The sequence below is a fragment of the Tamandua tetradactyla genome, chromosome 10, assembly GCF_023851605.1.
Source record: "Tamandua tetradactyla isolate mTamTet1 chromosome 10, mTamTet1.pri, whole genome shotgun sequence".
Classification (NCBI taxonomy): Eukaryota; Metazoa; Chordata; class Mammalia; order Pilosa; family Myrmecophagidae; genus Tamandua; species Tamandua tetradactyla.
Genome location: NC_135336.1, coordinates 84,600,862 through 84,706,815, shown reverse-complemented (window position 1 = coordinate 84,706,815; position 105,954 = coordinate 84,600,862). Strand labels below are relative to the sequence as shown.

Genomic DNA, 105,954 nt, shown 5'->3' with positions numbered 1-105,954 from the left:
AGTATATGATCACAGGTCCTATTGCAGTTATGTACAGACAGAGGGAAAGCGGGGGTCGGGGTGCAGGTGAGGGACTTCTGAAAAAGAACTTGCTTTGAAAGATTAAGCTGCATACTGGTGTTTTGTCCCAGGTAATGGACAGTATGCTGATAAATGACATAGCAGGCATCATCAAAATTTCAGAATCTATAGATAACTTTCAACGAAATTAGAGAAAAAAAAGGAAACACAGGCATGCACAGTTACAGAACATTCATGCATAAAATTGTGGATTCCCATATACCACCCCACTACTAACTCCTTGCATTGGTGTGGAACATTGATGATAGCATATTTTTAAAATTCTACTATTTAAATTAAAATCCATGGTTTAACTTAGGGTTCACTGATTATGTAGTATAGTTTCTGGGATTTAAAAAATTTTTTTTCTGTTACCATAGAGACAATCTAACATTTCCCCTTTTCATCACACTCATATATATATTTCAGTGCTGTTAATTAAATCACAATAGTGTACTTCCATCACCACCATCCAACATCCATTACCAAAACAATTCCATCATTCCAACTAGGAACACTTTACATTTTTTTTTTTTTTATTAATTAACGGAAAAAAGAAATTAACCCAACATTTAGAAATCATACCATTCTACATATGCAATCAGTTATTCTTAACATCATCACATAGATGCATGATCATCGTTTCTTAGTACATTTGCATCGGTTTAGAAGAACTAGCAACACAACCGAAAAAGATATAGAATGTTAATATAGAGAAAAAAATAAAAGTAATAATAGTAAAAACAAAACAAAACAAAAACCTATAGTTCGGATACAGCTTCATTCAGTGTTTTAACATGATTACTTTACAATTAGGTATTATTGTGCTGTCCATTTTTGAGTTTTTGTATCTAGTCCTGTTGCACAGTCTGTATCCCTTCAGCTCCAATTACCCATTATCTTACCCTGTTTCTAACTCCTGCTGGACTCTGTTACCAATGACATATTCCAAGTTTATTCTCGAATGTCGATTCACATCATTGGGACCATACAGTATTTGTCTTTTAGTTTTTGGCTAGACTCACTCAGCATAATGTTCTCTAGGTCCATCCACGTTATTACATGCTTCATAAGTTTATCCTGTCTTAAAGCTGCATAATATTCCATCGTATGTATATACCACAGTTTGTTTAGCCACTCGTCTGTTGATGGACATTTTGGCTGTTTCCATCTCTTTGCAATTGTAAATAACGCTGCTATAAACATTGGTGTGCAAATGTCCGTTTGAGTTTTTGCCCTTAATTCCTTTGAGTAGATTCCCAGCAATGGTATTGCTGGGTCATATGGCAATTCTATATTCAGCTTTTTGAGGAACCGCCAAACTGCCTTCCGCAGTGGTTGCACCATTTGACATTCCCACCAACAGTGGATAAGTGTGCCTCTTTCACCGCATCCTCTCCAGCACTTGTCATTTTCTGTTTTGTTGATAATGGCCATTCTGGTGGGTGTGAGATGATATCTCATTGTGGTTTTGATTTGCATTTCTCTAATGGCCAGGGACATTGAGCATCTCTTCATGTGCCTTTTGGCCATTTGTATTTCCTCCTCTGAGAGGTGTCTATTCAAGTCTTTTTCCCATTTTGTAATTGGATTGGCTGTCTTTTTGTTGTTGAGTTGAACAATCTCTTTATAAATTCTGGATACTAGACCTTTATCTGATATGTCATTTCCAAATATTGTTTCCCATTGTGTAGGCTGTCTTTCTACTTTCTTGATGAAGTTCTTTGATGCACAAAAGTGTTTAATTTTGAGGAGTTCCCATTTATTTATTTCCTTCTTCAGTGCTCTTGCTTTAGGTTTAAGGTCCATAAAACTGCCTCCAATTGTAAGATTCATAAGATATCTCCCTACATTTTCCTCTAACTGTTTTATGGTCTTAGACCTAATATTTAGATCTTTGATCCATTTTGAGTTAACTTTTGTGTAGGGTGTGAGATATGGGTCTTCTTTCATTCTTTTGCATACGGATATCCAGTTCTCTAGGCACCATTTATTGAAGAGACTGTTCTGTCCCAGGTGAGTTGGCTTGACTGCCTTATCAAAGATCAAATGTCCATAGATGAGAGGGTCTATATCTGAGCACTCTATTCGATTCCATTGGTCGATATATCTATCTTTATGCCAATACCATGCTGTTTTGACCACTGTGGCTTCATAATATGCCTTAAAGTCAGGCAGTGCAAGACCTCCAGCTTCTTTTTTTTTCCTCAAGATGCTTTTAGCAATTCGGGGCACCCTGCCCTTCCAGATAAATTTGCTTATTGGTTTTTCTATTTCTGAAAAATAAGTTGTTGGGATTTTGATTGGTATTGCATTGAATCTGTAAATCAATTTAGGTAGAATTGACATCTTAACTATATTTAGTCTTCCAATCCATGAACACGGTATGCCCTTCCATCTATTTAGGTCTTCTGTGATTTCTTTTAGCAGTTTTTTGTAGTTTTCTTTATATAGGTTTTTTGTCTCTTTAGTTAAATTTATTCCTAGGTATTTTATTCTTTTAGTTGCAATTGTAAATGGGATTCGTTCCTTGATTTCCCCCTCCGCTTGTTCATTGCTAGTGTATAGAAATGCTACAGATTTTTGAATGTTGATCTTGTAACCTGCTACTTTGCTGTACTCATTTATTAGCTCTAGTAGTTTTGTTGTGGATTTTTCCGGGTTTTCGACGTATAGTATCATATCGTCTGCAAACAGTGATAGTTTTACTTCTTCCTTTCCAATTTTGATGCCTTGTATTTCTTTTTCTTGTCTAATTGCTCTGGCTAGGACCTCCAACACAATGTTGAATAAAGTGGTGATAGTGGACATCCTTGTCTTGTTCCTGATCTTAGGGGGAAAGTTTTCAATTTTTCCCCATTGAGGATGATATTAGCTGTGGGTTTTTCATATTTTCCCTTTATCGTTTTAAGGAAGTTCCCTTGTATTCCTGTCTTTTGAAGTGTTTTCAACAAGAAAGGATGTTGAATCTTGTCAAATGCCTTCTCTGCATCAATTGTGATGATCATGTGATTTTTCTGCTTTGATTTGTTGGTATGGTGTATTATATTAATTGATTTTCTTTTGTTGAACCATCCTTGCATACCTGGGATGACCCTTTACATTTTAAGCCTTAACTTCCCATCCTCAATCCTCACCCTGTCCCTGGTAAACTATATTCTAGATTTTGACTCTGAGTTTGCTTATTCTAATTGTTTCAGATTATTACAGTATGTGTCCTTTTGTATCTGGCTAATTTCACTCAACATATGACTTCAGTGTTCATGTGGCATGTATCACGACTTCATTCCTTTTTAATGGCTAAATAATAATCCGTTGGATATACCACATTTTATTTATCTGTTCATTGGTGGGTGGATACTTGGGTTGCTTCCATCTTTTAGCAGTTGTGAATAATGCTGCTATGAACATTGATGAACATATATCTGTTTGAGACCCTGCTTTCAATTTTGGGTGTATACCTCATAATGGGATGGCCAGGTGGTGTGGTAGTTTTATATTTAGCCTTGCCTTTTTATATTGATATATCCAACATAGGTCAATAGGGGTCTTTTTTTTTTTTTAATGAGTGTGCAGCTTAATGTCTTGTAGCTTCACTTTGTATATCCTTGATAAATAGTGAGATTTTGCAAACATTTCGTGTTTTTCAACAATTTGCATTTCATCATTTCAGTATTTGCTTTATTTTGCTGTTATTTTAAATATGAACATAGTAAGTTTTTTCCATTATTTTTAGGAGATCTTTGTACAATCTGCATACAAATCATTTTACAATCGCATATGTGACAAAAGTATGAAATGGATTGGCTTACAGGGGTCCCAGGCCCCAAACAATTTAGAAATCCTGCAGGGTGTACTCTGTTAGATTTCAAGGTCTGAGAATCATCTGTGGAATGATCTTTTGTCCTCTGGGTCTGATGGAGTGACAACCTCACTCTTTCCAAGTGGTCGTCTAACAGCCATGATCTCCGCAAATACTGGGGGGAAGGTTTACTATTATTAGGCATCTGGATGGCAGCCTGGCTTTAGGCTCCACCCTCATTAAACATTGGGGTAGCATCCAGATTCTTGACTATCCCCAGGCATCTGAGAAAACGGGTGACCTTCTGAACAATGGGGCAGAAGGCCTGCCCTCTCCAAGCTCTGGGGCATACTCACCCTTTTCATACATGGCTGGGCTCTCTAGACTGAAGAAGATGTTTTCAGTCCAGTCCTCAGCTTCCAGGGTTTTGCCTTAGAAGTATTTTTTTCCTTTAATCTGACCCTTTTCTGTCTCTTAGTCCAGGCTGGCAGTGGTTCTGTTTATACTGATCTTGCAAAAAACTGGGTTTCACATATAGTACATGGGTTGAAACCATCAGACAAAAGAACTTTCCACAAATCCTTTCTGGTTAACTGCATTTCCAATTTTGATGTGCACTGAAATGGCTGACTTGGCTCTATGTTCAGTTAAACCCTCACATGGAGCACTATTATCTGGGAACTCATTTTCCAGAAGCACAGAATTTTCCAAACCATTAATTTCTGGTTTCTTTGTGCCCCAAGAGTTCATTTCTCAGCTTATCCTTTCTTACACTTTAATATAAGCTGGAAGGAGAAGCTAGCTGTACTTTCCACATTTAGCTTCTAAATCTCAACTATCCAAGCTTGTCACTTTCAAATTCTGCCTTCTATCTGACATCAGGACTCAATTTTGCCAAGTCCTCTGCCACTTTAATGCAAGGACCATCTTTCTCCCAGTTTGCAATGACACATTAATCATTTCCTTCTAGGGCCTCATTGGAAGTACCTTTAATGTCCATATTTCTACCAACAGTCTCTTCAAAGTAATCTAGGGTTTTTCTATCAAGCACCTCATAATTCTTCTAGCCGTTACCTACTACCTATTTTCAAAGTTATTTCCACATTTTTGGTATTTGGAATAGCAGCAGCCCACTCCTAGTACCAAAATCTGTTTTACTTTGCTAGGCTCTTTAAAGCAGATACCATGAAATGGGTTAGCTTAACAATGGGAATTTATTAGCTTACAGTTTGGGGGCTGAGAAAAATGCTCAAATCGCATCACCAAGGCAATGCTTTGTGCCTGAAGACCAGCTCCTGGCGATCCTTGACTCCTCTGCCGCATGGCAAGGCACAAAGTGGCATCTGCTGATCTCTCCCTTCTCTTCTGTATTTCATTGCTTTCAGTTTCTTGCTTTCCATGGCTTGCTCTCCCTGTCAGAATTTCATTCTCTTATCAAAGCCTCCAGGAGGATTAAGACCCATACTAATTGAGTTGGGTCATGCCTTAACTTTAGTAACCTCATCAACAGGTCCTACTTACAATAGGCTTACACTCAGGGATGTATTAGCTTTAAGTACATGATTTTCTGGGATACATACAGTTCCAAACTTCTTTATTAAATTTATTCCACTTCAAAAAAGGAATAGTTTTACACTGTGAAATACCATACTAGCCGAAGTCTAACCTGCTAAAAAATACCTTTTTTAAAAAACATAAAAATATTACCTAAGAAGTATAGAGGTGATTAAATAAATAAAAGAGGTAAAAATGGAGTTTGGGGAGGTGAAATAGTAAGAAGAGACAGCCCAGTTTTCTTCAAAGTTAAATGGTGACAGGTAAGTTGAACTATTCTAATGTAAATAATTGTATGCATTGAAACAAGGAATTTGCCATTTTAATTATAGTCCTTTTTTTCTTTATTAGAGAAGTTGTGGGTTTATAGGATAATCATGGTTTCCCATATAACACTTTATTTATTATGAACACCTTGCATTTGTGTGGAACATTTGTTACAATTGATGATAAAACATTTTAGTAATTGTACTAACAATAGCCATTGGTTTAACTTAGGGTTCACTGTTTATTTAGTGTAGTTACATAGATTTTTAAAAAAAATCTTTATTGATAAATCTTCACACACATATACAAGGTGTACAATCTATGGCTCACAATATCATCACATAGTTGTATATTCATCACTATAATCATTTTTTAGAACATTTGCATCACTCCAGAAAAAGAAATAAAAAAGGAAAAAGAAAAAACTCATACATATCATAGCCTTTACCCCTCCTTCTCATTGACCACTATATTTTTGTCTACCCATTTTATATGGTCCTTTTTGAAGGTAATTGAGGATGTCAGAAAATCTAGTTGCAGAGGGCTTTCTTCTAACATCCCCTGAATCAGCTGTACTTCTCCCAGCTGTGGCAGCCAAACTGCCCTGAAACAGTGGTGCAACTGTTAGTCTAAGTAGAGAACCAACTGACCCTTTTAGCATATGTGTCATCTTTCTCCCACCCAGAATTTAGTTGAATATTATCATTTATACTCTTTCATACCTATTTACCTCATAGATATATATTTAATCTCTCTCTTGCAAATATTTGGAGTTATCCCAATCTCTTTGTCACATAAGCAGAAAGATTCCATTTGTGACTCACTGCAAGAATACTGCATTAAGCACCACCTCTGTGCCCTGTGTTACATGGCTGTACATTTATAGCTAAATTTGAGGCAGGAAAGTGTTCCCTCTGTTTTCCAGCTGAACTCACTGGTGGTCATATGAGTCATGGGCCCTATCCTCTTCCTCAGAGCCCCTTCTCTCTGTTGAGGCAGCACAAACTCTACAAACTGCTGCCTTTGGTGCGTCAGCCTAATATGTACTCTTCATCCTGCATTTAACCAGTTGAGTTAACCTTTATACATTTACAAAGGGAAATTGTGCCCTCTTGTTTGGGTAAATTTCATAGAGTAAATGGCAGTTTATGAGTGGAAATAGGAAAATTTATTTACTTTTGAATTAATATTCATTGTTAGCAATTAATCAGAATTTAAATGAGACTTCATCATTCTGATTTTCAGTCATTTTTACCATTTACCTCTGGAAATATCTTGACACCTGTAAAAAGGAATGTCGGAAATGAATGGATTCTTCCTATAACCTCTGGTGATGTCTTTTTACTAACATAGTTCTGTCTTATCTGTCAGTGTTCTTCCCTCCTTGTAACCATTTATCTTCAGATTCTCTAGAAATGCACACAGAGAATTCAAGCCCAGTGTAGATATCATTACTGAAAAGAACTGCTGCCTTTAATCGTCAGCATATCTTACTCCCCTGCTAAACCAAATTCATTCTCATTTCACCTCTGTGCTTTGTTCTTAGTACTCCCTTTACTGAAAACATGCATCTGCTCCCTTTGGATGACAGCTGAAGCCACTTCTCCTGGGAGTTTTCTCCCAGCCCTACCTTTCTCCACCCCAGGTAGACTCGTGCAATTTTTCAACTCCCAACCCATATAAACACTATAACACTTTATCTTTGCTTCAGTTTCCTCATATGTAATAATAGTATTGTGAGGGTAAAATGAGTTCATGGAAAGTTGCTTAGAATAGTGCCTGGCTAATAGTAAACATGTGATAATTGTTACCTGTTATCATCATCATTATTAGCCTGTTGTTGTCTTCACTATATCATAAACTCCATGAAAGCAGAAATTATTTCTGTCTTATTCATGTTGTATTTCCAGCATGTGAATAAATACTGTTGAATCAAAGAATTTTTAGAAAGTCTTTACTAAGGGGTTCTAGTTTGCTAGCTGCTGCAATGCAATATACCAGGAATGGAATGGCTGTTAAAAAAGGGGAACTTAATAAGTTGCTAGTTTACAGTTCTAAGGCCAGAAAATGTTCCAATTAAAGCCAGTCTACAGAAATATCCAATCTAAGGCATTCAGGGAAAGATACCTTGGTTCAAGAAGGCCGATGAAGGAAGGGGAGAAGATGGCGGCTTAGTAAGACGCGCGGGTCTTAGTTCCTCCTCCAGAAAAGCAACTAAAGAAACAGAAACAATACGAAACAGCTCCCGGAGTCACGACAGAGACCAAAAAAGACAGCGTACCCCATTCTGGAACGGCTGAACGGGTAGGGAGAATCCACTGCTGTGAGATACCCGAGGGGTGCACGTTTTCCCGGCTGGGGTGGCTGGCGTCTGGGGTCCCCTCCACGCACGTGGCTCCCCGGTCTGACTGGGAACATTGGATAGCGGGGCCCTCCCGTCACGCTTGGCGTCTCGGGCCAGCTGGGCAATTTGGACCGGCACTCCCCCAAGCCACGGCCAGCGACCCCCGCCTCCACGCGCGGTTTCCCGGGCTGACTGCCCCGCAGACAAACGACCGCCACGAGCGCCACCTACTGGGCAGGAAAAGAAAAACAGAGCCCAGAGATTCCACAGAAAAACCTTTCAACCAGCTGGGTCCCACACCCAGGGAGATCTGATCAAATGCCCAGACACCAGCAGAAAATAATGGATGACGCTCGGAAAATTGAAGATATGGCCCAATCAAAGGAACAAACCAATAGTTCAAATGAGATACAGGAGCTGAGACAACTAATGCTGAATATACGAACAGAAATGGAAAAACTCTTCAAAAACCAAATCAATAAATTGAGGGAGGACATGAAGAAGATATGGGCTGAACAAAAAGAAGAAATAGAAAATCTGAAAAAACAAATCACAGAACTTATGGGAGTGAAGGACAAAGAAGAAAAAATGGAAAAAACAATGGATACCTACAATGGTAGATCTAAAGAGACAGAAGCTACAATTAGTGAACTGGAGGATGGAACAACTGAATTCCAAAAAGAAACAGAAACTATAGGGAAAAGAATGGAAAAACTTGAGCAGGGAATCAGGGAACTGAATGACAATATGAAGCGCACAAATATACGTGTTGTGGGTGTCCCAGAAGGAGAAGAGAAGGGAAAAGGAGGAGAAAAACTAATGGAAGAAATTATCACTGAAAATTTCCCAACTCTTATGAAAGACCTAAATATACAGATCCAAGAAGTGCAGCGCACCCCAAAGAGAATAGACCCAAATAGGCGTTCTCCAAGACATTTACTAGTTAGAATGTCAGAGGTCAAAGAGAAAGAGAGGATCTTGAAAGCAGCAAGAGAAAAACAATCTGTCACATACAAGGGAAACCCAATAAGACTATGTGTAGATTTCTCAGCAGAAACCATGGAAGCTAGAAGACAGTGGGATGATATATTTAAATCACTAAAAGAGAAAAACTGCCAACCAAGACTCCTATATCCAGCAAAATTGTCCTTCAAAAATGAAGGAGAAATTAAAACATTTATAGACAAAAAGTCACTGAGAGAATTTGTGACCAAGAGACCAGCTCTGCAAGAAATACTAAAGGGAGCACTAGAGTCAGATACGAAAAGACAGAAGAGAGAGGTATGGAGTAAAGTGTAGAAAGAAGGAAAATCAGATATGATATATATAATACAAAAGCCAAAATGGTAGAGGAAAATATTATCCAAACAGTAATAACACTAAAAGTTAATGGACTGAATTTCCCAATCAAAAGACATAGAATGGCAGAATGGATTACGACCCAGCAATACCACTGCTAGGTATCTACTCAAAGGACTTAAGGGCAAAGACACAGACGGACATTTGCACACCAGTGTTTATAGCAGCATTATCTACAACTTCAAAGAGATGGAAACAGCCAAAATGCCCATCAACAGACGAGTGGCTAAACAAACTGTGGCGTATACCTACGATGGAATATTATGCAGCTTTAAGACAGACTAAACTTATGAAGCATGTAATAACATAGATGGACCTAGAGAACATTATGCTGAGTGAGTCTAGCCAAAAACTAAAGGACAAATACTGTATGGTCCCACTGATGTGAACCGACATTCGAGAATCAGCTTGGACTATATCATTGGTAACAGAGACCAGCAGGAGTTAGAAACAGGGTAAGATAATGGGTAATTGGAGCTGAAGGGATACAGACTGTGCAACAGGACTAGATACAAAAACTCAAAAATGGACAGCACAATAATACCTAAGTGTAACGTAACTAGGTTGGAACACTGAATGAAGCTGCACCTGAAATATGGTTTTTTGTTTGTTTGTGTGTTTGTATCTTTTGTTTTTGTTTTTTTCTTTTTCCTTTTTATATATATATATATTAGTAGTATTATTATTTTAATTCTCTTCTCTATATTAACATTCTATATCTTTTTCTGCTGTTTTGCTAGTTCTTTTCCTAAATCGATGCAAATGTACTAAGAAATGATGATCATACATCTATGTGATGATACTAAGAATTACTGAGTGCATGTTGTAGAATGGAATGATTTCTAAATGTTGTGTTAATTTCTTTTCTTTTTTTTGATTAATAAAAAAATTTAAAAAATAAATAAATAAATAAATAAATAAAAAAGAAGGCCGATGAAGTTCAGGGCTTCTCACTCAAGTGAGAGGCATATGTCAGACACGGTCAGGGTTTCTCTCTTGGCTGTAAGGGCACATGGCGAACATGGCATCATCTGCTAGCTTCCTCTCCAGCTCCCCAAGAGTCATTTCCCTTCTTTATCACCAAAAGTCACTGGCTGGTGGACTCTGTGCTTTGTGGTGCTGTGGCATTCTCTGCTCTCTCAGAATCTCATGGCTTTCTCTCGTTATTCTCTAGCTTTTTCTAAAGTGCTTTTAAAAGAGTTCAATAAAACCAATCAAAACCCACCTGGAATGGGTGGAGACATGTCTCCACCTAATCAGGTTTAATACCCACACTAATTGAGTCACATCTCCAAGGAGATAAGCTAATTAAAGTTTTCAACAAACAGTACTTCTAATAGGGATTAGAAGAAACGGCTGCCTTTATAAAAAATGGATCTGGATTTAAACATGACTTTTCTAGGGTACATAAATCCTTTCAAACTGGCACATAAGGGAAAAGGGGGAAATAAAAGTATAAAGTGTGACTTTGCCAGATCATACATTCTGTCTTTTTTTCATACTCTTCAGTTATCCATATAGAGTCCAAGGGACTAGAACTTTTCTTAGGTTCTTTATTCCAAAAAAAATCAGGATACCTCCAGCATACATGCATGGTTGTTTTAGGTTGCAAGCTGCTGGAAAGCAGTATACTAGAAACAGAATGGCTTTTAAAAAGGGGAATTTACTAAATTGCAAGTTGAGTTGACTGTTGGAGATTGAATCATATAAATAGGATCTTTGAAGATGCTATTAGTTAAGGTGTGCCCAAACTGAATTAAGGTGGGCCTTTATACTATAAGGTTGAACTCTTTATAGCAAAGGAAATTGAACAGTGCAGGAGAAGTCATATGGAGCAGCCAGAAGTGAAGTCAGTGGAACCCAGAAGAGAAAGAAGGTGCTGACATGTACATTATCATGTGATTGAAAAGTCAAGGAACCCCAAAGATTGTTAGCCATCCAGAAGATACCTAGGAGTATCTTCTGGATGGCTTTTTATGGTTTTTTCCATAAAAACCACACCCTAGGAGGAAGCAGTCTTTCTACATTCTGAGACTGTTAGCCAATAAATTCCTGTTTTTAAGCTAGCCCATTTTATGATGTTTGTTTTAGCAGCAAGAAAACTAAGACATGATAAAATAATGCCTGCCAGCTTCCCAACTTCATAGTAGTATGGTACTGTATTAGTTATCTCTTACTGCATAACAAATTATCCCAAAACTTAGTTGCTTAAAACAAAAATTATATGTCATAGTTTCATATATGTCATGGTAGGAATCTGGGAGCAAGTTAGCTGGGTAGTTCTGATAGTTTTTCATGAGTTTGCAGTTAAATATTTAGTCAGGGTTGCAATCATCTGAAGTCTTGACTAGCTGGAGGATCCACTTCCAATGCTCACTCACATGCCTGCCAACTTAGTATTGGTTCTACCTCACCAAGTAGGCTTCTCCATAGGACTGCTTGGATGTTCTCAAGGTATCACAGCTGGATAACCCAGAGAGAGTGGCCCAAGACAGAAGACAAAGAGGAAGCCTATTGCGTCTTATGATCTAATGTTAAAAGTCACATACCATCACTTCTCCTTTCTTTTTTTTTCCATAAAAACCAGTCACAAAGTCTAGCCTACTCTCTAGGGTGGGAAATTAGACTCCACCTACTCAATGGATGAATATCAAATCTCCACAGGTATTATTCTACGTCTTCTCAAACTTTCTCCGGTATCATAGATACTTAGCTTCTTACGCCTCTTCTAATTCTTCCTCCATTGTATGATCATGGTGACCACCAGAACCCCTTTTTAGGAGAGTGGTGAGACAATAACATTGTGTGACCAACAATCTCAAGACCAGAATCTTGAAGCATGATGCCTTCATGGAGTAGTGGTATTAACGGAAACAGCCACCTCTTCCTCTTTGGATTGGTGGTGGTGAGAAATGAGGGTGGTGGAGAGGAACTTGTCTTGTATATCAGTCTTACTTCCACTACACCCTTTACAATGGGAGCTGCAGAAATCTCAGCCCAAGGACCTCACACCATCTCCCCAAGTTGTTTTCACTGCTTATTTGCCTTCCTTTGCTCTACAGTTCCCCATACCAATTTCCCTCCACATAACACAAAGCAAACTATATAAGTAAATCATGCTTTGTTGATATCAGGGAAGGCAGACATTAAATTAAATCAACAGGTTCACAGCACCTCTCCCCCCCCCCCCCACTTCTATTTTGGTTTTTAGTCTCTTATGTAGAACCTGAGAAGAAAAACCCTCAGTTCCAAACCTCTTCACCCAGTATTTATCATTCTGAGAAGCTTATCTTTGTAACTTCTGACTAGTAGAGGAAGCCAAGGGGATTTCAAGCCTTTATCAGAAGCAGGCCAGTTTGCATTTTGGATCAACTTGCAAGGTGATTGTGGTGGTTTGAAACCCTATGTACCCAGAAAATCATGTTGTTAAAGCTAATCCTTTACTGTGGATGTAAACCTGTGGTAAGTAGGGTCTTTTTTTTTTTGGTATGCTATATGACAGGGTCACATTTCATTATTTTTTCCATATGAGTATGCTGTTGTTGAATTTTTGTTTGTTTGTTTTGCTTGTTTGTGTTTTTGGGATAAGTGCATGGACCAGGAATTGAACACAGGCCACTCACATGGCAGGCAAGAATTCTACCATTGAACTACACTTGTACCCCAGTAGGGCCTTCTGATTAGATTACTTCATTTATGGGTGGGCTTTAATTCTCTTACCAAAGTCCTTTATAAATGGGATAAGTACAGAGAAAGAGAAAAAGCCACTGAAGCAAAAAGCTGAAAACAAGGAAACTCAGAAGAGAAGGGACTTGTTGCCATGGACCTTGCCAGGTGATGGGAGTCACGGATCACCTGCAGCCAGTTTTCAGAAGAGAAACATCAGTCTCAATGATGCCTAGATTTGAACATTTTCACAGCCTCAGAACCTAAGTTTGTAAGCTAATAGATTCCCATTGTTAAAAGCCAGCCCATTTTATGGTATCTGCTACAGCAGCTCAACAAACTAAAATAATGATCAATTTGCTGAATTTTCCAAGTTTAATGATTTACCAGAAACATATTTTAAAGAACATTCTACAATATATTCTTCATTGTAATCATAAGTAAACTCTAATTTACTACCCAAATGAATATATATATATATAACTATATTAGTTGCTTTTTTGTTATTATTTTAAAGACTGTGGAAAACAGTGTTTTAATCTTAGGAAAACATTTTTATCACTAAAATTTTCAGTACATCAGTAGGATGTTTTCAGTTTCATTTGATTTCTATACTTTTAACTAACTTTTTGACCAATATCTTAGAATTGTTACAGTTCTTTTGACAATTTCATTAAATGTTCATACAGTTTGCCAACTGTATGCTAGGTAGGGTTCACCTGAGAAACAGAATCAGCAGGAGATATTCATAAATATAAAATTTATAAAGGTGTCTCACATAACCATGGGAATATAGAGTCCAAGGTCTGTAGGGTAGACAACAAGCTGGCAGCTCCAGTGAAGGTCCTCAACAAACTCTCAGTGAGAGGCTGGCTGGGCAATCATGGGAGTGTAAAGGTCCAAGATCTGTAGGGCAGGTTGCAAGCTGGCAGCTCTGAAGAAGGTTCTCAATGAACTCTCAAGAGAAGCTGGCTGGCTGAAGCAGGAAGAGTGACTGTCTCTTCTGAATCCTCTTCTGGTGATTAGATTAAGCATCACTCATTGCAGAAGACATTCGCCTTAGCTGATTACAAATGCAATCAGCTAAGGCGAACTGTGGATGAAGCCAACATGATCATGATTCAAGTTCATTGATTGTCCTCATAACAACAGACAGGCCAGCCCTTGCCCAACCAGACAACCAGGTTGGATCACCTGGCCAAGTTGACACATGAACCTGACCATGACACCAGCATTACCAAAAGTATTGGTTTTCTTGAAACTTGTTTCATTTATGGCATTTATATTGGGTAGTGTTCTAGTTTGCTAGCTGCCACAATGCAATATACCAGAAATGGAATGGCTTTTAAAAAGGGGAATTTAATAAGTTACAAGTTTACAGTTCTAAGGCCATGAAAATGTACCAATTAAAGCAAGTCTCTAGAAATGTCCAATCTAAGGCATGATGAAGTTCAGAGTTTCTCTCTCAAGTAGAAAAGCACATGGTGAACATGGCAGCATCTGCTGGCTTTCTCTCCAGGCCTCTTATTTCATGAAGCTTCCCAGGAGGCATTTTCCTTCTTCATCTCCAGAAGTCCCCTGGGAGGTATTTTCCTTCTTCATCTCCAAAAGTCACTGGCCAGTGACTCTCTGCTTCATGGTTCTGCAGCATTCTGAAGCTTTCTCCAAAATACTTCTTCTTTTACAGGATTCCAGTAATCTAATCAAGACTCCGTTAGAGTAGGTGGAGACACATCTCCATCTCATCAAGCTTAATACCCACAGTTGATTGAGTCACATCCCCATGGAGATAACCTGAGCAAGCTTCCAACCTATAGTACTGAATAGGGATTAGAAGAAACCATTTCTCTGCAAGATTGGTTAGGAGTAAAACCAATCCTAGGTAGGTAGGTTTTCTAGGGTTCATAAATCTTTCAAACTGGCACAGGTAGGATGGTTTTAATCCACTTTTGAAGATTTCTACTGTACCTCATAAACTTTATAACAAGATTTTAGGGAAGGCTCAGGTTGTCTCTGTCCGAGCTTGGGCTACATCTGGAGAATATGGGGGCAGATAGAAGGATCTTTATGTGGATAATGATAAAGAGAATTTGTACAAAGCATTCTGAGCTGCTGATGCCCCCTGGCTTGCCCTATGATTTTGCAGGGCCCTGGGCAAGAATATACTAAATGTCTAAATATTTAAAAGTTATAAATCATACTAACAATCTGTTAAATAAAATTAAGATTTTTCTTCCTGCCTTGATAAATACACCTTCATGAATTTCCAGAGAGCCAGCTTCAAATTTTGAATTTTTTGGATTTCTTGAAATAATGCTCCCAAATGTGACAGCATGCCAGAATCAGACCCTGATGATTGGCCTGCTGCATGCAGTTAAACTTAAGAATTCCTGCCCTATATATTTTCTTCTACCTTTTCTCCGTCTAGTTCACGATTGTTGAAGTGTTAACACTTTGTAACTAGGGTGAAAATAGGACATTTCAATTTTTTCTTTTTCACTGACTTTAATCATGCTCTGTCAAATTATGCGTTCCCTAATTTAATGACATATGAGACAGACATCAGAGCCTTCTAGTCACTTGTAGTTATTAAAAGACAGGGGTCTTAGTCTGCTCTTTTACTCTTTTTTCTTTTTTAGAGAAGTTGTACATTTCCAGAACAATCATACATAACATACAGGGTTCCAATATAGCACCCTTTCATTAACACCTTGCATTGGTGTAGAAAATTTGTTAAACTGATGTTAGCACATAATTGTACTATTAATATAGTCCATGGTTTAACTTACTGCTCACTATTTGTGCTGTATACTTCCATGGATTTAAAAAAATTTTTTTTCTGTTACTATGTATGCAATCTAATATTTCCCTTTTAAATTACATTCATATACATTCTTATACTCTTTCTCTTTGGTTCTATTTATTTGGGGATGAGGCAGGGGAAGAGAAATTGAAGGGGACATGTATCTGTTATTTATCATATTGCTGCCTTTAATAACAATACTAATAACCAGAGAGGGTACAATGTGCCAAGTTCTTCCATTCTAGGCAATTTTTACTTATTTAACTGTTTAGTGTAGGGTTGGGTTTTATATTTGTTTCTGTCATCATTGCTACCCTTAGTATAGCAGGCCTCCAAATGGCTAACTCTGGCCAGGTGCTTCTATCAGTTCTTCCAGGCGAGGGGTGGTCTGTGAGCTAGAAGATCTCCCCATTGCACAGACTACCTGGAATGGGAAGCCCACTCCAATTCCACCTCTTCCAGACTCCCCTCAGCTCCCACCCCAGTGGTACAGTCCACAGCCTCATTTAAGATGTCTGCTCTGGGTGGGACACTGTGAAGAAGGCTTAAGTAAGGCCAGAGCTGTCAATGATGCCCACTTGACCTGCAGAAAACTCACACATCCTTACCCTAAAAAATCATAGGAGAGCAAATGGTTCAGCATCTCCCCCATTGTCTTCCTTGATATCGTTTTCCAAATTTACCTGCTCCCTGACCAGCCCACCCTGCTCAAATAGGGACTTTTCTTCTTGGCAGGTGCTTGCAATATTTGCAAGAGATTCTCTTTAAAATTGCAACCAAGCTTTTTTTGTCTCAGCAGGGAGATGGGGAGCAGCATTCCCGACAACTGTAACAAACTCATTCTCTCTCACACTATTTAAATGATTCTCTCTTTTCTCTCTCTGTCTCTGCCTGTGGTGAGGTAAAGGAGAAAGGAGAGTGGACTGAGGTAATGGTTTCAGGGTAGCTGCCTCTTCATAAACATTGGAAGGTATATCTGAACTCAAATATATAGTTGTGTATAAAACTTTTTTCTTTCTCTTTTAGTATAATATCCTAAAATTTAGAAAAATAACTTTTGTGGCCTATAGCAAGTTCACTATAATTAAATGGTAGTGAAATATTTGGAAGGAAAGTGAGGCTGAAAATTAAAGGTTAAATGGCATTGGCAATTTTAGGAATCAAGCTAGAACTCAGAAACTTCACTAAGAAGTATGAAATAGCACATTCAGTGTTGAAAACATAATAAAATGAAGTTTTAAAGCAAACTGTCATTGATCATAGAGAAGTTAAATGGATTCCTTGTTGACACACATCAATCACTTGTTTTGGAAATATTTCCTCAATAGAAAGTATAAAGACATTTCTCATTCTAGCATGTCTTAATAAATTTTTAAAAACTTGGTCAAATAATAACATAACACATCCTTCAAAGTAATAAACAAGGTTAAGTAAAAAGTACAAATCAGTAAAAGTTTATAGTTTACCTAGAATTTTCTGAACTACTAAAAATGTCTCCAAAACTTATAAAACAAGAAGCAAGAGATGGAAAATTAAATTTGAAAATTGGAAAAATATCTTAAGCAGTGTCTAAGAACTATGTGAAAATGGACACCTTGATAACAAAAAGGGGCAGGGTAAGAGAAAAATAATTTCTGTGCTGCCTTAATTTATGGAGCAATACTTTGTGTAACTTTGATAATATAAATGAACTGGATCCAATAAAGACTATAAAAATGTTTTACAGGATACATTTTATTACTATTCTAGCTAAACCGATGGAGAAATTTTATCAGTAAATATTCTTGAAATTACTCTTTCAGTAGTGTTCTTTTGATTTTTTAAAATTCATTAGCCTTTAATGGGAACCTATTACATGCAAGATACTGCTAAATACTTTGGGGCTTATAATGATCTAGAAAGCATGACTCTTTTCACAAAATACTTACAAATTAGGAAGGATACATGAGAGAGAAACCTACAGTGCCACATGAAGATCAATAAAGCAATACAGAAATTCAGAGAAGAAAAACTTCTTCCAATAGGGGCAGTGAGGGAAGATTTCCTAAGAGGTAGAATTTAAACAGTCCCTTAAAGAATAGATAGAATTTGCATATCTTGTAGCCAGGAGAATTAGCATTCCAAGAGGAGTAAGTATTATAAGTATATTTAAAGGGGAGAAGAAAAACGGATGTTAAGATAAAATGACCATAGTTCAGTTGTTGGGTGCATGAGACAACCAAACAGGAATTATAGATAAGGAATTTAGACCTTGGTAATATATAGGTAAAGAGTGAAAAGAAAAGGGAGAAGAGTGCATTGTTCAAAAAAAATCATCTGGCAGTATCTGATGGACAGGATGAAGGGTGGAAAAGACTAGAGAAGAAGGATACCTTTAGCACAGGAAAGACTGAAATTGTAACTAAGTGTCACTGGGAGGGAGCAAGGTTCCTGAGGACAAAAGGTGAGATAGTAACAAAAGCCAGAGATAAAAAAGTTACAGAAGAATCAAATGTTCCTATGAAAATGAATGGAGCCAGTGAATAAATGGGAGGCTAAATTAGGAAGATTTAGAGATCAGAAGGGTGGTAATGATGGTGGAATATAAATGTATTCATCAGGGTTAGCATCATTTAAAAATACTAGTATTAGAGATTTGGTCTGTGGAGAGCTGATGAGAATGAAATGGCTCACCATGGCATTTAGACTGGAAAAAGAGAAAGGTGTTATAGATTGTGAGATTGGGAGGCAGACAGACTGCAGATAAGTCAGAATGAAGGGCAGATGTAGAAAGAATGAAGGGCACAGTGGTGAATGGAATCACCACTGATTGTGAGACTGGCTAGAGCGGGGACTGGGGAGGGGAGAGAAGATCCCGTGGAGTCCTTGAGCAAGGACAGTTAATCAAGGTCAGGAGATCCTGTTCTGCACAGACATCCTGCCTGGAGCTACCCACCTAAGCAAAACACCTGACTGCAGGTGACCCACCCAAATGCACTATCTACCACCAGGCATCATGCTGGAGAAGGGAGGGTAGGAGAAAGAACCCTGAACAAGGAGTGGGGAGGGGGAGTAAATAGAGCTTAACAATAAAAGCAGATTGCCCAACATTGCCTCTTGCCTCTCACCTCTTTCCTCTTTGAGAGTACCTTCATGTCCTTCTTGCATGTGTACTTAAACTTTCGGCCTGCTTGCTCGATCCGTACTGTGCTCTTGAATTCTTTCCCACAGCGTGGTCAAGAACCTAGGAACTTAAATTCCGCTACAATTGCATACATAAATTTGATTGAAGTGAGAAATTTTGTTTCATGTATGTTGCCATAATAAAATTAAAAAATAAAACACTACAAAAATATAACCATATAATACAAGGAGTGAATCCAAATGTAAACTATGAATAGAGTTAACAATACAATTATAATCTTGGTTCATTAATTTTAACAAAGGCACATTCATGCAAAATGTTAGTAATAAGGGAAAACTGTGTGCAAGAGTGAGGTATAAGAGAACTCCTTTTTTCTGCATGATTTTTCTCTAAACCTACAACTGCGCTAATGATTTTTTTTTTAAGAGCTAAGGCCGCAAGAATTTAAAAGGGAGGAATGTTGACAGCAGAGAAAAAGCACTGTGTTCCTGGACCAGGTGGACCTTTCATAAAGGTCTTGACTCTTAACAACTCTGTGAATTTAGCAAGGTACTAACCCTGCTTTCTCATCTGTAAAATAGTGACACTGCCTACTTTATAGCACTGTTGAGATGAATAAATGGGATTTTATCCACCCACACCGCTATTCACTCCCATATTCTCTGACAAATATAAAGTGTTCAATAAACAATTTATGCTTTTTATTTTCAGAGCAGTTTTTCAAAGTTTAGCAGGCATCCTAACAGAGATTATGAGATTCTAATCTTTAGGGGCTAAAGAGCTAGGTTTGTAGCTACAGACGATAAGAGGGTGTGGTTTCCTGGGTTTTATTTAACAACAATAGATGGGTGACTTCCCTGCACTGCTGAATGGAGCTAAAAAGTTTAACAAGATAAGCTATTTTTATTAATGTAGATTTTAATCAAACAAAACCACCTGTGGATGAAGTTCTTTACAGAGTTGTATTGAAAAACAATTGTTCCAGGTTTAGTTAGGTTAAAACCCCCAACTAAAAATAAATTAAATCTAGTTACAACAGCAACAATAATTAGAAAAAAATCTAAACAAAACCTTGCTATTAAAGATTCCAGAGTCCTAATGCTTATTATACAACAAAATTTCATCATAAAAAAATTGAATAATCAAATCATATAAAAATGCCTCTAAGAAATACGTGATTTTTTACCAATTGTTAGTGTTCAAGTCCTTCAAACAAAAACAAATAGAAATATAAGTCTGGACACCCATTCCATGGGTGGATATATTTTTAATAATTAGAAAATTACTGCTCAATGCTTTTTCCTTTGTGTGGGAGAAAGAATTCTTTATATATTGATTTTTATTTAGCTGTATACAATATTTTAAGATAATGTGTAATATATATTTGACACAAATAGTGTTAGACATTAACAATGCATAAAATGAGTCCTCTGGCCTAAGATGTCTTATGAAGAAGTTTTCCATCTACTAGTAAAGCTAAGGCACAAGATAATTCTTTTCCCACAATTTTGCTTCGTGTAATTTAAATTGAATATGTTAAACTTGTGTGATGGTAGGTATGCCCAAAGAGGCATCTTTGAGATTCACCTATCACCTTGGCATTTGGCAATACAAGAGGAAAGCATTCCTCAAATCATAAAAAAAATCTTTCAATCAAAGCATGGGCAATGTTTAGCTTGATTTCCTATCAAAACTTACAGATAGGTATATTTTCATGGTTTACTCCCAAGGGTTGGAAAACCATGCAGGCCAAATGCCATTCTCTGCCTCTTTTTGGAAATAAAGTTCTAATGTTATATCAATCCGCTAAATCCAATCCATGGATGTGGTCTGTTACAATGGCAGAGTTGACTACTTAAGAGAGAGATAGTATGGGCTGCAAAACTTAAAATATTTACTATCTGGTCCTTTAGAAAAAAAGTTTGCAGACTACTGCATTAACCTTTGGGGCAGAGCCATGTTAAGAAGCCAGACTTCCAGGGAGGGGGTCCACAGACAAGTTGAGGGCAGGAGTCTGACCACAGGCATCTACTCAGTTATCTGGTGTAGATGCACAGATGCACAATCCTAGGCACTCATGGCTGCTAAATCCATTCGTTCAGTGAAGCCTGGGGATTTGCTTTGCCTACTGAGCAGAAAAAAGAGACTCCTTTAAAAGCAACTTATCCATGTTCAATGTTCGTCAAAAGTAGTGAGTGACCTTTTCATCCAGATTTGCCCCAGGAAATGCTCTAGCCACATTTTGTTTTAATATGAATTGAATAATCAAAGTAAGTTATAAGTAATAATGTTTTCACCACAGTCTAATTGTTCTATTACATGGCTCATTGGAATTTTCAGCTTTTAATAATAATTGGGGGCCTTTGTGGTTCATTAGTTGAGAAAGCTGATGATGCCACCCATTTTTTCAATTGAACCACTGTTTCTGGCATGCAAACTACATGTCGGGTGGGGCATTCAGTGCTGGGAGCCATGGCGAGCCTGTAAGACATGGCTCGTTTTGCCTGTAAGACAACTTCTCCCCTACATGCCCCCACTTTGCTATCAGCAGAATTGCCAGACCACTTGCCCTAAAGGCAAGAGACTCAGCCCTTTCCAAAATTTCCTGATTTTTGGAGGGGGAGATGTGAAGTCACCACTCAGGCAGAGAAGATCTGCAGGATTTCATGTAGGCTGCACTTGCATGAGTTCCGAAGTCGTGCTCCAGGAGATGGTGCATATGCCAGAGGTTACTTATTCTCTTCAAAGGAGAAGAAAACAGCATCAGGCAGCTCCAAAGGGTAAAATAAGCCACTTGGATTTTTGTTTGACTCTCAAAATTATGTTTAATGAAGAAATGAATGACTCACTAGGAGAGTCCTACAGAGCATGATTTGTGAGCTCTGAACATTAGGTATATTTCTGGATGTTGCTTTTGGTTCTCAACAATGGTAGAAAATATAAAGCATAGAACCTTGAATAAATGACTCACCCCCACCAACTCTCTTCTGTGAATACATTTGTGATAAATGAACAACAATAATAATTATATTAGGTAAGAAATGAGGATTCTGGTAGAAATTAGGCCAGAGGTTCCTTCTGCAACTGACAGAGTATTATTTAAATCTCCTAAATGAGACCCATGCACTAAGGGTGTCTGCAGCTAATATCTTCATGCTCTGTGGATTAATTTCACAATCAGTATGAAATATTTCAGTAACTTTTTCTAGAAATTAGATTTATTAACATTTCACAAACTCCAGACTATTACAAAGTATTTTGATTCTTTTATCTTAGCCCAGACACAAAAAACCAGATGGTATTTTAGATGTTGAGAGAACTGTGTTTAGAATGTTAACCAATTTCAGGTGATTTAGAGGTCATAAAAGTTATAATGAAATACCAATTTAATTTCCTCCTATACCTCTTTGCAAATGTGAGACAAAGCAGAGTTTCTTAATCATTTAATAACTCATGATTTTGGTAAATCTCAAAGGTTGACTTCTTTTAAATTATAAAGGATTTTGTGTGCTTGAAATCCTAGAGAAAAGAAAAAGAAAAACTAAGTTTAAATATAATGTATTAATTCTTATTTAAAGAAATAAATATAAATCTTATGGGTATAAAGACATATTGACTATGAGAACTTTACATGTAGCATATATTCAATTAAATCTATTTTATCAGGAATTAACCACTAAGAGATAATGCTCTTTGAAACTGCCCAGAGAGTACAGATATAAGGCTGGAAATTAGAGCAGGATAAATCTTTTTAAATCAAGTATCAGCTCTAGTTTTTCTCGTTTGTAGATTTCCTTGCCTAGAACTTTTATAATTGAGCACTCAAAAATGTACACAAAAGAGATAATCTATGAAACTCAGAAGACATCTGTGATGGTATCATAGGATGGCTCAATACCCACTGCGATCCCCTTTTCTTTTTACTTTCTCTACTATAGGGACTATAAAAAGTAAAAACACAATATCCTAGCACCCTTCTCAGCTAGGGGTCACCATGAGTCATGGTTCTGGCTAACAAGGTGTAGATAGAAGTCTGCTAGTATAATCACTCCCCCTTCTCACTCCTTGGAACAGAAATACAATTAATGGAGATAGAGCAGCTAATCTTATGACCTTTAAGAATAAAAGCCACAACTCAAAGAAGACAGAAGGACTGCAGGACATTTATGCCATCATGGCTCTGCTGTATCAAACTAGGACTGCCTACCTCAGACTTCATGTTACATTAGAAAAACCAATACCCTTCTGCTTAAGTCATCATTGTGGGGTTTTCTGTGACCCCACCAAATGCAACCCTGAGTAATGTGGCACCATAGAGAAGATCTACTTTTATCTTTCTAGTTTTCCCCAAGTCTTTAATGAAATATGGTTTACACCAAACAGAACACATTTTAATCACCTTCAATTAAATATAAGTATAATGAGAACCAGAAAAGCTAAGTGATTGACTGAGGTCACATAACAAATTAATATTTAAATTGGGTCCACAACCCAGGTCACTTGCCTTTCAGTGCAATGTTCTACCTATGACCGTGCTCAATTTTTCCTTCTTTTCCATGAATAGTAGGTAAAAATTCAGTTTTTAATACTTTTCTATCTTACTATCTCTCTTAGACATTCTATCCTCCTTCTTTTCAAGTTGCACATACTGCCATTTTGTTTTGCAAGGACTGTTGGTCATAATAGGTGTTTACCCCCCAACCTAGAGTATAAAACCCTTGTGGCAGGAACCAGAGAATAGTAAACAATACAGTTTTTCAGAAATACTTCTAGAAAAGGAATGAGTAACCTCAGTTGTGTACTGAGTTGGTGGTGTGACCACACAGAAGATATTCTAGGTGTCATTAAAATATAGTAATTTGACTTACTGTCCTAGTGAAACATAACTTAAGAAAAAAATAGACCCTACATTGAATTCTTGTATTGTGTTCTCTAGTTATATTGGTTGTGGTAATGTTGGTATTGTAATTATGAGGCTTTGTACAAATATTGTGGGATACAACAAATATAATTATGTTCGGGTAGTTGAAAATTGGAATTCTCATTGATCACTTTTGGAGAATATTAAGCATTCATTTCCTTATTTTGAAAACTGGGAAGTAAAGACAAAAATATGAAACATTTGTTAAATAAAAACCTATGCAAAATTTGGTTAGATCTTAGGGCATTTAATTGAATCAATTCTTGAACTGGGGAGACTCCAATTGCCACAGAGTCGAGAGAAGTTCCTCTGAACAAAGAGAGCAACACCTTTTTTTTTTGCATGGGCAGGCACCAGGAATCAAAACAAATTTTTATGGTTAGAAAAAGCAAGGATATTGAGAGAGAATTTCTATTGGCTAGTGCCTTACAGGTGGTTGCTTAGGAATGAAAAGGTTAACCGGGGATAATTGATAAAGAGCAGCTGCATTTAAATTTGGTCTTCTGGGCAACCAGGGCATTTACAGGAAATAGAAACGTGCTTATTTTGGGTTTTGCTTAGATGGGACCTAGCACAGGTGCCTCCATTTTGGGCCTATGAAATTTTATTTATCATATTTACTCTATCTTCATATACCAATTATACCTTAGGTTAAGGAACTATGGATAAGGAAATGTTTCTCTTTAGAGAAATATTCCAACTGGTAGATGAAGAAGGAATGATCAAAGTAGAGGATCACCATTTGGCAATGGAAGCATAACTGCTAACATCACAACAGACACCCACACCCTAAGCACCTCCCATGGACGTACGCAACGCCAACTATGAAGTCTTCTTGCCAAAAAAACAAAGCAAAACAAAAAACCATCAAGCCTAAATCTGATGAAGCCTCTAGTTCTGTCAACCTACAGGGAAAGACAAAGGTATTAAATGGCATGAGGGGATGCATTCAGCAATATTCAAACTATGGAAAACTCTATAGGAAAAACAACTCATTTTCTTCAAAAAAATTATACTGTAAAATTAAAAAGAGAGAAGTAGAGAATCTATAGATCAAAAGATATTTAAGAGACTATTGGCCATCCGCAATGTAAGGATCTTATCTGGACCTGGATTTGGACTAAACTTTAAAAACTAAAACAAAAAGGTTTTGACAACTAAGGAATTGGAAGATTGGCTAAGTAAATGAATACTAATTTTTATGTGTGATAATGATACTGTGTTACAATTTAAATGCCTTTAATTTTTAAGGGAATACCAAATATGTATGAATGAAATGATGTGAAGTGTCAGATTTGCTTTAAAATAATTCTGGAGCTAAGGCAAAGAGAGATAGATGAAACAATTTTGGTCCTAAACCATCACTTTGAGTGACCACATAATTTATTGGTACAATCTAATTCCTCCTGTATTTCACTTCCGACTTTGGATAGCAAGTGTAAACACAAAGCCTATTAATTGAACTTATGACCCACTAAAATACTGATAAGAATTTATTTCCCTCTCAAGACTCATCATGAACATAGCCAGGGGCTGTCTGACATACCTTGTCAAACCCAACATGTGGATCCCAATCGAGGACAGCTTGAGGCTTGAATCCCAGAGTAGTTCAGAGCACTTTGACCACAGCCTGGTCTCAGTTCAGAAAATCTCTGGGTGACTGGATTAATTCTGGGATTCTGTGAAAACTTCTAAGCTGTTTAGAGTATATCTTGTGGATTCAATTTAGTGTCTTAAGAAACTGCACTTCATTCAGATCAGTGGGGACCCAGTGTGACCCCTTCTTTCTCAATAGCCTGAGATCCTCTCAATCAGGGGCAGTTTTGCCCCCTCCCCACCTCCCAGTGGCCATTTGGTAACGACTGGACACATTTTTGAATGTCATGACTGAGAGGAGTGGGGGTACTACTGGATCTAGTGGGGAGAGGCCAGGGATGCTGCTAAATATCCAACCCCAAAATGCCATTAGTGCTGAGTTGAGAAACCCTGCTCAAAGTGACTTTAGCTCTCAGCTGATGAGGGTAACTGAGAAGAAGACAAAGATAAAGACCTTTCTTTGTTTTGCCACCTTAGCCACCAAGTGTCTCCTTAATGTTTGGTGGGATGAGAATATTTTATTCCACATTCAAGAAGTACTTTCCATATAAAAGTAGGAGAAAATATGCAGTTACATGTAGTTGGTTCCCTAATTAAAGAATAATATGCTTTTAGGGACAGTAAAGTTCAGAATAAGGTGATTCCTATAATGATCTGGAGCACACAGTGATTTTTAAAGCTAACTTTTGACAAAAATTTTAAATATCAGTGACACTGATAAGAATCACATAAGAAGCTTATTTAAAATAATGATACCCTTGCTCCAAACCCACAATCTACTGAAATCTAAGAGAACCCCTGCTATATAGGACTAAGGAATTCTGAGAACCAGCGCTCCATTTTGCAAAGAAGGGCTTAAACCCCTAATAACTCAGCATACCCACCTCCACTGTATTTCTGAACAAATAATCCAAGATTGGATATCTTATCTGTGGTGGGTTGAAATGTGGCCCCTAAAAGATAATTTCCATCTGGAAACTCAGAAAGTGACCTTATTTGGAACAAATATAATCAAGGTAAGGATTTTGAGATAAAATCATTCAGGATTAGGGTGGCCCCTAAATCCAATGAACTAGTGTCCTTATAAGAGACAGAAAAGGAGAAGATACAGAAATACAGAGACACAGAGAGAACAAGGCCATGTGAAGATAGAGGCAGAGATTGGAGTTATGCAGCTTTAACTAAAGAAACCCAAGAGTTGATGGTAGCCACAAGAAGGTAGGAGAGAGGCATGGAATGAAATCTCCCCAGAGCCTCCTAAGGGGATGAACTGTAAGGACACCTTGATTTGGGGCTTCTAAGTCTCTAGAACTGTGAGAGAATAAATTTCTGTTCTTTTTTTGAGCTGCCAAGACTATAGTAACTTATGGCTCCTTTCAGCAATAGCAGAGTGTCTTAGTTTCCTAGGGCTGCTGTAACAAACTGGGTGGCTTTGAAACACAAAAATTTATTGCCTCTCAGTTCTGGAGGCTAGAAGTTTGAAGTCAAAGTGTCCATAGGGCATGCTCCCTCTGAAACTAGTAAGGAGGAAGCTGTTCCCTGCCTCTCTTGGCTTCTGGGGTGACTTGCCAGGAATTCATCATGTTCTCTGCCTTAGTCTTCATATGGCATTCCTGCATCTGTCTCTGTCTATGTCCAATTTCCTCTTCTTACAAGGACTCCACTCATATTGGATTAGGACCCATCCTAATCCCAGGTTGGCCTCATCTTATCTAACAACAGCCTCAAAAAACCTATTTTCAAATAGGATCACATTCATGGGGCTAGGGGTTAGGACTTGGACATATCTTTTATGGGGGAACACATTTCAATCCATAACACAAAGGATACCCCATATCCCTAAAATTTCCAAATGCTCTGATTAGCCACACATCTACTGGAAGTGATCTTAACCAATTGCTTGGTCAAGTTGCCAGGAAGCAAGGGACCTGGGTCCCAGCTCCACCATTGTTTTCCTGTGAAAACTTGCATCTCAATTTCATCATTTACAAAATGGAGCTGATAATGCCAGACCTAGCAATACTAAGGAGGCAGAATAATAATAGAAAACCTCATAAGAAAAATAATGATACAGTAAAGATCACTTTCTATAAATACACGACAAATGCCAGGTGTTTTTATCATGCCATCCCAGACAGACAAAGGAAGCTAAAATTTATTTAGCTCCTTCTAAAATACCAGTGGTAGATATTAATACAAAGGAAAAATCCACCACTTCCAAAGAATTATTTTGCTTCCTAGCCTTCTTCCCTGAACACATATTTTCCATAAATATATGTAAAAGTTACTCACATTTTCACTCATTGTGGTAGCTTTGGATGTATAACTATTCTTCCTGTTGTGAAACACAAAAGACAGCATTTTCTAGATTATGACTTTCAATTCTGAAAAACACAGATCCTCTTTTAGTTAATACTACTCCATGCATTTGTGCAGTAGGAATATCAATATTTATCTTAGCCAGGTAGAACAAAATGGCAGCAACCATAATTGAGCCTCTTCTATTTATAGGCAATATTCGCAGGGAAAGCTATGCATAAAACCCTTGCATCTAAATGTAACCTAGGGTTAGTGTACTAAAGATTTCTGGTAGACTAAACCAGAGACAGTTCTCAATTTATTAGTATTTAACATATTATAATATCAAAATTAAATTTTTTCCATGGAGAAAAAGTTTTGCATGGTTGCTGGGGTTCCAGGTATTCAATTTATCATTCAACAAATATTATGGACTGTGGATTTGAGGACTAGGAGGAGATGTACCTAAGAATAAAGATATTGCCACCAGATTCCCACATGAGTTGATAGAAGCATTGTGATTAAGGGAAGAAAAACCCCCCTCATCCCAGCAATCACAACCTTTCCCCTTGTGTAAGATGATGTCCCTTCTATGCTCAAAATCCTCCCCTAACTTTCCATTTCAGTCAATTAAAGCAGTTCTCACAATTGCCTGGGGCAGGAGGAAGGAGTACACAATCAGGCCCAAACTGCTTTTCTGAACTCACCTCCTTTGCTGCTGCTTATTCTTATAACTTGGATCTTATCTTGGACTAGTACTGGGACCTAGAGACCAGAGTTGAACAGGAAGTCGGGAACAGGGAATTAATGGCAGCTAAGTCTTCAAAAGACTTAGGGGATGACAAGGTATCTGAAGCCATAGCAGCCCAAAGTTAGGTCTGCCATTTCCATACATATAAAAAGGACAGCCACAAATCAAGGGCATGTAAATCGAGGACTTTGGGGAACTTACACAGATCTCATACACTAATGACTTACAAATTTCTATCTCCAGTTAAGATACTTTCCCAAACTCCAGATTTATATATTCAGTTACTTACTAAGTATTTCTACATGGAACTCTAACAAATATCTCAAATATTAAAATTACAAAATACTCCAGACCTCTCCAACCACCTCGCTCCCAACCCCGATCCTTTTAAAATTTCTCACATTTAATAAATGGTAATCCATCCTGCTCATAACCTTGGAGCCAGCTTTGATCTCTCTTTTTCTCGACACCCACATCCAACCAATCAGAACATTGTGAAAAATATATCCTGAACCCTAGAATTTCTCATTATCTCTAGCACTACTACATTGGTCCCAGCCACCATTTTCTCTTGCCTCAATTATTGCAATAGCTTCCTAATTTATCTCCACACTTCCACCTTTTGCCACCTCATAGTTGGTTCTCAAATGAGCAGCCTGTGTGAGCCTTTTAAAGTTAAGTAATATGATGCTACCCTGCTGGTCAGAACCCTCCACTGACTTCCTTTCTCAGAACAAGAACTTAAGTCCCTAAAATTGCCTAAAAGGGTCTCCACACAATCTGCCCCTGACTAGTTTTGTTACTCATCTCTTCCTCTCTGTACTTCTCTCTTTCTGTTCTAGCCACGCTGGACCCCTTGCTGTTCCTCATATACTTCGTGCATGCAGGGCCTCTGGATCTTTCATTTGTTCTCATACCTCTGCTCTAATACTCTTCCCATAGATATTTATATGCCTTGCTCCTCCACTTCCGTCAAGTCTTCCTCAAACATCACCTTTTCAGTGACGGCTTCCTTGATCATCTATTTAAAACGTTACTATTTACTCCTATCCTGTATATTTGCTACCCTCTTACATGCTTTATTTTTCTCCATATTATTTATCACCATCTGATACACTTTTTAGTTTACTTATCTGTTTTCTCTTTGCCGTTCTCTACTAGAATGTAAGCTCCCTAAGGCAGATGGTTTTGTTTGTTTAATTCACTGTTGTATCCACATTCTATAGCACGGTATTGGGCATAAAATAGGTATTCAATAAATATTTGCTGAATGAAAAATGTGACTGAAAATAAAATTTTATTTGACAATTTTTAGTTTAATGAAATACAACAAATACGTTTGTTAAAGGAGCATTTTGGAAATGTGTCTGAAATCAAATTTACTGGTCTTATTTCTTCTTTAGGTAATCAATCATTCACAAATTGACAGAAAACTAGAATTAGAATGTATTTCTCAAACTTCACTAATTTTCCACAGAATAAAACCTACACAAATAACTCAAATTCATACTTCTGTTTTTTAAACAGATGATTAACATTAAATGAATTGCTATAGGACAAAAGACATGCATTTTTAAAAGCATACTTACTGGAAGGAGGTTTCTTCTACAAAAGAAAATAAGAACAGATCATTAATGCAGGAGTTGATGAGGTATGACCCAGACTCATATAAAAATGAGTTTTAGCTTACTTTCCTTTTCTTAAAGCTGGCATTTTGTATCTTCTAAATCAGGAATGGGTGAATTTTTTCTTTTAAAGGCCAAATGGCAAATATTTTAGTCTTTATAAGGCAGCAAGCAAAGTCAAGGATATCAGATAGGTACTTTTACAAGAGATAATACAAATTTCCAAAAATGTTATTGATGAGGCTCAAAATATAATGATAGTAACCAAGTACAAATTCTTATAATACAGGTCTATCATGAAAAGATTGGAACCGTTCTGGGAAAAGCCATTTCTTTTTTGGGGATTCTCAGTTAATACTCCCTATCATCAAGTTGATTGCAAATAGTCATCAAGACCAATCTTAACTTGGGAGCTGTGGTGGTTTGGAGCTAAATATCCCAGAAAAACATTCTTAAACTTAACCCATTCCTGTGGGTGTAAACCCCCCTGTAAGTAGGATGTTTTGATGAAGTTACTTCAGTTAAGAGGTAGCCTAAATCAATCAGGAGAAGCCAATCTATTTCTGGAGTCCTTTATAAGCAGACTGAAATTCAGACATATAGAAAAAGTCACAGATGGAGCTGCCAGAAACTGAAAGTCAACAGAATCTATAAGAGAAGGGAGAGGCCAGGGGAGGCCAGGAGAGGCCACCATGTACTTTGCCATGTGACAGAGAAGCCCAGGACTAAGGATCACCAGCAGCCAGCCCGAGAATGTAAGTCTTCAAGAAGAAAGTACCCCCTTGATGAGGCCTTGATTTGACTTGATTTGGACTTCTCCTGACCTCAAAGCTGTGAACGAATGAATGCCCATTGTTTAAGCCAATCCATTACATGTTACTTGCTCAAGAAGCCAAGGAAACTGTAACAGGAGCCATAGGAAAATAGATGGCTGGCCAGATTTGGGCCATGGCTGTAGTTTGCAACACCTGTTCTAAATGCAAAATCAAGAAAATAATGATCTTGAATAGGTTTTCTGCCAGGTGAAATTAATTAACATTGTTAGCCAATCAATTCCTATTATCCAAGTCAACTATTTAATTAATTTAGTATTTTAAGAAAAATTTGTTTACTAAGTCCGCATTGAAAATACTCAAATAGGTATTCTTTGAAGTATAGATAACAATGACAAGAATTTTGAATCAGTTATCTTATCTGTGTGTACTTTCAGTGGTGACCAGTAGGTGGACTCAGCTGGATTCCATTAATTAAAATTACATTACATTACACTGGACTAGATTGGAACACTATATACAAAATAATTAATTCACAGAGCAGTTATTCTTAGTTATAGTGAATCTCCTTGAAACTACTTACAAGGAGACATTTTATGATATATAATATGTAGTTTATAGGTATTACTAGAAAGCCCTTAAAGTTTTATTTTAGTAGAAATTACTTTTAAAGCTCAATTCCAGAATCAATGTTCACTGTACAGCAGTTGGTCCATGCTATAAACTTATTATTCCATCAAAAAAAGCTGCTTTATATACCAGGGTCAATGGACTTTTTGGAGTTCTGCAGTTCTTGAACTCTTGAATAATTTTAAAGACTGGGGTGAAGAAATGTATTTTGAGAATAAAAGATTATTTAAAAATCCTATCCATTTACATCAAACCCTAATGGAGGGGTTAGAGTTACAAAAGTTCTGTAGTGGGTTGAATTGGTATCTTCAAGCCCTATCCCCTAGTACCTGTGAATGTAACCTTTATTTGGAAATAAGATCTTTGCAGACAGTTAAGTGTCTAAGGTGAAATCACCCTTAAATGTCTGTATAAGAAAAGGACATCTTCTTATAGATGACTGATGTCCTTATAAGTAGAGAAAGAAACACACAAAAGACACAGAGAAGAAGACCATGTGAAGATGGAATTGGAATGATGCAGCTACAAGCTAAGGAACCCATGAATTGCCAGGAACCACCAGAAGATAGGAAGAGGCAAGGGAAGATCCTTCCTTAGAGCCCTCAGAGGAAGCATGGCCCTGTTGACACCTTCATTTTGGACTAATAGCATCTACAACTGTGACAGAGTACATTTTTTTGAAATTTGGGGCAATCTGTATGGCAGCCGTAGAAAACTAAAGGAAACCTGAAACTCAAAAAACTAAAAACCTCATTTAGCAGCAAAGCTAACGCAGTAGGTTTCTAGTTTTTACTGAACAATTCTACTCAATTATAGTTGTGCTAAATTTGATAATCAACATTTCACCATTCTACACTGATAAAACATTTCACTGATTTGTTTTGAGAAAATGTCTTATCATAAAACAAGACAATAGTTTTCATCTTCAGATCTATGATTCCTTCCTTAAAAATAAAAAAGATCTTAAATATGTGTAAATGCACATATAAATATCTGTCCACATTGACCAACTCTCAGCATTACCTCACTGCAACACTCTAGGAATGTGTTCTGCTGTGTTCCCTGGAAATTTGCAATGAGGCAGATCTCCCTTTTCTCCCTAGGTGCTTCATAATCCACCTGCATGTCATCTTGGGCATTTTCTACTACAGAAAATCAATGGAAAATATTCCCCAGAGTCGGCTAGAACTTCTTGGAGAAACTGTGTCTCATATGTAAACTAAAGATCAAGAAAGGTGAAATTCACTTACTTGAAAAGTAGCCTTTCCTCTGAGCATAGCACACGCCAAGGCCACAGATGGAAATCACTAAAACCACAACTACCACAGCTGCTATGATAGCACCTATGTTGAGATCATCTGGGAGGCAAAGCACACTGCATGTAAGTTCACATCAAATTTCTAAAACCAAAGAAATTTAAAAAGTATCCCTTCATAGCTATACCATATACATGGATAGTTTCAGGCTTTTGAAAACCATTCATCTATTAATAGAACTAAGTTTGCAAGAATCTGACATTTTAAAAAGTTTTATGATCCAAAAGTAAAATTTATGGGTATTTGTTTGCATTCATTTGGAGATGTAATAATTCATAGGCCTAAATATGAGAATGGAAACAATCTTGGAAGTTCAGAGTTCAAGTCTTCCACTAAGACTCTCACCTCCCTCAAATTTTTTTTTTTTGCTTAAAATCTCCTTTGTATAATCCTTTGTGTCAATTTCAAAAATAATGGAAAACCTCACTCAACCCAAATAAATATCATGTCACTATTATTCTGTAAAACAAAATGTCAGAAATATCTTCCTTCTTGAAATATTTGAGTGTGTATATACACACACACACACATACACATGCTATTTAAACTGCCATCTCATTGAGTTAAATATAAATGATATCCTTTAAGGCTTTTTCATGTTGCTATTAAATCATATCTCCTTTATCTTAATAAATTCAGACTTTTTTTTTTACCCAATTTTGAAATCACTATCCTGTTACCTGTTTGAGGTTTTTCAGATATTGATTCAGATATTGATTCTGTGGCCTAAGAATTAGATTATGAACCATCTTAGCTTAATATTCCTGCAAATGGGAAACTGTACCCAAAATGCCTTCATTCAATGAATTAATAAAATGATGAATGTTCAGGAAAGATCCATGAAATAGGCTATTAGAAACCTTCCTTCATATAATACAATGTATTGGCATGCTCCAACGTGGGATTCAATTCTGTGTGAATCCATCTCAACATAGTTTTATTTGGTTCCCATTTCTCCACCTTACCCACAAGGGTTTCATCACTCACACTCTCCTGTTATTTAGAAACTTCCATTTATTAACATCATGTAAATTACCTGCACTTTTTAAGGGTGCAATTTCTCAAAGGATCTTTTTGTTTAAAGCAAGTATATATTAGCATATGATTAAACAACTTGGAGAAAATATTTTATAGCATTTTTCTCAATAGTAATTAAATGTTTTAAAGCAGTGCACATTTCGGGAATTTTTTTTGGAAATATTATTTGAGCCTGCTTATCATAAAACTTTTCTGGTCTTGGAATTCTTTCCCAATGCCAAATGTTACTAATTTTCTCAGATACATTAACTGTTTTATTTTCAAAGGAAACATGTTAAGTAATATGTTTTGAAAGGCACTGAAACTGAACAAAGTAGAAAACATTAACAATTGTTTTGTATAAACTCAGCTCATATTTGCTTTGGCATCAGGGGTGTTAACAAAAGGTCAGCTATTTACTTAGACACAAGAAGAGCAGAGAGGGGAAAACCCTAGAGTAATCAAAATCTATGATGAAATTAAAGCAATAACTAAATTAAATTCCTGACACCCCCACTTTACCTCCTATTTCCTTTTTAGTTGTCAATGAATTTGACACCTCTGAAGGGTTCAACCTAAGGGCTATTATCTGACAAAATAACCTGTCCAATGAATTTGACATCGATGAAGAGTCAAACTAAAGGCAAAATCTGTCCTGTAACTGCTAAACTAACTTAAAATTTCTTTTCTCTTCTTCCATAAAATGAAAGATTAAAGAAGAGTAATTTAGAGATAGTTGTTTTCATCCTGTTTGCCATTTACTGTGAGATATTGAGCAAATCATAGAACCACATTATGCCTCAGCAACGTGTGAAAATATTGTATTTTTTTCTTTGGAAAAAAAAATGTCCACTATAAAAGAAAGGTACCATTATTAACAGATAACTGAATGGTTAACCTGCGAAGTATGAATGGGTTCTCTTGGAGTTGTATAATGAGGCAGCCTAGAAACAATCAGCAAATCCATCATTTGTTTTACTCCTATACTACAAAAATAAGCTAAACTTTAGGACACTTAACAGATTCTGCTTTGGTAACAAGTTATGACTAATCATTCACAAAGAAAACTGTACTTGGGAATCCATGAATTCTTAAATATCTCAAAAGTAAATTCCAAACCACGGACATGAATCCAGGTTCATATGAAATACCTAGATCAATGGATGAGCCTTGAACAAACTAATTTTAACTTCTAAGCCAAATCATAACCAGAAAGACTAAAAATGTAGGAATCATTTTCAAATTAAAGTGGTTGTACTGGTAAAACTTTCATATTTCAGTTGCTTTGCATTTATTAACGAAGTGCTAGGAAAAATGTTACTAGTCTATCACAATCATGACTTCACAGATTTAATTTACAATGAGGCTAAAGTAGGCATTTAAATTAAACTGGTCAATTCAAAGAAAAAATAAATAAAAATAGTTCAGGTGGTACAAAGTTATGGTAAAAACCATGAGGAGAGCATGTGAATGAATGAAGTTAGGAAAAATGAATTAATGTACCAAAGTTTAAAGATGTTCTGACAAATTTTTCTAATACATCAGTTTTTTAAGATGGTCTGATGAATTTTTTCTAATTATATCCCCAAAGCAGCTTTGAGAAGAATAATTCCTGATACTTTAAATAAATGCTTGAGTTTTATTATAAATGTCAGCACTTGAGCCTGGTGGATAAAATCCATAATATACATCCCTGAGTTTAAGAAAATGACTTGAAATTCAAATCTGTTTGTGGAAATTCGAACATACCATAGAATCTTATACTTTAGAATATCATGAACTCTAATACAATTTTTTAAATGCTGTTTAGTTGTACATAAACAATGTGAATGAGTGTGCATATCTGCACACCTCTAATTGCACTGAATTTCTGACCCCACAGAGCTGAGGACCAGTCCCTAAACTAAGAGGAACCCTCAGTTTTCTGTTTCAAGGAGTAGCCCTTCCCAGTGCCATCTGGCGTGCATCCCTCTCTATTACACAACAGTTTGCAAAACACTCAGCTTTCACACAAGGAAGAATTAAAACAAGTCACTAAAAATAAAATGGAAAAAATGAACCACTCTGCTCTGCAATGCATATAGGCTAGAAAAGATTCTCGAGCTCTATTTGTATTGAACTCTGAGAAGCTCATTTTGTGAAATACAATTTTTGGCAGCTTTTGTAGCCACCTAGCACATAACTATATTTAACACATCTTTTTTGTGGGAACCTGCTGTAGGATGAGTATAAGCTCAGTATTTCGGGGATTAAAAAAATGAACAATAACAACAACTCAACCACAACAACTAAAATGGCTAAGGCTTCTGTAGTGCTCAACAGTGTACTAGTACTATTCTAACACTTTTCAAATGTTGACTATTTTAATCTTTACAACAGCTTCATGAAGTTGCATTACAGTGACAGTGAGGCTCAGAGAGGTTAAGTAACTTGCCCAAGAATATGTAGCTAACAAGTGGAGGATTTAGATTTGAACTCCCTGACAGCCTTTTTGACCCTGAGGAATTTATAGACTGTACAACTTTAGCTTTCATTTGAAAGAAAGATTCCTATACTTGAGCTGCCAACAGAAGAACATATTTTAAAAACAGCTGTTTGAAAAGCTCAAAAATGTGTTAAATGTAATGTTAAATATTCTTGGCTTCTTTGGGAGATGGTTTAAAAACAGCACATTTGCTCCAAAGCAGTATACAGTGTCAGCCTAATTGTAAACACTCTCTCCTCTTTTTCCTTCAAATCACTCAAATCTTTCTGACCCCTTGCTCCCTCCATCCACTCCACCCCCACCCCACCCCCACAGATGCTAGCACACCTTAAGTGCAAACCATTTGTTCTTTCCGGTATTTCATGCTTACCTACTTGCATCTGTTTCCCAGGACACCTGCGATGTCCAACAGGATTACGGGCCTCACAGGAATATTCTCCACTGTCCAGTTTTGAAACAGGGTTAAATTGCTATTTGTGGAGGGGGAAAAAAATGTACTTTTTAAGCATTAAACTATACCTAGACTCTCAAACTAGCCATTTATTTTGAATTATAGCATAAAGTTGGTCATTCGAGTTTAATGGCATACAACCTTATATCTTTTCTGTGAATTTCAAAAATCCACTACAAACTCTAGACCTCCTGTTTAATTCAACACAGATTTAAGTATACGCTGGGAAGTTTGTTTTTAGTGTATCACTGCGAGCAGGGAGTACTGTTAGGTAGACAGGGAACTTTTTTTTTAGAGTTTATAACATTCTATAGTATTAAATGACAGCTATTTCTAATTCCTAGCAAACCCCATCTTTATATAAATGAAGGCCCCCTTGACCTAAAAGGGTGACTGTATTTCCCAAAGTTACAAATTTGTCACTGCAGCAGTGCACAATTAACACTTCTTCTAAAGAGCTAGAGTTACTACCAGGATGTAGCCTAGGGCCTATGAGTATATTAATCAGTGTAGTTTATAGAACTATAAACTTTATTGGCTCCAGAATTTCTGGAAAGATAAAGCCTAGCCTTTGCTCCTTCTACTCCCTGGCAAAGAAACTGAAAGGTCGGACTTTGATTTCAAAGGTTTATTTACTTTTATCAGTAGTTTTATCCCCTTTCTGAGACAAGGGGAGGGGGAGAGGAGGGGAGAGAATGGAAGGGGTTGGGGGAAGGGGAAGGAAATGAGAGTGTCTTGGACACCTTAAAAGATCCTGCCAGGGGCCACGGTGGCTCAGCAGGCAATAATGCTTGCCTGTCATGCCAGAGGACCCCAGTTCGATTCCCGGTGCCTGCCCATGTATGAAAAAAAAAAAAAAGAAGAAGATCCTGCCAGGACAATAAGGCCTGAGAGGCAGGTGCTCAGTGTTTCTCAGTGTCCTTGTCACAGCCTCAATACTGTAATGTTTAGTCCCACTCATCCATGGAACCCTTGAACTTCTGAGGAGCACCATGGATTTGATCTATTTCTTCCCCTTCCTCTTTCAATTTTCTTCACCCACCACCCATACCCCCTTTCTTCTATATATTTCAACATGATGGGATCAACAGCTTTTCCTTACTTATTTCACTCTATGGAATCATCTGTCACTTCCCCCAAAGCCAGAACACTTTGAAAATACTCAGCATGAAATCAGGGCCAAGATTAAAAATAAACAATGAATTAGACCCAAATAAAAAATAACCTTCTAGCACATTACAACTAGTAATTAAAAGGAAGCCCTTGTCACCCATAAACTGGGAACTTTGTTGTTCATTTCTCACAAAATGACCCATACTAGCTCAATCCTGCTGCCTTCACAAAATACCTCAAGGTTGGAGGTTAGCTGAGAAAAGTACATCTATATCATTGTGTTGGTTTGAAACTGTCATGTACCCCAGAAAAGCCATGTTCTTTAATCCTGATTCAATAGTTGGGTGAGATCATTTTGATTAAGTTGTGTTCATAGAGATGTGACCCACCCAACTGTGGGTGGGACCTTTTGATTAGCTGGTTTCCATGAAGATGTGTCTCCATCCATTCAAGCTGGGGTTGCTTATTGGAGCCCTTTAAGAGGGAACCATTCTGGAAAAGCTGATGCCAACAAAGCTGACAGAGCCCTTATGGGACCCAGAAGTTTGGAGATGTAGAAAGCAAATGCTCCTGGGGAAGTTGTTTGAAACCAGAAGCCAGAGACCCCAGCAGATGCCAGTCATGTATGTACCGTCCCAGCTGACAGAGGTGTTCTTGACCCATCAGCCTTTCTTGAATCAAGGTATCTTTCCCTGGATGCCTTAGTGTGGATATTTTTATAGCCTTAGAACTATAAACTTGTAACTTATTAAATTCCCTTTTAAAAAGCCATTCCATTTCTGGTATATTGCACCCCAGCAGCTTTAGCGAACCGAAAGAATCATTTCAGCCTTGCCTTCAGTTTTTAACACCTACTCTGAGAAAAAATAAATTTGAAAAGTAAATATAGCAAAGTGTGATTGCAAGTTTTCTGCCCAATTTCTCAGTATAAAATCAGCTGGACCTGCTGACTGCTCCAGCTGACTGCGGAAAGGGCCAAGGCCATGGGGCCTTCCTCAAGAAATAGTCACATCTACTGGTATGATTTATGAAAGCAAACATCATTCCTCCTTTTAAAAATCATTCAAATTATTATAATATTACCCTGCCTTTAGGATTTTTGTGATAATGGCACTAAAGTTTATATTGCTAAAAAGTTAGACCTTTTTAAACTGGTATGCAATATTAGCTTAACTGATTAAAAAGAAAAAGCTTTAAGCATAATGATTTTTTTTTTACTTCCACCCCATCCCCAAAAGTCACAGACGATAAAATAAAAAATAAATTATCATTAACTTTAAAGTACTTATATATAATTCCCCTCAATATTCCTAAGAAAGGCCTTTCAATAAGGATATTTTAAAGGAGGAAACAATTAGAAAGTCTGGGCTAAGTCTAAAGCAATGGATACTCAAGTCAGAGTCAATTGTTGATCTAGAATCACGCATGTTAAACGACACAAGCATCCCACCATGGGTTGACTATAGCTATTCTCTCATAGCTAGCAATGGGGTCAGAGCCTCCTCAAGAGCTTTCTTGCATATCCTTGGTCCTATGAATGGGAGACTACCCTACCTAACTCTCCAAGCCAGGAAGGTAGTGCAGCAAAATGCCTGATCCATCATCATGAATCTGGCTTGGCCTGCTTCAGGTCACTGGTGTGGGCTTTTGTGTACTCCACTCCCCAGCTCTCTGCATTGTGCGCTCACCTCCTGTGGCACCTCTTTTCCATAACTTCTCTGTGCAGGTACCACTGTCTTCCTGGCTACCCACTTCTCTTCCCAATTAGCCAAGCAATGGTACTCATCTTCTAGTCTCCATCATTTTTGTTCTAATAATTTTTTAGTTCAAGCAATAAGACAGTTATTAGGCCAATGTTATAAATGACCTTACCAGAGTTCCAGATTTTGTATTTATTGTGTAGGAGCTGTTAGTGTTTTGGGAGCCAAGTTTTGGGTTCTCTAGCAAACGGATGCCATTCTTAAACCACGTGTATTCAGGAGCTGGATTTCCTTCTTTTTCTTGACATCGTAGCTCGACCACCCTCCCACTCAGAGCAGAATTGGGTACTTCACACGTTGGAACTGCTGGAGCCACTGAATGATTGAAAGTCAAGTGATATCAGTTATTTACAAATTAAACAAGGACTTCAACAGCGGGTAAAAATATACTCATTGTACACTTGCAACAGGGATTGGCTACTTGTTCAATAAATCAATTTCCTTTCTTCCAGGACTTACAATGAGACTATAGTTTGTTAGCTCCCTTGCAGCTCAACAGGATCAGATTAAAGAGTTCTAGCTAGTGGAATATGAGTAAAAATGATATATGCCATTTCCAGGCCTGAAACAAAGACCTTTTATACGTTCCTTCATTAATTCATCCCCTCTTTTCCTCCATTTCCAAGAAGGTGTATCCTCCCATGGTGACCTTGGAGAGCCATGTATTGAAGATGTCAGAACCTCATCACCTTTGGTCTTTATGATGGACCAAAGTAGAGCAGTAGAGTTCCATCACCTCCCTCTGCCCCACCATCCCTTCTTTAACTATTAGGTTTCACTTAAGTGAGAAACTTTTATTATGTTAAGTTACTGAGGGTTCAGGGCTTATCTGTTATAACAACAAGCTTTACCTTAATTAATACAATGTCTATTTTTTTTGGATAAACGAGTTCTACTTTTTTCTTCATCTAGGGTTTTAATGCTTTACTATGAACTGTATTTAACAGAAATCAAATCTAAGTATATTTTTCAGGCCTAGTACTAAGCTGAAATCCCATTCTGTCTACAACTGGCCAAGAGAATATCTGCACCAAAAGTTAGGGTTATTCTGGTCTCAGAAAATGCTTAAGTCAATTAGAGTTTACTAGGTGTGCTGGTTTGAAACTGTTATGTACCCCAGGAAAGCCAGTTCATTTAATCCTAATCTAATCTTGTAGATACTGCCCTGTGGTTTAGGGTGGGACCTTTTGACTAGATTGTTTCCATGAAGATGTGACCCACCCAATTGTGGGTGTGACCTTTTGATGAGATTATTTTCAGAGTTGTGACCCTGCCCAGTTAAGGTAGGTCTTAATTAGTTTACTGGAGTCCTTAAAGGAGCTCACGGAAAGAGAAAGAGACAAGATCCAATGAAGACAGCAGATACGGACTTTCGGAGATGCTTAGGGATCTGACACAGAGTACAGAAAGATGAATCCAGGACACGGATGTCAGGAGATACAGAAGTAAGTAACATATGAACCCAGAAGGTGGGAGAGAAAGACAGCAGACATCGCCATGTGACAGAGAAACCCAGAATTAGCCTTTCTTGAGTGAAGGTATCCTTTCATCAGTGCCTTAATTTGCATTTTCATGGCCTTAGTATTGTAACTTGTAACTTAATAAATCCCCTTTATAAAAGCCAATCCATTTCTGGTATATTGCATTTCAGCAGCTTTAGCAAATGGAAACACTAGGTAACCTAATATCCAGGAAAACACAGAACTGGCTGTGGTAAGTAGAATTCTAAGATGGTGGTCCAAGATTCCTGGCCCTGGTGTACACTCAGTTGAGTGAATAACACTCAGTTATTCAATCAACACTAATCTAGGTACTACCATGAAAGAAGTTTGAAGATTTTATTAAGGTCCCAAATCCATTGCTCTTAAGATAGTAAGATTACATGGATGGGTCTGACCTAATCATATGAACCCTTAAAAATGAAAATTTCCTCTGGCTGATCACAAAAAGGAAAATCAGAGATTCAAATCACAAGAGGGATTCAATGTGACTTTGATGGTTTGAAGATGAGGAAGTCTAAGTGTTAAGGATTGTGGGGGCCCCTAAGTTGCTGAGAGTAACCCTCAGGCTGACAGCCAACACAGAAATGGGACCTTGGTCCTACAGTTGCAAGGAACTGAATTCTAACAACAAAAGTGAGCTTGGATGGCATTTTCCCTAAAGCCTCCGGAAAAGAACTCATCCTGACTGACTCCTTGATTTTAGCCTTGTGGTAGCCTGAAGAAAGAACCCAGTCACATCCTGATCTGCAGAACTGAAAACTAATAAATGAGTATTGCTGTAAGTTGCTAAGTTTGTGATAATTTGTTACACAGCAATAGCAAACTAATACAGAGGCTGAATTTTCTGCAAGTTTCTCTGAATGACATTTTTCTACATTAGTGCATTGCTTATATTCCTGAAAGAGCCTGGACCACACAGAAAAAGAAGTATTATTTTATTCCCTTTGCTTGGTAGCTTATACTAACATCAGTGAAGGAGAAAAGGTTCTCAGCCTCTATCTGGTTGTGTCAGAAGCTATTAATAGCTGATTGTTATAGTAACTAAACATAGATTAGCAGTGGTGTAATAATAGTAAATATTGACTTTTTTTGTCACATTTCATTCTTTTTTCATGTGAGTATCCCTTATTGCAGCACCATTTGTTGAATTTTTTAATTTTGCTTTTTGTTTGTTTGTTTGTTTCTTTAGGAAGTGCATGGGTTGGGAAACAAACTCAGGTCTCCCACATGGCAGGTGAGAATTCTATGACTGAATTTTACCTTGTACTTCCAAGTCCTGACTTTTGATTTAACCACATTTGGATCTAAATCCTGGTCCAGACACTTATTAGCAGTGTAGCCTTGGGGAAATAATTTACCTTCTATTTCCTCATCTGTAAAAATCAGACTGGCCGTGAGGGTTAAGTAAAATTACATATTAAAGAGTTTAACACATATTAGCTGCTTGATAAATACTAATTTCCTTTTTTTTTTAACCAATAACTTCCAGTCCTCACCTGGGCCTAAATGCCATTATTTTAATTTTATTTTATTGCTTTTCTACTATCGCATATGATACCATTTTATATGGTAGAGAAATGCTACATATGATGAAAGCCATTGAAAAATGAACTCCTAGGGAAAATGCTGCTCTGTGCAGTATAGGACCATTAGGAATTAGCTCAGTTTTAAAGACAAAAGACTTCATGACAATGAACTGACAGTGGTAACATTTCAGTACCCAATGAGGAGATGGGGATAAACATCCTGGGCATTGCAGGAAAGGTGGTGCTTGTGATCTCTATAAATGTAGTAAGTGGGGCTCTGAGTTAGGACACTGTGTTTATGGAACAGTTCTCATTGTGCCCACAGCTGGGGGTGTGGAGGGCTGGGTGGGGGGGTGCAGAAGCCATAATATACATACACATTACCTAATACTTCTAGAGTGACCACATCCTCTTTCAGGTTCTGGCCTTGCTCAGATGGAATGCTAACTTCACAACGATATTGTCCAGCATCATTTCTTGTAACATTTTTAATCCGTATACTGAAATCGATCATCTCAGCTCGATCTTTAAAATCACCTTTTAGAAAAAGAAGACAATTGTGTTAATAACGCAAGTAAATTTCTAAGTGATACCTTCTTAATGTCAATTTATCCAGCAAGCAAAATCATTTATTTTCCTATTAATAAACTCAATAAAAAATAATGAGCTTTATGTGTATGATTTTAACTTTTTTTGAATGACATACTATTCATAAAGGAATGCTCATTTCCATATTTCCATAATTTATTTTCATGAATTCAACCCTCATTCCTGCTCCCATGCCTTTTCTAAAACTCTTGTAAAAATATTCCTCCCTTCAAAAGACCCTGGAGAGCCTGGTTTAATTGGCTGGAATAGTGATTTTATGTGTGGTGGATCACAAGATAGCACCACAGAAGAAAATGTGAGGGGATCTTAAAAATATTATTTTGGTTATTTTTCAATAGTAATGTATGCTGAATTAAAATAGTGGTTTGTGTAATGTGCAGGTGTCAGAATTGGCAACCACAGAAAACTGAAGTGAAGGAGCCATGCTATTAGCTCCCTGGAGCCTGGAGCCTTATCTTGACAGATAAGAACATGAGGGTTCTTTAAAATTTTCTTTAAATTAAAAATTTCTTTCACTTGTTTACTTAAAATTAAATAAATGCATAGTATTTTAAAATAATAATAATGTTCACCTTTAAATCTTTTATTTTCAACTGTAAAAGTATTTATAATGGGAAATTTCAAGCACACAAAATCAGAGAGTATAGAAAAATGAAGCCCAATGGACCCTATCACACCCTATAACAATAATCAACCCATGGCCTACTGTAACCACTGGATTATTTTAAAGCCAATCCCACACATCATGGCATTTCATCTATCATTATAAATATTTTAAATGAAAAGTTCATTAAGTCTTCAACAGGAAGCACAGTGAGTGGAAAGAAATAGATAAACACATTTTTATAAAAGCAATAAGTAATGGTAGCTGTAATTACCTTCCCATAGGTCTTAATATCCTAAGCTTCTTGGTGATGGCCTATCTTTCTAGAGGGAGGTGTGGAGATAGGATGAAGTTATTACTTCTGAGCAGCTCCTCTCCACCCCTACCCTGCTGACATCTTTTCTTCCTTTCTCTGTAGAGTTCAATCTACTGGGCCAGTTAGAATAATTGCATTTTATGTCATCTAAAAGACTGAGCTGAGAAAAGAAGTGTCCAGGGCCTCAGTGAGGGTCACCTGCTTCAGTCCGCTGTCCTCTTTTTCACGGCTGTTCTGCTTTAGGTCTCAGACACTGTTGGTTACATCTCACACTTACAAGAACACATTTTCAGTAATCAGTCATATCGTGCTCTCATTTCTCAGTTAAAGGATCCAAACTGTACTCAGTGTTCTCATGCTTTCTCCTCATCAAGCCTCCAGCGTCTTACCTTGAAAAGCCTGTTGATAGTAGACAAATGAAACAGTACGCCCAAGTTTCTTCCACTCTAATCTGGAGGGAAGTGTCTTCTTTGGGTATTTACAAGATAAAATAGCTTCTAGGAATGAGAACAAAAATACTTTTCAACATGAATCTACATTTTACTTACATAGATAACACATTTTTAAAGATAATCTTGTTACGCCCTCATATCTCCATTCATTCATTCATTCATTCACTCATTCACAGATGATCTTGACAGGTACTATGACGGCGTAAACCAAAGATGAACTGGAGCATTAGAGCTCTTCCACATAATAACTAAGTGACATGTAGCCACTTTCCCTAATTCTCTGAGCCTCAGTAGCCATCTGTAAAATGGGTATTTCAAAGAGTTGTTGTGAGTTTTAAATTGCAATAGTATATGAAAAGCACACATGCCTGGACATAGTAAGTACTTAACAAATGGCAGCTATGTTTAATTATCTTGTTACTTCTGGTCTCAGTCTTCAAGGAGTTTACAGTCCAGTAAAAGAAGCAGAATGATACAAGGAAATTTCAGTCCTCTGTGATGAGTACTTGAATGGAGGTACATAGAGGGTGCTTCACATTTAGTGTGTGAGAAAGGCACTTAGTCCAGCTCAGGTCATGTTTGGAAACCCAAAGAAGTTCCCTCAATATGCTGCATTCTCAGTTAGATCCCTTCTTTGCTCAATCTCTCTGTGAAAGCATTAATACAAACTTGATATGTTCTTTTAGTAAATCATTATTTCCTACCCCCAAACAACTGCCTACAACCTTACCTCAATCCAGATAAACAGTAAAACAATCTATTGATCTTGATCTTGACATCAAGTTTAACTGCTTCAGTGGATTTCACCAAAGTCACTTTATTACAGGAAATGTATTGTACTGCAGTTATGCCACTAGAGAATTCCTGGAACCTCCAAAAGAACCCCCTCCTTTGACTGTCCAAACAAGATGACTGAAGGGGGTTAGAAATCCAATGCACATCTTCTGACTGCTGCAATCTGCCAAACGGAAGCCTCTTATTATAATATTTTTTAAAGAATGTTACAGCCACATTGTCTAGAATGCCAGCTTCCTATTTCTAAGACTTTTCCTTCCCCACAAGGGGAAGGAAATGGGATTTTTAAGGAAATGGGATTTTATTTCCATAAGACTAATATAAGGGGATTGTTAAAAGGTCTGCAGTGATTCATAACTCAGATTGAACACAGCATCTTCAAATTGAAGAGAAATTGCATTAAAATCTTTTCCACACGTCTGATTTTTCAAAAAGTGTTACTTTATGTTTGTCTAGAATGACAACCTTAGAACCAAAGATGGCAATGACATTAAAGGAATCCTCTGTGCTTTTAGAGTTGTTCCAGTGTGATTCAAGAGTCCATGTTAACTCCTTTATTGGAAATTTCCTACTCTTGATTGTTGTATTCCTGGAGTCTGGACCACGAAGAATTTGCCTAGGTTTTGGGCAGTGAACTCCTTAATGTTCTGTCAGTAAGTATTCATTTGGCCTGTAATGAGCAATGAATCCATCCTGGCAGGGAGCTGGGGTGGTCTGAAGAGTTTGGACTGTCCTTCTCAGGGAGCAGGGGCTCTCCTCGACTGTGCCACTGCAGATTCTCCTGCTGGCGAAGCTGCTGATACAGCTAGCAAGACTGAGCAATTCATGTTTATCTGCTACGGCGGACTTCCACATGAGGACATTGATCAGATGTGAATTTTAAAAAAATACATTTTTACTGAGAAATAACCACACACATACAGTTCAGTCATATTATACAATCAGTGACTCACAATATCAACACATAGTTGTGTGTTCTTCACTATGATCATTTTTAGAACATCTGCATCACTCCAGAAAAAGAAATAAAAAGGAAAAAAAGAACTCATACATCCCATACCACTGACTCCTCCCTCTCATTGGCCCACAATATTTCAATCTACCTATTTTTTACCCATTAACCCTATTATTTATTTATATTTTATCCTTTTTTTAAATTCATCTGCCCATCATGGATAAAAGGAACATCAGACACAAAGTTTCTACAATCACACAGTCACATTGAAAAAGCTATATAGTTATATAGTCTTCTTCAAGAATTAAGGCTACTGGAATACAGTTCAACAGTTTCAGATACTTCCCTCTAGCCACTCAAATACACCATAAACTAAAAAGGGATCTCTATGTACTGCGTTAAGAATAACCTCCAGGTTAGCCTCTCGACTCTGAAATCTCTCAGCCACTGGAACTTTATTTTGTCACATTTCTCTCTTCCCCCTTTTGGTCAAGAAGGCTTTCTCATTCCAATGATGTTGGGTCCTGCCTTATCCCCGGAAGTCCTGTCCCATGTTGCCAGGGAGATTTATATTCCTGGGAGTCATCTCTCACACAGGAGGGAGTGCGTTGAGTTCACCTGCCAAGTTGGCTTAGAGAGAGAGGCCACACCTGAGCAACCAAAGATGTTCTCTGAGGATGACTCTTAGGCATAATTATCATTAAGCTTAGCCTCTCCTTTGCAGGAATAAGCTTCATAGGGCCAAGCTCCAAGATTGAGGGCTCAACCTATTGAACTGGTTGTCCTCAGTGCTTATGAGAATATCAGGAATTCCCTAGAAAGGGAAGTTTAATATTTCCTCCTTTCTCCCCAGTCCCTAAAGGGGACTATGCAAATACATTTTTATTCTCTGCCCAAATTACTCTGGGATATATTGGGGCATCACACTAACCTAGACAAACCAACAAGTTCTCAAGCCCTAGTCAAGATTTCATGTAATTATGATGTTCAAGTAAACTGACCATACAAGGTAAATTAGATAATGTGCTATCCAAAATACAAATTTTGCACCAAATATACATCTCTCCCTTTGCTCTTGCACAGAGGGTGAAGTTTGAAAATATAGGCCATATCATCCTTTACCCGGTATTTTGACTTACCTTAGTCCTATCCAGATCAGTTTCTTTCATATCTCTAGACAAAGCCTGATCACTTTTTCAGCTTTTTTAACAGTTGCTGAATGGGATAATGTTGACTTTCATAGCTTCAGTGCTCTAACTCTGAGTCTCACGTATCACATAAATACAGAAAGGTCCAGGGAATGACCAGGTTATATACAAATAGCTTAGTATCTCAGAATTTAGAAATATCAGTTACAATTACTGAATATATGTGACTACTGTAAGAGCTTACAATCTAGGACCCTTTATAATAGGCCCCAACTTAATAACCTATGCTCTTGACTTCAATTCTCTGAGTTGGTATTTTACAGTTAGTCCATACGAATGAGGTATAATATTTGTCTTTTTGTTTCTGCGATTTCATTCAACGTACTGTCCTTAAGGTTCATTCACTTAGTTGCAAGTCTCACAACTTCATTCCTTCTTGAAGCTGCTCAGTAGTCCATTTAATGTAAACACCACAGTTCCGCCTTCCATTCCTCAGTCCTTGTACCATTAGGCCACTTCCATCCATTGTGAATCATAAACACTATATACCAGTTCCTCCAGGTATATACCTAACAACGGGTGGCAGGATCATATGGCAACCCCACCCCTAGCCTCCTGTGGAACCAACACACTGACCTCCAAGGAGCTGCACCTCTCAGCTTCCCTACTAACAGTGAATAGGTACATTTCTTTCTTCACATCTTCTCTAGCACTTGTTTCTTTCTGTTCATTTTTAACCAATTTTATTTGTACATATATGAGTTTTTAATTACAATGAGTACTTCTTCAAACTTGTGCTCCAAGGCAATATCTGCCTTTTTCAATGCTTCAGGAGAAAAATCCTTCTCTTTATAGACTTCCATCAGTTGAGGAGTCAATCTGTTTGCGTTCAGTGAGAGAGACCCTGGGGCAGTTTTTTATGGGATCGTAAATGAGAATGACAGATTCTTCAATGGCGAGCTGGCAATTGAACTGAGAATCCAGGAGTGTGGGGTGATGAAGGAGCCATGGTATAGGGACTAGTACCAGTCCACGTGATGATCAGCGTTAACCTGGTGAAGGCTCCACAGCATTTCCATCTGCTATCGAACTTCATCAAAGTCAGCAGCATCATCTGTATGCTGGGGGAACAGAAAGCAGTTGGTAATTTCAAGTCGATCTTCTACAACCAGGCCCAAAAGCACTCCTTGGACAACTTCAGTTCCTTGTCCTTCTTCTTGATAATGTTTGATTATTTTTAGTATCTTCAGGCCACTGATCTGTACTTGCTTCACAGCCCAGTCTCTGGAGCTGCTTCTGCCTTTCCCTGCTGCGCTGGTGGTGGTGGTGGAAGAGGAGGCAGCAGAACCAGAACTTCCTCGTGGGACACCATCTTCCCAGCCAGATAGGCATACCTCTGATTTTGAGTTAAGTAAATGCAATTGCATTTTAAAAAAGAATGCAGGATATTACACGGTATAGCAGATGAGAGAGCAATATTAATAATATCCTAGGTTTTATTAAACATTAAGAATAGGGTGGTATATGGGGACTCTGTGTCTTATGCAGCTTTTCTGTAAACCTACAGGTCCTCTAATAAAAAAAAATTTAAACAAAAAATAAAATCCACAGACATGAACCAAAAGCCTTGAAGAATATGTATGAAAACATTAAGCCACTGGTGATTTTTGTGTCATAGAATTATAATTTTTTCTTTATTATAGGTAGTTACTATCCTTTTTAGTTCCACATACTGCTAGAAATACAGAAATGGAACAAAAGCTAGTTTAGAATAGAAAGTAGGGGAGAGAAAAGAAAAGCAAGCAAAAAAAGAACAAGAGGTTTTTTTTTTTTCAAGGATACTTAAAATTTTTAAGCAGGTTGTTTACATTACAAAAAGACATCATTTAATAGACATGTTTACAATTATGCTACAAAGACAAATGTCTGCTGAGGGACTTGTCTGAGGAAACACAGTTCTGTTCTGTTGATTAAGGAGAGTGGGTGTCGGCCTTCCGGAATCTTGAGCTTTAGATAGGTTTCCTTCCCGTATTTTGTTAAGTTTCCAACAATTAAATGCACACCCATACTCCAATTCATTTTTAGCCCATTCTCTGTGTTTTACTCCTAGGTCTTAGGAATAATTTTATGCTCAGTAATCACATTGCTGCATATATTTAATAGACACACACACACATATACACACATACCCTGCAATGATATCTTCCCGATTTCTATCCTTGCTGCTCTGCCAAAATATACCTGTGTAGAAATTATACGAGAAAATGTACCCAATGATTTTCCTAAGCCCAGTGACTCCACTCCACCTTCACCTTCATCCCCTTTGACTGTGAACCGTGGAGAAGGGGTCTATCACTTCTTCCAAAAAGAACTGAGCACTGACTGTGCCCAGCACACTGGAGAGAAATCAATGAGTAAAACAATGATCCCTGCCGTCTGGGTCCTACAATCTAGTAGGGGAAAACCAGCAGATAAGAAATTTAATAAAGTAATTGACAGTATGTTGGAAGGTGATAGGTGCTCTGGAAATAAAGAAGAGTAGGACAGAGTGACAGGGAAATTCACGAGCGCTGGGAGCAAGGGTGCAATTTATTTAAAAAGGGAAGTCAGAGTAGCCCTTGTTTAGAAGGTGACCTAGAGCAAAGATTTAAAAGAGGGAGGGGATTCACTATGTAGTTCCCTGGGAAGGAGGGCTTCCAGCCAAGGGAAGAACCAATGCCAAGGCCCTGGCGGGGAGCAGCCTGGCACAGTGAGGAAACCTGTGCCCATAAAGTCCAATGCAGAAAGGGTAAGTGGCAGAATTTTCAGAGATAATAGGGGCCAGGACAATAAAGTCTTATGGGACATCTTAAGGACTTTGAGGGTTTTGAGCTAACGAGCGATATGATTTGATTTATGTTTCAAAAGGCTCACTCTTGTACTGGTGATAAATTGTGAGGGACATGGAGACCTTCTGGAAGCTTACTCAGTAACACAGGCAGAAGATAACAGCAGCATAGACAGGATAATGGCAAGGGGAAAAAAATGGTCAAATTCTGAATATAGTCGCAAAATTTTAAAGGTACAGCCCATGGATTTGCTGAAGAATTTGATGTGAGGTGGCCATAGAATCAGATCACACATATATATATACACACATCTTTTATTCTAGTTCTGTGTTTCTAGCAATAAGTGTGGAATTTAGAAAAATTAGACTACGTAAAACAAAAAGGAAAAATCATAATTCTATCATACAGAAATCACCACAGGGTTAACTTTCATATATATTCATCCTGGCTTTTTATCCATGTCTATCTATAAATTTTTAATAAGACGTGGATATTATTTTAAATTTTGTGCTCTCTCACCCTTCTCTTTCTTTTTCTCTCTATACACATATATATGTATACTCACATTTTATATTTTTATTTTTGGGGTAGGAGAAATAATAACATTTCTATCTGCTAAAGATAACACTCTAATAGAACATAAACAATTAATGATCTAGAACAGAGCAGAGAATTGTTAAAACAATGCTTTTATACAGACAAGAATGGAAGAAACCTAATGTATACGGGAAAGGACTAACCTCAGATGGGAATTTCCTCTATGGTAACAGGCAGGAACGTTGAGTATTTTTGGTTAGATTTTGGTAAGTGGGTGGAGGTGGTGGGAAGTCACTGGAAGTTCACTTCTGATTTGCTTCCATATTCTCAGAAAAGCAAAATCATCAACTGAGAGAGAATGGGGGAGGGGGCCTGTGACTTTGATGAGAGAAAAAAAAGGATGAAATATTGTCTCAGAGGGTGGGAGAGTGAATGGAAAAGAGCTGCATGCTAGAACCACTGGGCAGCAGTAATGGTCTTGTTGAGATCTGCGGTTAAGTAAACGAAAAGCCAGTGGATTTTTCTCTAACCACATGCAGTTAGTTGCATGAGTGCAGGGGCAAAATAGAACAGTGGTTTGCCAAGTAAGAGAAGGATCAGGGAATTGAGATGTATGCAAAAGGAAGATTAAAATGACTGACCGTGGAATTTCTGATATTTAGAAAGGGAGAGAAGACATTGACAGGAGAAAAGATGGCCAAAAGCTGCAAAGAACAATGGATCCAAAGTGGAGGAGTTGGGCGCTACTGGAAATGAGCCAGAATGATAGAAAGTAGCAGGGAGAGAGTGAAAAATATGAAATTGAGATTGTGGAGCAATTGAAGTTATTGTCAAGGGCAAGGTCTAAGTTATGGCAATAAGATAGAATGTCTAAGGTGGAGAAGAGGACTGGCTGATTGGAGGAGATGGCTATTACCCTTGGAAATGATGGGTCTTCACCTTGGATAAACTTTCCAATCTTCATTCTTCTTACTTTCTAGAATATTATCCATCCGCCCAGGGCATTGGTCCTCAAGCGTTAGCAGCATTAGCATCACCTAGAGGGTTCTACCCTCGGATATTCAGATTCACTGAATATTCAGATATTCAGATTTGCTGAAGTCTGGGGTAGAACCCAAGAACTTTCATTTCTAACAGTTTTCCAGATAATGCTCTGCTGTTCTGGGGAGCACACTTTGAGAATCACTTTACAGTGTACTTCATCTTTTTATGAATTGATTGTCAGAATATCCAACCTGTGTGAGATGACAGGCAGGTATAACTGCCCAACTTTTACACATGAAGGCCTTTGAGGTTAAGTGGCTTGGTTGGAGATAGATAACAAGTGAGAGTTTGAATTCAGTCTAATCACTCCTCAGTCTCTCTCCATCTCTAATATTTCATATATGTGATGGTTAGGTTCTGGTGTTAACTTGGCCAAGTGATGATGCCGATTTGTCTGGTCAAGCAAGCACTGGCCTGACCACTGCTGCAAGATGTTTTGTGGCTGGTTGATAAACTGGAAGTCTGGTGTATTAAATCATGAGTGAGTAGATTGCATCTGTGGCTGATTACATCTTTGATCAACTAAGGTATGTCTCCCACAATGAGATATTCAATCAGTTGAAGACTTATAAGGAAGGAGAGAGACTTTTCACTGCTTCTTCAGCCAGCAAGCCTTGCCTGTGGAATTCATTCAGGCCCTTCATCAGAGCTGCCAGCTTCACAGCCTGACCTATGGATTTTGGACTCTTCCATTCTCATGGCTGCATGAGATACCTTCATAAAACTCATATTTACAGATATCTCCTGTTGATTCTGTTTCTCTAGAGAACCCAGACTAATACAATATGCCTGGATTATCTCCAAGGACTTGGCTTAGTTGTTTTGAATTTATGCCATTGTACTGTTGTTATTTTCTCTTTTACAATTGTGCCAGTGTCTCCAAAATTTATATTTTAGATATCCAACTCTCATATCCCATCTCTAAAATTTGGGCCTAGATTTTATCATAAGTGTATTTTCCCCTTCTGAAAGTGAATGTCTGAAGCTACATAAAAATACTAAAACATTTCAAAAGATTTTTGTATTTTCCCCTTTTATCTGAATATCTATAAACTAGTAAATCCTCCCAAACTGAGCAATATAACCATCAGAATTGTCATTCCTCCCACCATGACATAGAACTTGGATATAATTTTAGACACAATATTATCATACATACCCACCTCCCCTCCCCCCAGTTTAATAATTTGAAAAATCTGTATACTTCCTTCCCTGTGACTTCACTTATAATATAACTGATCCTTTTTGCCCTATTACCAAATTTCTTTTCTAGGTCTTCATCATAAATGATATAAATATCCACTCTCATAATGTGTTCAAATATTTTTATTCTTGTTTGGCTTCGTATAAAAATTATATTTCTGAAAATGTGTGAAAATCCAAGTTTTTATAAATAGAATAATTCTTATTGACATGTCACAACTATTTTAAGTCAAGCAAAGATTCAAACATCTGATTTTATTTCAGTGGCCCCTATACTTTGGTTTTAATTTCCTTTACTCTTCCCTTCCTTCCTCCCCTTTCTTTGTCCTGTTTCACATCAACTCCTTCAACTACAAGCCTGGCAAACACACACACACACACATACACACCAAATATACCCCCAAAGTCCCATCTGTCTAGTTTAACATTGGCTAACGAGGTGCTGTTTGGTTACCTTTGTTAGATTAAAAGTTAAGCACATCAAGATAGAAGCTTTGGAAAACACTTGGGCCAACCAACTTTGTAGTTTTATGGCCATGGAAAGATCTTTTAACCAGCCTTAGCCAGGCAGCTTAGAGATGCAGGCTACTGATCATGAAGGGGAATTGAGAGCAGGGATGGATCAGTATAAATCCCCTACAACCAATGGTGAAATCAAAGTGGTGTTTTAACAGGTTCCCTTTATATAGGGAGGCCAGTGTTAGAAAAAAGCAGCGCTTAAATACACTTTGGGAGCCATTTAAAATATTAGCAACGTGCAAATCAATTCATAACTTTTAGGGATTCAAATATGTAGTCAATTAATTTCCTTCAAGTGAGAGTGTCGTATCATTTTATCCATCCATTTCATTACTGAGTAAATTTTTATTCATTATTTGGCTTTCTAGAGGCTATGCCTCTGTGACACCAGGATATATTTATATAGTGTATGTGATCATTCCCTCAAGCCCCTAAAATCAAAGGGTTGACACATACATGTGCTTTCTGTCTTACACATATCTGCAAGGCATATGCATGACCCTTAGTAAAGAGCTTGCCAATGAAAACAAGCTGATTAGGTACTGGCAACAGCTTTTTTTGTGGTTTTGTTACCCATTCTGTGCAGATGCTGCTTTTATAGTGGCTACTATTTTAACCTTAACACCATATCAATCATTTGGTAGCTTGACATGATAGAAAGGTATATTTTTCACTATGACAGATTTACTTGTAAATCACTCAAATTTTAAATAAAATGTTAATCTGTTTGGGGATCAAGAAAAGTAATAAAGATGCAAGTCATATTTTCTCAAAACAAAGCACATTAAAACATAAAAATACACCAAGGCTTTCTTTTATGGTGATTATTTAATTACCAAAAAGACTTGTTTGGTTTGAATTAAGAAAAGGTAATTCTTTGTTTAAAAAAAGCATTAACAGTATCATGTAACAATATAATCACTTTTAGGTATCATACTGATAGAATCACTGTGAATTTCACTTTTTCTAGTGTTCTATCTAAATCTTTTGACTATCTTTTGATTTTATTCTCTGTGCTCAAGTTAAAAAAAACATCAAACTCTCATATAATACAAAATTACAGCTACCAAGTAATTTGGAAGAACTATCAGAAATTATTTCTGTGGAGTAATGCATGCTTTTAAACTCTGATTTATGGCTTTCAGGATCAGACACTGTCTACATAAGGCTGCTTCTGCTATTTACCAGCCTGGCAGAGCTGTTTTCAGTCTCATTCTGCTTTTAGCACCACTATGGGAAGTGATGCAGAACAGTAGCCCTGAACAGAATTAATTAGTTCACTATTTCTTGACCTCAGAGAGAAAAGACAAAAAACTGAAAGAGTTGCAGGGGATGTACATACACAAATCATAAAACATTTTAGACTTTAAGTAAAATAAAGTTACTGCATAAATGATGCTAGAAGATAGAAATTTATTTTTGCTTTATGGAGAGCCAAGTGCTAACAAAAACAGCACCTAAAATAGGCTATATTCATGTCATCTTAAATCTATATTTTGTGGACTGCAGCATTAATTTACATTTATTGTATCTAGCTGAACAGAAACTTTTTCAAGATTTCTATCCCTCAGTTTCATAAATTATATTTGCTTTGTGAATAATTTACATAATAAGAGACCTTCTTGGGACATCTTTGTCTTTCATCTAAATGTCCACAATTTCCTGAGGAGATGACTTTTGAGCTGTGCTAATAAACATATGTAAAAGTTTTCATGCTGGAAGCAGTACAAAGTAGTGCTACAAGTAGATAAATCAGTGTGAACTGACGCAGAGGATCCCGACAAACAGAAGTTCAGGAAAGATAAAAGCACATTTTATCTACATGATTTATTTAAATAATTCAGCCAGTGAAAATAAATAAGATACTGTACCTTCAAACTCTATTGCTGTGATTGGTTGATGGTCTTTTGGGGCAGACAATCCATAGGCTTTATGGTCTGAAAGAATAAATCAGACAGGGGTAATTAAAATAGCATAAAAGTCCATTTCCAAGTATTTGAACAGTATTCAGTATTAGAATACCTGACCTAAAGTTGGGTAACAGCTTTATACAATCCATTATACCTAAGTTTTAGAGTACCAAAATTAGAAAAAACAAACCAAACCTCCTACATGCTTCTTCTGTTTTCTGAATTGTGGTTTTGGTCTTTAAGCATTTCCCAAAGTAGAACCAATGAACCTATTTGGGCCCCACACTGGACAACACACTTTCACTAGCCTAACTGTTAAGCAAGAGCTTATGTCCTTAATTCAGCTTAACATGCAATCTAATGTCACAGGACATTAAATAAAAGGTAATTATTTTTAGTTCTTTATTCAAGGGCATAAATTGCTTTACCAACCCATATCATATTTAAAAATGCCTATACCATATAGAAATGTGTCATTTCCACACTTTCAATATTAAACATTCTATATGATGTATAAAAACTCTACATATAATTATAAGGATGCAAAAATACAAGTAAGATATTTTTTTCTCCCAAACCATTTCAGTGATTTTCAGGATTAGATTATAGGACTGAATCAACTGACCGACTATGGTGGCTGATGTGATCTGGTAATTATACGATGGTAATCACCATGACAGCAACGATGATGACGATATCATTACTTTCTTAAAATTATATGGAAATTTCCATTTTAAAAGGAACTTACAGATACTCATTTTTGTCCACTAAATTTCAATGTTCAAAAAGACCTGGTGATGTGAGCATTACTATGTCTAAACAAGAAAGTAGAATCAGGATCAAACTTTTCTATTTCAGTCTTTGACATGTATCGCTTTGTGCTATTTCACTTTGTGGATGCCATTCAATAGTCCTGTTGAAAGACCATATTTAAGAAATTTTAAATAATAATTTCCTCTGAATATGTATTTCTAAAACATAAATGCCATGAGGGCAAGTGTATCTGTCTGTTTTATTCTTTGATATAGTTCAAATGCCTAAAACAGTGCCTGACATAAAGCCAGGGCTAAATAAATACTTGTAGACTGAATGAACTACTCCTTTTTGTACACTAATGAGAAAAGTCCAGTAAATGGGATCAGATCAAACTGATAACTGACAAAGGATTTCTGAAGACAAACATTTCTTTGGGGAAGATGATGTACACATACAATATTAGATTGGTGTTAATTATTTCAAAATCAGAATAATGAGAAGCATTCTTATTGGTCATTTTGAGTCAATATTTTAGGTAAAACAACCCAATCACTATGAATAATTATTCACACAAAATCATATGTGAAATACTCAAACACCAATTAAACAGATCATGAAAAATCTAATAAAGGCTATTTATTGAACATATTTACTAGCAATGCTATTTCTCTGGTAATGTTACCATCTATCTTCTGCCTTGTATGATCTCCTGACCCTGCTTTCACCAAACACAAATTATGTATTTCTTGCCAAATCCAATGGGCAGTTTCCTGACTTTAGATTACTTGGTCTCTTCGGGTAACAATTGACTCTATTGACTCCACTGGACACTGACATGATTTTCTCCTTGTCCTTCCCAAACCTACAGTTCATTCCATCTTGTTTGTGGGTTCTTCCTCTCCCTCAATCTGAACATGGATTCAACATCAACCCACTGCTTTTTTAACTCAACTCATCATCTTCTAGGAAAGCTTTTATACTCGTTGACTCAACTACCATTTACTTAGCAAAAACTCTTAAACCATATTTCTAGCTCTAATCTCTCTCCTGAGATTAAATCCATAAATTCTTCTTTTTTAATCTGCTCTGCTGGATATCCATATCTCCATTTCTCCAAGGTATTACAACATATGGGCAAAACCAAATGCACCAGTTTGTCCCAAACTTTGTTTTCTTCTTCAAACCCCATCACTGTGAAAGGCACCAGAATCCCCATGGTCACTCATGCCAGAAACTCACATATTTTTCTTGATGTGTCCGGTCTATAGAATAAGAATGGTTGTGGCATCCAGGACCATATTTCAGAATCATTGCCTCTTTCCTTCTTTGCTCTGTCCAGCCCAGAGTTCTTTGCTTCAGTGAGGGGATGTGACCAGCCCAAACCAGAGAGAGAGAGAACAAGAGTACTTCTTGATCTTCCAAGTTTAAAAATTCCACATTTTTGGGGAAATGGAAAAAACTCACAGTTTAGGTAAACACTTAGGACAAACTATCATGAATGAAATATAACTTCTCCCCAGACTTATATCATGGAGTAGAAAGAAGGTGGTGAGTTAGAAGGCATGGACATTGGCGGGAGTAGTAGTTTGCCAGAGCTGCTGTAACAAAATACCACACACTAGCTGTCTTAAACAACAGAAACCTACTGTCTCACAGTGCTTGAAGCTGTAAGTCCAAAAATCAAGTGTCAGTAGGGTCATGTGTTCTCTTAAATGGGAGACTTGGTTCCATGCCTCTCTCTCGGCTTCTGGTGTTTTTTCTTGTTTGCTTAAGCAAAAACCATGCAATGAGTCAGCTTAAACAATGGGAATTCATTAGCTCACGGTTTTGAGCCTAAAAGAAAGTCCAAATAGAGGTGTCATCAAGGCAGCACTTTCTTTGTGAAGATTGGCTTTCTGGGGCTGGATGCCACTGATCTTGGTCCTTGGTTCCTCTGTCACCTGGCAATACACACGGCAGCTTCTTCTGGCCTTTCCATTTTCTTCCAGATTTCATTGAATTTCAGCTTTTTGCTTCCTGTGGCTTTCTCTCTTTGTCTAAATTTTATTCTGCTTATAAATGACTTCAGTAATAGGATTAAGACCCATCTTGATTGAGGTGGGCCACACCTTAACTTAATTAACTTCATCAAAACGACCTACTTACAATGGGTTCATACCCACAAGAATGGATTAAGATTAAGAACGTGTTTTTCTGGAGTACATACAGCTCCAAACCACCACAAGTGGGTAGCCAGTAATCCATGGGGCTGCTTGGCCTATGGCAACATAACTCAATCTTTGCCTTTATCATATAGCCCTCTCTCTCTCTGTATCTCTGTTACTGACTGTCCAAATTTAGCAGTATACCTGGCCTCTACCCACTGGATGCCAGTAACATTCCCACCTGATCATGATCATGAAAATTATCTCCAGACATTGCCAAGTGTCATCTGGGGGGAGCAGAATCGTTTTTGATTGAGAACCACTGCTCTAGATTTACAATTAGGCTGGTTTGAAGAACCAGGAATGGAAATAAATTAGGAGAACAAAGAACCATGAGTTCAAGGGTTTTGAAAGCTCCTATGGGATCAGAATTGCTTAACCATGAAAGATGATTTATTATACACCTGGGAAGGAGAGGGAAAACCTTACATACAATACGGCATTTTTTTGCACAACTATATGTATAAATTAACCTTCCATTGTGCTTGACATTATCACTCTTAAGGAACACATGCTATTTTTAACAAGTTTTTCTTCCTTTCTTCCCCACTTAAAAAACTGGACTGCAACTCTGATTGCAAAATTATAAACCTCAAAAATTCAGTGGCTTCAAATGTGTAACTTCCCTATCCAATAATGTTTAACTATCAAGGTTCTATATTTCTAAATTACAAACCATCTTCATTAGGGAAATTAGCAAACCTGGTGTTTAAGTGCAAAGTGTAGGACTGAATGGTTTCTTTTTCTAACAACGGTAAATACATCTGTATAAAAATAGTATCCCAAGTGATTCAATCTAAGACAATGTCAGGGCTACCAAAAATAACTTCAAAGTAACTCTCCTCCTTGTATATTACAAAAATCACAAAGCGGTCCAAGCAATCTTTTTTAATGTCCCTTTTCCCCCTTTCCATATGCTTCTGTCCATATAACAGCTGTTCTTTTTTTCTTTCTCTTCTTTCCCATATTACTCTGAAAATCCTCCCCCATCCCCTAGTATTCTTTTATTTTCCAGCTTCTCTTCTCCTCTCCCAACTTTATTTCCCAGAATCCAAAGGTAGAGTCCAGAACTTCAGAGAGTAGAGGAGGGGAAGAGGCTGAACTGGCCAAGCCTGAACCTTCTTAAGGCAGCTGAGTAGAAAGACAGAACCACATATATTCTTGTTACATTACATCTGCATATAATGTCATGATTGCTGAATGTTTCTGCCAATGACTCTGATTCCAAACCACTGTCCTGTGTAACTTCTTGTAGAAAACTTTGAACTATTCTCATTTCTCCTCTAGTAATCGGTGAGTCAGTGTCCTCAGTGAGGCTCCAATTATGATTGGCAATCCTTATGATTTTGAACTATTTTGCAACACTTTTTAGACAAAATAGTGAAGACCCATGTTCATTAGAAACCAGCAGAGGGAAAAATCTGGACAAAATAGGAAATGATGTTTGTTTCCCCATCTTCATCATAGCTTTGAACTTTTTAAACACCACATTGCCTACTGAGAATGTTTATTTTCTTCGGTAGGCTTGGGCTTTCTTTCATTTAAGACATACTTTAATCTGTGGTTGGAATATACAGGAGCTGAGTCAAATCATTTTCCCTCTTTCTCTATTCCAGCTTTCTTTTTTCAAAAATTCTTTTGAGAAAAATTTTTAAAAATTAAAAAAATCACTTTTAGAGTTCTATGGAAAATAAACATCTATTACTTTAGGAATTTTATTAATTCCATCATAAATTATAAATGCATAATATGGAAAAAATGTGTCCTAGACACTAAAAAAAGAGGGGATTAGTTGAATTGGAGAAACTATGAAGACAAAAAAAATTAAAAAGGGGACTATTTTAAATAAATTAATAAATAAGAAGTATTTCTTGGCAGGTAAATATTTTCCCCCATGATAAATATCTTTTCTTCTAGGTATCTTGCCTTCTTTTATTCTATTTATCTCATGGTTTACTTGAAAATAGTTAAAATATGTGGTCACATGTTGAACTTATTTAAACAAAAATATAACTCTAAGATTCTAGATCTTTTAAAAAATGATTTATTATAAGATTTCTACCTTGTGTTAGCCTTTCTAGTCTTAGAATTCACTTTTATTTTTTAACTTGCCCCTAATAACTATCTCTTTTTATTAAAACAAAATGTTAGATTTTTATATTAACATTTTGTTGAATACATTCAGAATAGTCTGGTTACTGATCTTTTGAATTGATTTTTATTTTTTTTCACATTTCTAGAATAAATTAAATAGGAAAATAAACAAAAAAAAAAGTGTCACGTAGGCCTGCTGATTGAGGCCAACAATTTTATTTTAAGTTAGCTACAAAACATCTTTAGTAGGTATGGATGTGTTCCAGAATCACTGGCAGAATTTCATAAAATGAGGTTAAGAGTTGATTGTTTTCATAACTACTAACAACTCAAAGTCAAATAATTATTAGTCAAATGAAAACTTTTGTGCTTTTTCTCCAATTAAGAATAAACATTCTGGTATTCTTCATTATTCATCTAAAATAATCTGGTTTAATAAAAGTTGACACTACTTTATTCCACCACAATGTTTAATTTACTACAAACACATTGTTTAAATTAATATTTTTAATTGAAAAATGATTAGGAAACTTTGGAGTGTTTTAAAAGTATAGTACATTTGGCAATTGCCCTGTAAGGCTGTAATCATTTCAAAATAACAAGTTAAAAGAAAAAAACTGTACAGTGCAGATAGTACCACAAATAAAAGCAAGTTATAAAAACTGTGGATACAAATTATTTTTGGAAATTATCAAAAATAAAACTTAATAGACATATGGTTTGATAATCACTGATATATAATGTTACTGACAAATATAAAAAATTTGCACAGGGTTAGCAGTAACAAACATAACAATACCACAAAAATTTATTATGGATAGATATTTATATGGAGAGAAAATACCCCAATGACATAGGCGTTAAGAGTTATATAACATACCCATCTATCTTGCTATAATTCAACCACTAGTTCTTGGTGTGAGATGAAAAGCTAGACAGATATATGTCCTTCTAGTCCCTCAAATCAGACATTCCAGCCCTTTTTCTTTTTTAAATTACTTTTTAAATTTTTTTTTAAATACCAAAAAAACCCACCAAACTCAAATATTCGTAACTTTTGATCATTCCATTCTGCATATATAATCAGTAATTCACAATATCACATAGTTGCATATTCATCATCATGATCATTTCTTGGAACATTTGCATCTATTCAGAAAAAGAAATAAAAAGAAAACAGAAAAAAATTCATACATACCATACCCCCCACCCCTTCCCCTTACCGATCACCAGCATTTCACTCTAAATTTATTTTAACATTTGTTCCCCCTATTATTCATCTTTATTCCATATGTTTTACTCATCTGTTGATAAGGTAGATAAAAGGAGCATCAGACACAAGGTTTTCACAATCACACAGTCACACTGTGAAACTATATCATTGTACAATCATCTTCAAGAAACATGGCTACTGGAACACAGCTCTACATTTTCAGGTACTTCCCTCCAGCCTCTCCACTACATCTTGACTAACAAGGTGATATCTATTTAATGCGTAAGAATAATCTCCAGGATAACCTCTCGACTCTGTTTGGAATCTCTCACCAGCCCTTCTTCTTTTTCTTTTTCTTTTTTTTTTTAACATGGGCAGGCACCGGGAATCGAACCCAGGTCCTCTGGCATGGCAGGCAAGCATTCTTGCCTGCTGAGCCACCGTGGCCCCAGCTCTTCTTCTTAATGAGACTTTGATACCCTCTTTTCAGGGAAAGGGGAGTCAAAACCAAAGTGTAAGGAGAAACTAAAAAAAGCATTTTTGACTTTAGATTTATCAATGGTTGATGTCATGGTACGTTAATGATGACCTAAAGAATTTAAAGGTGATATTAACTATGGATAAGTTTTCTCCTAAAGGACCTGACATCTAAGTAAGATGTGACTCCATGTGTTAATGTCCTCATTTGACAGATGTGACAACTGAGAGAGGTTGAGTGAGTAGCTCAGCATTACAATGCTAGAAAGCATAGAAGCCAAGATGAACATTCAGTTTATTTGGTTCCATAGTCCTCTCTCTCTTCACTCAGGGCAAAACATTGGGAGAAAACAGTAGCAAACTCAACACTACCAGACACTGTAAAGGGCTTCACATCCATTTTCAAGCTTTAGAGTCATAAAAATATTATTCAAAGAGTATATTACAAATTGCCATTTCAACAGAGACAGTTAATAGATAATTGTTTATGGTGAATGAACTAATTTAAATAAACCATGTATATTTATCATATATGGTTCTAAAGCTTAATGTACCCCTTTCCTCTTTTCTAGTTCTTTAATAATTTGAGTACAAGATGGACTGTGGTTTATTAAAGTGATGAGTATAAAGTTATTTTCATATAAGTTATAAGCATTATTAAATTCAGGAAAACTTTCAGGTCATTCTGTTACCCAAACAACTAGATGGCTAAATTTTTAGTGATATTAGATCTAGATGAAGTAAATAAAGTTCTCAAAGTAAAATAAGTTCTCAAAATTTCCAAAGAAGTGTCCTCTAGCACATTGTCAAATGGTTAGTTGTGGCCAATGGTATAGGAAAGCCTCAACGGATGAATTTCTCACCAGAGCCTCCCCTAAATGAACAAAGTCATTTTAAGACTCTGCAATCTTTCTTCGTACCCAAGTGACGATCTCAGCCAAACACAATCATTCACCAGTGACACTGATTATAGATTTTAGATAGACAGCACCAGTCATTCAAATCCAATAGACTCCTAAGACAAGATTAAGAAATGTCACTTTCCAAAATTGATGCTAATTCAATGGGAGTCAAAGTTGTTGACCACTCTATGTTCTAATTGTTTCCCACTAAGATTAAGAAAATAATAAGATTGAGGAAGAAATGGCCCTAAAACTTTACTAACGTAAAAAAGGAAACTGTTATGAAAGATAGTGTTCTAGTTTGCTAGCTGCCAGAATGCAACACACCAGAAATGGATTGGTTTTTAATAAAAGGGGATTTAGTTCATTAAAAACGTATAGTTCTTCAGAGGAAAGGCAGCCAACTTTCAACTGAGGTTCCTTCTTATGTGCAAAGGCACAAGGTGATCACTGCCAGCCTTCTCTCCAGGCCTCTGGGTTCCAACAACTTTCCCCAGGGTGATACCTTTCTGTATCTCCAAAGGCCTGGGCTGAGATGCGAGTGCTGAAATGAGGTATGCTGAGCTTCTTGGGCTGTGCTACATTGAGCTTTCTCATTCAAGCACCAGCCAATTAAATTAAACATCATTCATTGCAGTAGGCACGCCTCCTAGCCGACTGCAGATGTAATCAGCAACAGATGAAGTTCACGTGCCATTGGCTCATGTTCACAGCAATAGAACTGGGCACTTTCACCTGGCCAAGTTGACACCTGAACCTAACTACCACAGACAGCAAACAGAAAAACAGATACGTTGCATGATGGCAAAGAATAATAAAATGGGAGAGGCGAGAATAACAAAACTGTCTCTTCTCACAGATGAGCCCATATAGTCTGAGTTGTGTGACAGGTGCATCCCAACAGTAGAGATGGCACATCAGGTTTTTAGAGCTTGATGACATTTAAAAAAATATTTTTTGCTGAGAAATTTTCATACACATACAGTTCATCCATAGTATGCAATCAGTGACTCATGATATTATCACATAGTTGCATATTCATCATCATGATAATTTTTAAAACAGTTGCATCACTCCAGAAAAAGAGATAAAAAAGAAAAAGAAAAAACTCATACATCCCATACCCTTTACCCTGCCCTCTCATAGACCCATGGTATTTAAATCTACCCAATTTTTTTTTTTTTACCTCTTATTGCCTCCCATTTATTTATTATTTTTCCTTATTTTTTTTCATCTGTCCACACTCTAGATAAAAGTAGCATCAGACACAAGATTTTCACAATCACACAGTCACACTGTAAAGGCTATGTAGTAACACAATTGTCCTCAAGAATCAAGGCTACTAGAACACAGTTCAACAGCTTCCGGTACTTCCCTATAGCCATTCCAATATACCATAAACTAAAAAGGGATATCTATATAATGTGTAAGAATAACCTCCAGGATAGCCTCTTGACTCGGTTGAAATCTCTCAGCCACTGAAACTTTATTCTATCTCATTTCTCTCTTCCTTCTTTTGGTCAAGAAGGCTTTCTCAATCCCATGACGCTAGGTCCTGGCTCATCCTGGGAGTCCTGTCCCACATTGCCAGGGAGATTTAGACCCCTGGGAGTTCTGTCCCATGTAGGAGGTAGGGCAGTGAGTTCACCTGCCAAGTTGTCTTAGAGAGACAGACCACATCTGAGCAACAAAAGAGGTTCTCTGGGGATGACTCATAGGCATAATTACAAGTAGGCTTAGCTTATCCTTTGTAGGAACAAGTTTCATAAGATTGAGGGCTCAGCCTATTGAATTGGTTGTCCCCACTGCCTGCGAGGATATGAGGAATTCCCCAGATGAGGAAATTCAATATTTCCTCCTTTCTCCCCAGTCCCCAAAGGGGACTTTGCAAATACTTTTTTATTCTCTGCCCAAATTATTCTGTGATATATTGATGCATCACACTAACCTATGCAAACCCACAAGATCTCACTCCTTAGTCAGGAGTCCATGCAATTATGGTGTTCAAGTAAACTGACCATACAAGTTAAATTAGGAAATGCACTACCCAAAGTATAAATTTTGCACCAAATAAACATCTCTCCCTTTGGTCTCACATAGAAGTTGAATTTTAAAATAGACTATATCATCCTTTACCCTGTATACTGATTTACCTTAGTCCTATCCAGATCAGTTTCATTCAGATCTCTAGTTGAATTCTTATCACTTTTTCAACTTTTTAAACAGTTGATGTATAGGGCAACATTGACTTTCACAGCTTCAGTGTTCTAACTCCAGTTTCAGGTGTCACATAAATACTGAAAGTTTCAGGAAACAACAAGGTTATACACACTTGATGACATTTTAATTTAAGATTATTCATTAGGCTTTAATCTGAAATTGCAATTACCCCCTAATTCCCAGATTTCAATATGATCTATCAATATGGATTAAAAGCCCAGCTCTGCCACCATCATTTGGTACTTCTAGTTCTCAGTATGAATGAACATACTAGTATAATTGCCCAATAAATAATTTTGAGATTAGGCATTGTTCTAGTTTGCTAGGTGCCAGAATGCAATATATCAGAAATGGAATGGCTTTTTTTAAAGGGGAATTTAAAAAGTTACAAGTTTACAGTTCTATAGCCATGAAAATGTTCCAATTAAAGAAAGTCCATAGAAATGTCTAATCTAAGGCATCCAGGGAAAGATACCTTGATTAAAGAAGGCTGATGAGGTTCAGGGTCTGTCTCTCAAGTGGAAAGGCACATGGTGAATGCGGTCAGGGTTTTTCTCTCATCTAGAAAGGCACATGGCGAATGCGGCATCATCTGCTAGCTTCCCAGGAGGCATTTTCCTTCTTCACCTCCAAAACTCTCTGGCTGGTGGACTCTCTGCTTCGTGGTTCTGCGGCATTCTCTGCTCTCTCAGAATCTCGTGGCTTTCTCTCCTGTTGTTCTCTAGCTTTTTTCCAAAGTGTTGCTTCTTTTAAAGGATTCCAGTAAATCCAATCAAGACCCACATGGACTGGGTGGACACACCTGTCCACCTAATCTAGTTTAATACCCACACTTGATTGAGTCACATCTCCATGGAGATAAGCTAATTAAAGTTTCCAATATACAGTACTTGCTCCCATAAAACTGATTAGGATTAAAACATGGCTTCTCTAGGGTGCATAAACCTTTTCAAACTGGCACAGGCATTATGAATCATTTCTCCAGAGACTGACAGCCTCTGGGCAAATGGTTAAAACTGAGTTTCTGAACTTGAATTCTGAATGCTTGTCCTGAATCACTGTGAGAATCTTGGAACCCTGCACTAAACATCCTAATACATGATATTTAAACAGCTTTATTCAGGGGATAAGGAAATGCTTACTTCAAAGTCATTTTATATTTATAAAACCAGTTAAATGACATTTGTATGAATATATTTCTACCATCTACTAAGTTCCCTCTCACCCCCACCTTGCATAGATACTTAGTATTGTTTTAATTAGTCTCTATACCTTCTGAGTTTATTTCTCTGCCTTAATGAGTGAATTTTGAGAAACAGTAACAACAGTTTAATGTGTTAAATGTTTCCATTTTTGAAGCCACAAACATGGAGTTATGATATGAACTGTGTCTTGAAGTTTCAGTTTACTAATGCTGTTGGAAGCAATATACCAGAAATGGATTGGCTTTTACAAAGTGGATTTATTAGGTTACAAATTTATAGTTCTAAGGTATGAAAACGTCCAAATTAAGGCATCCAGAAAAAGATACCTTGACTATAAAGAAAGGGGATGGCATCCAGGGTTTCTCTGTCACATGGGAGGGCATATGGGGATGTCTGCTGTGCTCTCCCAGCTTCTGGTTTCAGACGGCTCTAATTCCAGTGACTTTCTCTCTAAACATCTTATGGGTCCTCAATTAGCTTCTCTGGGGAAACTCTGGAGTTCATCTCTTAGCTTAGTATTACCAAATGCCTGTAACTTGGTTCCATCTGTCAGCTTTCCATGTTAGCTCTGAATTCTTTCTCATAAATGGCTCCAGGAAAGGATTAAGACCCACCTTGAGTGGGTGGGGTCACATCTCCATGGAAACAATCTAATCAACAGGTCCCACCCAACAATAAGGTCTGCCCCCATAAGATTGAGTCAGAAGAACATGGCTTTTCTGAGGAACGTAACAGTTTCAAATCAGCATAGCAGGCATAGGCACAAAAAGTGTCTAAAAGATTCTCTAAAATCACCAGTCTGTCAAATTTATAATTTGCAAACATGGCTGTCTACATCTCTTAAGAGAAGATCCCACTGTCAGTATTTTCAATTTTTTTCTGAATTAGAAGATTTATAAAATACAATGAACAGGCACAACAAATGAGGTAGATTCACCATGAAGTTAATGAGGCTTAACTTTGGAGCCCCACTTAGTACCTCAAAAGGTTCTGGGGTGGGGGTGGGGGCAGAGGATAAGGAGTCCCCAGCAATGTGTGTACATTTTTTAAATTTGCAAGAGTAAGCTATTTCTCCTAAAGAAGGACCCAAACTACTCAACCCTACACACAGTTATGGGCTTCTCCTTATTAATGAGTTTATTTAGCTTTCAAGATTTGACAACCTACAAAGCTGGATAAAGAACACTGTTTTGAGGCACCACTGTCTGACAGTTTAACCTCTAAAATACTTAAGATTTTAGATGAACAACCACTTATACTAGAAACTTAACTCTATCAAATTTCAATTCTTAAAAAAAAACATGAGTTATAAGGATTTTAATTTTCAACACTCCTGCCAGATACTGACTCATCAAAACTTTAGCCCTTACATTTTACACACGTATTACTAATTAAATTCTGTGACCACAAATGTTTACAGAAGAGATTTGAAAACTAAGAGAAACCCTCCCAGTTTACTGTTCCTTCTTGTTTCCTTTGATTAGTCTTCAGGAAGCCAAAGGAAAGAGAACCGTTTATTTTGAAGTATAAAACATGGAAACAATGGCAGGGCTTTGCTTAATTGTCATATTCTACAACTGTCAGGTAAGACTTCTCAGAATTAGTTACCCTAGTTTCTAGGGTGCTCCAAATAGAGGGACTATAATTTCCCTTCTTCTTTGGTAGAGATAGTTCTCTGACTCATCTATTTCAAAACTGGTCCTACACATTCAACTGCAATCAAACAGGGAATATACTTATTGGGCCTGTCAACTAGACCAATAAAAACAAAAATGGCTTAATGAACATCTGGATAAAAATCCTGTATTCTGGTTAAAAATCCTGTATTCTGGATTAAAACCCTGTATTCTGAAATGGCTAGGTAAAGAGCATGTGTTATTAGAGTCCACTGTTAATTTTCGAAACTCATTCAGATCAAGTATTAGAAAGAGGAACAAAGGTATTTGTATCCAAAATGTGGTTTGCCAGAATGTAATTCAGGTGAAATGGCTGTTTAATGTAGTGTAGCATTAGTATTACCGGATTAATGACAGAATGATCCAGATAGTTGAGAGTTATGTAGAGTCAGTCTTAAGACTTCATTATTTGATGAAGTGGTATCAGAATTGATTTCATGCTAATTGGGATAAAGAGATAAATATTATCCCACACCCACCATTTTCAACAGCCTGACCTTTTCACTAAATATCATCAGGTATCATGTAAAAAGTAGATTAAAACCTAGATGGATGAGGAAAGCGGCATCTATTATAAACATGAGCTAATTCTTTATTATGGATAGAAACAGAGTATGTGGCCTTTAGGGAAGCACAGCTGATACACAGGAAATCATTCTGAGCTGGGTTTGAAATCCAGAGCTATGAATTATTAGTCGTATCACCTTGGACAATTTACAGCCTTAACTTTCTGAGCTGCAGTTCTCTTTTTGGTAAAATGAAGCTAATAATGCCTTCCTTTATTGTTGTAAATATTTAATTAAATAAAGTACATAATTGCTTAGCTAAATAATGGTTTATAATTATTGGCAATATATTATCAATACCTTTTTATTATAAGAATATTTATTTTACAAATATATCAATTATACAAATTAGGGCTACTTTCTCACAGTTTTCAACAACTTGCTTTTTTCATTTAACACATTATACACATTTGAATAAATCACTAAATATTCCTTGAAATTATAATTTATAATGGTTCTGTATAAATCCACAGAACGAATGAATACACTACAGTTTGACTGTTTCTCTATTGTCAGAAAAGAAGGTAGTTTCTAATGTTTTGCTATTCACTGTGGGAACACACTTATACAAAAATATTTATACACATCTTAAATTATTTCCTTTAGATAAGTGGAATTGCTGGGTCTACTTCCATATTTTTGTTAAAAATATTTTTTTATTATTTCCAAACTGCATTCTAAGGAGAGTAAATGAATTTTCTATATTCCCACCAGCATTACATGAAAATGTGTTTTCCTATATTCTCTCCAACGCTGGATAATTTTAAAAATAAATCCTTACCAACCGATGGACAAAATTTTGCCTACTTTGAAAGGTTTTCTTACCTCTTTCTGTGCTATCAGACTACTTACCAACTGTAATTTTTTTCTAGCTGGTCAGTAAGCCTCTTTCTAGCAGCAATCCCCTCAACAATTTCTAATGTTGGGCTGGAATCCAGATAAGATTTATGGAGCACTGGCCTAGTGTACTGAAATACAAAGATAAGACTGCCCCAAAGAACTAAAAGTCTAAAAGTCTAGTAAAGAGTAGGATGATTAGGCAAGGAGAGTAACCATAACAAATGACTGAATATAAGAAAGGTACAAAGAACAGGGGCTGTAAGAGAGCAGCTGAAGAGCCTGATACAATCTCCCCTCCCTCTCAAACCTTTCCACTGTGCCCTCTGTAAACATAGTTCTACATAATAATCTCCATCCCCTCTGCCCCTCACAGTTCCTAAACTTTATGCACACAGAGCGTACTCTGGCCTGCCTCCTCTAAAACAAAACCCACTTCCCAAGAGAGACCTCATTCACCTGGAGCACCCTCCAGAGGAAACTGCTTCTTTTGAATCCTTTATAATTTAGTCTAGGCAATGGAGCCTGTGTTTTCCTTTATCTCTATCACTGCTTTACCCATCATTATTTTTCTACTTTCAGTAAAAATATTACCTCCTTTGGAGAGGATGCCAATCTGATATACTCTTTACCTTCTCTCATCTATGTCATTCATTAAATATTTTGCAAATCCTCAATATTTACTGAAGGCTCCGGCATCCTAAATCCTGCTACCATCCTGTATCTTCAAATAATAGTGAGCTAGGTCATTCAGTAGCAAGCATCACAGTTCTTCATTGTGTTGGACATTATGTTTTTTCCCCATGTCCTTTCCATCCCTCTCCAATGGGACTGACCCTAACCCAGGAATAGGCCCTGACTGGCCTAAGTGAATCAGAGTGACACCATCTTCCTTGTCACAGGGGTGACCCATGCTTAAGCCAATCAGGGCATGACATTTTCCTGGCTAGAGTGATTATACAGGGTGAATATAAGTTAGTCCAGTCAGAGTCAAGTCCAGGAATTGATTCCAGTGTCAAGAGAAGCTCACTCTCTTCCTCTTTAACATTATTATGGTAACATATCTAAAAAATTAAATTTCCCATTTGAACCATCCATTTCAATGGCATTAATTACATCACAATGCTGTGCTACCATCACTACCGTCCATCGCCAAAAACTTTCCATCACCCCAACAGAAGCTCTATCCATTGAACATCAAACTCCTCATTCTCCCTGTCTCTCTAGCCTCTGGAAATCTGCAATCTAGTCTCTGTCTCTCCATTGGCATGGTTATTTCATATGAGTGAAATAATACAATTGTGTCCCTTTGTGTCTGGCTTATTCCACTCAACCTGTCTTCAACATTCATCTATGTGGTCACAAGTATTAATGTTATTCTTCTTTATGGCTGAATAATATTCCACTGTAAGCCTATACTTCACTTCGTTTATCCACTCATTTGTTCATGGGCACTTGTATTGTTTCTGTCTCTTGGCAGTTGTGAATAATGCTTCAATGACATTGGATACAAATATCTTTTGAGTCCCTATTTAAATTCTTTCTGGTATAAACTTAGAAGTGGGCTTGCCAGGATATACGGTAATTCTATGTTTAGCTTTCTGAGCAATCACTATCTTCCACAGTGGCTGTACCATTCTATATTCCCACCAACAAGGTATGAGGGTTCCAATTTCTCAGCATCCTCGTCAACAATTATTTTTTATTTATTTTTTATTTTTATATAACAGCCACCCTAGTGGGTGTGAGGTGGCATCTCATTGTGGTTTTGATTTGCATTTCTGTAATGGCTAATGATATTGAGCATCTTTTCATGTGCTTATTGGCCATCTGTATATCTTCTCTGGAGAAATGTCTATTCAAATCCTTGACCCATTTCTTAATTGGGTTATTTGTTTTTCTTATGTTTATTTTCCTCTTGTGGTATAAGGATGTGATATCTGTAGCTGTTAAGCCAAGCCATATCTGACTCCAGGAGGGGAGCCAAGAAAGAAGAAGCTTACCTGCAGGAGACATTAACAAGAATATTACAAAGAATAGATCCTGTTGTTATGTCATGACCTGTACATCAAACTGAACCTAAAGCCCACCTATCTCTTGACTTTTCAATATTTATTTATTTATATTGAATATAATTATTCAATGTTTATTTTTCAATAAATCCCCTTTATCATTTAGTTAAGTTTGGTAATCTCTTGCTATTTGCAATTAGAAGAATCCTAACAGATTTTTTCCATAAATCCGATTCTTATGTTTATATTTTTGTATAGCATAAACTATATCTTAAATAGAAATAAACCATATTTTTAATCTACTGCAATGTCTGGCATACTAAGCTCACAAATAATATTAGTTGAACTAAAGCTAAAGTATTGTTTTATTCATATTCTAACATTTCTTTTAAAATATTACAATTTTAGAGCCTCTTTACCCAGAAACCTAAGAGTAATTTTGCCATTTCATAATTCTAAACTGTTCTCACCTTAATGACATATAAAGGGAAAAAAGTATATAAACATATTTGTATAAACAAAATATACACTGTGCCCAAACACAGTTATTTGGGAATGAGTTCTGTAGTCTTTTTAAAAATAGCTTAATTGTTTTACACTTAATTGTTTTCCTCTCATATGAGTTAAAAGTGAACATTGAAAAGGGAAAATCTGGTTTCCCCAAAAAAGAGGGAGCATAATTTTTTCTTATCAACTGTCACTGAAACTTATCAACTTTTCTTATCAAACTTCAAAACTCAGTGCCATGATGAAATATATGTAATTTGAATTCATTTTAATTTGTTGGTTTGCAACACTATCAACCTACTTTTATAGTAATTTTTTATGCCCCTTTTACTATCCTAAAACAAAATGTATGGATAATATAAACTATAGTTATTATAATATATTTAGAAAATGAAATATAATTCTCCTTTAATATTAAACAGAAATAAAAGGAAAATAATCCATAATAAAATTATATATATTTCAATGTGTAAATACTTATACGTGAGTAAAAGAAGATACAATGAAGAAGTCAGATATTTGCCCACACTTATTATGATAAGTTAGATAAAAGAGAAGTAAGATCAGAGGCCATTCCAAATAATACAGGAAAATAAAGAAGCAGGGTTACTGCAGACATTAGAACATAAACTTGTATATCCAGTTACATATTAAGACTGTGAAAAAGAAGCGATTTGTGTTTATTTGTAAAATAGAGTAGGTTCTAAGTTCAGATAATTATAGATAAAATTTTCATTTCTATGAGCATACAATGGGAATTTGGCAAGTCATGAAGGATGAAAGGTGAAGGATACAGGAAAATTATTTAGTTTGCAAGACTGTCTGGCACACTGCATGATATTTAACAGCCCTAGTCCTTACCCAGTAGTTGCATAGCAACCACCCATCATTGTGACAATCAAATATGCCCCACAGAATTCCTCAGTAGCCCCTAGGGCAAAATCACACCGTCTCCTGTTGATGGTCCCCCATTAAATTCCTTGGACACAATCTAAGCTATAAGACACTTGAAAATAGTTTATAAACTGAGAATGTTATCCAGTTATGCAGTTAATGGAACATGACCATAAAGTTACTATTTAAAAAATAAAACTTATGGTCTATCTTTTGTTCCATTGGTGTTTTTCACAGAACAAACTACAAAAGAGGTATTGGAGAAGACATAGGATTTATTCAAACCTTTAGTGTACAGTTTGGAAGCTTTTCAACTCTGTTAATTTCTGTCTTACTTCTCTAGACTTTTAATTACTCACTGCTCCAAATATAAGCCCAAAATAATTCTTCCTACTCACAATATGCTGTGTATCAAAGGAAAATCTTTCCACGTAAGAGGAATTTAACTAATTTGATGAGTTTAGATGGAATGACTGGGGTCTCTTAAGTGTGCTTATCTGTCAAGAAGAATAGGCCCAAAGACAGATATATATTTTTTTCCTTTTCAGGCATGTCTAACACCGTTTTAAGATAGTCTTAAAGCTCTCTGATCTAATTCTTTAATAAAAATCTTTGACAAGACAAACGTATAATGAAATCATAAACCAGTTTTCTCCACCTTCAAAGATGTAACACGAGGCTCACATCATTTAAGCTCTAAGTGCATGGAACCTAATTAGGAATCTTGGACTCAAGCTTTTGAAAGAGCCCCAAATACTTTCTGGCTGATCCTGTTCCCATAGAAACAAAAATCTGGAAGTAGTAAAAGACAAAAGAAATCACAAAATGGTACAAAAGAAGTTAGCTAAAAGAGTTATTTTTTATTTCAAAAGAAAACAATAATGTGTCCTCTCAGGTGCACACAGCAATTAAAAAATAACACATATACAAAATTTAATCAAAGGAATGGATGCTTTATAAAAACATTTATCTTTGTTTAAGACTAAGACACTATCAATGTTTTTCTTTTAATGTTAGCTTTAAGAAGAAAGGCCAGGAAATTATGAATATATTCTGTTCCCCTTTTAAATACTCTGAAATGTGGGAAGGTAACTTAATTGGATAATAAATCTCTCTCAATACTGGATGTGCAGATATTTGAATATTTTCCCATTTAGTTTAACAGTATTTTTAGATCATAGAATATTCATTTCAAGGTTATGGCTTACCCTTCATGTGAACATTGCTTTGAATTCAATTTAAGTTGTGCTTACTGGAGTGCATTTATAAACATTAAGTGACAGCCATGCTGTAAATACTCTAAATGTCAGAAAGTATTTTAATTAGGGTGGTATAGGGGAATCCTGCATTTTATGCGTGATTGTTCTATAAACCCACTTCTCTAATAAAAAAGTATTTTATTTTAATTACATATGAAAATACCCAGAACATTAACCACATTCTAAACAGAATATTCAAATTATTTTCTTATTATGATAGAAAAAATGAATCATAATATTTACCTTGTGTGATCTCTACACTGATTCTAGATCTATATAGCACAAGACAGAGTCTATGTGCCCTTATATTACCAAAGTGAAAATCAAAAGAGCCACTACATTTCCCCTAAAACCTCATCAGCCTTCCACCTTTCCTTCCACTTTCCAAACAGTGCATCCTCTGAATCCTCATTTCCCATATAGGGAAAAATGTGAGCTTTTGAGTCAGCAGCTCTCACTTCAAGTTCTGCTTCTGTTATTCCTAAAAATATTTTAAGCCGCTGTTTTTCATCTGTAAGACTGTAATAGAAATGGTTCCTATGTACCTCACAGGGATGTTAACATGAAAATGAAATAAGTCCTGCAAAAGCATTTTGCCCATTGAAAAGTTCCATTTAAGTGCTAATTTTTAAAAAACTCTTTAATCTCTCAGGGTACCCGTTACTTCTTTTCCCATCATTCTTCATGACCTCCAGATAACAACCGACTTCACAGAATTCCTCCTTGGCTTCCATGACTCCGGTTCTTTTGGTTTTCTGTTGTTTCTCTAGGCGCTTGTTCTTCATTGTTCTAATCTTTTCTATTTTTCAACTAAGCACATTCTCCAGAGTTCAGTCCTTTGCCCCTGACTAATCTTCCTCCACTTTTCTCCCAGAGCATATCTATAGTTGTTTTCATTTATGACTTAAATACAGGTAGTAGATACAATTTCTACTGCACACTTCTCACTCTCTTTTCAATGATCTATGAAGACATTTCTAGGTGGATATATTTTTGCCCCTCCGAAATTTAATGTATAATCATTCCTTTTAAATGTAAACACCATGATTTTTCTGATTCTTCAGCATCTACCGCTTTATTTCTTCAATAGCCCCTTACTATTTTTTATTTTGGTAACATATATAAATTTATAACATAAAATTTGGCATTATAATTATTTTTAAGTATACAATTCAATGGCATTCATTACTTTTACAATGTTGTACTGTCATCACCACCTTCACTACTAAAACTTTTTCATTCCCAAACAGAAACCCTATCCTTTAAACAATAATTCTCCCTCCTACCTGCCTGTCTGCTCCACCCACCCCATCCCAGTCCCTGGTTACCTCTAATCCACTTTCTATTTCTGTGAATTTGCTTATTCTAGATAGTTCATGCAAGTAGAAACATACAATACTTGTCCTTTTGAGTCTGTCTTATTTCACTTAGCACAATGTTTTCAAGATTCATTCATGTTGTAGCATGTATCAGATCTTCCTGCCTTTTCATGTCTGAATAATATTCCACTGTGGTTATGTCCCACATTTTGTTTAACTATTCATCTGTCAATGGACACTTGGTTGTTTCCACCTTTTGGCTACTGTTGAACAATGCCGCTATAAACGCTGTTATAAATGTATGTGTTTGAGTCCCTGCTTTCAATTCTTTGGGGTATATTCGTAGGAGTGGAATTGCCAGGATTTGGTAATCCTATGTTTAACTTTTTGTTGTTGATTTTTTTATTGTGAAATATAATACATATACAAAAAATCAATAAATTTCCAAGTACATTTTAACAAGAAATTATAGAACAGATTTTAAAATTTGGTATGGGTTATAGTCCCTGATTTTTTGTTTTTTCTTCTAGCTGCTCCATGATACTGGAGACCAACAGAAATATCAATATAATGATTCAGCAGTCATATTCATTTGTTAAATCCTTTCTTCTCTGTTATACTCCTCCTTCTCTTTAAATAACATATATACACAGAAGCAGTAAATTACAAAGTACATTGCAACAATTACTTGTAGAACAGATTTCAGAGTTTGGTATGGATTACAATTCCACAACTTTAGGTTTTTATTTCTAGCTGCTTTAAGGTACTGGAGGCAAAAAGAAGTATGATAATTCAGCACCCATACTCATTTGTTAAACCTGACCTTCTCAGTATAACTCCACCATCAACTTTGATCTTTCCCTCACTTTTTAGGGGTATTTGGGTTGTGCCTATTCTAACTGTTTCATGCTGCAAGGGGCTGTCAATAATATGGGATAGGGGGATGGAACTAGTTGATAACCTGGAAAGGCTGGTCCCTCTGTATTTCAGGACTTTTGTGGTCCAGGGACCTATCTGGAGGTTGTTAGGTTTCTGGAAAGTTACCCTAGTATATGAAACATTTGTCGAATCTTATATAATGCCCCAGGTATTCTTTAGGATTGGCAGGAATGGTTTTGGTTGGGGTTTGGCAAGTTAGAACATGTAGCAATGTCTAACTGAAGTATGCATTAGTGACCTCCAATGTAGTCTCTCGACATTATTTGAACGCTCTCAGCTGCTGATACCTTATTCGTTACACTTCTTTTCCGCCTTTTTGTCAGGATGGCATTGTAGATCCCACGGTGCCAGGGCAAGACTCCCACTCTGCCAGGGAGACTTTCATCCCTGGATGTCATGTCCCACATAGAGGGGCGGGCAATGGTTTCACTTGCAGAGTTGGGCTTAGAGAAAAAAAGGCCACACCTGAGCAACAAAGAGGTTCTTGGAGGTGACGCAGGCATACCTATAGGTAGGCTAAACTCCTCTACTACATACACAAGCTTCACAAGACAAGCCTCAAAATCAAGGGCTTGGCCTATTGATTTGGATGTTGCTAATGTTTGGCACAGTATCTGGGCTTTCCTAGTGGTAAAGTCTACTAGTTCCATAATTTTTCTCCCATCCCTCAAGGGACTTTGTCAATACATTTTTTTTTAGTTTTTTTTTTTTTATTAATTAAAGAAAAAAAAAAAGAAATTAACCCAACATTTAGAAATCATTCCATTCTACATATGCAATCAGTAATTCTTAACATCATCACATAGATGCATGATCATCATTTCTTAGTACATTTGCATCGATTTAGGAAAAGAACTAGCAAAACAACAGAAAAAGATATAGAATGTTAATATAGAGAAAAAAATAAAAATAATAGTAAAAAAAAAGAAAAGGAAAAAGAAAAAAAAAGACAAACAAACAAACATACAGACAAAAAAAAAACAAAAAAAAACCCTATAGCTCAGATGCAGCTTCATTCAGTGTTTTAACATGATTACTTTACAATTAGGTATTATTGTGCTGTCCATTTTTGAGTTTTTGTATCTAGTCCTGTTGCACAGTCTATATCCCTTCAGCTCCAATTACCCATTATCTTACCCTGTTTCTAACTCCTGCTGGACTCTGTTACCAATGACATAGTCCAAGTTTATTCTCGAATGTCGGTTCACATCAGTGGGACCATACAGTATTTGTCCTTTAGTTTTTGGCTAGACTCACTCAGCATAATGTTCTCTAGGTCCATTCATGTTATTACATACTTCATAAGTTTATTCTGTCTTAAAGCTGCATAATATTCCATCGTATGTATATACCAGTTTGTTTAGCCACTCGTCTGTTGATGGACATTTTGGCTGTTTCCATCTCTTTGCAATTGTAAATAACGCTGCTTTCTGGTCTTATTGATTTTGTTTATTGTTTTCATGTTTTCAATTTCATTTATTTCTGCTCTAATCTTTGTTATTTCTTTCCTTTTGCTTGCTTTGGGATTAGTTTGCTGTTCTTTCTCCAGTTCTTCCAAGTGGACAGTTAATTCCTGCATTTTTGCCTTTTCTTCTTTTCTGATATAGGCATTTAGGGCAATAAATTTCCCTCTTAGCACTGCCTTTGCTGTGTCCCATAAGTTTTGATATGTTGTGTTTTCATTTTCATTCGCCTTGAGGTATTTACTAATTTCTCTTTGTCAATACTTTTTGATTATCTGCTTAATATACTCTGAGATGAATCCAGGCATTACATTGAGCTATACAGGATTAAAGGCCCTTATTCTTATTCTGGGCTCCTTGTGTTTGGGTTATTTAAATAATTTATCCAGATAGGCTGAGTTAGATTATGTGCTACAGAAAATTTAGGTTCTGGACATAATAAAACTTTCTTCCTTTGGTCTCAACGAGTAGACGAAGTTCTAAAATACAGGCAATGCCTTTCTTTCCCCTGTATTCTGAATTACTTTAATCCCGACCTGATGGGCTTCATTCTTATCTCTAAATATCAGATTTTACATATATATAAAACTGCCCCTCAACCTATGTTTAACTTTTTGCGGAACTGACAAACTGTAGCGGCTATATCATTTTACATTCCCACCAGAAATGCACGAGAGGTCCAATTTCTCTGTGATGCTCCCTATATTTAATAAACCACTTTCTTACCAATTTCTATTTTCAATGTCTTCTGGATTTAACTCTTCTTAAATAATTTTGACAGCTGCCACATTAATCCTGGAGTCCATTACTTCATTCCTGGGCTATAATTACCTCTTTCTCACTAAATCTGTCCAATATGTAAGGGCCAAAATTACTGTTTACCTTACCCCAAACACCATTTTTTTGTTATACTGCTTCATTTCAAAACTTCTAGTGACTTTCTGTTGCCCACTCCATCAAATAGAAATGCTCAAGCATAATATACAATGAACTCGAAGAACACCAAGTCACTTTCAGAGCCCATTTCTTGCTCCTTTTCCAACCAATAAGACTATCTTTTCTAACCAATTAGAACTCTAAGAATCAGCTTAGAATTAAAATATGTTTTTTAGGTGGAACAGTGAATATATTTAGGGCAGTGAAACTATTCTGTATGATATCATATTGGTGGGTACATTACATTATAAATTTGTCTAAATCCTTAAGACTATACAATGCAAAGAGTGAACCCTAATGTAAACTATGGATTTTAGTTAATAATAATGTATCAATATTGGTTTTGGAGTGGAAGCAAGATTGCATTATAGCCCTGTAATTGAATATTTATTTTAACAAATGACCTCACTAATGCAAGATGTTAATAATAGAGGAAACTGGTGTGGGATAGGAACAGAGATGGAGGCATATGGGAATTCTGCATTTTCTGTTTGATTTTTCTGCAATCCCAAAACTTCTCTAAAACTAAAGTCTATTAATTAAAAGAAAATAATATGTTCCAAACCACTTATAACTTTATAACCATAGGCAAAGTGCATCAAGTTTTTTCCCCCCTTTGAAAACCAAAATGTTAAATTATAAAGAATGTAAATGATCACTGAACCAAACTATCTCATTTTACAAATAAGGAAAACAAGACCCAAATAAAATAGATTTTCTAAAACTATATCATTACTCTTGCAGATTGAATTATGTCCCACCCAAAAGGCATGTTCAGGTCCCAACCCCTGGTTCCGTTGGTGTGAACCCATTTGTAAACAGGACCTTTGAGGATGTTATCAGTTAAGGTGTGCCCAAACTGAAAGGTGGGACCTTAATCTAATATGGCTGAAATCTTCATAAGCAAAAAAAAAGACAGAGAAAGAGAAGCCACAGGAAGAGCAAAAACAAACAAACAAATAAAACCTAACAACACAGAAGTTAATGAAACACAGAGGAGAAAGGAAAAGACATGTGCACTGTCATTTGCCAGAAACCCCAGGAACCTCAAGGATCAGTGACAGTCAGGCACAGAAAAATGCTGTGGGGAAAAAGCATCACCCTGCTGACACCTTGGCTTCGGACTTCTTTAGCTTCAAAATCAGTAGCCAATAAATTCCTGTTGTTTAAGCGAAAACCGTTGTACGGTATTTGTTTTAACAGCCAGGAAACTAAAACAATTATAAAAGAAAAACTCATCATTCTAGGTCTTTAGATCTCAAGTCAATTTAATTAGGTCTTATTTTTTGCTTTTTTATGAACAAGCTTGACATTGATGTTTAAGGTATTAATAGGTCCTTTGAGCATACAGTGGAGATATTTTCTAAGGGTATTTAATTTATAAATTCAATAAGGAACAATTGGCAAATAGATATTGGAAATATAATTTATAAAATTAATCAATTTAAAGAATGAAGACAATTCTCCCTACCATCCTAGGCAGTGTGAACATAGCCTTGAGTTTGCGTATCAGAGAATTTGTGTCTCTGATATTCTTTCAGGCATAAAATGGGAATCCACTGTTCTCTGAAAAGAAACATTTCTATTCAACCTACACATTGGTGGAATAACTTTACTTGATAAAAGGCTTTCTGTAGCCCATGTCTAAAATTATTTGTCCTCTTATTTCCTAACAATTAGAAATAAATTTCCTCCAACATTTTAGCCCACATGATGAGATAGGATGGTCTTAAAGCTGATCTCATCATTATTCATCAGACTTTGGTATCTCACTGCCTACAATAAATATTTTAACCTATAATATGGTCTTAGAAACACATAACTGTTTCTTCAAATAATTAGGTCTCTAAATATATATTGCATTAGAGGACTATGATGCACTCTTGCTTCAATTTCAGAACTAAGAGGTAATGGAATGGGAGGTGAAATGGAACTTCTTCCTCCCTTAACATCTACATTTCATTGCTCAGCATGGAAATAAATTCTGACATAAATGACTGTGCATATGCTGCTGATGCAGACTCTAGGCTGCTTCTAAATTGGCAGCTAAATGCCTCCATTCCTTCCATTCTTTCCCCACATCCAGCATCTTCTCTAAAGAAGCCTTAGAGCTTTCAGATCCTCAGGGCTAAATCTGAATTATGATAAGTTAAATCACATGAAGAACCCGTGTGGAACTTCATATTAAGTTATTAAGGTCAAGGCTTTGAGCATTAAATGATCAATTCTGAAATGTGTCTAGGCTGGTATGTCACATTTTGGCTATGTCCCTACCCTATCAGAAGGCCATATGTATTCTCTTGTGTTGTTTGGAAGAGACACAGGTTTGATGAGAAAAGTTTGATTGAATCAATTTCTGTCAAACAAAAGCAAGAGAAAAATATTAAATGCTGAGGAATGTAATTACCTATTCTTACCATCAACCTATGAATATGGCATGCAGTCATCTGAGTGGATGTGTTTACACTTTAGGGAGTAAAATATTGAAGTCCCTTTCAAAGGAAATGAACTGAAAGTTTCATGGTACATCCTGAAGAAAAATGTAGCTGTTATGTAGTGGATTTGCTAATAGATTTGTTGTATAATTCAGGATCTTGAATTCAGTTCTAGTTAATAACAGGATTTAATAGGCATTTTCATTTTTCTTCCTGTTAGTGTAGAATAGACTAAATAGATTAAAAAGGGGGTTATTCAAAAAGAATTTGTGTTTCTTACATAGACCACTGCAGTTAAGGGTTGAGGTTAAGACAACCTGATTTTTCAATAGACTCATCTTGGTCTATTTATTTTCTCTCTAAACCAGTAGATTCTAAGGTGGGGTACACAAGAAAACCCAGAGGGATGCGGAAAATAAATATTAGAATTTTTATATATTTAGCTCATTTTTCCTGTTTTCATGACTTAAAATAGCTTGCTATTATGAAAATTTTCAAATATACAAAAAACTAGAGAAAACAGTACATTAATCCCATATATTCATCACCCATATTCAACAGTTACAAAGAGTTAGTCACATTTAGTTTATCTATCATTTTGCGTTAAGGAATTTTAAAGCAAATTACAGACATCAAATTACATTCTTTATCATTTTAGTAGATACAACTAAAAAAATAGAAATATTTAGCTAAAACATCATTAGAACAACTAACAAAATTAAAAATAATTCCTTGGCATAATCTATTATCTAACCCATAGTGAAATTCCCCTGATGTCCTTTTAGAAGTAATTTATTTGAATCAGGATTCAAACCAGCATTACATTTGCTACTTAAAATTTTATTTTTTCAATCTAGGGCTAACTCACCACACCTACCCCCACTCTCTTTATTTTTCTTTACATACCATTGCCTTGTTGCACAAACCTGTTCATCTGTTTTGTAGAATAACCCACTTTCTGAGTTTGTCTGTTTGCTTTCTTGTGGTGTCATTTTAATATGTGCATCTAACCTTCATTCTTGGTATTTCTGTAAATGGAAGTTGGCTTGCCTGGAAGCTTGATTCAGTTCAAAATCAATTTGGTGGGGTGTGCGAGAGTAGAGAAGGGGTACAAATATTACCAAGCATGTGCTGTGTGTGTCCTGGTGCATCACACAATGTTTGGTGGCCCTATATTTAATGATGCTAATATTAATCAAGGGTTTCTGGTGACAAAAAACTAATCCTTCTATTGTAAAGTTTTCCATCAACACTTGGTTTAATGTTTTTACCCACTCGTAGTCATATCCTGAATCAATGACATGCTGATGATTAATCCAAGATGATTATTAGATTCTATTTTTTTCTATTATCTATTATCTTGCACATTTATTAACTGGAATACAGACATGGAAGTCTTTTTCTTATCAATTAAGGCCATATGATTACAGTGCATGCATAAAGGAAATCAGGATAAATATTAATTCTTTATTTTTATTTCCAAATATCAGAGTAAAAAGTGACCTAGTTAATCCCAATGGTGGACAAAGAGTAGTGAGTTTCTATTTTATTGACTTTCTCTTTTTTTGTATCTTGTTAATTAGCACATTTTAAAAATGCAATTTAAAAAGTAAAAAGCATCAAGAGTTCGTACTGGTATTTCTAAATTCAAAGATAACATAATATGATTTTCACTAAACTTTTTGATATATACATTTTTCCTACACTGAAAATCTTGATTTCTAGCTACATTAACATAATTACTGATATGCATTGTCCTACAATACAAAAAAAAATAGTATCAAAAGTAATAAAACCACTGTGGTAGGTTGAATTAAGTACTCCAGAAAAACATGTTCTTAAACTTAATCCATTCCTGTGGGTATAACTCCATTGTAACTAAAGAGCTTTTTGAGGATATAAGGTGTGGTCAATTCAGTCAGGTTGGGCTTTAGTCTAGATTACTGGAATCCTTTATAAACAGAATGAAATTCAGACATAGCAAGAGAAAGCCACATGGAGGATCGGAAGCTGGAAATCAATGGGATCCAGCAGAGAAAGGAAAAGATGCTGCCATGTGCATGGCCATATGACAGAAAAGAAAAGGACCCATGGATCACCAGCAGCCTGCCCCAGAATGCCAGTTTTCTAGGATAAAGACCAATGTGCAGAGGGACTTTTAGCCTCAAAACCATGAGTCAATAAAATCATGTTTTATAAGCCAACCCATTGCATGGTATTTGATTTAGCAGCTGGGAAACTAAGACAGACACTATTTTAGACTACTAAAGCTTAAAACATATTTGCAGTTATATTTGTCCTCCAAAATACATTTTACAGTCAGTGGAATCTTGTGTTCTCAGCTCAGACTGGAATAATTCTTTCCTCTGTGTGCTTATATTATTGATTGAATGTACAGGTAGTTCATTTATTTCAATTTTTAGAGATGGCTGTTTTAATGAATTTTATTTTTTGAAATAAAATTATTTAAATTTCCAAAACCAAATCTATGTAGTAAATTATATTTAGAGAAGTACCTATTCCGTTCCTGTGCCTTCCAACCATTGTCAATGGTTTTCAGTTAATCCCAGTGTTTCTTTCACATATAAAATGTAGCTCACTACTTTGTACTGTTCTGTACCTTGCCTTTTTCACTTACTATATCCTGGAGATATATGTACATAGAGATTATCTTCATTCCTTTTTATGGCTACACTGCATGCCATAGTTTGGTATTAGTCAATCCACTAATGATGAGCAGATATTGTTTCCATTTTTTATAATAAATAATTCTGAAATAAATAATACTAAGCATAAATGAATTTTTTCAAGTGCCACTTTGGAGCAGGTTATCAGTAACAGGTCAAAGGATAGATAAGTAATATTTTTACATATTGTTGAATTTCCTTCCACAGCAGTTCTATCATTATACAGCGCCATCAGCAGTATATAAGAGCACCTGATTACACACAGCCTCACTAACAGGTATGGAGATGAGTTATATACTTTTGCCATTCTGGTAGGGAAGAAATGCTGCCTCGGGGAAGTTTTGATTTCAAATTTTAAGTTATGATGAGCAGGGCTTCATATTTTATAAACCATTTCAATTTTTCTTCTAAAAATGGTTCTGTGTTTTTGTTTAGCCATTTTTTTCTATTTTGTTTGTATTTTACTTGCTTTCAATTTTTTTTTGTTTGTTTAAAGCAACACAAATTTTTCACTTTACATTTTGTATGTCGGAAGCCTGAAGTGTTCTGACCAGACTAAAATCAAGATATTGGCAGAGCTGCATCCTTTTCCGGAGGTTCTAAGGAACATTCCATTTCCTGCTCCTTAGACTTGGCAGAATTCAGGGTCTTGAGGTAGCAGTGCCTAGGTCCCCATTTTCTTGCAGGTTGTCAGCAGACGCCGTTCCCAGCTTCTAGAGACTTGCAGAATCTTTGGCTCTTGGACTCTTTCCTCCATCTTCAAAGCCAGCCACGGGGTTGTGTTCTTCTCACACTGAATGTCTCTCATCCACTCTTCTTCCTCTGCATTCTAGTTTTTGTTAAGCAGTTCTGTTGAGATATATTCGCACATCATACAATCCACCCAATGTATATAAACAATGGCTCACAGTATCATCACATAGCATTGCTTTCAATTTTTAGGGACTGTTTTGGTTTGCTAAAGCTGGTGAGATGCAATATGCCAGAAATGGGCTGGCTTTTAAAATGGGGATGTATTAGCTTACATGTTTACAGTCTGAGGCCATGAAAAATGTCCAAATCAAAGCATCAGCAGGAGGATATTTGGACTCTAAAGGCTGGCTACTAGTGAGTTTGGGCTCCCCTATCACATGGGGAGGCACCTGGTGGTGTCTGCTGGTCTTTCTAGCCCAAGTTTAGTTGCTTCCAGCTTCTGGCTTCAGTGGCTTCCTCTGTTTTCTGTGTGTCCTCTCTTTTAGCTTTTGTCTCTCTTAGCTTCCCTGGGGCTATTTTTCTGAGTCTTATCTTCTTATAAAGGACTCCAGTAAGAGGATTAAGGCCTATCCTGGGGCACTCCACAACTGAAATAACCTAATCAAAGTGTCCCACCCACAATAAGTCTACACCCATAGGAATGGATTAAATCTAAGGAGATGATCTTTTCTTAGGTCCATATAACCTCCAAACTGCCACAGGGACTCTTTGTCTGAGACTTAAATGGCAAAAATCTTTTCCCAATTAGTCACTGATCTTTTGATTTGCTTACGGTGTTTTATTTATTTACTTATTTTCATGCAGATGCTTTAAAAATATTTAGCCAAATATATTAATCTTTTTCTTTTGTATCTGAATATTGAGTCATAGTTAAGGTATTTTTCCCCCATCTCCAATTTATAGAAAAATGAAGCTTTTTTTTTGGTGGAGGAGTATGGATGGGGTACAATTTTATTTATCTATTTATTTATTTATATTTAGATCTCTTATATTTGGAATTTATCTTCATATACATTGTGAACCACAGATGCATTTTTCCCCAAGTGGCTACCCAGTTGTTGTAACAACATTTATTAAACATTCTCCATAGTTTTTGAGATACTACCATTCTCATTATTAAATTTCCAAATGAAGTCGTGTCAGTTTCTGGATTTTATATTCTGTTTATTCATGTACTAATCCCATACTGCTTAACTATAGAGGCTTCAAAAAATGTTTTAATACAGAGTAGGACAACCCCCCCTCATTTCTGTCCACTAAGGTTTGTCCTGGTCATTATTGCTTCTTTATTTTTCCATTAACTCATTTGTTTTGATATATATTCTATTTATGTTTTTGTAGTGAATGTAATATATTGATACATAAATACATGTACATAACTTATAATCAAAAATATTGGCCCAGCCTCTCCAGAACATCAGATAGTTCCATCTCCCTACCCCATATTAGTGACAGACCCTTCTGATATCAAAAATTTAGAATTGCCATAGCCCAAGCAACCCCAAATTGAGGTATGGAAAGATCAAAGGGGATGGTGGAATTATACATAGAAGATAGGACTTAACAAATGAATATGAATGCTGAATCATTAAATTGATATCTCTTTTAGTCTCCTGTATTTTAGAGCAGCTAGAAGTAAAAACCTAAAATAGTGAAATTGTAACCCATGTGAAAGTCTGAAATATGTTCTACAACTAATTGTGGTGCTGTGCTTTGAAATTTATAGCTTTTTTGTATATAGGTTATTTTTCACACAAAAAAGAAGGAAAACAAGTTGATTGTGATGATAAAAAAATATTTAAGCCCTCTAGCCTCCTCTATTTTGGAGCAGCTAGAAGGAAAAATATGAGAGGAGCAATGGTAGCCCATGGCAAACTCCGGGATCTGTCCTGTAACCACTTTTTGAAGAAGGCTTTGAAAACTATTGCTTTTTTGCTTCTTTGCTTTGTATATGTTATAAGATACAATAAAAAAAAGTTAAAATTCTAAAAAAAGCACATGGAAAAGATGCTCAATATCATTAGCTATTAGGGGAATGCAAATCAAAACCACAATAAGATACTCATCTTATACCCACTAGAATGGCTACCATTAAACAAATAGGAACCTACAAGTGTTAGAGAGAATGTGAAGAGATATAAACACTCACTCATTGCTGATGGGAATGTAAAATGGTGCAGCCACTGTGGAGGACAGTCTGGCAGTTCTTCAGAAAGCTAAGCATAGAATTACAGTATGATCCAGCAATCCTGCTGCTGGGTATACACTCAAAAGAACTGAAAGCAGGGATTCAAACAGAAATTTGCATACTGATGTGCATAGTGGCATTATTCACAACTGCCAAAAGAGGGAAGCAACCCAAATGTCCATCAACTGATGACTGGATAAACAAAATGTGTTAATACATACAATGGAATACTATTCAGCTGTAAGAAGGAATGAGGTCCGATGTATGCAACAACATGGATGAATCTTGAGGATGTTATGTTGAGTGAAATAAGCCAGACACAAAAGGACAAATATTGTATTATCTCACTGTTAGAAACTAATTATAATAAGCAAGCTCTTAGAGTTAGAATCTAGGATATAAGTTACTAGGAGATAGACTGGGGTGAGAGAATGGGGAGTTGATGTTTAACTTGTACAGAATTTCTATTTAAACTGATGATAAAGGTTTGGAATAAATTGTGGTGATAATGGCATATTATTGTGTGTATAATCAACAGCACTGAACTATATAGGTGAATGTGGTTAAAACAGGAAAACTTAGGATGTATATATTACTAGAATAAAAATTAAAAGATGAGACATAGGACCATATAATGCAGTGAACCCTACTGTAGATGACGGACTATAGTCAGTAGAACAGGTATAAGAATGTTCTTTTATGGGTTATAACAAATGTTAGATACTAATACAAGGTGGTAGTAATAGAGTAGTGTATGGGGAAGAAGTATACCTAATGGATGACAGAACCATTTTAATAATTTTTCATCAATTGTAACAAAGGCAACTACTGTTTTAAAAAATAGTTCAATTATTTTAAAATGTGTTATCATTAATAGTAACAAATGTTCCATACCAATGCAAGGTGGTGATGGGATGCATATGGGAATCCGATATTTTAATTTATGCATTTTTTTGTAAACTCACAACTTCTATAATAAAAAAAGAATACATTAAAAAAAAAAGACATATTGTGATATATGCTCTTTTTAAAAGAAGCAGAATATGCAATCAAAAAACTTTGAAGACCACAGCTCCAGACAGTATTTTTCTGGTATTTCAACATTCTCAGACCACTCTTAGGGGAACTAGTTTAGCAGAGCTGAGATTCTTAATTTTAGCATTTTCCTAATGATAGACTGTGAGAAGATGATACCTTTGGACAGAGATGCTGGCTCCATTTGGTTTCAGGGGTAATTTTTTCAGTGTGAATGAGCAGGTTATAAATGACAGTTATAAATCATAAACTGTCAAGATCTCACAAGAAGATGTTACATTTGGAACATCTAAGTTAGTCTGCAGACCAATAAAAATGAGCAAAGAGAAAAGGAGGAAGAGGAGGGGGAGGAAGGAGAGGAAGAAGAGGAGGAGGAGAACAATTTGTTTTGGATGGTTTGAGCTAAAAGGTAGGCACCACTGCACTGCAGCACAGGGGTCGTAAAGGCGCTCTGCAAGACGTTATGGTGAGATATGCCTAGGAAACCTAGCTTTGGGGTAACTTAAATACTAATAAAAATACATTTTTTAGGAAGGTACAGAACACTATGTATAATATTCCATTTATTGAAAAGGTGCAAAATATGTTGAATAGTAAAATTTTATTTTTTAAGACATTATACAGGTACATTCACATATGTTGGAACAGGCACTCAGTTTTTCTGGAACTCTACATAGGAAACTTGAGAGTAGATTATCTGTGAGGAAGGTAATAAGAGTCAGATAGGTTGGAAAGGAGACTTATTTCCCACTTCAGTGTGTTTATGTTTGAATTTACCATATACTTATATTATTTTAGTTAAACACATAAGTAAATGCATTTAACAACTTATTCTTGCCTTTGTGTTTTTAGTAAAGTATTTAGCAAGTTTTTACAATGTGAGGAAAGCTATGACTTAAAACAGCAGGTGACTGTTTTGACAAAATGAGAGCTAGCAAACTGGAAAAGCCTAGCACAAAGGAAAAAGACCAGTTTATGCCTCTCATTCTTTACAAATATGAAGAGGAAAGCTATGACTTAAAACAGCAGGTGACTGTTTTGACAAAATGAGAGCTAGCAAACTGGAAAAGCCTAGCACAAAGGAAAAAGACCAGTTTATGCCTCTCATTCTTTACAAATATGAAGAGAAATTTTCCACAAATTGTCCCTGTGAGAAATTTTGAAAGCTAAAACCAAATAAAACAAGACAGGAAACCCAACAGAACAAAAATTTTATGCCAAGGGACAAGAGAGAAAAAGGCAAGTCTCTCCAATAAAGAACAAAAATTCCTGTCTGGTAAGCTCACAAGGATTCTTGCTCGGGACTTTTTGAGCCAAGACAGTGGACAGCTCGGACTGCAGTTCTTGAAATGACTTTCACAGGATTAGGTCCAGTGTGGATCTTTTGCTTCTCTGCTCACAAAATACAGTAGTAATTCAGTAGACGGAGAATATTTATCACCCTTTCACAGGCTTGAAGATCTAGAGAACAGAGTTTTGTGATCTTATCAGCAGGCATTCATTAAAATATACACATTCATTCATCCTCTCAATCTCTCTCTCTCTCACACACACACAAAGACACACACACACACAAGCACACAGTCATACACTTAGTGACACAGAAGCTCCTCTGCCTATCCAACAAAATAACCCTTCAAAGGGAAGAAACACTGGGAAATCTTAATACGGAAAGAAGACAATCCAGGGTGAAGAAGAGAAAAACATTCAAAGAAGATAATAAGTAACAAAAAAGGCTACTATTTCACCTTGGGAGCTGAAGTGAACATTGGAAACACTTGCAACATGCATGATTAAAAACTTCTAAAAAAACTTTAAAAACCTAAAGGCAACCTTTTATAAATCTTAGTTTTAAATTTAATTAACTGTACTACACACAGAAAACAATTCTCTGTGGTCATATGTGTATGCATGTAATTATACTGTATATATGTATATATTTCAATAAACTACATAAAAGAAATAAGCATAGAAGCAATTGCCTGGATCATTCCATTAGCAATGTAACTGGTCTCCCTACATCAATTTCCCATCCTGCTCATTCTCCATACTTCATCCATTGTAGTCTCACTGAAATGCAAACGTAACGGTTTGTTTCTCCTTACTTTTAGGATAAATTCAAAATCCTGACTATGTCCCATAAAACCCTTACCTGGCTGGCCATTGCCTTTTCCTCCAGCACCTCCTGGCATCACCCTCTTCTGTCCTCTAAGCTCTGGCCATGGGGAACAGCCCTCATGCTCTTCTGCTGGCTCTTGCCCAATGACCTCCGTGCATGCTGTTCTGAAACATCTCCTCTACCCCCTTCACCTGGCTAGCATATTATATGAAGCAGAACTTTTAAGAATGCATTTTAAGGTCAATTCCTAAAATAATAAAAGTAGACCAAGCTGTTTAAACTAGTAAAATGCATAGGATTTTATTTCTTTTTGGATATGGCTCTTATATATGTAGGAAATCCATTAAAACTTATAGTATGGATGTTTAACTCCACTGCTACAAAATTTTTAAAAATAGTAACAGTGGCTAGTAGTTTTCTAGATGAGCTATAAACATATTAACACATTTAATTCCCTCCATGAGGGAACATTATTATTAGGATTTATCACCGTTACAGATGAATAAACTGACATACACACCAAAATGAAACAATTTGTCTCAGGTTACACAGCTAGTAAGTGAGCCCTGAATCCAGCACCCGAGTCCATGTTCTCTACTGCTATACTCTGCAATTTGAAATAAAACTCATAAAAAGACAGTTCTAGATCACTATGAAATATCATATAACGGCAAATGTATGGTTGTTCTATAGGATCTAGAATATTCTTGACCATAACCCTGGTCACTCTGCTACTGTGTATGTTCTGATTTTGGTTGATATGTCAGGGAGAAGACCACCTACACCAGTCCCTACAAAGATGTCACAACATAATCTCAGGAATCTATGAATCTATTAGGTTAGAAGACAAATAAAACTTAAGATTGCAGATGAATAATGGTTCCTAATCATCTGACTTTGAGATGTGGAGGCTATCCTGGATTATTCCAGTGGGCCCAATGTAATTACAAGGATCTTATTGTATAGTATAGAATTTAGCTGGTCTTTGTCCCAAAGTCCTGGGATATCCTCTCTAAATCTTTGGAATCTCCAGTAATATGAGTCTTTTGCTTTAAATAGTAGGCTCTTGGGACCATACTTGATAGTTTATGCTAAGGAGCTGCCTCAGGGTAGGGCCAATCACACTGGTGGTCTTAGGGTGGGGGCTGGCCAAGCTAGAACTGCCAGCCACATGTCTAGAGAACTGGGGCTTACAACAGGACCACCAGGGAGGGACGAGGTCTGGAGAGTGAGTTCAATCACACGGGCACTGGCTCAATCACTCATACCTACCAAATGGAAGCCAAACAAAAATTCTGGACACCAAAGCTCAGGCAAGCTTCCCTGATTGGTAATATACATTCGTGTGCTAGAGCAGCAAAGAGAGGACACAGAAGATGCACATTAGGGGACCCTCCCAGACCTCCCCCTATTCATCTTACTTCTTCTTTTGGCTCCTTCCTGTTCATATCCTTTTTGCTATAATAAAACTGCAATCATAAATATGGCACTTTCCTGAGTTCTGTGAACTATTCTAGGGAATTATTGGGCCTCTCAAAGGGATGGTAGGGACCTCCAACCTTGTAGCCAGTTGGTCAGAAGCATGGGTGGCCTGGGATCCCCTGAACTTGTAGCTGGTGCCTAAAGAGTGCATTATCTTGTGCGGACCATGCCTTTAATCTTGGCATCTGACCTAACTTCAAGCAGTTAGGAGTCAGAATTCCAGTGCAGTTGATGTCAGAAGCTACTGTAGGTCCTTACAAAGGTAAGAGAGAGGCAGAAGAGAGAAACAGAGGGATGGCAGCCAGCAGTGACAGGCTTTTAAGGGGAAAGAGTGGGGCCAGGAGCAAGGAATGTGGGTGGCCCTAGAAGCTGGAAAAGACATGGGAATGCATCCTTTCCTAGAACCTCCAGGAGGGATGCAGCCCCACCATCACTTTGATTTAGCCCAGTGAGAACTATTTTGGATTTTTTTGTTTGGTTTTAAGTTTTTGATCATGTACTACTGGAACAACAGGAATCTAATTCAGTTGGGTTGTTTTTCTGAGTTCTAGCCTTGTTAACAGTGACACTTTCCAAGAAAACAATTCCCAGTCTTAAGTTTTCTTTTCCTGCTTTTGCTAAAGGAAGTGCCTGACCCAGGTTTGATTACCCTTTTCCACCCTCACCCTTATCTTTCTCAAAACATCAATACTGGTGTACTAGAGAATTGACTCAGCAGTTCTTCTGCTATATCACTATGGGATGAAAATACTATTTTCAATAATGACCTCTACAGATTTCTGGTGGTCTGACTTCAATAAAGACAAGAGCACTTGCCTCCATACTTTCGTACATCTTCTTCACCAAACAACCAATGTGATGAAACCATGGGAAAAGCAAATGTCTATAAATTCACAAGCACTCCCTTTATTAGACTGCTCACATGAAATGATAAACTAACATTCTCAGCCACAGGAAACCTGCAGTTCTCTTTATGTTGAAGTTGTTTATTTTTTACTTTCTTTTTTATGACCTTTCTGGCACAGTCCTGAAATGTTTGTCAGGTTCATTGTGTAGTTAGATTCAGTTGTCAGCTTGGCCAGGTGAGCATACCTAGTTCTGTTGCTGTGGACATAGCCAATGGTATGTGAACCTCATCTGTTGCTCGTTACATCTGCAGTCGGCTAGGAGGTGTGCTTGCTGTAATGAATGATGTTTGATTTAAGTGGTTGGTGCTTAAATGAGAGAGCTCAATGTAGCACAGCCCAAGCAGCTCAACATACTTCATCTCAGCACTCGCAGCTCAGCCCAGGCCTTTGGAGATGCAGAAAGAAATCACCCCAAGGAAAGTTGTTGGAACCCAGAGGCCTGGAGAGAAGACTAGCAGAGTTCACCCTGTGCCTTCCCACGTAAGAAAGAACCTCAGCTGAAAGTTAGCTGCCTTTCCTCGGAAGAACGAAATAAATCCCCTTTTATTAAAAACCAATCTGTCTCTGGTGTGTTACATTCTGGCAGCTAGCAAACTAGAACATTCACCAACAAGCCCATCTTAACCTTTGTGCTGATCAGATAACTGAGAACATGCCAGAATGGAACAAGTTCTTTTCAGAAAATTATGATGCTTTGTTCTTAACAATGTTTACAGAAGGCAGAATTTTCCTGGCATCAGTTGTCTGGAGTCTTGTTCTGTGGAAGTCCTACCATGGAGGCAGGACTTTGTGATTTTGCAAGAGATCCAGGCCTCTCACCCCTACCACAGTCCTTATTAGTCAACAAGAGCTTAGAGACTCAGATTCTAGTCCAGGTTTGGGTGCCAGCTACTACCAGTCATGTAGAACCAGGAGCAGACAACAGCTTTCATTCATATCCAACTAACTTCTTAGACTATGAGAGGTCCCTGAAAGCATGATGGCTTTTCCAAAAAAATATGGAACATTTGTTCCTTTTGCTTTGGGATATATCAACTTAAATGTCACTTCAGAGTAAGACATGTCACCTACTCAGAGTAAGTGTGTGATTTATATTGCAAGTATTAATTCTATCCGTACATGTCTTCCACCAACTCCACCTGTTCCTCAAACCATCGAATCAACAGGTATATATATATTTTTCTTTCTTTCTTTCTTTTTTTTTTTTTTTTGCATGGGCAGGAACCAGGAATCAAACCCGGGTCTCTGGCATGGCAGGCGAGAACTCTGCCTGCTGAGCCATCATGGCCCACCCAACAGGTATATATTTTAAACTTACTAAATATCAGGCACTGGATATACAATGTTGAGCAAATATCAAGAAGTCCCTTCCCTCATGGAACTTCCTTTTAGTGGGAAAGAAAACTATAAATCAACAAAATATATGTCCAAATATCAACAGGTACCCTGTCATTACAGTTTAAGCAATATTAACAACAAAAACAATACTCCAGATTATTAACAAAGAAATAAAAGATGCTGACAAAAAAAGAAGAAATGAAAGGAAAAACCAGAATAAACACGATATTATGCATAGTAGATTGGGAAAAAGAGTGGTACAGCCATATGTAGGAGGAATATTAACAAGATGAGTGTATAATTAATTAGGGATAAAAAATCCATTAAGCCTTTTCTTGAATGCAGAAAAAAAAAAGGATCAAGCACTCGAATAGAGATACATAGAGAGGAGTGAAGGCTGGTTGTCTATGGAAAGAGTTTTCAGATCTTCAAAACCAAGCCCCACCTCTTTCCTACTTAGACAAGTGAGCCTAAACAAGTAACTTAACTTTCCTGAGCTGGGATCGTTATCTGTAAATTGAGTGTGTGTTCTGACTCACAGGGTTGTTGAGAACTTAGAATGTCTGTGACATTCATTAGAGCAGTGTCCAGTATATACATAAGTCTTCAGTACACTGCTTTTGGATGAAACCAGAGTGGAGAAATCACAAATAGGAATACAGACAAAATCAGCCCTGAAAAACATGTCTGTGAGCCAAGAAGCAATGGCACCCAGTAGCAAAGAGCACACCTAGTGTTCAGATGTCCATTTCTAATATCATTCTCTAATAAAAGGAATCAGAGCTCCTTGGATAAATGGCTGATTCTAGAATGGAGCAGGAAAGATAGAACATGAACTTGGAGCATCATGTAATGACAGAAAACAAGAAAGTGCTAAACCCTCCACATATAAACATACACAATGATGGAGGTATGTCAAAGGGACCCAAGAACCACATGAAAGAGCTCCTAATGGCCAAATATGGAAAATTTGAGCAACAAAATAAAATAATATTGACTCATAAGTCAAAGTAAAAAATAAATACTCATGAGCCCATAATGATACAAATAATTGATTGAATAAATAGATAAATGGGGAGAGACTAGATAGATCTTCCATGCAGAAAACTTCCAATTATTTATGTAGCTATTCCCAGTTCAAGGAAGTAGACTTCCCCTCTTTCTCCTTAAGGGTGGGCTACATATAGTGACTTCCTTCCAAAAATGCATATGGAAAGGAGTGGGGAGAGTAATTTCACACTGGGAAACCTGACAAACACTACCTCAGCCAGGTGATCCAGGTTAGTGACAGCAGTCATAAGTCAAGTTGATAAAATGTACCCTTTATATCATGTGATGACAATGGCACTTTAACCTCAGTCTAATTATAAGAAAAACATCAGAGAAATCCCAGTTGAGGAACATCCTACAGAACATTTGACCAGTACTCTTCAAAACTGTCAAGGTCATGAAAACAAGGAAAATCTGAGAAACTGTTGCAACCAGGAGAAGCCTAAGAAGACCTGATTATCCAATGTAATATGATATTCTACATGAGATCTTGGAACAGAAAAAGGACATTAAGTAAAATGAAGAAAATATGAACATTGTGAGGACTTTATCAGTATATGAATATTGGTTTATTAATTGTGACAAGTGTACCATACTAATGTAAGATATTACTAATAGGAGAAACCACATGTAGAGTATATGGGAAATCTCTGTACTACCTTTACAATTTTTCTGTAAATCCAAACTGTACTGATGTTTTTAAAGGTTGCTTTAAAAAAGAGAGAAGAAAGTGCTCTTATAATGCCTGACCTCCTGACATCCCAGGCACAATATAGAAAAGGTCCCCATAATGCTTCCAAAGTAAATTCCTGTAGGAATCAGGATTAGAAAAGCCCATGCCATATTTACTCAAATCCTGAAGAAAAGATGATTCTGCTCATTAATACAACTCTTTCTTTGCCTCTTGGATGTTTCTTGGCTACAATTTCAAACTCAGGGTGTACTGTGTCTTTTTCTTAATTTTCTCTGTTTTTAATTAATGACACCTGTACAAAAAAGCTCAGGCTTTTATATTTGAAATTTAGGATTTTCAGCACAACTTTCCCAGTAGTTTTGTTATAATTCCTCCAGCCTGCTCCTTTGTTGCCTTCCAGCATTCAGTGCATTTTCCCCCCAGTTTGTTAAACTTCAACATGATACCGATTTTGGTTTTAAAATTAAGTAATGGTTTTATTGTGCAAGCTTGCCTTCTTGGTTTGATTTCCTATAATATAGGTCAGCACATGGCCCTTCACTGAGACTACTTGCACCTTCCTCCCCCACTGAAGGACACAGCCAACACCAAGCGAAACAGCAATAATCACTCGGCAATGAGAGTGTGAGAAAGTCATTGTGTCTTGCTATTAGACACTAACCCGGCAAGTTATTTTAAAGCAGTATAATACCAGAGCTTGAATAGCAACAATAACAACTAAGTCTAAAAAGAAAGAAGGGGGGAGGGAGGAAGGGAGAGAGAGGCGGGGGGGGGGGGACCTCTTAAGGTTCTTAAAGGCCATTGTAGTTTCCTCCACTTTTCCTAAAAAGTCAACGTAAAGGAAACAAAATAAAAGAAAATGTTCTCACGATTTAAATGCTCATGAACCCGGAATCCGTGCGTGAAAATCCTGTTTAAAACCATCCCGTGAAATTGGCTTTGTAGCGCGCCCCCCCCCACAACCCTCGCTAATCCATCATTCAGCTTCTGCATCTTTCTAACAATCATCCCATTGGACGTCTCCCGAAGCCACAGCAGCGAGCTAGAGTCGCCAAACCAGACTCCTCCAACTGCATGTCGCTGTGCAGGTGGGGAGGATAAAAGTAATTGAGGTTCGGCAGCCATGGATTCAACTCCCCTCAAGCGCACCGCACATTTGGGACTCCGTGAAGTCCAGAAAACTCTAACACTGCCTCCTCCTCCGCTACTTCAAGTGCGGCAGGCGCCTCCGAGTGATGCCATCTTGGTACTTAGTGAGTTCTGCATTGTGCCCACGTCCCTGTGTCTTTGAAAACTTATTCCACTTTGCTTGCAAGAAAGATGAGAGCCTGACGGTGTGGACCCTTAATTTTCTCTAACCAGAATTCATAAAATCAGATGCTGTTCACAATAAACTAAAGAACATCGGCGATGCTCGCCTGAGGCTCCGCGCCCCGCTTCCCGGCTAGCAGGGTGCAAGGGCAGATGCCCCGCAGCAGACCCTCGGCCCGGGGCCCTGGAGACCACCGTCCTGCGAGCGCGACATTGAGGGGCTACTGGCTTGGGGGAGGGAGGTCCATGCAGCAGACCGTGCGAAGTGGGAGGGGGCAGGTACCCGCGCAACTTACAGCCCAGGGCGACCACCAGGTAGCGCAGCAGCAGCAGGAGGAGGTGGCGGCGGCTCCTCCTCGCCATCTTCCGGGGGCGTGGAGGCGTGGGGGCGAACTGTCTTTGCCTTCGAGGCCGAGGGTCCTGGCGTCGGCAGCGAGGGAGGCTGTGCCGGGGAACCCTGAACTTCTGGGGCGGGAAAGAAGAAACTCGCAAAGGGGAAGGAGAGTTGCGGAGGGGGCGGACCCTGGAGGGACGTCAGTTGCCCCCGCCCAGGGGCGCCGTCTCAGCTGGATGCTCTGGGGCAGGTCTTCCCGAGCCCTGGGACCGGGAATCTCCAGCCTTTCTCTTTGGGGGGTGGGAGAGCGTGAGAGGGGGAGGGCCGTGGAAGTCGGCCGAGGTGTCCGCGGGGTCCTAATGAGGGGGCTGGTCAAGGCGGAAGGGGAAGCCCTGGCGGCGTGTCCCCCCGCCGGCCGCGCGGCTGGGATTGATCGGCTTTGTGTCTGGTTCGCGCGGGGCTGCCAGCTGTCTGCAGGGCGAGGAGCCCGGAGGCGGGCGGCGCGCGGGGGTGGTGTGGCGAGGGCGCACCCCGTCTGCCCTCCTCCAACTCTTCTCCTGCTCTGCGTGGCACAGAACTTCTTTTCGGTTCGGAGCTAAGTGGTGGAGACTTTTGGAAAATTTCAGGCCAGTGGGCGAAGCTGCGGGGAAGGCACTTGGAGGTGATGGGTGGGGTGCGCCGGCTCCACCTCGGACTCGAGTTTTAAAAAAAAAAAAAAAATCGAGACTCACGCGAGAAGGCAGGTCTCAGATTTTAGCAGCAGCTTTGGCTCCTGAGCTTTTGTGCTCCTTGGAGACTTAAGTGTATTTTGTGTTCTTGGCTTTTTCACCTGCCAGAGTTAAAAAGTTCATCTGAGGGTGTGAAATATTTATCATGCTTTTGTCCTGTTATATAACTGCTGTCTTTGGAGTTTTCCACATGTTAAAACTCTACAGCTGCCCTTTGTCAGGTTTATTTTTGGTATACTGTGATTTTAAAAGGGAAACCATTATGAATGCTCTGTTTCGTTCTTTAAAATTGGCCAGCACTTACATTGCACATACTACAAAGGTTAAACAGGCAATTTTTATATTTGCTCCTGGGGACCAAAAAAATGTTTGGTGCATTTAAGAGCTTCCAACATGGACAGGTCTTGTGAAAGGCCATTTCAGCAAGAACTTGTTTTACATCAACCTTTAAAAAACAAATTGATTTAGTGGTGCACACACAAGAATTCAGCTGGCTCAGTGGACAAAGGCGACCAGGGTTTCTATATGCAGAGCTGTGAGGAATGAGGCATCCTTGCTGTTACCTTGGTGACGGTGATGGAAGCTTTGTGCCCCTGGGAGTAGGGAGTGGGGAGAGTGTGGTGAGAGGGGAGGAGGACCCAGGGAGCCCAGAAAGGGAAGTCAACATGGCAAAAATGTGAAAGCCACATACCTATGTCAAACACGAAGAAGGGGCCAGATTAAATGACAGACTTATGTCCGTTTTTAGGGCAATGCCAGAAAACAACGTTTTAAAAGAAAATTTGTTAGCATCTTCTTTCCTCATTCTTTCTCTCTCTTTTACTCCTCCCTAAAGATACATAGAAAAAGTCATAAAAAAATTTTTATGACATTCTTTGTGAGAAATTGATTCACTCCGTTATTTAATTGACACATGGTCGAGGCGTTTGTCAAACGGTTACAATGAGCCAGATGTAGCCATTGGTAGAAAAGATTGTGGGACAATGGTGAACAACACTGAGTTTTTGCTGCTAATGAGCTTACCATCTTGAGGAAAGAGAAAGTCCCGTCTGAAAATAACTCTAATGCAATGTAATAAGGACTCAAAGGAAATAAAATAATATCTATATTTTACTGAGAAATTTCTCAGTGATGGAGGCTGAAAAATGCAGTATTCAATTCCCCAACAACTCTGTAAGGGAGGTAATGTTACCATTTCCACTTTACAGATGAGAAAACTAGGGTGAGAGATGCTAAATGGTTTGCCCAAGGTCAAGGATAAGGGGAAGCTCTTTCTGATAGAGGAGAAGGGAGGAGCTTCAGTTGATTTCTTATTAGTCTTAAAAATGAACCAAACTGAAACCTCAAATTCACTACCACATATTAACTTTTGTAGCAACTGAATTATTTTATAAAACTAGCTTTTATTTCCTATCGAATCGTATATTTAAATAGTCAAGCTTTAAGTGAACTATAACCTGAAAGCTTGCTAACCTTTGATGTAGCCAGAAGGCAAACACTTAAAATATAAAAAGCCTCACTGAACTATAGTCTGTAACTTTTTGAAGTAGCTAAAAGCAAAAGCCCATAACTATGTAAAGCACTAGACTGCCATGCCGATGCTTGGATGCTAATGCTTGCCTGGATGTTTTGATAATAATGCTTTATTAAGTAGATATATAAACCTTATCTGTAAGTTTCTTGAAGAGTGTAACATTTCTTGAAAACTCGTGACTTAGCAAACTCTTATCTTGTCTTGTCTTTGTGTCTGTGAAACTTGAAGGAGATTATGACCATTACAACACACTGAACTGTAACCCAAATGCCTGAATATTTGGATAATGATATTTTGCTTTGTAACTTGTGACCAGTTCTGTCAAGACACTCTATCTCAATTTATGTAAAGGGGACAGCAATAGGACCCTCTTATTTTCCCACTTTAAACCTACTACCCGTTCATGTAGCTTCCTAATGCATGTGGATCCCTAATAATTACTTAGGAAGTAGCATGAGTCAGTCCAGAATTAACTATCCAATTTTCTGCAGTTTGGAGAAACAGCTGAGGTTTTAATCTCCTGTTCTCTTTGTGCTGCATGCCACAATTAAAACTCTTTCTCTCTTTGAAATCCTGGTGTCTCAGAATTGGTCACTGAGCACCTCTCAGGTAGAGAATCTGAGTTTTGTGCAGTATCAATTGGTGACCACGAAGGGACCAACGGGCCATAAGGAGTCCAACCACACAAAGTTCTGGAGCCCTAGCTGGACAGATGAGCACAGCAATTGAGTCTCTAGACTAACTGACTGAGTTTGTCCTGTCCAGCTGGCATTGCAGGCTTGTCAGTGTTTTCAGCATTTCAAAGGGAGAAACATTTCAAGACCAAGCTCAAATTGGATGAGTAGGTTATCAAAGGTAGAAGTGAACCAGGAGGAAAGAAAAAGGGTTAGAGTTCCTGGGACCCAGTTTGGGGCCAAAGGTCCTGCCTCCAGATGGTTTCCCTTGTTTTAACCACTTTAACTTTTAAGAGAGAGTTGGAGTCCCTCAAATCAGCGTTTGAGCCTCCTATAATATAAGAGTTTGAGTCTGAACATATAAACGCACCTTGTATTATATGTATATATATATATATGGGTTACTGATAGATCATTGATTGTTAAACACAGAAATTGGTAGTTGTTGATAATTAGTGTTCATTATATTAATTTGCAGTACAGAAATATTGACATGGAATACTAATACTATTCCTGGACATAGTCCATTAAGCTGCAGTCTCAAGAACTGTGATAAATTTTCTTATGCCGCTATGAAAAAGCAGAGAATGTCCTTATATTCTATTTGACCTGGCTATGCTTAAGAGGCAGAAAAGAAATGTCCTGAAAATAGAATAGTGGATAAAGATCTTTTACTGCATTTCCTGTAAAGGAAACAAGGAATGGGACACATTAATATATTTTGAATCTTTTATCGGCCTTTCCCAACAGGCATGTCAATCAGAAATGGTAATGTCTTACCTGTCATGTCGGTAAAAACTCAAACAGAAGTAAAAACTGGTCGCCCTGATTCTAATTTTGGAGGACCCAATAGACCCTGTATTAAACCCCCATCTGCCCTTCTGCCTCCATCTTACAACCAAGGAGCTGGAGAATCGAGAGGGAACGGAATCTTTTTCTTCCCTTTCATCTTCCCTTCTACCCCTTACTCCCCCTTTGCTTCCACCTCCCTTCCTTTTTTTTAAAAAAAAATATTTTTATTGATAAAAGCAACATGCAAACATACATTTTTAACATGCAAACATTCATAAATGGTGTACAGTCAGTAGCTCACAATATCATCACATAGTCATGTATTCATCATCATCATCATGTTTTTGCATCACTTCAGAAAAAGAAATAATAAAGAAAAAAGAAAAAACTCATACATACCATACCACTTGTCCGTTCCTCTCATTGACCACTAGCATTTCCATCTACCCAATTTATCTTAATCTTTGTTCTCCCTATTAATTGTTTATTTTTATCCATATTTTTTACTCATCTGTCCATACTCTAGATAAAAAGAGCATCAGATACAAGGTTTTCACAATTACACAGTCACATTGTAAAGCTATATCATTATATAATCATCTTCAAGAAACAAAGCTACTGGAACACAGCTCTACAGTTTTAGGTACTTCCCTCAAACCACTTCAATATACCATAAACTAAAAAATAGATATCTAATAGTGTGTAAGAATAACCTCCAGGAAAATCTCTCGATTCTGTTTGAAATCTTTCAGCCACTGACACTTTATTTTTTCTCATTTATTTTTTCCTGCTTTTGTTTAAGAGGTTTTCTCAATCCCTTGATGCTAGGTTCTGTCTCATCCCTGGATTTCTGTCCCACATTGCCAGGGAGATTTTACACCCCTGGGAGTCATGTTCCACTTTGGGGGGGTGGGGGTGGAGGGAGGGCAGTGGGTTCACTTGCCATGTCAGCTTAGAGAGAGAGAGTCCACATCTGAGTAACAAAGCAACCCATTCTCTGGGTTGACTGTTAGGCTTGATTTTACACAGGCTTAGCCTATCTCTTGAAGGAATAAATTTCATAGGGGTGAACCCGAAGATCAAGAGTTTGGCCTATTGATTTGGTTGTCCCCACTGCTTGAGAGAATGGCAGAAATTCTCCAAATGGGGAAGTTGAATATTTTCCTCTATCTCCCCATTCTCCCAAAGGCTTGGGACTTTGCAAATACTCCCTTATTCACCATCACTAATAACAGGAGAAGAAAGGAGGATGGTAATAGAGAACAGAAGACAAGAAGTGGATAGAATATAAGGTGAATTACCCAATGTGCCAGTTTGAAACTATGATGTACCACAGAAAAGCCATGTTTTAATTCTGATCCAATCTTGTCAGGCTAGACCTATTGTTTAGGGTGGGAGGTTTTGTTTGCATTGTTTCCGTGGAGAGGTGATACACCCAGTTATGGGTGTGGTCTTTTGAATAGATGGAGATGTGACCCCACTTATTCAAAGAGGTCTTGATTAGTTTATTAGAGTCCTTTAGAAGGGGAAACATTTTGGAGAAACCTCAGATGCAGATGCTTAGAGAACAGTTGCTTCAGAGCTAACAGAGATGCTTGGAGTGATGACAGAGAGAGCAGATGCCTAGCGGGGACATTTGGAGCCCAGCAGACATCACCATGTGCCTTCCCATGAGATGCTAAGCAAGACAGAACCCAGAGTTGTGTCCTAGCCAGAGTTGTGTCCTAGAAGAGCTATGTGAAGTCCACAGATGCTTAGAGAGGAAACCACTAGCATTAGAAGCTGGAAGCAACAGAACTGGACACAAGGATCAGTAGATGCCAGCATGTGACTTCCCATTTGACGACATCGACCTTTCTTTGAAATTAAACTGTCTTTCTCTGGATGCCTTCGTTTGGACATTTCTATGGACTAAGAACTATAAACTTGCAACTTAATAAATTCCCTTTATAAAGCCATTCCATTTCTGATATATTGCATTTATGGCAGCTTTGCTAAACTAAAACGCCCAGTAATCCAGTACATACCAGAGCACAATTAGCTTTGCTAGTTACAGACCCATGGTGGGACCCAAATAATAGCAGACATTGAATGAAATTGATGCATTATAAGGATTGTATTAAAGTGAGCATACAAAATCGAGTTTCCAAACTCAGAAATTTTTTTTTAACATTAAGTATGTATTTATTTATATTATAAAGAACATGGACTGGGTACCAACAACCTGATGGGAGCTATGCATAAGTAGTTAGGGCTTATAATCCTTTTTATTTCCATCTCTCTGTATAAGTTTATGCTATGATTCCTAGAATTGGGAAAACAAACAATGAAATGAAATAAAAAGCTTGGATTAAAATGAACTTGTAAACGTCTTTCAGGAAAAGTAAAAAATTGTGGACAGGAAGGGAAAAGGGAAACATTGTCCTAGACTTTATTTCTAGACTGTTACTATAGAATATTATATTAAAAATATATTTATTTTATAGATTCTCAAAATAGAATAGTGAACCCAGGCCTAACTAGGGACAGAACCCTGGCAATATTTTTGAGTCATGTGTATTACAGATTAAAGTTTACCCAGATGTTCTTAAGGGGTAAAACCCAGAAAACAACTTCATATCCCTTATAATTGATTATTTTTAGAAAGCTTAATAAATACTGGGGAGTATGCTAATATAATTGTTTGGAAAGTGAAAAGTGTGATGTAATAAGTCTTTTAGAAGTCACTACATGGTGCCAAGCAACTTAAGTCAACTAGATATCTTTAGGACCATGTCAAAAACAACAGGCTAATCTATTGTTATGTAGCAATGGCTTCAATGCAGTTTTTCACTCTTGGCTCTCTAGAAATCAATGGCAGAGCTTGGGCTATTTAGTGTATAGTCTGGTGGGCTTGGAGCATAAGGCATACTACCAGAATGTATGTTGCCCCCTACTCCTCCTTCTATACCTGATTACTTTAGGTTAACTCTGAGAAGCATGGTGACAAATACTGAGTGTGCTACCCTGAGTGTGATCAGACATGGGCAGTCATAGTTTTTACTATTGGAAGAAAGCCCTTTTTCCACCTTGTGGTATTTTTCTAATTTTTCTTGAGGAGTATGTGTTTGAATGCGTACATGCGCGTGCGCGCGCGCGCATGTGTGTGTGTGTGTGTGTGATCGTGTAAATGATAGTTCCAAATAGTTTGTTTGTATATTCACATATAGTTGTGATGGGCTATATATAATTTTTTTTAACTTTTTTTATTGTATAGTATAACATACGTACAAAGCAAAGAAATAAAAAAGCAATAATTTTCAAAGCACTCCTCAAAAAGTAGTTACAGGACAGATCCCACAGTTTGTCATGGGCTACCATACAATCCTCTCATACTTCTCCTTCCAGCTACTCCAGAACATAGGAGGTCAGAGAGCTTAAATATTTTTTTATCATCATAATCAACTTCTTTTTCCTTCTTTTTTGTGAACAATAACATATATACAAAAAAGCTCTAAATGTCAAAGCTCAGCACCACAACTAGTTGTAGAACATATTTCAGACTTTGACGTGGGTAACAATTTCACAATTTTAGGTTTTTACTTCTAGCTGCTCTAAAATACTGGAGACTAAAAGAGATATCAATTTAATGATACAGCATTCATATTTATTTGTTAAGTCTTATCTTCTATGTATAATTCCACCACCAACTTTGATCTTTCCATACTTCTTATTGGGGTTGTTTGGGCTATGGCAATTCTCAATTTTTTATATTGGAGGGTCTGTCACTAATGTTGGGTAGAGAGATGGAACTATCTGGTGTTCTGGAGAGGCTGGTCTAGGTTTCAGAACTTATCTGGACCAGGGACTCATCTGGAGGTTGCAGGTTTCTGGCAAGTTATTCTAGTGCCTGAAACCCCTGTAGAATCTTATAAATTGCCCTAGGTGTTCTTTAGGATTGGCTGGAATGGTCCTGGTTAGGGGTTGGCAGCTTGTGATAGGTAGCAAGACCTGACTGAATCTTGCATAAGAGCAACCTCTGGAGTAGCCTCTCAACTCTATTTGAACTCTCTCTGCCACTGATACCTTATTAATTACACTTCTTTTCCCCCATTTGGTCAGGATGTAATTGTTGATCCCAATCCCAGGTCCGGACTCATCCCTGGGAGTCATCTGCACGTCACCAGGGAGACTTTCACCCGTGGATGTCATGTCCCACCTAGGGGGAAGGACAGTGATTTCACTTGCAGAGTTGGGCTTAAAGAAACTGAGGCCACATCTTAGTAACAACAGCGGTCCTCCAGAAGTAACTCTTAGGCATGCCTATAGGTAGTCTAAGCTTCTTCATTAGCTGTATAAGCTTCACAGAAGTAAGCCTGAAGATCAAGGGTATGGCCTATTGATTTGACACAGTATCAGGGGATTTCCTGATGGTAAAGTTTAATGTTTCATATTTTTTCTCCCATCCCTCAAGGGACTTTGACAATATTTTTTGACTATCTGCTTAATATACCCTAGGATATATCCCAGGGTGAATGTTAATCCTCTCACTGGAGTCCTTTATAAGAGAAAAAGCTCAGAGAGGCTCACAGAAAAAGCTCCAGAGAGGCTGAGAGACAAGGGCACACCCACAGAAGCTGAGAGAGGAAGCCACTGAAGCCAGAAGCTGGAAGCAATGAAACCCTAGAGAGAAGAACCGGCAGACATGATCATATGTCTGGCCAAGCAACTGAGGAGTCCAGATTGCCAGTAGCCTTACTTCAGGAAGGAG

The 105,954-nt window shown here is 37.2% G+C and overlaps 1 protein-coding gene and 1 pseudogene across 3 annotated transcripts; both read right to left on the bottom strand.

Moving 5' to 3' along the window:
• Nucleotides 1-11,076: 11,076 nt before the first annotated feature.
• Nucleotides 11,077-97,804, bottom strand: JAM2 (junctional adhesion molecule 2). 3 transcript variants are annotated; one of them, XM_077118770.1, is made up of 11 exons: nucleotides 97,439-97,804; nucleotides 55,625-55,690; nucleotides 44,662-44,769; nucleotides 43,128-43,280; nucleotides 39,828-40,030; nucleotides 36,762-36,861; nucleotides 32,824-32,931; nucleotides 30,135-30,150; nucleotides 27,789-27,831; nucleotides 25,447-25,588; nucleotides 11,077-22,498 (listed from the first exon to the last, which is right to left on the bottom strand). In XM_077118770.1, the coding sequence occupies exons 1-10, from the start codon at nucleotides 97,503-97,505 to the stop codon at nucleotides 25,451-25,453; spliced, it is 1,002 nt and encodes a 333-aa protein (XP_076974885.1). In that variant the 5' UTR covers nucleotides 97,506-97,804; the 3' UTR covers nucleotides 11,077-22,498; nucleotides 25,447-25,450. The 3 variants fall into 3 exon arrangements, with proteins under 3 accessions (XP_076974885.1, XP_076974887.1, XP_076974888.1); XM_077118772.1 differs by having other exon boundaries at nucleotides 25,447-25,579; nucleotides 97,439-97,798; XM_077118773.1 differs by lacking the exon at nucleotides 25,447-25,588 and having other exon boundaries at nucleotides 97,439-97,781.
• LOC143648560 (eukaryotic translation initiation factor 3 subunit H-like) lies at nucleotides 45,799-49,414 on the bottom strand (annotated as a pseudogene).
• Nucleotides 97,805-105,954: the final 8,150 nt, after the last annotated feature.

Coding starts and splice junctions, on each gene's coding strand:
- JAM2 (XM_077118770.1), bottom strand. CDS start 97,505: ATGGCGAGGAGGAGCCGCCGCCACCTCCTCCTGCTGCTGCTGCGCTAC. Junction 36,862..39,827: donor ATACAAAATCTGGAACTCTG/GTAAGGTCATTT, acceptor CTCCACAAATAG/CAATTTAACCCTGTTTCAAA. Junction 32,932..36,761: donor TGGGAAACAGATGCAAGTAG/GTAAGCATGAAA, acceptor TTTGCCTCCCAG/ATGATCTCAACATAGGTGCT.